General features: G+C 43.2%; 5 protein-coding genes across 7 annotated transcripts; 2 read left to right on the top strand and 3 right to left on the bottom strand.

Moving 5' to 3' along the window:
• Positions 1-30413: 30413 nt before the first annotated feature.
• Positions 30414-33267, bottom strand: insm1a (insulinoma-associated 1a). Its single transcript, XM_042095455.1, has one exon. It carries the CDS (start codon positions 32719-32721, stop codon positions 31306-31308), a length of 1416 nt encoding a protein of 471 aa, XP_041951389.1. The 5' UTR covers positions 32722-33267; the 3' UTR covers positions 30414-31305.
• A 1600-nt stretch (positions 33268-34867) lies between these two features.
• cfap61 (cilia and flagella associated protein 61) lies at positions 34868-62580 on the bottom strand. The gene is made up of 26 exons (XM_042095170.1): positions 62442-62580; positions 62127-62275; positions 61758-61908; positions 61127-61203; positions 60687-60754; positions 60283-60412; positions 59631-59763; positions 57439-57642; positions 57261-57335; positions 56876-56955; positions 56228-56267; positions 55776-55915; positions 55079-55205; positions 54408-54485; positions 54037-54243; positions 52052-52180; positions 48641-48768; positions 43671-43763; positions 43189-43357; positions 42864-43041; positions 40404-40705; positions 39609-39936; positions 37651-37730; positions 37130-37335; positions 35450-35546; positions 34868-35266 (listed from the first exon to the last, which is right to left on the bottom strand). The coding sequence occupies exons 2-26, from the start codon at positions 62264-62266 to the stop codon at positions 35063-35065; spliced, it is 3564 nt and encodes a 1187-aa protein (XP_041951104.1). The 5' UTR covers positions 62267-62275; positions 62442-62580; the 3' UTR covers positions 34868-35062.
• A 61-nt stretch (positions 62581-62641) lies between these two features.
• On the top strand, positions 62642-67562 carry crnkl1 (crooked neck pre-mRNA splicing factor 1). The gene is made up of 14 exons (XM_042095171.1): positions 62642-62829; positions 63201-63353; positions 63464-63555; positions 63686-63844; positions 63959-64125; positions 64325-64503; positions 64623-64793; positions 65007-65198; positions 65563-65622; positions 65723-65803; positions 65904-66143; positions 66257-66358; positions 66556-66804; positions 67009-67562. The coding sequence occupies exons 1-14, from the start codon at positions 62782-62784 to the stop codon at positions 67453-67455; spliced, it is 2340 nt and encodes a 779-aa protein (XP_041951105.1). The 5' UTR covers positions 62642-62781; the 3' UTR covers positions 67456-67562.
• naa20 (N-alpha-acetyltransferase 20, NatB catalytic subunit) lies at positions 67561-69611 on the bottom strand. The gene is made up of 6 exons (XM_042095172.1): positions 69481-69611; positions 69090-69114; positions 68873-68963; positions 68305-68440; positions 68076-68221; positions 67561-67906 (listed from the first exon to the last, which is right to left on the bottom strand). Exons 1-6 carry the CDS (start codon positions 69531-69533, stop codon positions 67821-67823), a joined length of 537 nt encoding a protein of 178 aa, XP_041951106.1. The 5' UTR covers positions 69534-69611; the 3' UTR covers positions 67561-67820.
• Positions 69612-69639: 28 nt separating this feature from the next.
• On the top strand, positions 69640-91137 carry cd109 (CD109 molecule). 3 transcript variants are annotated; one of them, XM_042095167.1, is made up of 34 exons: positions 69640-69795; positions 70010-70190; positions 70603-70769; positions 70944-70972; positions 71614-71850; positions 72304-72429; positions 72858-72897; positions 73117-73198; positions 73411-73504; positions 73672-73816; positions 73929-74038; positions 74171-74443; positions 75425-75523; positions 75737-75799; positions 76066-76242; positions 76625-76777; positions 77541-77624; positions 77762-77828; positions 77936-78044; positions 78969-79086; positions 81132-81245; positions 81453-81671; positions 82300-82441; positions 83549-83725; positions 84324-84405; positions 85861-86089; positions 86395-86566; positions 86939-87129; positions 88435-88590; positions 88705-88770; positions 89578-89714; positions 89912-90068; positions 90277-90379; positions 90622-91137. In XM_042095167.1, the coding sequence occupies exons 2-34, from the start codon at positions 70120-70122 to the stop codon at positions 90822-90824; spliced, it is 4392 nt and encodes a 1463-aa protein (XP_041951101.1). In that variant the 5' UTR covers positions 69640-69795; positions 70010-70119; the 3' UTR covers positions 90825-91137. The 3 variants fall into 3 exon arrangements, with proteins under 3 accessions (XP_041951101.1, XP_041951102.1, XP_041951100.1); XM_042095168.1 differs by lacking the exon at positions 69640-69795 and having other exon boundaries at positions 69916-70190; positions 77939-78044; XM_042095166.1 differs by lacking the exon at positions 69640-69795 and having other exon boundaries at positions 69917-70190.
• The last annotated feature ends 53042 nt before the right edge of the window (positions 91138-144179 follow it).

Here is a 144179-nt window from a genome sequence, read left to right as displayed (position 1 = left end):
GTGTGTGTGTGTGTGCTGATGCACTATGTTATTTTGGGCAGGGATTGAGTGTGGACCTCTTGTCACTCTCTTTTCACTCTGCTTTGGAAAAGGGGATGAGATTTAGAATGTTGTGTGTACATGTGTAGACTTGTGCATGTGTGTGTAGCATGTGTGTGTGTGTGTGTGTGTGTGTCAATGCTGAGGGGTGGTTTGAGTGTGGACCCCTCAACCCTCCCTGACTACTTTGGGGAAGGGATTGAGCCTGAGAGGGTTGTGTGTGTGTGTGTGTGTGTGTGTATGTGTGCGTGCTTGCGTGTATATGTATGTGTGTGTGTGTGTGTTTGTGTGTGTGTGTGTGTGTGTGTGTGAACGAGAGAGAGTGTGTGTGTATATGTGTGTGTGTGTGTGTGTGCGTGCGTGCGTGCGTGCGTGCGTGTGTGTGTGTGTGTGTGCGTGAGTGTGGCCCCCTGACTCTGCTTTCTCCTCTGAATGGCTTAAGCTAATCCCATTATCGCTCAAGCGCCCTGACGCTGATGTGGCATGCTAACTGACCAGCTGCTCCCGAGTCTGGCAAGGACAGATACTGTACTCCTTTTTCCTCTGTCTTCCTCCTTCTCCTCCTGCTCTTGTCAAATGAAGGACCAGACTGTCCATTAGGCCATGGGCCTGTGCATTTGTGTGAGTGTGTACATGCGTGTTCATGAGTGCATCTCTCTCCCTCTCTCTCATGCTCTCTCTTTCTCTCTCTTTCTCTATATCTCTCATGTTCTCTTTCTCTCTCTTCTCTCTCTCTTTCTCTCTCTTTCTCTATATCTCTCTCTCTCTCTCTCTCTCTCTGTGTGTGTGTGTGTGTGTGTGTGTGTGTGCACGTGCCTGCATCTGCGTAAATATGTGTTCATATATCTGTGTGTGTGCGTGTGTGTGTATGTGTGTGTGTGTGTGCGTATGTTTTTTTGTCTATGCACATCTAATAGTGTGTGTGAGGTGTGTGTCTGTGTGTTTGTGTGTGTGTGTGAGGTGTGTGTGTGTGTGTGCGCGCGTGTATGCATGTTCACAAGGTTGCGAGGTCTCGTGTTGTGTGCGGTGCTGTGCCACTGCCTCACCCTCGCGCTCTGACCTCTGTGGTGTTCCGTCATGTCCCTCTTCAGCATTGGGCCACTCACACTCAGAGCGTCCCTAATCCCCCGGCCCTAACAAAGAGATGTGCCTGAGTCATGGCTCTCAGACCCCCCAGGGGACCGCTGTCTCTCCAGAGGGCTCCGCTATAGGTGTCCATCACAGGTACAGCGCGCACACATGGAGCCCATTGATCTGTTCATCCGCTGAGGAGAAAGAGAGAGGGGGGAGGGGGGGGGGGGGGGAGACACTCACTTTAGGAAAGAAATCAAAGCATAATTAGAACCATTATGTGGAAAATCAATGTTTTCAGTTCAATATTTATTTTATTGCATTTGAATTGATATGCTCATTAAAAGAAAATTCCGGGTTTTAGCACTTTAAGGCCCTTTTCTGGTTTGTTTTGGATGAACTAGAGTGGTGGACACCGAAATTTTGACGATTGGTCCTGTCTTGACTTTTCTGACTCGTTTTGAATCGCCTTTGACTTCTCAGGGTGGCTGGCAATGGGCATACTGTAGTAGGCTACTCAAACATGTCCTAAAACAACCATTAACGTTCGTTTTCAAAACTGTGCAACTCACCGAGTGGTTAGTTGGTCACCGACTGAGCGGTTAAAAACCGGAATTTTCCTTTAAAACATACCAATACAGTTTAGGATCAGTCATTGTGTTTTAAGAAATGTCTGAAATCAGGGCACTGCTCTGATGAATATTACATGGCTGGAGTGGTGCAGACAGCATGATGTCATCCTTTATGGTCAGCTCAGCTGGTGTGTGTGGGCTGCGGCTTAATGTGGCTGTGATGTCAGCGCACTTCCCCAGTCTGATCTCACAGAGGCCCAGGTACACGTGTCACAACGCTGTCGCATCCCATAGAGTGACAACAGCACAACACACGGTGAACCTCTTCACCCATAATGCTTTATGCCTCTTGGGTAGGACTTCAAGGCACACCTTCAACACCTCTTCTGAGGAAAAAAAAAGCTCTCTCCATCCCTCTCTGTCTATTTCTCTTTCTCTTTTCTGTCAATCTTTCTCTCTCTCTCTGTCTCTCTCTCTCTCCCCCTCTTAGATATTTCCTCTCTCCCTCCCCCGTCTCTCAGTGCTGCTCTATATTAATATGTCAGCTTTCAGCTTTAAGGGGTCTCAGCCATCGTTGTGTTTATTTTAGAACCTGAGGGTGATTAATAATTAATGAGCACATGCATTATGCCACTTTGCCCAGTTCAAAGGGCTGAGAGGGTGTTTTTATGTGTGGGTGTGTGTATGTCTGTGAGTGTGTGCGTGGGTGTGTATGTGTGTGTGTGTGTGTGTGTGTGTGATGCCATTGCGATGTTAAGGCCCTTGTCAGTGCCTCAGTATCCGCATCTCAAACACAATCTGAGCGCCCCCCCCCCCCCCCCCACACACACACACACACACACACACACACACTCACACCTCGCCGAATTAAAGAGATTAAAAAATGGGAGCCTTCACTGCTCGCTTCTCTCCTGCTGTCTTTCACCACTCTCTTTCTTTCTCTTTAAATCTCATCTCCCTCTCTCTCTCTTTCTCTCCCTCTCTCTTTCTCTCTCTGTACTCTGCCTCAGTGCTCTCCTCCCTCTGCTTCACCGCACCCATTCTGCGCTCTTTGATGTGTTAAATGGAAGCTGTTTAGGAGGTGTCTTTGTGTGTGTGTGTGTGTGTGTTCTCGAGAGAGAGAGTGTCTGTGTGAGAGAGAGAGCTTTTGTATGGGTGTATCTGTCATCCTTGTTGTTCTAACATGTATTAAATATGCATGTAAATATGGACGTATGTCCATATGTGTGTGGGTGTGTGAGGTTGCTGACATGCGGAAAGAAGCATTGCTTTCACATCAGTAAGCCTTTTATGAAGTCACAACACCTTTTGTGTATGTTTATGTTTCAGGATATGTCAAAATAATATATCCATAAGTATTCCTTTTAAAACAAGCCTGTCAGTTACATAATCAGTAAATCATCAAAATGGAAGAAATGTCCAAACACAGTCCCATATATGAAATAAATATATATAGACCAAATGTCCCATATATGAAAATTCCTGTGAAAGGGACACTGCTCAGTGGTATTAAACAGGCTACAGAGAGCGTACCATACTGTATGTATGTGCACATCAGATTGGTGCAGATTGCTTCATTATGTTAATCCTTGTTTGTTTGCAGGCCTTCCCGTCTGCAGGAATCAAAGCTCTCTCACTCGGCTAATTAAAGGTATCCGCTATCCCGACAAACACTGAGGCGGCATTCTATTGTGCTCGCTCTCGAGTGTGGCAACGTGCAATTTCCCTCAAAAGACCTCCATTCATCATTAAAAAACATCTACACAAAAATGCACAACAAAGCAACAGGCGGTTTGAAGAGTTATAAAATTCACACGCTCCCCCCAATCCTAAACAATGCACAGGGCTCACAGATGTCTTCTTCTGTCATGTAATTTGTGTGGCTACTAATTGCTATTGATTACCCTTCTGGCAGATTTGTGTTGTTGGGTTTTTATTTATTGTCATTATAATTAGAGTTATTTACCCAAGCCGGATGAGTGCGTAGTGGAGGGAGGGAACAAAACAAAAGCAACAAAAACAGACATCGTTGCGGACTGCCTGTGCAACACCCCCACACATTCATTCCCTCTCGTCTTTATAATGTTCCCTGTTTTGAAAGTGTGGTGATGCTGGGGCCCATATCTGCAGTGTGGAGGATGAATGTGGTGTATGGACAGTGCTTTTCCGCCTCTCGCTCAGCTCCTCCTCCATCTGGGTTTTGTGCGGATATGAAAAGGGGCAATAATTATTGGACACATAATCCAGAGCAGAATGGACGACCAAAACTCTGTGGATGGATGGGTGGGTGGGGGGTTCCCGGGGGACTGGGGTTGGGGTGGCGGACATTAGCGCACAGATTCCAAGCCCTCGTAGTTTAATTACCCGGCCCTGTGGAGGGATCTTGATTTTTAACGAGTTTTAAAATGCATTGTCTCCAGGCCTCCTAAAAGGGACGTAGTGTGTTGTGAGGGTGAAAAGGCCAGAAGGGTAGAGGCAGATTTGGTGAGCGGACAGAGCGGCCTGGGGGTGGTGTGTGTGTGTGTGTGTGTGTGTGTGTGTGTGTGTGTGTGTGTGTGTGTGTGTTGGATGGGAGGGGGTGGCTTGGATTTGGTGTTGGAGTTGAAGAGGGGGCTGTTCTGGAGGGAGGGGAGGATCTTTTTATTAACCCTAGAGTGACTAGCTAATGTGATTGAAGTGGAACCACCTGGTGGGTGACACTGCTCTGTCAGCTGCTGCTGAAGGCCTCGAATGGGGGAGGACCAGGTGCTGGACTCAGGCTAATTGTTGCCATGTAATAGTTTGCTTGACTGCACAGTACGGCTTGGGGCTAGGATTAAAAAAGCTGTTGCGAACACAGAAGTCCATTTTCTTTCTTTATAAAACCACCCCCATACATACTCACACAGAGACACATGCATAAATACACATGCACACAGACACACACACACACCCACACAAACACACACACATAAACACAAGCACGCAACACAAGCAAGAAAGCGAGTTGAGTGGGTAAGACACAGAGAGGGAAGCCAATTGAAGAGATGTTTTTATGTTGTAGATGTTGTGTTTGCAGGTGCGTGAACAGGCTGTAATTGGGGGAGATTTTCCCCCTCCATCTGTCCCTGGTTTCCATAGCTGACAGAGGGGGCCAATCCGTCCAGACTGTCTTCAAGTGCTCGGAGGATCACCTTTGTGACAAGCCAAAAATAAATAAATAAAATAAAATAATAAAAAAAATCAACAGGAGTTTTGAGATAGCTTGTGTTTTATTCGTAACATACAGTTTTGTGATGAATTCATGGGACAAACAATGTCTGTGTGTATCTTCTAATGAGATTTGTAATTGAGAGGTGTTGCTGTTAGGGTTCATATGGAGGCCCATGTGTTGTGCTGGTCTTTGTATGCCCCCCCCCCCCCCAACAGCTTGCTATGTGACCTTCAGTAAAAGAGTTCACAAAGGATTGCAACAGCTAAAACACAGAGGGAGAGATTAAAACTTCAAAATAAAATCAATATTTATAATAATATATATATATAAACATAAACATATTTATTATAACCACCTTTTTATTGAGATTTATATATTTATTTTTAGATTTATAGACTGACAGAAACCATGTATTTTGACTCAACATTTTTGAGACTGGGCTGGGCTGGTTTGTAAAACTCTTGTCGCCCATTTTTTTATGTCGTTAGGGTCAGAGCCGTTGGGGGCTGGACTAGAGGAGGGGGTCGGAGTGCTGGGACTCTTCCCCATCACCCTCTGGGACCGCTGCTGCTGACGACAGTCCAGAAATGCCTCACAAAGCTGTCACCGCAACGGTCAAATCCCAGGAGACCCCCCTCCACTAATACTGAAGGGATTTGCCCACGCTGGCCCGCCCTGTAGCCGTCAATGCTAGCCATGCCGGGCAGCTCCGATGCCCTATTAGTGCACCTGGCAGCTCTTGGGGGGAGTGGACACAGGAGACCTCATCAAAGCGCTCCGTGCTGCGCAGCGCAAGCGAGCGAGTGAGTCATCCTCAAAAGCCGTGGCGGCGACGCCACTCATAATGTCCCCCTCTTAATGCGGCTGCTTGCCTGGGCCCTGTCTTTGCCTAATTGTCCGTCATTGTTGTTTTACACATCTGAGCCCTGTGATAGCAGTCAACAATTGAGCTGAGCGGTGGCTCTGGGTGGACAGAGGGGAATGCTTTGTCACTGGGAGTTTGGGGTTGGGTGGGGGGGTGGGGGGGGGTTGGGGTGCACGTCTGTCTTTGACGGGCGCGCCAGCGCAGGCAGGGCCGGTGAGCAAGGCGCGGCCATCTGTGACCGTGAGGCCCGTTGCCTCCCCGACCGCGAGTCCCATATGGCAGGCGGGCCCCGGCGGGGTGTTCTCCCTCTTGTTGCTGTTTGTTGTTGTTATTTATTTACGAAAGCAGAGGGATCGTTTTGAACTGTGAGCTGAGCTGAGCGGCGGCAGGTGCCAGGAGTGGGGGAGTGGACGGTGGAGGGTGTGTGTGTGTGTGTGTGTGTGTGTGTGTGTATGTGTGTGGGGTGCAGAGATGGCGCTGGCACGGACTGGCACCGGTGTCAACGGCTGTCGGAGCAGTGAGCCAGCGGAGCTCTGTTGTCAGGGAATGATGGGAAAAGAGGGGAGAGGGAATGTTGTGTGGCAAACCCAGGAGGACGTCCTCATCTCTGGGGCGGCTGACTCACTGTGACCCCTGGGAGTGACCCCCACAGCCCAGAGGTGTCAGCATCATCCAGAAAGCACCATCATACCACATCTGTACTTCCCAGCTAAAGCATTACAGTAAACTCGGGTTTGACATGACAGTTAACATAAACTGAAATAATGAATAAGCACTCACTCACTGAATTGCACGATATTGGAAATCTTATCACTGACTGGTAGCCTAGAAATCTAGACGCGCCCCTAGTGGCATTTGCTGCCAGGGCTAGTCTAGCAACTCTCCGTTAGCTTGTGAGCTCCAGAAATCGAAACTTAATCAGGCATTGAAATCGTGTATAGAGTCGTTTGGTGGGCTTAACATAATGATTGATGGCAGAGTGGCAACGGTTTGGCTTGAATTCCCTGCTACTTGAAAACAAATATCCTATTGCGTCCTATTGCGTGCAGAGGGAATTTGAAAGACAACTGATTATCCCGCCCCTCGGACTGAGCACTGCGAACGGTGAGTGTCCAGACCCTACATTTTAATGTGGGTCTGGCTCGCCAGGCTAACTGACTGGAGCAGCAGTAGTAGAGCGCTGAATGCATTCTGTCTGTACCTTGTGTGAAGGTCTGAATGAAATGTACCACCTTAATAACTTGCTGCTTGTCTGCTTGTGACATATGTCCTCTAATCACTCCAACAGTCATCATACCACCACAATCTCTCCTAAAGTAAAACAAAACATTTTCTGTGACATTGATACAGTTGAAGCATTAGATGATGTGTTTGTGTGTGATCATGCATACATAATACCGGTATTCCCATGGTTGCTCCTGACAAGCTCTTGCCGACAGGGACAGCCTGGTGAGATCAGCCCTGAAGCCACTGATGACAAGGCCAGCCTAACCTGTATGCTTCTGAAATAACCGATTATTTCATTTCATCTGTTTTCATTTATTCATCGTCTTCTTGTATTTGTTCCCCCCTCCCCAAAGTTTTATTATTCCTCTTTATTTTGTCATTATTTATTCAGTTTAACCTAAATTTCCATTTGGACACTTCCATCGGAGGCACATATTTTAGGGAAATGCAAGTCTTTGAGGTTGTTCAAACCTCAATCTCTACATTCTTATTGTGACATTTGTTATTTCTGTATGGAAATAAAAAACTAAAGCAGGTAAATAGAAGAGCACTTTATCTCAGCCTGAACAAGATGGCTGAAAGCACATGGTCCCATGCCTGTGCACTCATCCCCATGCCCAGCTGAGGGTGTGTGATGCTGGGTAATGGTGAGTGGGCCCAGGCAGGCGGGCGTGCGCCGTCTTGCATATTCACCACTGACTCACAGTTCTTGGAAGTTCAAAGGGAGGGGCGCGACTCCTGCGTCCCCCCAAAGGCTCAATTAGAGCGCCCCCACAGGTCCCCGCCGTGCTAATGAGATGACTGCTGCTGCTGCCAATGCTGCAGAGAGCATTTCAGCACTTCAGAGCCTCCGTCGAGGAGGAGGAGGAGGAGGAGGAGGAGGAATGAGCAGGAGATATGTGCACCACCAGAGTGCCTCTGTCCCTGCTCTCATCCTCAAGAGGGGTGAGGGAGGAGCGGTATGGCGGGTGATGAACTGCTGGTTACCATGAGGATGGGATAGTTCCTCGAATTCAAGATAGGTACTTTTCCTCTCATCACTTTAGACGGCTTGACTTTAAATCCTTTAAATCACTTTGACTGCTGTGGTCAGACGAGGATGGAAAATACATTTTGCTTTTATTATTATTACTATTATTATTATTATTATTATTATTATTATCTTTAATTAGCTCATGGTGTTGACAAGACGTGGTTTGCTAATGAGGCACCTTGTCCCCAGGTAGTTGCTGACACTATGCTGACTGCATTAAAAGAGGATGGGTGTACCGCTTAATCACCCTTGTCTGCTATCCTTGCTCTTGAGGCATCGGTGAGCCACCGTCCTTCACTGCTGCGACAACGCAGTCCACCTCTCTCTGTCCCCATGTGGTCCGAGCAGTCATTATTTCTCCTCCACAACGCTGGCGGAGTGGCCAGATGTTGAATTTCCATTAAAACGGAACGTCGGGGCCGAGGGAGAGAGAGAGAAAGAGAGAGAGAGAGAGAGGGAGAGACACACATCCGTATCTATTACAGATGCATTTTAGCTCAGATGTACTTTAACACTGATGCTCACAAGCACAATTAGACGAGAGTATCAGCGCTCTCACAGTCGCCTGCAGGAATTAGGCCACATGGAGGTGAGGCTGATTCGGGGAAGAGAATGGGCTAATTTCGGCGAGGTAATCAGCCTCTGGTCGAGGGTAGCGGCAGTAATCTCATCCCCGCACCTCCAAAAAAGCGTATGAAAATGTAATCAGCCCACTTATTTGAGTAATGGGCCAAAAATTGGATTACCCTCTCACTCTGAGACGAAACTGTTTATGTGGCGGTGGCACTGCCCGGTGGTGATTGGCCGAGGCAGCTTTTTAGCACCTTATTAATACATGGGGGCTGATGAGGTTAATTGGGCTGCTTTCAGGATCCACAACTGCTTAACGACCTTTAGAGGATCAGAGTCCCCCCCCCCCCCCCCCGCCTTGCTCGTCTCGTCGGCCTCTTCTTCTCTGCCCCACCATCCATCATTCTGCTTTCCTTTAAGAAAAACAGTTGCGGTTGCTCTGCATGATGCAGCTTTTGGGCCATTTGCCGGCACTCTGATGTGTAGCGTCTCCGCATTTGAGAGACAAATGCCCGGCTCTGTGGTGGGCAGGGTGGTGGTGGTGATGGGGGCGGATTGACTAGGCCCCTCTTGGGAAGGTCATGATGAACAGTAAAGGTTAATTACCCAGACTCTGTGCGAGAGGCACTTGAGGGTTGGCCTCCACTGCCCCCATCCACCACTGCACTTCTCATCTGGAAACCTCAAGGGCACAGGCCCACAGCGAAAGCCCTTGTTGGGGGGTGGTGTGTGTGTGTGTGTGTGGGGGTGGGGGGTGGGGGGGGGGTAAATCATTTCTCTCAGACATTTCATGCCTTTCTGTGCCATCTATAGAAATGTTCTCTTGTCCTTTGACCTTGCCAGTTCTTGTTCTTTTTCTTTTTTGCTTCGCTGTCTTAGCAACTTCAGCAGTTACAAAAAAAACCAATGAAATACCATTTTCATTCAGGTTATTAAAATTCTATTAGGAGTTTTTTTTTATACCACTCTGGTCCCCTCTCAAGCCCCTGCTTTGTGTTGGCTGCTGAGATTTCTCCACTGCTCTGTTTTGAAGTTCATCGTATGGCTGACATTTTCAATTATATTTGTCTGTCAGGTCATTGTCACTCCCTCATGAGACTAGAAAAGGACTGCAGTTACACACAAATAACTTATTTAACTCTATAGCTGTCCATCGAGAGCCATCGCCAAAAGAGGAGCCTTTGGGGCTTTCTATGCCCCCGAAATGCAGCTCTGCCAGGGACTCTGTAAAGAGAGAGTCTTTAGAGCGACTCACTCGTCTCACCCGTGCACACTGCCACCTTTTGCAACCCCACTTGTGTTATGTGTTCCAAGGTTGAGAAAAAAAAATCGAATGGAAAATAGAAGACAAACAAAACCGGTAACTATTGTGCCAAGTAATGACTTGTACAGGCATAATTAAATGAACCACAATAATAGCAGACAATTACAGAAGCAAGAAAAATGTATTGTATGTTGCAGTGGTATGAGGGACTGAAATTGACAATCAAATAGAGGTAGGCTATTTGAACAGATGACACTGAGTAATCCACAATGATAACATAGGTTGATAGAAAAAAAAGTACATTGTAGTGTATATAGGACTATAACTGTCAATAAATGGATGGAAGTATTTGAGGAGATGCCACTGAATAAATTGTTTGTTGTTTATATATTTTATGTTTTTTATTGTACACATTATCCAGTCATCATATTTGAGTTCTGGCTAACCTGGTGGTCCCTGTTTTATCAATCAATCACTCTTTCATTTAAGCAACAAATCAATCAGTCTACCAACCAGCCAACCCGTCAATCAATCAATCAATCAATCAATCAATCAATCAATCAGTCAATCAATCAATCAATCAAATAGCTATAACTAACCAATCAAACAATCCACCACTCTACTTATACACTGCTCTATCATTCTATCCTTTCAACTATTCATCCATCCATCCATTCAATTGATTTCTCTTTGACAGTTATATCAGTCTCAGAAATCTCCCCAATGAGAGAGAAATGAACAACAGACAACAGACAGCAAATGAAATATCACAGTAACTTTGGTACATTTCTCAGATCAGAATTGAAATTCAAAATGGCTAGTTCAACCTCCACATCATCTAGTCACTTGTGCACATCATAAGATCAATTTCTCATTACTTTGAACAAACAACAGATACTTTACCAAATCCTTGCAATCAACCCCCCCCCCCCCCAGTACAAACAGTGCTATAGTATACAGTAAAATGTGAATCACTAATCGTTTTTTTTTTAATGGCAAATACAAAAAAATATGCAGCCTTGTGCATGTACATGCTTGCCAAATAAACAGTTATATTCACAACATGGCTAAGGATTTTGACAAGCAGTGACACAGGAACGTTTCATTCTGATGCCATTGACATGTCGATTGGCATAAATGTTTGCTTTTGAGACATAAACTATACTCATGTTGAGTGAGTTATGTGCTTTTGCAGGTACTGTGTGGTGCAGCTTGCACAAATTGTTTCGGGAAATGCACTTACTGTTGTGCAAACATGATGATTCGAGGAATGCACCAAAGAGACTGAGAAAAACGAATAAAGTATGATTGGAAAACAATTACAGTAACTGCCAACAGAATCGCTCTGGCCAAAATTACATTACTTTGTTTGCAAAAGGCTCTAATGCTTACAAACATTTGGGTCAATGATGTGACATGCAGATTTTCATGCAGTCCATTACTTTTGTTTAAAATAACCTGTATAATTTGAACATGTTTTCTGTTTACCATAAAAACTATATATACTGTATTTTATGTTTTGTCATTTCAAACCCTCAAAATGTCAGGTGGCGCAATCGTCTGAGCAAATTAACAGTATTTGAATAGTATTAAATCTAGAATTTAAAAGGTAAAGAAATTAAAAATAAATATGGGGGCATACTTTTATGTTTAACACCTTTCAAATAAACAATGTTTACTAGTTTTGTACTAGTGGAGTGGGAGAAGGGAAGATGGGCAAGAGTGTGGTAACTGGTAAATGTGTATTAGGTGTGTGAGGTTGTCATGCAGACGCGCTAGGAGAGGAGGTATTCCTGGAAGATTTGTGTCTTCAAGAGTTTTTTGAAGATAGAGAGGGACGCCCCTGCTCTGATGGAGCTTGGCAGATCGTTCCACCATCGGGGGACCACAGATGAAAAAGTTTGGATTGCCAAGGGTGTGGAGGCGGCAGTGCCAGATGACATTCCTTGGAGGAGCGCAGCGGCTGAGGTGGTAACATAAGCCTTTATGAGAGCCCTTAAGTAAGTGGGTGCAGATCCAGCAATCACTTTTTGTATGCAAGAATTAATGACTTGATGCAGGCGGCTAAGGGAAGCCAGTGGAGCTCAATAAACAGCAGGGTAACATTTGGTTGATGTGTAGTGGTTTTACCGCACAAGCTGGAAGGCCGGAGGAGGGCGTTGCAGTAGTCAAGGCGTGATATAACCATGGTCTATACTAGGAGCTGAGTGGCGTGTCGGGTTAGGTATGGTCTGATTGTCCTTATACTGAATAGTCTGAAGTGACATGACTGGGCAACAGAGGCAACATGGTCAGAGAAGGTGGTCATCAATCATGACACCTAAGTTTCTTGCCACCTTATGTGCAAGAGAGAGTGTATCAGTTTTAATGTTGATGTTGTGATGTATGGTTTGTATGGCTGGGAAGACCAATAGTTCAGTCTTAGAGAGGTTTAGCTGGAGGTGATGTTCTTTCATCCAAGCAGATATATCGGAGAGACAGTGGGAATCATCAGGTGGAAAGGATAGATAAAGTTGTGTATCATCTGCGTAGCAGTGATATGAGAAGCCATGAGAGTGGATGATTGGGCCCAATGAGGTAATGTACACAGCAAAAAGAAGGGACCCCAGCACTGAGCCTTGGGGCACCCCTGTGGCAAGGCAATGAGATGCAGACTTGTGTCCTAGCCATGACACATTGAACAAACAAACACATTGAGGTAGAATTCAAACTACTCAAACTGCTTTGCCTGAAATGCCCATGTTTGAGAGTATGGGAAGTAGGATACTGACTGTGTCAAAAGCTGACAGGTCAAACCAGATTAGAACTGAGTAGGAGTAGCTGCTCTGGCAGATTTTAATGCTTCAGCCGGTTTTGGTGGAGTGGTTAGGATCAAGGAGGTCATTCTGTGATTTGTTTGAAGACTGCCCTTTCTATAGCCTTAGATAGAAAAGGTAGGAGTGAGACCGGGCGATAGTTCTCCTCCTGGGTGGGAGCAAGAGAAGGCAGCGGAGATACATGAGCCAGTTTGAATGCAGTTAGAAATGTATAAGAAGCCAGTGAAGTGTTAATTACATGTATAATTGCTAGTGTGATGGTGGGAGCTATGTCTTGGAGTAGGTTGTCAGTGAAGAAAGAACCAAATATGTCAGCTGTGAGGTTGGTAACTTGTGGAGTATTGAGTAGAGTTTTGAATGTGGAAAAGAGTTTTCGGTTGTCAGGGGTGCTGTACTGTAGATCTTATCATTGTAAAAAGCAGAGGTGTAAAAGTCTGGCTTCAGAAAGTAAAAGTCCTACTGTGTATTTGTTGTACCTGAGCACAGGTGATTTCCCTAATTAGCTCATCTAGCTGTCTGAGGAGTTGTGCCAATTAGAATCAGCAGGTTTAGTGAATGGTTGGAGCAAATATGTGGCAGGACTTTTACTTTCTAAAGCCAGACTTTTACACCTCTTGTAAAAAACCGTCTTTGCAGCAGTGATCCTGAATGAGAAGGAGGGCAGACTGCAGCAGTGCTGCTGGATAAGGAGGAGGACAGACTCTAATCTAATGACCAAATTCAGCCAATAAAAATGTCCAATCCAAAATAAAAGTAGTAGCTAGAGAAGTGCAAAGTAGTTTGTTTATATTTGAGTTTGATTGAATTTTGTAGTTGTCACAAACATTTTACATGAATTTCAGTAAGGGTAAGGTACAGTATCAAATTAAAGTACCATTGAATACCGACAGCGAACGCCAGGAACAGGTATCAATATGCTTGTCTATGAATCTTGTCAGGTGGTGGAACCAGGTAAAATACTCATGTATCAAGAAAGAACCAAGAAATAGTAAATTAAAGAAATATAAAAACAAATTTATCCCAGCTGCAATTAAGATGCTAAACAGTAACAAATGACTGTATTATTATTAGTATTATGCAATTTACTTATTGGGCTTAGCCTACTGTAGCCCTGATTGCTGTTGGTCTACACTTTTACCCCTGTGTTGTGCACATTCTGCTGAACTGCAGCTATTTTTGTTGTGAATGATGCAGTGAAGCATGTTTGTATGATCTACTTCAGTGTATATTTTATGTGGTATGTTGCAAGTTTGCGTACACTTTATCTTATCTTATCTTAACACATTTTTAACCATTTGTTCACTTTAACCTGCATTTGGCATTCTGAATCACCTACCTGAGGGTAGCAACGCTATTTACTGATTCAGTATCTGGGTAGGATCATCTAGAATTGTATGTGCCTCCCTGAGCACTGATTTTTCATACAGTGACTGTAGGTACACCGTAACACTGTTCTTGGTGCCCTACAATTTTCAAAACTGTATTGACCAGACGCCCTAACTTGGAATTTAACTGAACTGAAAGATTACCATACATAAGGTTTGCATACTATTGCATCACACTCTCTAAAATCATTTGGAAAAACAAAAACAGGAGTTTGCTGTTGACACAATACAGGAATACAGTGCAGGATAAGGTTCACAGATTGATCTTGGGTCAGATATAATTTCTTCTGTTTTGTTGACATTAACAACCAAATGGTGAGCATTACACAAGTCTACAAACTGTTTAATTTCAGAATGGTAGGATGCTGTGTCTTGGTCCCTGTGTAATACGCCAAGAATGGCAGTGTCATCAGAAAAGGTAACAATGTAATTTTGTGGGTGTTTACTCACACATTCATTGGTGTAAATAGTGAAAAGGACAGGGGAGTTCACACACCCCTGTGGGGTCTGAGCCTGCCTCATGTACTGTATTGTGTCCTATTAGTTAGAAAAGAATAATACCACTTAACAATAAAAGAGCTTACACCCATCTTTTTAGTGTCTGCAGTAAAATAAATGGCTGAATTGTGTTAAGCGCTGAACTAAAATCTATAAGAAAAAAAGTAAACGTATGTAGGCCTTAGTGTCCTCAAGGTGTTTTAGGACTAGGTGGGTGATGCTACTTATAGCGTCATCTGTACTCCTACCCTGTTTATAGGCAAACTGTCAGGGGTCTAACGCCCCCATTTACCTCAGTTTTTTTTTAACAGACACCATATATTTCTCAAAACATTTAATTACAATGGATGTCAATGCTACAGGCCTAAAAGCATTCTTCTCTTTGGGACAGGGCTTCTTGGGGACTGGAGTGATAACAGTCTTTTTCCATAGGGCTGGGACAGTGTGAGAGTCAAACGATGCTGAAAGATAGGGCACCAGGCTGGGACAAGCTCCTCCACATATGTTTTTAGCAGGCAGGCAGAGATCCCATCTGGCCCCTACTACACTGCTGCTGGAGCAGTTGCTGTATCATTAACCAGTCCATCTCATGCCCTATGCTCATATCTGTGCTCAGGGAGTTTAGGACACTAATGCATTCTTTGGTAAAATCCTGAGTTTGAAATCTAAGGTAAAAGTAATTTAGTTCATTGGCTTTCATTTGATCATCTGTAGCTTAGCTATGTGTACCTCATGCTTGTTACCATGTTTGCAATGGCCTTCATTGAGTCCCAGAGTTTTTTCGAACTCATGGTGGTAAAGTGGCTCTCAACTACGTCCTTTTGCTGTCTCCTGGCTTTATTCACAGTTGGTTTAGTAACAGTTCCTTTTGTACCACTTTTAGCTAAGCTCTATCTTTATTTCTAAAAGCTGCCTTTTTCGGTTGATGCAATCTTTTATGTCCTTGGTTACTGTCTGTGTCATGACAAAAACATTTAAGTCTGTGCACAGGAAGCATCCTTTTAGTGTTTCTAGTGTTGTACCTAATTATTCTGTTTAACAATATACTTTTTTAAATTGTACCTAATTAAATTGTACCTAATTATTCTGTTTAACAATATACTTTTTTAAATTGTAAAGTATTTATTCACATTTTAAATGTAAAGATAGATAAAGTTGGAAAACCAAAATACCCAACCCCTACAATAAAGTAATCATAAGATACTTTTAATAACACTTGTGTGTCTAGTTGTCATAATCCGTCTAGCATATATAAATATATGTGACCTGACAGACAGGAACGTCAGAATGTATAGAAAGTTGTACAGTGGTGCACAGCTCTGACCAAGGGGTGTTTTACTGTATATTGGTCATTTTCCATTTACACAATGCTGTAAAAGTCTTTGTTTTGTATCCACTGTCTTGCAATCAACCCCCTCCACACACAATAATGTGTAACTTTGTAGTTTTGAAATAGAAAATAGAGCTATTGCACAAAACAATTTGCACATTGTTCATTAGGAAATGCAGAGTAAAAACAGAGCAAACGGTCAGATTGACAACAAGACAAAACAGTTTGACTACCTTGACATAAACAATGGCATCATGGCATTTTGATTGCACCGACCATTTCATTTGCATAAATATTTACTAAAGCATTGCTATTTGTTCTAGATGGGGAGAAACTGCTGCAATGATGTGCACCAGTGATAAGATGATATGGAGTTTGAGAATTACAATTCTGATCTGAGAAATGTGGCAAAGCAACTGAGAAAAACTGTCATTAGTGCAAAGTCTGTGTCATTTGTTGAAACTTTACATATGTTATAGCATGTGTAAAAAAGGCAAACAAGCATATCACAGCATGAACTGTATTCTTTCCCCCTATCAAGATGTACCTGTCATTGACATGTAAGACCTAAAATACTGTAAGCACTTAGACCAGACAAAGTTAGACATTCAAGTACAGCTTAGGCTACTTGTCTATTTGTATTGACATAGACCTACAGTAAGCACCTGGACTAGTCAGCTTTTGTATTGCCTCTTCACAAAATGACCGATAGGCTACAAAACAGTACAGCCTCTTTGATCCATGCTTGCAAATAGCAACACAGAGGTGGTATCGTTTATGGATAAGGAGTGATTGCTGATTGAAGAATTGTGCAAAGAAGTTTCACTCACAGACATTAGAGATTCATGATTATGCAAGTAATATCTGATAGCTGCATAGATTTCTCCCATTTGTTGAGTTGGATTTAAAAAGCTTGTTGTCCTCCATGGCTTAGGTCTGAGAGAACTAATAAAATCTGAAGTGATAACCATGAACTTGATAGCACTCTAGGGGTCTCCACCCACAACTCATTTCAAAAGCTAACAGTTTTATTTCAGTTAATCCAATAGAGTTTGAAGAGTCTTTCTATGAGAGCTATGTTAAATGTTTTGAAAAAGGGTGTGAAGATGTGGAACCAATGAAAAAGTGTAAACACATTTGCAAGAGATGACGTCTGCTGTGCGAAGAAGGTGAAGATGAAGATCAAGTGAATCCCAGTTTCATTAAGTGCATCTTAGCAATGGAGAAAAAAGTAAACAAATCGTTGTTCTGCTCCTGAACTGACAAATTATCATAGGCCTACAAAAATTAAGAGGTTATCTGGTCAAACAACAGCACAAAGATTCCTCTTAATTGCTTAATCTAAATACATGACAGAATGACTCTCAAAGAGATGAACTCTAGCATGTTTTTTTTATCTTCAGAAAAGAGTACGTTCATTCACACACAAAATACCAGAGCACTCAAGAGATGACCCCTTGTTACGACATGCCCCCTGTTGCCATGACAGCAAAACCCAGTATGCTCTTTCCTTACCCCATTGCAACATTTTATTATGGCATAAAATCCCTCACCACCAGCACTGCCCATGAAAGAGAGTGCCCACCATAACTACTGTAAGTAAGTTCAGCCATCACTAAGCAACCAAATGAAATTTTCATTTGGGCTTTTCCATTTTTTATTAATCGTACATATAGGCCTAGCACCTTTATGGTTAAGCTTTTCAACAAAGTGAATAGTAGTTTTCTTCAGTTCATTGAAACCCTTTCAATTTGAAATAGAAATGTTGGTTCTATAAATGAGCCTACAACTGACTGTGTGCACAATGGAAAGCATCAAGGCTATTGCTAGGCCTATTTCTAGTTATTTAATTTGCATTACCTTTTAAAGTGTTCATTCTTGTAGATGCACATTTTTATATCACAAAATGAACATATGGTAAACAAAAACATCTTGCACATCAAATAAGTAGTTAAGACACACATGAGCATTTGATAAGTTTCTAAATCTTGAAAGGGTTACACTTTACCTGACAGTATCGACATAAGAATGACATGACACTGTCATGAACATGTCATAAACAAGTCATAAACGTTTATGACATAACGATTCTGTTAATAAGTGACATTCGGTTTTTGTCATAACAAGTTAGGGTTAGGATTAGGGTTAGGTTTAAGGTTAGGGTTAGGGTTAGGGACAGAGTTAGGGTTAGTGTTAGGATTAGGATTAGGGTTAGGATTCATGTGTAATGACAGTGTCGATACTGTCAAGTAAAGTGTTATTAGGGGTCCGAGCAGCGTAGCTGCAGGACCCCTATTGTTTCTGTACCGTTCATTTTTGGCCAAAATTCTGTAAAAGTCATACTGCTGCCTAAACCGTAACTCCAAAACTCTTCAAATTTTCAGGTATGGTTCCAGTACCCCCCTCTGCCCATAACCCAAAATTTGGGGTACTGCACCCAAAGGTGGCGCTGTTGGAAAAAAAAGTTAATTATGCTAATTTCTCCTTACCAGATTGACCTAGACTCAAAATTCTTTCATAATATTAATCTCTAAACTCAGATGCATCTTTTTGGCCCTGGTCTTATGGTCTAAAAATGTTTATTTTTGACACAATTTCATGGAAAAGCCAAACATTATAAAAAGTTTCACACTCTTCAAAAATAATCAAATCTTCACCAAAATTCTCACAGACAATGTTTAGACCAAGCCTCACAAAAGTTATGGATCAGAATTTTGATATTTTGTTCCATTTCAGAGATATAGGCTAATAAAGTTAGACCACTTAGGCCATTTTTCCTAGATCACCTATATTCCTATAAACCGTAAGTCCTAGAAACTAAACATTTTCAAGTATTGTTACCAGTACCCCCCACTACCCATAACCCAAAATTTGGGGTACTGCACCCAAAGGTGGCGCTCTTGTCAAAAATGCTTATTTCTCCTTACCAGATTGACCTAGACTCAAAATTCTTTCATGATATTAATCTCTACATTCAGATGCATCTTTTTCACCCTGGTCTTATGCTCTAAAAATGTTTACTTTTGCCACAATTTCAGAGAAAAGCCAAACATCATAAAAAGTTTCACATACTTCAAAAATTATCAAATCTTCACCAAAATTCTCACAGACAATGTTTAGACAAAGCCTCACAAAAGTTATCAAAATAATTTGGATATGTTTTTCCATTTCAGAGATATAGACCAATAAAGTTCGACCACTCAGCCCATTTCTCCTATATCACCTATATTCCTATATGAGTCATTTTTTTTCCTTGGTGAACAACCATACAACCATCATTATGTGGATACCATTAACAGTGCACATTTTCAGATCTGTACTCTTTTTTATAAAGCCCTTAATTCTATTGTCAAATGTATGCTAGGAATTTTCTTGATGTTGTGTGTTTGCCAACACACCTTTTCACCATGTGAATGTGACTGCCAAATATGTAGGATTGTCAGTGGCTCAGTGGGATAATGCCTAGTGCTGATGTTTGTTAGGTTGAGAGTTCGAATCCCTGGTAGTGCTTTAGGCTCTAGCTCGAATACTATTGGTTATTGAAGATTCACACCATTGAACAGCACCTGAATGAAATCAGGCAATCAACATACACAGTCATTAGTTGCCAAGAATCAGAACGCCGAGACACTCTGACATTTAGGGCAACTTCTTTGTTCACTATTTTTCCTTCATCATTAAGTCTATCATATTTATATTTCATCCATTAGTGTTCTTCTCTACAAATGTCTAATTGCCCCAGAATTTCAAAAAGATTTCAGGTGTACTCTTTTAGGAAAGCCCTTCATTTTATTGTCAAATGTATGCTTGGAGTTTTTCTTGTGTGTTTACCAACACACATTTTCACCATTTGAATGTGACTGCCCAATGTGTATGATTGTTAGTGGCTCAGTGGGATAATGCCTTGTACTGGTGTTTCTTAGGTTGAGTGTTCGAATCCCCATTAGAACTTCAGGATCAAGCTGCACATGCTATTGGTTACTGAAGATTCACACCATTGAACAGCACCTGAATGACATCAGGCAATCAACATACACAGTCATTAGTTGCCAAGAGTCAGAACGCCGAGATACTCTGACATTTAGGGCAACTTCTTTGTTCATTATTTTTCCTTCATCATTAAGTCTATCATATTTATATTTCATCCATTAGTGTTCTTCTCTACAAATGTCTAATTGCCCCAGAATTTCAAAAAGATTTCAGGTGTACTCTTTTAGGAAAGCCCTTCATTTTATTGTCAAATGTATGCTTGGAGTTTTTCTTGTGTGTTTACCAACACACATTTTCACCATTTGAATGTGACTGCCCAATGTGTATGATTGTTAGTGGCTCAGTGGGATAATGCCTTGTACTGGTGTTTCTTAGGTTGAGTGTTCAAATCCCCATTAGAACTTCAGGATCAAGCTGCACATGCTATTGGTTATTGAAGATTCACACCATTGAACAGCACCTGAATGACATCAGCCAATCAACATTCACATTCATCAGTTGTCAAGAATCACAATGCCGAGACACTCTATGACATTCAGGGGAACTTCTTTGTTTACTATTTTTCCTTCATCATAAAGTCTATCATATTTATATTTCATCCATTAGTATTCTTCTCTACAAATGTCTAATTGCCCCAGAATTTCAAAAAGATTTCAGGTGTACTCTTTTAGGAAAGCCCTTCATTTTATTGTCAAATGTATGCTTAGAGTTTTTCTTGTTGTGTGTTTACCAATACACATTTTCACCATTTGAATGTGACTGCCCAATGTGTATGATTGTTAGTGGCTCAGTGGGATAATGCCTTGTACTGGTGTTTCTTAGGTTGAGTGTTCGAATCCCCATTAGAACTTCAGGATCAAGCTGCACATGCTATTGGTTACTGAAGATTCACACCATTGAACAGCACCTGAATGACATCAGGCAATCAACATACACAGTCATTAGTTGCCAAGAGTCAGAACGCCGAGACACTCTGACATTTAGGGCAACTTCTTTGTTCATTATTTTTCCTTCATCATTAAGTCTATCATATTTATATTTCATCCATTAGTGTTCTTCTCTACAAATGTCTAATTGCCCCAGAATTTCAAAAAGATTTCAGGTGTACTCTTTTAGGAAAGCCCTTCATTTTATTGTCAAATGTATGCTTAGAGTTTTTCTTGTTGTGTGTTTACCAATACACATTTTCACCATGTGAATGTGACTGGCCAACATGTAGGCTTGACAGTGGCTCAGTGAGATAATGCCTTGTACTGGTGATCCTTAGGTTGAGAGTTCAAATCCCACTTGAAGCATTAGTGTTAGAATACTGTTGGGTTGTGGATGTTAGCATACTACAATAGAATGCTGTTGGGTTGTGGAGGTTAACACACTATTACATAACAGCTACTTGTCAATATGGACTTGTAGTGTAACTGTATAATTATAGGCTGTTTTTCTTATTGACTCCGACACAGCTGTAGCCTATAATTATTTGTTATTCTTATAATATTTGTCATTTCTTATACATATTTAGTCGGCTCTTCCACTTGACAGAACAACTCTGTATCGGTTAAGGATGTCACGCATGAAACAATGCTGCAGAAACACGAAAATACGACTTTGAGTTTAGTAGGCTATCATTTTCAGTTCCTGTTTATCTATTGCACGATGGGTAATAATTTAAAGGAATCGTGTTGCAGTCTTGTAAATAGTGACCCTGCAAGATCCCTAGTCATTGCAAAATCATAGTCTGTGACTTAAAACTCTACTACTTGTCTTTAGATGTGAGAGGGTCTGAGACTGTAGTCTTTCAAAAATCTTTTCCAAATCTTTGCAAATCTTTCCAAAGTCTGTCAGTGTAAGGAGGTGCTGTGGAGAAATTGCTGGATTGTTTGGCTCTGTCACCAAACCACACCCAGTTTACCTGCTGGGAAACCCTGTAGCTCCGGAGCAGGGGCTCAGACCAGGATAAATTGTTTGCTTGCCCTCAGTTCACTCTTTTGTTCATCTCAACCCAGCACTCCAGTGTGTCCTGCTTTGTGTGCGTCTTTGAGTTAACGTAAGTCATCACTTTAATGACCCTCACTATGACTTTTGTGATGTTTATCAGTTTGTAGAGTAGCTCTGCCATCATGTGTATAGTTAAGGTCTTTGTTTGTTGGTTTGGTGTGTTGGAGTCCCATGTGAGAGATGATTAGGTGATGTTGGTTGACTTGGGATGTGAAGTATTGTTTAGTTGTACCTTATATAGCCATATGATTTCAGTTTATTGTTCAAATGTCAATTGGTTTGTTTGTGAGTTGGGATCTGTACTGATTTACCCCATTTCACTGATTACTCCATTTTCTGTTTGTTTCCTCTTTGATGCAGCACACATACAAGTAAAGAACAAAAGAACAGATGAATTGAAACTCAAATAAAGTTCACTTGTGTTGCACCGAAACCTGCCATCTCTGTGTCATCACTTCATACCATTGAGCCTTCTGACCGAGGCTCTGCCTGCTCGCCACACACTCACTCTACCTCGACCCACATCGCCCCCTACAGTTCCTTCAGCTGGGTTGTGGAGGTTAGCATACTAGAATAGAATACTGTTAAGAATACTGTTGGGTTGTGGAGGTTAGCACACTATAACGTTACAGCTACTTGACAGGACTTGTCGTGCAAGGCAAGTATAACTGCATAATTATAGGTTGTTCATCTTATTGACTCCAACACAGAACCCACCCCCACCCCCCTTCACCTACCACCACACATACAATTCCATTCTGTGGGAAACACTGCCTTCCATTAACAGACGCTTCATCTTATCCATGACGAATGCATAGTCCTGTAGAATAGAGTATTGTTAGAATACTATTGAGTTGTGGAGATTAGCGCACTAGAATACTACTGTTAGAATACTGTTGGGTTGTGGAGGTTAGCACACTAGAATAGGGTATTGTTAGAATACTATTAGGTTGTGGAGGTTAGCACACTATAACGTTACAGCACAGGGTAATCCTAATTTTATGCATCAAATTTATTCCAATCCAACTCAAAAGTTTTGAACAACACAAAGTGAAGGTTTTATCCAGATCAAAACCAAGAATAGATTATGTGATCTAATCCAATTTCAGGATCCTTGTTTCCCTTTGAACAAGCCATTTTCAAGATTTGATCCAATCCGATAGCCGAAATCTGGTAACTGAAATCCGATAACCGAAATCCAATCACGTTTCTTTTGAACAATTGGGCCCAAACAATCAAAGCATATGTAAAACTAAAAAGCTATGCTACCTCATGTTCGTTTCGCTCGGACCCCGTAAATCACCGCTTGCGGTTATATTTATTATTATTATTATTATTATTATTATTACAGGACAATTAAACAGACTGTATGTCTGACTGTGTAAAATGGACAAAAGCACTCAGGACTGTGAGGACATGTGTGTATGCTGAGACAGCTCACACTCACAGACATGCTCGGGGTCGCCTGGCTCAGGTGCTGCGGGCTTCGCCCATGAATCGGCCCCCTTTCACCGATTGGTCACGCTTGCCTCGGGTGCCTGAGGTAGCACGTGCCAGCTTGGCGTGGCCGAGCCTGTTTGTCAAACAGCTTCTTAGTGTCCACACCCCTCGCCCCTCTCCTGTCCCGGCCCACCAGCCTGCTGCTGCCGCCCCTCACGGCCAGCCCTGGCAGACCAGAATAGCCGCTGAACAGCGCTGAGAGGCGTCCAGGGTCCCCTCAGGACCAACAGAAATGAGAGCAGGGACTACAGAGGTGTGCAGGCCTATTATTTCAGCATTGTGTGTGTGTGTGTGTGTTTGTGTTTGTGTTTGTGTGTGTGTTGAGGAGGGGGTCTTTCTTGCTGCTTTACTATCATCAGGAGTTCAAGCTGAATGAAACAGGCAGGTGTAAAATATGTACAGGCTTTATGCTCAAACACACACACACACACACACACACACACACACACACACTGCACATTAGGCAGGCTCCTGTCACTCAGCGCAGTCCCCCTGTGTGAGTTTAATGGTGTTCTGAAGTGTTTAACCTCCAGCCACAGAGGACAGGGTCAGCGCAGCGCCACATTTCCATGGTTAGGAGGAGGCAAATGGAACCAATAAGCCCCTATCCACATCAGTCTGGAGGGCTGGACAACCCTGCTCCCAATATTTCACGCTAGCAATGCTTCCTGTAATGCGAGAGTAATATGCACAATGGAATGAAGGAAGAATATGTATGGCCTAGAAACAATAGTGGAGGTACAGTATGGAGGTAGAGATGAATTTAATTATAAATCATTTTAAAGCCACTGAGTGGGTGATGAGTAATAACAGAAATGTAACCTTTCTTTCTTTCTTTTTTTCTAACTTTCTTTCTTCCTTCCTTTCTTTCTTTCTTTCTTTCTTTCTTTCTATTACTTTCCCCATTTCACTTTCATTCATTCACTCGTTTCTTCTCTTTCCATTACTTTTCCAGCTTTTCATCTCTTTTATCCACTTGTCCTTTCTTCCATTCTTTCTTTCCTTCTCTCCTGTCCCCCTCTCTCTGTTAATGCTGATGGCGAGAGGCTCCGTGGCTGAGCGGCTTTAGATGAATGACTGGGCTCTTTATAATACGGCCGGGCTTAGGGTAGTGGAGGGGAGAGGAGGCTTGCTGTGCACCGCAAGCAGTGAACGGGCAGCTGAAACTAAATTACAGAACTGTTCTCTCTCATGCGCTAGCAAGTATCATGATCTAATGCACACATGCACACACACACACACACACACACACACACACACACACACACACACACACACACATGCATGCGTGCATGCACACACACACACGAGAGAGAACACACACACACACACACACACACAAATGGCAACATAGCTAAACTAGTTACTTGTATTAATCTGTTGAAAAACAGCACATGTGAATTGTGAATTCTTTGTGACATTTGGCTGAACTGGTGCCGTCTCAGCTATGGCACCATGTGCCCAGCTGGTGTGTGTGTGTGTGTGTGCCAGCCTACTCTGTCTTTGTCTAGTCCCTGGTTCTGAAGAGTGGTGCTTTTAAGTGGAACTGTTCCTCTGTCACCTCAATCAGCAGTGCCAAATGGTCCTGCGCTGATGGAGGTCCGAACGCATCGTTTTTTTTTTCCACTGAAACACTGAACATGAAGCATGCAGGGAACTTTTTGCTTCATTTACTTTTTGCTTCATTTATGTTATTTTCGGGGGTTTTCCAGAGTGTGGATATCAATGTCTAAGAGTATGTGTGAGAATATGAATGTTATGTTACAGAAATTTACTTGAATGTGTTTGTATTACTTGTGTGTCTTTTCGCATGCTAATTTGTATGTTGTGTATGTGTTTGTATTCAGTGTGTGTATGTGTATGTGTGTATGTGTGTGTGCATGTGCACAAGCGAGCGGATGCTTGAAGAGATTCTGCTGAGCATCACAGAGCGCAGGCCAGATAAGCAGACTGGCAGCATCAGAGGGGAGCCAGCGGCATTTGCATAATTATGCCCCTGCTTCCTGGAGCGGCATTGAGAAACCCTGTGCCGACCTCTATCGACCTTTCATGAACCCGAATACTGAGCAGCACTGGGACACACAGGACAGAGAAAAGGAACAGACCTGTAATTACTAGAAGTGTGTGTGCGTGTGTGTGTAGTGTGTAGTGTCTGTGTGTGTGTGTGTGTGAGCAATAGATGTCTTTGGTGTTTGTGTAAGCATGTATGCTATATTATCTTTACGAAATGAAAAAGTCTAAAGTCCCTCCATAGACAGTTTGTCTTTAACTGAACTGCATGTATGTTGATGATGTGTATCTATATGTCATGTGCGTGGATGTGTTAGCGTGTGTATTTGGTAAAGACGTAGCCGTACGTGCTCCCATGGCCCACGCAACACAGAGTTCCACCACTGCAGCACAAGGCTTAGCTCTTGGCTAGTGTAAAGCAAAACATAAACATTTCTCCTCATTGTCTCTAAATGGGGGATTTGTTTCATGTTCCCTTCGCGCTGTCCAGAGGGCTGCAGCCGCTCTATAATCAGCCTCTAATGCGAGAGGCCTCTTCTCTCATTGGAAATTCATTCTCAACAGCTTGTTATTATCCAGGCCTCTGAATCTCTGAATAGATTTACAAGCATTAAGAGCGGCCATTGTAGGGGACATGTGTGGAGGAGGTCCTGGGGCTTTTGTCTGGGCCCCAGTTTGGAATCAGCTGTCCTCCCTGTGAAGGGGGGGGGGGGGGGGTGGGGGGGGAGGAAAAAAGCCGTCTGGTTTGGGACTAGAGAAATATGTCACAGGTTTTTCAGGAATCACACACAATGGACGTGTGCCAGACTTGGCCCCTGTCACTCACTCCAAAACAAGCAGTTAACACACACACAGACACACACATACACAGACATACAGAGATAAACATCACATACACATGCAACAACAAACAAACACACAAGTGGGAATGTCTGTGAACCATTCAGATGCTGGTGACATTCCGAGGCTTTTTGCAGTTATTTTTTGTTCAGGCTTTTCTGGTTTGTGCCACTGCACATTAGTATCCAGCATAAGACAGTAAAGATGAGGTTTTCATTTTTATTTTTTATGTATTTAAATGATTCTTTAGATTTATAAGAAAGGACCTTCACACCAAGATATAAATAATAAAGCACAGCAGCAAAAGGCCTGGTCTCAGCTTCTAATGCTATGGCTCCTGAGATTGGCATCTTACCGGGTAAGTCCTCTAAGTAGTTTGGTTATTTTGTCAGCAATTTGTATGTGCAAGTCATGCACATATGCAATGTGCATGTATGTGTACATAAATCCATGTTACCTGTGCATACACATGTGTGTGTGTGTGTGTGTGTGTGTGTGTGTGTGTGTGTGTTTTAGTATACGTGTGTTTGTGTGCACACACACACACACACACACACACACACACACACATCTGCTTTTACCCTGTAGCAAATCTTTTCCTGTTGACTTTTTCCCCCCTGTGCGCGTGTCCCTGACAGCAGCACCTGCCGTACTGGAAAATGCCTTAAGGTTTGTTTGACTTGCCAGGGGCTGCGGAGGGCAGTGAGGGGAGGGGCGAGCAAGCGAGGGAGAGAGAGAAAGCGAGCGGAGAGAAAGAGAGTGTTTACTTTCCTCTCCCTCCTTTTGTCTCGCGCCGAGGCAGATAAGAGGAGGCACGCGCGGGGCAGCACTCGTCTGTCAGGCTGAAAGAGCCTGTTCACTTCTTTCACTTCTTTCTCTTCTTTTATTCCCCCCCCTTTCTTTTCAGGGAGGAGGGGGGGGGGGAGGGGGGTAAACAGCAGACGGGGCGGGCAGACAAAAGCGAAGGAGAGGAAACCTGGAGATGCGTGGGTGGTGTGTGTGTGTGTGTGTGTGTGTGTGTGGTGTGTGTGTGTGTGTGTGTGTGTGTGTGTGTGGTGTGTGTTTGTGTGTGTGTGTGTGTGGTGTGTGTGTGTGTGGTGTGTGTTTGTGTGTGTGTGTGTGTGGTGTGTGTGTGTGTGTGTGTGTGTGTGTGTGTGGTGTGTGTGTGTGTGTGTGTGTGTGTGTGTGTGGGGGGGGGGGGGGGGGGGGGGGGGGGTGGGTGGACGGAACGCAACACACAGGGCAGGTGTGCTCATGTTTGGCCTCGCTGATTTATGTGCTCCCCCCCCCCCCTGTCCAACGCAGAGGTGCTTACTTTTCAATCCATTCCTGGCCTGTGGTCCAGATAAAAAGGGACAGCAGTGGAAACACAATCGTGGTGTTTGCAGACCGCAAATAAGTGTCAGCAGATGCACGCGAGACTAAAGATACCTACTGGCATTCTGTCTGCGTCGCACACCTACCAATCATTGCAATCTCTCGGTCCTTGTGACAGTGGCTAATCATGATGGATACTAGATGCAAACGGGGCTTTAATGACAAAATCTGGTAACTGGCAGAGGCCTGCGGTGGCGGTGGTGGTGGGCCCATCCATGCGAGCCGAGTTCTGGCCAGGCCTACACCAGACCAGCGCCGGTCTCTGGGCCAGACCGCCGAGGCCAGACCTCAGTGGGCACGGGGCTGATTGGAGTGGCCAGACGTGCGGTCAGGCTGGTGGTGGTCCGGTGGTGTGTGTGGTCAGTAAGTCAGTGAGGATGGGCGCTTCGCTGTGGTCTGCTGCACGTGGCCAGCGCGGGGCAGTGGGGCGGGCGGGCCGGGCGGGCAGGAGGGGGGTGGAGGGTGCGCTGCTGGACCCAGGTCCAGGGCTGGGCGCCACTCAGCTGTGCTGGAGCTGGAGGGGGAGCTGGATGGAGAGTGACCACAGATGCCCTCCATGTCCAATTAAACAATGCCACATGCACACCCAGATAGAGACACATACACCCACACACACACACACACACACACACACACAATCACAGCCGTGGATGCACACATACACACACATGGCATCTAAACACACACATACATGCAAGACATATATATATGCTTATGTTTGTGCACACAGAAACACATCTAAAAATAATTTCACACACACACACACACACACACAAGCAAACATGTGGTAGCAGTGTTCTAGATAGTATACTCCTATGCAGAACTGTGGAAAGAGATACTACAATTGTTCTGTACACCTCCTGATGACCACCTACATGAAGGCAAATACATGATTTCATTATAATTACTTTTTATTATCATCTAGTTATCTTTTTCCTCTGACTCTGCCTCTGTCTACATGTGCCTGTGTGTGTGTGTCTGGTCTGGGCCCCTGCTTGCAGTACAGTAAGGTGAGGCAGCGACAGCGCTGTTTGTGTTTGAGGGTCTTTATCTGCTTCTCTTATGGCCTCTCGCTCTGCAGCTGCCACCCACCTGTCACTCACATAGGGAGTGGCATAGGGGGCGGGGCTAGTGTGTGTTAGTTTCAGTGTGTGTGTGTGTGTGTGTGTGTGTGTTGGTATATCAGAGTTTCTCTATTTGTGTGTATACTGTAGATAGATCAGGGGAAAAAGGTGAAGTGATGGAATGTTTTCAGTAAGTTAGACGACTAGCACGTTCTGGGGAACCACCTTGGTAAACCACCAGCATTGTGGACGCTGACAGGGAAATGTTGACCACACCCAATCCTTTTGATGGGGCTTTTTTCCCCCCCTCTATTTCTCTTCTCCCGCCTACATTAAAACCCACAGTAGTATGTTTTCTTCATATCAGTTGATTATTCTTTTTCACACCACAACCAAATGTCACAGGGGGTGACTACTCACACACACACACACACACACACACACAAAAACTGTGAGTGCCACCAATCCATCCAACTGACGCAATATCCATTCACCATCTGCTATTTCTTCATGCGTGTTTTGATAATAGGGCTTTCAGTGGTTGGAAAATGACAGTTGGCTTAGTCAGTACATGTCCATGCTATACACAGCGCTGTTGTATCCCGCAGGACGCTCTCTCTCTCTCGCAGCTAACATAGCAGTACTTTACTGGCGGCAGACCCTTGGGTTTTTCCATTCAGGGGAACTGGTTGCCATGGCGAGGGGCAGGTGTAACCCAGGTGTGCAGAGGTCCCTGAGCAGCACCTTTCTACTTATAGTGCATCTGAGGGTTACAGATAAAAGCTCTGTCCAAGAGTGGCCAGGACAGACTCGACCTCCAAGGCTATTTGTCCCCCAAAATGTTCTCTTTTATTGTCACGGCCAAAGTGCATGCTTCATTATATATGTATAAGGTGAACATCACAGTATCAGATGGACAAGGACTTCACATGCTCAATAAATATGCAAGATTCCAAAACTTTCCTATGGTGCTGTTATTTTCATGTAGATCAATCTAATCAAACACACACACACACACACACACATGCTTGTATACACATAGGCACACACAAGCATGCACGTGAACAAAAACACACACACACACACGCACACACACACACACACACACACACATATAAACACACAAATATGCGCACGCATGCACATAACGACGTGTGTGAACACGCACACACACCTGTTGTGTTTCTGGTCTGCGAGATGCAGAGAGATGACGATATTTTCTTTAATATGATAATAACACTGAACAGGCTTATTGCCTGTATTATACAGTCTATGGCCTGTATTATTCCCTTGAGACTTGGGTCAGTAAGTTCAAAACACCAGAGGATCTTACACAAAGTAATACTGCTTCACTCAGGGAATGTATTCAGACACACAGCCAAGCAAATTCCATACTGTTCCCATGTTATCACACAGATGTAACTTGTGCCTCTCTGCAGCATTGCCAGAGAAAGTATGGTTTCAATCACAAGCACTCAGTCAAGCACTGTGCACTCAGTCATGACTTGACTGTAATTTGTACTTGTTAGTTGTACAGAACTCCTTTAAGGTCACTAGGTTTTTTGATCTGATCTGTATGAAAACTGGAGCCATTAATGGGATGTTGGATAAGCACGAAGACACTTGAGTGACCGAGAGTGAGCTGTTATCATGGGCAAAATTTGTTTATATGATATTTGTTGCTAGAAGTCTCTATATAGATGAGAGAAAAACATCTTAAACACAATATTAGTTCAACAAAATAATAACAACTGCTTATTAAACCACAGTGTTGTTGTTTATTTTTTATTATTTGGACACATAGCAAATACTGCAGACACATAGAAGCATGTTAAGAGCTAATGATTACAAAATAAGCTGCCGGTAAACAATGATTGTACCTAAAGGCAATGGGTGTTACAAGGTCATGTCTTGGATTGCAAGCTAGTACACTTCAACTTAATTGAAAGCATCTAAGCAAACTTAGACGACAAGTTTGACAGAGACAACATTTGGCTATGTCAATGAAAACAAAGTCAACACGACTCACAAATTACTCTCACGAAACAATAAATATTTTCAATAAATAAATACATAAATAAATAAAAATAAATGTAAAGGTAAATGTATTGCAATTATATAAAAATAATAAATGTAGGCTACGATTTGTGACAAACGCATTGATGATAAATAAGACGTCCAAACAATCACTTGACAGGATACATGATTAAGGCAATTGTACAGCAGAAGATAATGTAGAGAACTCTATTTCAAGGCATTTGTGGCTACACTAAAAGGCCCAGGGAATATTTCCGGAATGTAAAAATTTTTTTTTTTGTCTGGAAAAGCTAAATTCCAATGTCCACAGATTCACAAGCTATGTTAAAGCTAGTAAAGTGATAAGTACATTTACGGCCTGTGAATTAAAAAGGCATTTTTCTCACGACATCACAGCTAGGATATCCCTCTCTTAGGTCTAGAAGCTAATGCGTAATCGCAAATGTGCAGAGATCCTAGAAAAATAATTTAACAGTCTAGTTTTACTCTCCAGATAAACTAAGTTACGTCAGAAAATATAGCATTCAAGTTCATTGGAGGATTTTAACATCCTGTTGCTGTTTAAAGAGTCACCTTGCGCTGTGAAACTCGTGACGTCGGTTCCATGAGAAGGCACTGTTTTGAGTAGTGATTTAGCAGGCTGGGCGCACAGGCATCTGTAACAGGATGACTTGGCGATTTTCCGACGGGTGACATTTGTTGATGTGTCGCGTTAGTCCCGGGGAGCTGTAGAACATCGCAGGGCAGTATTTGCAGGGGTACACCTGTGAGGAGTGCTGGAGGCGAACGTGCCTCTCTTGACTCACTCTGCTGGGAAAGTTCTCGCCACAAACCGGGCACAAGTGACACTCAGAAGAACTGAGATTCAGCGGTACTTGGTTTTGTGCCTGATCTAAAGCGAACGGTGTCTTCGCTTTGCCCTCGCTCTGGGCTGTCAGGCCAGCATCTTGGCTTTGGGAGGCGTGATGAGACAAAATGTGCTTCCTCAAATAAGCTTGACGTTTGAACTTTTTCCCGCAGTGGTGACAATCGTATAGCCCATCTTCAGATCCCGACTCTGACAGCCCGGGGCTGGGTGTGTCTCTGTCACTCGCAAGCTCCGCGCGCACGGTATCCTTGGCAATCTCGGTCGACGCACCCTTGTCCCCGGCGGGCATTTTGGTGACCTCCGATTTGGGGTTTTGGTTTCCAGAAACCATCGTTGCATTTTGAGGTTTCGGCTTGTGCCAGCGTCTGTGGGACGCCAGGTTAGCGGGGCAGCTGAAGACCTTGTCACACTCCGGACACCTGTACTCGACTCTGACGATGCGCGAGCACTTGTGCTGGGCTAAAGCGAACGGGTCGACGTATGCCTCTCGGCATAACTGACAGACAAACTCTCCGAGAGGCTTATCGCCCGCGGAAGGTGGCTGTGTGGGTTTCTGGTCGACCAGTGCCTCCTTTATTTTCAATCCGAGCACTGGTGAAGTTGTGACCTCATCCTCAAATTGCAGTTTCCTGATCGCTTTGGGTTTTTTAGGCGCTGGCCTGCTCTTGCGCTCGGTGTTGTCGGATGAAGGTCTTTTTGTTGTGTTGGTTGTAGCAGTTGTTGTTGGGACGCTGTTAGTGGTGCCGCTCCGGTTGCTGTTGCTGGTTCCGATTTTTAGGTCCACTGGTGCGAACAGGAGGTGATCTAAACTGTTGAGAGCCGCAGGTGTCGGGAATGACTCCGCGGAGACCGGTGAACCGAGGTTGAAGCGTCTCTCAAAATATGCCCGCTCATGTTCCTTGCTGACGGGCCGGGTGGGGCTGTATAATGCCTGGTACACTGCCTCCGGATTTCCGAACTGAACTGGTTTAGCATCCTGTCTGGATGTGTCCCGGCCGGGCTCACTATTTGGTGATGATGTTGCAGCACGAGGAGGGCTGGATGCGATCGTGCCGGATGTCAGAGCATTCGCCTGTGTCGGCAGGACCGGGAACTGTCCCTGTTCCTCCTCATCAGAGCGAACTCTGTAGGAAACAGGTGTTGCTTTCTTGTTCCTTTTCACTAAAAATCCTCGGGGCATCTTGGTGGTGAAGCAGAAGGCACTGTAGAAAAGGGGGATGCGAGAGACGAATGGTGTCAAAACAAAATCCCGAGTCTAGTGGATTGCAGACACCGATGATATTTCGGTTTTCTGTGGTCTCTCCGCGTCTCGCCGCTCTCCTCATGAAATGCTTTTCATCAGTAAGGCATAGCAGCACTCTTTTTAAGGAGAAATGATGACATTGTTCTCGCCCCTTGTTGCCACAACATCAGCCAATCAGATGGAACTAAGATCCCTATGGATTTGTGAGTGGGAGGGTAGGAAGGCTTGGTGTCGGGTGAAAATGTAGGAGGATTTGCAGATTGCTAAGCAGATGTACCTGAGGTTTATTATATTACAATGCGCTCCGCGCCCCTTCCTTCCCGACAAGAGCACACGCCGGGACCCACCTCTTTTTACGGTCTGATGGGTTTCTATACAAATGCACACGTGCCTCGGCTTTGTGCGTCTCCTTTGGGGGGCTCTGATCTGTCCGTCACTACCAGACCATCAGAATCCCAAATTAAAAAGGGGAGGGGTTGCCCATCAACGGAAAATGACAACAAAGCAGTGCATCGTGTGGACAACAGCGTTCAAGAGTGCTTGCAATTCTATCTTCTGTTCTCTTAAAGCAAATAACTGACAGAAAAAACATGGGAGATAAATTACACATCCACAACAGATAAATACCAAAACAGATAAATTGTCTATATATTTTTTTTTGTTTTGCATTTGAGCAAAGCGCCGACGGCGACATGTGTTTGATACGACAGTTGAATTCCGGACATATGAATCAGTCATCTTACGCATACATAATTAATAAAAGAGGGGGTCCCCTGCTTTGCATCACAAAAGCCACGCTTGTGCAGTCTGCACCCCGTATGCGGCTGAAAAGGAAATTGCACGGTAAAATAGGTTTCACAAGCAATCTGGCCAAGAGAGAGAGAGAGAGAAGCGTGAGGCGTAATCAGTTGGACAAAGATCTTCAAATGGGGCAAAGAACGATTACTGCTGGGTTATAAATGCACTGTCTCTCGGCCAAATCACTCTCTACCTAAAATCCACACGTCTAAGAAGTGATTATGATTATATTAATCCCTCAGTTATTGTTGTTTGACTGGACCCCTGACATGTGGACAATTAATTCTGCTGTAAACAGAACATGTCAAAACAGGTTTCCAAATGTACATTATTAGGCTTGTAAACAGATCCTAAGGGTGGGTAGTAAGTTAATAATAGCCTATCAAGGTTAGCTCATCTTGGTAGTTTTAAAAATACGTCTTTCACAGGGTACACATGAATTTGTGAATTCTACAAAAGGTAAAACTATTGCAATACAATTATTTCAACATTTGGAAATCATCCAAACTCTAGTCACTCCATGTCGTCTTTCCATACTACGTGCCGCGAGCTCATTTTGACACATCCACTTGTCTGTAGGAATGATTATTTTCCAGGCACTCGAAAGCGGCGCATCAAGCTGCGGGCTGTGGGGCCTATTGTTCTGCTCATTAGCATAAAGCTGCTGCAGGGCGAAGTTAAATTAGTGCACTGTCAAAGAATTAAGACTGTCCTCCAGAATGCATTTTTGTTTTGTTTTGTACCCTCATCGAACCGTATTTGTTGCCAAGTATACTCAACAAACATTGCAACTCAGGACTGCTATGGAGTCCGGAATTCATTGATTTTAATGAAAAATCAAGAAAACCGCTCAAATGTCTGGTAAAATGATAAAACAACTAATAAAAATGTATTCTTTGTAAGTGTTTGGCAGCTCATTATTCCTCTCACACAAATCGCTTTTTGTAAAACTAAATTAGACAGAAGGCTGATCCCCAATTTAATATCATTGAACCATGTCAATTGACGTGTTTGAATACCCATACCGCGCGATAATAGATAAAAGTTAATGGGCAAAATAGATGCCTGGCCGAGCTCATGCGCCAGGGCGCGCGTGTACGGATGTTTGTTCAGCGGCGTGTGCTGTTGCGCGAGAGGAGCGGTGAAGATTTGTGCTCAATTAACATACAGCTGCCAGAACTCCTAAAGGACAGCAAATGCGGCTCTGGCAGAAGAATGACTTTCTATAGCATGTCTGTTACGATTTCAGATTCTTCCAATCCACAGTTTACATTCAAACAGCATGTGGACGAATTTCGTGCAGAGCACAAGTTTTTATTTACTTGATTTGTTCAAAAAAGAACAAAAAAGACAAAATAGAGGGTAAACTAAATGAAACAAACAAAAAAAAAGGAAAAAATCATGACAATGCCCACATGAAATCACAACAATACAGAGTTTAATAAAGAGAGAGGCAGGAGGAAACTGAGATGTGATGCACTCACAGTAATCCAGGCTGTGCATACATGGTCAGATGGTATCTGTTGTACTTAAGGTAATTGAGGGCGCTCTTCTTCAAGGAGGCTAATCCCTTGCTCTTCTCAAAACTCTTCTTGAGGAAATGCTCTGGTTCTTCTGTGATTTCCACATTAGCCTCCACCAGTCTCTGAATGAGTTCAGGTATAGACACGGCATCACCCTGAAGCTGGACACAGAAAAGGATTCAGACACTACCACAGGCATTCTCCTCTCTCTTAAAGGAGGGTTAATTCACCTTTCATACAACAGAGACAGAATCTTTACAGTACCATGTACACACATGCATACATGGAAAAGTACAAAACTGCATTGCACAATATAGAAAAGGTCTAAAAGAAGGTAGACCAACCTGTATTTGCGTGGATTCCATGATATGGTGCATCTCTTCCTCGAAATCAGGGAAGCGGTCATGGTAAATTGCCAGACACCATCTCTCCTGGAAGTAGCTAATAATGATAGAAAAACAAAAGGTGTCCATATTGTTTTGGAACAGCACAAACACATGCACAAATGCAACCATTCCGCCTGCACACACACATTTAGCATCCCTGTTTAATAGTCCGAGTACAACAGCATGGTCAATCAATTATTTTAATAGTTCTTGATGTTCAGCCAGCTCCAGTAATGCCATTGAGAGGGGCCTCATTCAGGAACTGTGACAACAGACAGTGAGGAATCCACATTTAATAAGTGTTAGAGAGCCTCGTGACCACCACTGGGCGGCCGAGCCATTGTCAGGCCGCAGCGGAGCCGAGCAGATTGGACACCTGCACACACAGATTAGACGCAGGGGGCACAATGGTCTCCCGGTACGCAGGGGTCGCCTGAGTTAAAATATGAGAAAAGAAGTCATCCATCTCCAGACATGGATCTCAACACACAAACAGTTGGAACGGGGGACACAGACAGGAAATGTGTGTGTAGCGAGGTGGCTAACTGGGGGAGGATGTAATATCAGGAGGACTTGTGGATGGCTTACGCACATGATGCAGATGACCTGCCCACAGTCTCAAGAGCCTCACGATGTATAGCTCAATCATGTTAATGACATGGCTGCCTATTACGTGCATTTTACACTGCTTTTCTAATCCAGTCTAAAACTGTGTCCATCCATGTAAAGATCTTTTTAGATGTGCTGTATGTATACAGTACAATAAAAAAACAATGTATGTTAAAGTTGAATGAACACTTAAAGAATGTTTTGTAGATAAAACATGTTTTATAGATTTGTAGTAATAATTTCACTAATCATTTTGTGAGATCATTACATTTTGGAGCCACAGTGTGAAGACCCTCTTCACTAAATAATGGTTACCAGGCTTGGTTGGATCACTCATATGACACATTGGTTAGAATTCAAGATCTATAAACGGAAGTGAGTCAACAATTGACACTGACATTTTACCATTAATTGAATCAGAAGAAATATACATAAAAAGATAAACAGTGAATTGCTAATCGTATTTGTTGTACAATACACAATCAGGTCCTGTGGAGTAATTTCTTTGAGAGAAGAAGTGAACCTCTTTCTACGCCGTTATTCATTATGATTTCAAAGGTCACAGAAAACTGTGTGAATGTGCAGTATTTGGGCATTTTCCTTCAGATGCTTTTACAACACGGTTTATCAAGGACTGCACTCAACAACACAGCTTTATGGTCCTATGAACATCATAATTAAAAGAGAGAGAGAGAGAGAGAGCGCCTCTGTATGGTTTGTTTTCCCTTTTATATTAATTGGTGTGAGTTGCCATTTGATATTGTGATGAATGACAACATGAAATGTGAATATGGATGTTTTTGCATAATGTTTTAGGGCTGTTTTTAACTGACAATGTTAACTGAAAAAGAAAGCAAACCAGTGGCGATCTTTTCAAAACCACTGTGCAAGTTCTAAGCAATCCAGCCATAAGTTCCAAGCAATCCAGCCATAACCAAGGAACCATTTTGGGCACCATTCACAATATTTTAGTAAGAGACAGTGTTGATGTGGACGTAAAAAAGCCTTTTGGTTGACTGGAGCTACTACCTGTAGAGGTCATAAACCAGGCCTTCATCGTAGCGAGAGCACAGGTGGTTGAGCAACTGCTCGTGTTTGCCGTAGAGACACAGGTAGTTGGACACGGGCAGCGGCTTCATGGATATACAGGTGATGGTGTCCACCATGCTGTGCTGGTCAAGGTGCAGGCGGAAGTAGTTCCCCGTCTCTGTCCTTCCAGTGATGATGTCCCTGCCCTGAGGGACAGACAGACAGAGAGAGAGAGAGAGAGAACCTACCAATTATTAGACGGAGATAGCAGGAGCCCATTACTGCTTTCTCCGTGGGACAAGCTAACAATTAAACCAACACAATAATTTGATTGGGAGTCTTAAGATGTTTTAGCCATTCAATCCATGTAGTTTGAGCTAAGCAGCACTGCATGTCAGCACACTGCAGTGCAATCCACTCACAGAGACTACAAGCAAACAGAGATATCACCACCATTTCTTCTCAAACATATGATGAAGACACACGTACTGAGGCATTTAACAAATTAAAATAAGACTTACATCTGAATCTCTTGGGGATGTGAGCCAAACAGCTGGTTTGGTTGCATGCAGGTAACTGAACCCTCCTGGCAGTCGTGCACCTGTGCACACACAATCACAACACACAGCACACAGCACACACACACACACACACATGCAATTGATCTCGGTTTAATTGCAATACAATGCAGAGGAAAGGTACAGTGTTTCCTGCGGTGATGAGACCTGTTGAGAGTGCAGCATGAGCCCCTTGCCCTGCCCCTACCTCTCCCAAGTCCCCCGAGTAATGAAATGCGATTTGAACATGTGTAGCCTTGTAAATGTAATGAAAAGAAAACACCCAGCACGGCTGAAACATCGGCATTGATTATATTGACATGGTAAAATAGCAGGAGACACAGAGGTATTGATCGGTCCATTTAAGGGAGCAGGAATCTTCAAAGTAGAAGGTGCTGTGTCCGACGGGTGGACAGTAGAGCAAGAGAGAGAGAGAAAGATAGAGAGAAAGAGAGAGAGTGAGAGAGAGAGAGAGAGAGAGGTGGAGGTGAGGCAATCGGTCAAAATGATGAAATTTGGCGGCTACGTGTGGATGCTATCTGTCTTTCTCCTTTATGGCGACCTTATTTCCTTCTCCTCACTCTCTCCGGTGCCCTTGGCGTTACCTCAGGACACTCAAATTGTGCTGTAAAAGAATGGATGAGAAACATTCCCCATGGCTCAATTCTTCTTCTTTTGCATAATAAGTATAAGTATAAGTATAGTATAAGTATACTCTTTTGATCCCGTGAGGGAAATTTGGTCTCTGCATTTATCTCAATCCGTGAATTAGTGAAACACACTCAGTACACAGTGAATACACAGTGAGGTGAAGCACACACTAATCCCGGCGCAGTGAGCTGCCTGCAACAACAGCGGCGCTCGGGGAGCAGTGAGGGGTTAGGTGCCTTGCTCAAGGGCACTTCAGCCGTGCCTACTGGTCGGAGTTCGAACCGGCAACCCTCCGGTTACAAGTCCGAAGCGCTAACCAGTAGGCCACGGCTGCCCCTAAAGGCCACGGCTGCCCCTAACACGCAACCGACGTGAAGCCTGAACAGCTACAAATGATCTCCCCAGAGATGTTACTGCCAGTTCCACAAGAGCATTGTGCAACCATTTTCAGCAAGCGAGACCAACAAGTTCATGGACGGCTCGCACGGCAACAATAGAAACAAACAGAAGTGGTTGCATTGTTAATGCCTTATGCAGAGCGGCCTTGTTTAGCCTTTGTAGAAACCACACAACACGGCAGAGCCATATTCCTATGAGTCATCTCTGTCTCTCTCTCTCTCTCTCTCTCTCTCTCTCTCTCTCTCTCTCTCCAATAAGAGATGATGAATGAGGATGTCTAGGATTCCATCACCACAGACAGAGCGATGGGCCAGCAGAGTGGAGAGCCATGGCGGTGGCCGCTGCTCGGAGGCGGCCAGAAGGACAATGCCGCTGAGCTGTAAAAGCATGCTTTCACATTGCATTACAAAGGGCCCTCCCTTTCACTAGCAGATCAAGGGAACAGGAACCCGAGCACAGAAGGGTCCATTGCTGACACGCGCATTGAGACCAGAGCAATAATGCAGCAATGATAGCACTCAGGCAGGCTGAATAGTTAAGGACCATGAGCTCCATTCAATCTGACCAAATAATATACGAGAACAAAGAACACACATGATTCCATTAATGTTAGTGAAAAGTGCCCCCGAATAGTATCTTTCTGTTATTAGATCAGCTTATGTATTCATGTTTCGAACTATATGAAAAGTGTGTATTTTTTCGGTCCTAAATGGATATGATTTTGGTGAAGCAACCATCCACAGCCAGGTGGCTTGACATTAACTTTCATATTTTAGTTAAAACTTTGCCATGTTTCTCATTTTTCCCAATACACTGATCATCCTTTGGTGTCCGAGTGTCTGAGTGTAAAGTGCCTGTGTGTGTGTGCAGACCTTGGACCTTGGCTTGGCTATAGAGCGGTATGAGGCGGTCCGTGTCGATGGGGGGGTCTTTGATGAGCTCCAACGTCGGGTCGAAGAAGGGCAGAAGCACGGCGGCCAGCTCCCGGCCCACCTCCGTCGAGTTGAAGTTGCCGTGGGACCACTGGTCAGCGTGGTAACGGCGGGCGAACTTGGTCATGGGGCCTGCGGCTCTGATGGTGGAGTCATTGGTGTGGAAGGTGGTATTGATGACCATGCGTCCGTCATACACCAGACAGGCATCGTTGATGGTCTTAAAGGCGTCGTAGTCGACGTTTTTCGTGGAGAGATTCAGGAAAACCTGTAAGGGGATTGGGGTAAAATGGTGTGTCCAAAGTCATCTCTGTCCAGAATAAGATGCCTCAAGGTAGCAGAGAAATTGTATTTGGATACTCCTGACAGCAAATGTGAATAAAAGGTTAATATCTTTGAAAGCCAGGTGTAAGTAGCAGTAGCATTAGCATCAAACGGCCAGGAGTACTGAGAAAAAACAACAACACAAAACACTTAACTACATGTCACTTTTGACACAATTCTCTGCTAAAGATAAACACTGTTAAAATGCAACTTTGGCATACCTGTTCGCTTCAGCATATTCAGTAAATCCTTCAAATGCATTTAATTTCATATGAAACTATACTAAGGTAATGGACAGATCTGAAATTCCACTGAATACATTCCACTAAGCTGTTGGCTGTTGGCTTTAGAGTCCACAACTCAACAACTGCAGTTTTTCAGTCTTGACTCTTGCATTAATCATAAACTTACAGCACACTCCAGTCGAAGAGGAGGTCCATCCACTAGTCCGCTAGTGAAGGATACTGATGTGATAGGGTCAGGGTGTTGTCCGTCATTCCACTGAGCCAATAGGTAGCTGTGGTGTACGTGAACGCCACTCTTGTCCAAGGCCGACGTCACTGCTTTCCCCACTGTGGGGTCACTGAAGCAGGACTCCAGGCTGTCGGTAGGTGGGTGGACCAGGTGTATCCTGGAGCCACATACCCCAGTGGCCAACAGGGCTTCCACACAGCTGTACACGTCAATGCTGTTGCCATAAACAACAGCGTCCCCTAGAGGATTGGATGCCAAACAAAACATTGGTTCACAGAAGTCATGGCATGCTGTAGTTATACGTTTTATTTAGTAAAACCATTCTGGAACTAATGTGTTTATTTCAGTGTGGGTGAGGCAAAGCCTTTCATAAAACACCTATACCTGAACTGGAAATGTAGATAGACCTATAAGAATATTGGGCACAATAGCTTTAAACAAAGCCAAAATCAACACACAACTGTATGGCAAAATGAAACAACAACAATAAGAACAACCAGAACACTAACAAGCGAGAATGAGCAACACACTTGGTGCAGTTCAGCGTGTGTGGAGCGGGAATGGTAGGTGATTCAGCAGAGCCTTTTGGCAAATATCTCTGATGCTATGAGACCAGGGGGGGTCACTTAGCAACAGGCAGCCACTCAGTAAAGAGTCTGCAGGGCCTCATCTCCTCTAATCACACACGAGTGGTATGTGTGTGCGTGTGTGTTTGTGTGTGTGTGTGTGTGTGTGTGTGTGTGTGTGTGTGTGTATGTGTGTGTGTGTGTGTGTATGTGTGTGTGTGTGTGTGTGTGAGAGAGAGAGAGGACTGAGTGGTGAGGGAAGGGGTATTTTGAGAGAGCTCTAGAACAAAACTGCCCCCACAAATAGAAACCTTTGCATTACTAGATGTACAGATGTGAATGTAATTGTATCTGTAGCACAGCATTTGTAGTAGAACAGGAGCAACTCATGACAATTGCAATGGTGAAAAATAGATTGTGTTTGTGTGTGTGTGTGTGTGTGTGTGTTTTTTCCTACTGTATGAATGATTATTGTATGTGAGTTTAAGATTGCAGCAGTCTTCTCTGGCTGACAATGTAAAAGTATCTTTTTGCTCAGCACAGTGATCTCCGTTTCATGTACAGTATGCGCTTGGCCGGCTGTGCAGCTCTGCAGTAGGCTCTGTCCGTGGTGCTGAAGCACTACAACAGTCCTGACACGCATAACAGGAGCCCTTGATTCAGCTTTGTGCAGGCAGTTTCAAGGCTACACTTCAGTGCCCACCTCTAAGACATTCACTTAGGAACAATACTTTTTTACTTAATAATAAAAAAATAAAAACAACAATACTTGTTCACATGAAGGAATTACAAAGAATATTAAAAGTAAAAAAAAAAAAGAGAGAGAGCGAGAGTTGATATAGACCTTCGGCTTGTTTATGTGAAAGCCGAAACAAATCATTCCATCTCGTCTCATGCACAAACACAAACAGGGCCCTCTATTCTGGGAAATTGACTAATCTCGCAAATTGATATCCTCTGCAAGCGCCTGCATCATTTGCATTTTCTCATATAATTGCTGGACATCCCTGATTGTTAGCGAGGCCTGTAATTAGCTAATATAATAGACTTAATCAGGCACGGATCGCTGGATCTCTCCTCTGCCCTTAGCCGCAGATTAATCCCTGGCTCTCTCTGCAAATGGATGGAGGAGTCAGACTTATGGGCCTGTCCGTCTGAGAGTGGGGAGAGATTTGACTCGGCCTAATTAGGCCCTAATGAGTCTGTGGCTGTTGGGCGCACACTAGGCATAATGAGTGCACACAGGAAACAGGAGTGTAAGGGTGTGTTTGTGGTTTAGTCTTGGTGTGTGTTTTTTTTGTATGTGTGTATGTGTGCAATATCAATAATGCTGCACTCTAAACCCTTGTGGCTATGAGACTGCTGTCTCTTTGTGGTGTTGTGTGACAGACTGTATGAATTTCTTTGTGTAACTGTTTTTTTGATTTTTTAAGGTAGTATGGTTGTGTATATTTGATAAATGTCTGTGTAGCATGCCCGTGGTCAACAATGGTACCTTTTATGTATTTATACTATTGCTTTGAATGGGCGTGGGTGTGTGTGTGTGTGTGTGTGAGAGTGATGTGTTGCCTAGTAATTGCACTGTTAGTAGACAGTAAGTACACTTTCACAAACACATCTCCCCCCACACCCCACCCATTTTTACAAACTCATAGCCCGGCAAACAAGCTCACAACAAGTCTAGGGAATTCATGTGCTGTCCAGACCAGAGACCCTAACCTAAGACTAACTAACAGTGTGTATTTGTGCATGTGTATGTGTATGTGGCATGAGTGTAGGCATGCATGAGTTAATGTGTATGCTCTGGAAATGTTATCGGAAGATGCCATACCTTCCTGCTCTATGAAATTGTTGACCAGCCAGTCGTAGGCAGCCTGGCAGTCGAGCTCGTCGTTGAGGGTGAAGAGGTTGGAGGGCACTGGGCCCGTGTACCTCTCATGCCTTGTCTGCACAGGGAGGCCACCACTGGACGCAACATTACTGATGTCCGCGCCAGTTGGACAGGGGACCTGCGGGTAAGCATCGGTCACATCACATCACGAGTCCACGATGACAGGTTAACAAATTGACATGCATTTATTAGAATGTCATTGCATCAAAAGCTCTTCTTTAAAAGCGATTTTGTGTTTTGTTAATAGTTAAGTCATGTTAGAGACCTGGTACTGTTGCCCAGTGCAGAGGATGAGATGGTCGTACGGGACTATTCTGCCGCCTGTCACCAGCACGTGTTTGGAAGCCCGGTCAATGGCAATCATCTTACCCATCACAATGTTTATCCAGGAGCGCAGAGAGAGCTGGGCATGGACCCTTGAACTGTAGCCATGGCTACAAGTACGCAGAATGACAAAGGTCAGTCTTGGCCTCTCTTTCTCTCTGTCAACACATACATACTGTATGTGGCTTAAAGCGCTAACAGCGATAAATCAGGAAATATCTGTAGCCATGGATAAGTATGGAAGCATACAGCATCTATTTTCATAGGCACATCCACACACACACACACACACACACACAAACAGTATGCAGGCGCAGAATATAACACTAGCACAGTCCGTCTGACTCATATGCGTGAGTATGTGTAAGTGGACATCTTCTCTCCGCCAGTGAAAGGGAGCCTATAGAGATGGCGCGTACGTACCTCGTCGCCAGGAACCTGGTGGCCTCGGGGCTGTGACTGGCTGGGATGCCGTGAGTGGAGATCAAAGTGATGTTGTTGAACCTGAGATGAGGGCTGGAGAGGACGGGAAGACGGAAAACAAAGAGACAGAGGAGAGGGGAGGGAAGAAAAGAGGAGTAAAGATGAGTGCCATTAAGAGGCCTGCTGAATTAGACTGAGTGCTGCTCTTTGCAGACATTCCTGGTATTCTTGTTGGACTGTCTCGCTCGCTCTCTTTCTGGTGTCATTATTAGGATGCACATAAGATGCTTTCACTACAGACAGACAAATAACATGTACAACATGGAAATAGCATCTATTGGCTTTCCATACAAAGCATGGAAACACACATTCACAATAAAAACAATAGTTATGAAATTACAGCTGTAAAATTATAGTCTATCCACCAGTGTATCAAATCAACTTGTCGAACTTGTCGTAGAAAGAGAGGGTGTTTTGAACATGCCTATGTATTGGTGTGCAAGTATGAAAAATGTGTGTGTGTGTGTGTGTGTTTGAGGGTGGGTGCACTTGTGTTTTCCTCTTATTTTCTGAAGTAGAGAAGAGAGTGCAGAGATGAGAAGGACCACAAAACGAAATAGCTCAGAGCTGCACTGCGGTGTACCATTACTGGGTGGAACCATAGCTGCAAAGTACCTAAGTGTCTGTGTGTGTATATGTGTATTTATGTGTGTGTGTGTGGGTGTGTGTGTGTGTCTGTATTCAAATGTTATTGTGTGTTTGTTTCTTGATGTGCATGTGTGTATGTGAATAAATGTGAGTGTGCGAGATTATTGGAAGAAGCAGATGGGGGGTGGTGATGTGGTGTGCTGACATCTACCCATCCATTCCTCACTGAGGCAGCCACACTACACACACCCCCTGACCCCCCCCCCCCCCCCCCCCCCAAGCCTTTGTTTCGTCATCTTTTTATCCCCCCCCATCTCTCTCTCTGTCTTTCTCTTTTTTGTCTCCTGTGAGCAGTGTGACCCTACTGGGTTTACCCTCGGGAGTGTAAAAGGTCTCTTGTCATGTAAATTACTTTCTTTTGTGCGCACAAGAGAAAGACATTATCTCCATCCGCGCTGGGGCTAGGGCTGTGTGTGTGTGTGTGTGTGTGTGTGTGTGTGTGTGTGTGTGTGTGTGTGTCGGGGGGGTGGATGTGCGGTGAATGCGCGGTGAAAAGAGGGCAGCCTCGTCTCAGGACCGACTCGACGATGTCCTGGCCTCGCCTCATCCACCTCTTGCAGGTCCACCCGCACTCCACACAACGGAGACTGAGCCTCGGTGCGGCCTGTGGATATACCCTTGAGGAGTGGTGGAGTGCGAGGCTTTTCATTCTGAACTTGTACGCTGACAGCGAGAACACAGGCTGGGTGAGGGATGTCTGAGTCCTGGCAGTGCTGAAAGTCATAGTGGTCTATACAGTTTGGCTTGACCTCATCAGTTTTGATGGTGGTGCAAGCCAGTCTTTTTTTGGGTGTGGTTGTTGTTTGTTATGTTTTGAGCACAACTCACAAATGCCCCCGCATGATTTCGATCGACTTTGAAGAACTGATTACGGGCTGTCTCGGATTCCTGTTTGATATCTCTGTCCTGCGGTGAGTGGCTGAGCAGTAGCCACGAGATGACACCTTGTTCTCTTCCCCCGCATGCAAAAAAGATCCCAGCACAGTAATGCCCGAGTCCAATCTCAACGCACCCTGTGCCCTTATCTCACACCAGAGGAAGGCTCTTCCGGCCCACTGACCCCTAGGGGTGATAAGTTAATCACAGCCTGCCCGTCGCAAGGGGTTAGGGCAGCCCCCCCCCCCCCCCTTCCTGCTGGTGGGTTGACTTGACCAAACTACCTGCCGCACGTCCCTCGCCGTGGCCCCCCCCTTTTTTTCCGGGCCCTTATCAGTGGCTGACAGACGGCCATTGTGGCCCAGGCCCTGACCACCAAAGCAAGACTCATGCATCTTATCTGTCCGCGCCCGTTTCCCTGCCGTGACCCCCGCGTCCCACTGAGTGATGGAGTGGAGGGGGGGCGTGCGGAGGTTGAGGGCGGAGGCTGGGTGGGTGTGGGGTTGGGGAGAGAGGCAGGCCAGGCGGTGGGAGTGGGTGGGGGGGGGGTGAACTTTAGTCCCTGTGAGCCCATGGAAAGCCGAGGACACAGCCATTTGGACCTGGCTGATAAGAGTGCTTGGTGAGACGTTTGGGTGTTTGCCTCTGTGTGTGTGTGTGTGTGTGTGTGTGTGTGTGTGTGTGTGTGTGTGTCTGAGAGAGAGAAAGAGAGAGACAGTGTGTGTGTGAGAGAGACACTCCCCCCTACTCTAAACCATCCATCACTGTTCCTGGGCAGGGCTGTCCCCAGCCTTAGTGGCTTTAGTGGACGCTAACTGCCTCATTAGTCACATCATTAGTGACAGCGTGCGCAGAGCGCTGCAGTGGCGAGCTGACAGAGGAACAGTGGTGCCCGGCAGCACCGCCTGCTCCACACGCCACTCCTCAGGTCAGTGGCAGCTGCGTGCCTACCTCGACGGCTGGCGCACTGACCTCTCATGCTCTCTCTCTCTTTCTCTCTCTCTCTCTCTCTCACACACACACACACACACACACACTCTCTCTCTATAGTCACTTCTCGCACTCTCTCAACATCTGATTGTGTCTTTTTATGTTCTTTCCATCTTTCCAACTTGATTGAATTCCTCATCTAGAGGTAGTTTGACACAATTTAGCTCCCCACATTGGCCTTCAGTTCACCGCACCTACTACTGCACAAGCACAACGAATGCACAGTCTTTTTAATGTGTAGTAAACTGCTCCTCCTGCTTTGGTAGGCTGGGCCCCATCATAAGTGGCAGCCAATCTCCACAAGTGGACCTTAGCAGGCGTACTGTTGGGGTCCCTCAAAGTGGCAGAGCAAGCTTCTTCTAGCCCCATGTGGAGGGTACAATACACTCCGCCAAGGACGGTCCAGCAGACACATTTCTGAGCAGCCCCACTGTGATTTGATAGTGTCAGATATCTAGGTCACGCAACGTGGGCACAATCCATAGATGCCCCCACCTCACCCCATCTCACTCTCACTCTCAAAAGTATGTCTTCTCTTTTTGCATTCCAGACTGAACCGTCCATTCCTCTGATTGTTGACATCTCAGTCTGACCCTCCCTCTCTCCCCTACGTCACTGCCATCTTGATACATCCTTTCCTCCCTTCATCTCCTTTTTTATCACCCCCCCCCCCTCTTTCCCTCCTTCTCTGTGTCTCTAATGTTCAGACTCAGGGAAATGACCCTGGTTGCCAGGCAGTTATCAGCTTTCAGGCTAGCAAGCGGAGGTGTGGGGGTATTGTTTGCTGGAACAGTTAATCTCTGAAAGAGATATGTCAGAGAGCTCTGCCATTTGGGGTCCGAGTGATCCATGGTAATTCACAAACACGTGGTTCCTTTCCTTCCTACAGAAAGAAAGTGCCTTTTCGCGTTCATAAATGAAATACTTCACCTATACTGTCTTATGACACAGTAAAAGTGTTCATACTATTATTCCTACAGAACGTGACAGAAAGAAGGAAAGAAAGAAAGAAAGAAAGAGAGAAAGAAGGTAGGACTCATAACAGCAGAATTGGAAGAAGAGAACCAACATACAGTACCCTCCAAAACTATTGGAAGTTGACTAAAAAAAAGGGATACAAATTTAGAAAAGAAAATCTAAATCTAAATCTAATAAAAAAAATCTTTTGGCGATTTATTGTTATCTCACAATGAAAACAATGAGGAAAAGTCCAACCTCGAAGAGAAGGAGAAAGGGGAAGGAGAACAAGGAAAATCTTGTAAAGATTTTTTTTTTTTTTTACGAAAACACACTGCCCACAATAAGTTTTTATTGAAGTATCAAGTTTTTTTTCTTTATGATTTTGAACTTGTGACAGCAAGATTTCAATTTCAGAAAAAAGTGTTGCCTTAGGAACAAATGTCAATATTAATTGACATTTACAGACATACGCTACCTCCAGACCGCTGCGCTCCTCAGACGAACGACGTCTAGCTCTACCACCGGTACGCTCAAGCCAATCCAAACTTTTCTCATCTGTTGTTCCTCGTTGGTGGAACACACTGCCAGTTCCTACAAGGGCAGGGACATCCTTCTCCATTTTCAAAAAACTCCTGAAGACCCAGCTCTTTAGAGAACATCTCCTCTCATAGCAACACTTACAACAAGTCTTACTGATCCTAGCACTCACCAGCCGTCTTAAACTGACAAGTAACTGTTAAAAACAGCACTCACTGATGCACTTATTCTTACTGTACTCTAATGTTTTTAAATTGTCCTAAAATTGTTGAGAATTGCTCTAAAACTTAAACTGTTTACCATGCTGTTAGTCGCTTTGGCTAAAAAAGCGTCATGTACACCAGTACTCCATCACTTCTCTGATGTGTTGTACACTAACACTATATTTTGTCTATGATTTATTGTTCATTTATTTATTGTCTTCCTGACATCATATGTGTTTCCAAAATAATCTATTCCAAAATAAACAGCTACTGTACTTATACTCTTTGATTAAGGACATTGCAAATACTTTTCTTGGAGAAGCAATCAGAGAGTTTGAAGGGCACAAAGTAAGACCGTGTAATCTTTAGACACAAAGACACCCTAATTGCCTCAGTGCAAAATGCATGTTGAAGTGAGGGTTAGATTGTACATGAGGCTTTAAGGTCACATTTCAGGCAATCACAGCCTCTCCAACAAATCCCACAGATCCCGCCCCCTCATTAAAATCATCTCTCCAATGATGCACTTGTTTTTTTCCCTCTCTAATCCACTTGTGTAACGATGGAATTGTGATTTGCAAGGAGAATTGCATTAGTGCCAGACAGTGAATGTACCTGCTTGTAAATCCGTCGCTTGTCAAACATTGATTGAAGGGTTGTGTTGTGATGTCACAGAGGGTCCAACGGTTTACTCACCAGAATATGAAGACCTCCAGGAAGGACAGACCTGTGTCCGACGCGCCCACAACCACTATCCTGGCATTGATGGTGACTTTGGGTTCCATCGTCAGCTTCCGATTGAAATGGTTGAGTGCATACGGTGGCTGATTTCAAAACAGAGGGAGACAGACAGACAGACAGACAGATAGATAGATAGATAGATAGATAGATAGATAGATGGAGAGAGAGAGAGAGAGAGAGAGAGAGAGAGAAAGAGAGACATGAAAAGAAGGTTCAAAGACAGCCTCACCTGAAGAGCATTCGTTTGTATAAGTAGCCTGGCAGAGTTTGCTCTCGTATTGCATTGGCTTCGCCCAGTAGCTTTTAGTCATTTATTTGAGCTTTAAAGCATTGGCCAAAGACAATTACCACATTCCTGAAAGCTTTGCTTCTGATTATGCCTCGTGAGGAGCTTTTTCTACTTTACTTTTCACCGTCTGTCGGCTTCCTTTGAATGAAAGTGGGCCCAAGAGCAGGCTGAGATTTCACCAAGCACTTAACAGCCAAAATGTGCCGCCGTTCACTTAAAAAAGAAATAAAAGAAACCTACATTTGGGAATGCTGGTGCATTGTACACCGCAAGGGAGAAGAAGGCAAAAAATGGAAAAGTTCCTTTAATCTTTGATAGGGTCTGCATTACGTATTGAGTGTTGACAGAGTGCCGCTGCCAGCTCTCCTCCGCCTAACCCATCTCACTGCCAAAAAAAGGGGGGGGGGGGGGGGGGGGGGGGGAAGGATTTATGGAGCATGCCGCGCTCCTGAGCATGTAACAGATAGAAATGTCCTAATGTAAGAACATTTCTGACCCCCGTTGTAACTGGGGAGAGAAATTAACGAGGGGAACATGCTGTTCACCTCGCCCTGCCGAACGTTTCGACTCGCGGCCCGCCACCACGCTTGGCTGATAATCTCTCCCCGGCGCTCGCGGCTCTAATTGGTGCTTGAGTGTTAATAATTGGACGGGTAGCTTCCACTGCGCACCTTGCTTGATGGAAAATGGCAGTTGTACAGGAAAAAGACCCCGGCACCTGGAGGCAGATCTGGCCCCTCTAATCACCTCGTAACGCTATCCCCCGGGCAGGGCCGCTGCACCAACGCAACTCCACGCCCTCCGCTCCGCTCCGGGAGGGGAGGGAGGGCGTCTTGGTCTAATCTAACACAACAGCTCCGTTTGTACAGCCCTACATGTTCACAAACCTCCGCAACCTGAAGTGGCCAACTTGGAGAAAGACCTAATGAGGTGCATTCTACGCTCCTGACCGTACTGATCGCTCACTGATTAGACTGGTTAGCCAGACTTAAAAGGAAAAGCAACTCTTAGAAATGTAAAAACTGAACCACCGCACACAGGCTCCTCCTCACTGAGTACTTTACACTCTCTTTGAATAGATGGCATGTATGTTCATGGGTGTGAAAAGACTTAAAGTCTCACTGTACAACAACAATACACAAAGAACGATCCTGGTGCCGAAATCAGCATAACTTTTGTAATCCACACATCAGAATGAACGGTTTGACATCCATTAAACCCTTAAGTTATTGATATGCAGATATCTGGATGCTCTAGCTCATGAGGACAGAGAGCCCTGGCCCTGAGGCTGTGTTGACTGCCCTTAGGCAGGTTGGTGTGGCCTTGTGACTGGGTGGCATTGGAGACACATAACCTTTACTGGACCATAATGGCCCTGAGCCTGACGCGGGCAGCTCGCAGTAACACGACCCTCTGTTGACAGAGAGGGAACAGGTGCGTTAAACATGATTACTGCATCCATGTCTGACATGGGGCTTAGAGGGCCCATGGTAGAGAGAGGGAGAGAGAGACAGGGAGAGAGGGAGAGAGAGAGGGATGGAGTAAAAGAGAGAGGGAGAGGGAGAGTGAGAGAGAGAGAAAGAGGGAGGGAGAGAGAGAGGGAGGGAGACAGAGAAAGAGAGAGGGGGGAGTGAAGGAGGGAGGGGAAAAACAAAGACAGCAGACGTTCTCTTATCTGCATGGCAAGCTTGAAAGCTGCGGTTGCTGCGATACTGAGTGGGCCTGGAAATGGGTGCTGAGTGAAAGAGAATATGCACAGGTGTACCTAAGGGCAGGTTAATGCACTGAGCTGCACACACACACACACACACACACACACACACACATTTGTTCACCCACATAAAAACTTACATGCATACATACATGACCAATGACCAATTCCACCCGAAAGCCCGACCTGATATGAAACTAAGAAAAAGAAAAAGACCCAGAACATGAAAAACAGACGAAAAACAAAACGATCTACCCAGAACACACACAGTGCCATCGAGTTCGAGCGGCTGGCTATGCATACGCAAAGACACTCTCCCCATGGATGCACTGCGTCTGAAGTAATGTGGGCCCACTGTGATTAATGTGATGGCACAACGTGGCCTCAGACACACTCCATCAGTCTGCACCCATTAGCAGTGTTTGCTCCCTAGCATCACTTTAGCATGTCAGCGCTAGTTGCCTGGGTGGGGTGCAGTCCACTCAGAGTGAGGAGCTGTGATGGGGGACACATAAGGATGATCTGACCGATGGGTGGATGGTTGGTGGTGGTGGCGGTGGAGTGGTGGTGAGGGCAGGTGAACAGGTGTCGGTGTGGCAGCATGCTGGCCAGTGCCGTTAGCTGTTGCTGGCTGAGTGGTGGTGTCTGTTTTTCTGTTTTACCTGTCAAACAGCAGCGGTAAACATTTTTTCTTTCCTGCCATCTGTGCCCGGCGCCATCTGCCACACAAACACGGGCTGTTAAATAACCTGGGGGCACGTCTGGGGGGGGGGGGGGGGGGTGTTATAAACAAGCTCCGACCCTCGCGTTTCGAGACGCTTCATTTGAAGGTGTTATGCTGACACGTCGAAACATGTGGCGATGTGGGGTTGATCGGCGACACGGGTGCTTAATTATTAATTGGGAAGGGTGGTGCATCAGATGAATTTTTTTTTTTTTTAAAAAGAACAAAAAAAAAACACACACACTTAGGGGTGAGTAGTTTGAGAAATAGTGCCACCTTGTGGATAACCTCTAACATCATACAATGACAGACTTCTCTAAACTTAGTGTTAAAATATTTGTCATAGTTTTTTTCCACAGTATAACAATATCATGTTAAGTCTACAGCCTGCTGTCTTGTCTCTCCTTACTCTCCACTGTTCTACCCAACAGGCCCATGTTTTGCCCTGTTCATCTCACCGTGGGTGATCTCCAGGGCGACTCCATGTGCTACCTATCTAAACCACTTACGTCTCTACTCCTCCATTTCTTCCTCCCTCCTTCTCTCCCCGCCTGCAGCACCCTGTCCATCTCCCCAGTCTGCCGTATGTCTGCCCAGCATGACTGGCAGTGCCCGCTCCCTCCGCCACGACAGCTTTCTCACCTGCTCCTTGGTGATCTGCTGCGATGGCGCGTTCGTGCCAAGCTCCTCCAGAGAGAGGATGATCTGCCGGCGTGGACGCACGGGCACCATGTGGTTCAACGCCACCGTCAGGTAGTGGCCACAGGAATTCTGGGAGATACAGGGGGACGTCACATAAACACACACCAACACATAAAGTATTTTGTGCATTTAAAGTTAGCAGACACCAAGACATTTAGCATACAATTTTGTCCATGTTCTAGGCCACAATTTACAGGTCATGTACAGATGGTTATGGATGAACTCTTGTCAGCCATTTCAGAGCAACATGAAAGGTTGTATCAGCGATGGCGAGGTAACATCACTTCTGTTGATGTTCAGACTGCCTACAGAGAGGCTGCCTACAGAGACACATTTTTTTGACGGCCTGCTTATGGGGCAGGCAGCTAACGGATCGTTAGGAAAGATCAGATGAATGTGATCATTTATGTTTGGGCCTTTTTTGGGCCTGAAATCGCTGTTACAACCTTTAAGGGCACTCCTGCTGTTGATATGAAGTGACTATCTGATATCATTATAATGCAGCTGAGGAGGTGGTAGTGTAGTGGATAAGGAGCTGGGCTAGCATGCAGCAGCCTGAAAAGTTGCGGGTTCAATTCCTGGCTTCCACCGTTCCCCCCACTTAACCCTGAGTTGCTCTGGGGAGAATGACCCTTGTTATATGTAAGCCACTTTGGATAAAAGTGTCTGCTAAATGAATAAATACAAATGCAAATGCATCTGTCAATGTTTCATAGTGGTACTATGTAGGGCAAAGAGGGCTAGTAACAAGGTTTACGGTGCAAAATATTGAAATGCTAATAAGGGTTAGCAAAGTGTGATCACAAGAGACAAGGCCCATTGTGTACACTGAACTGGCATCTCTCTCTCTTTCTCTCTCTCTCTCTCTCTCTCTCTCTCTCTTTCTCTCTCTCTCTCTTTCCCTTGTATCCCCACTCCCTCTTCCAGTCTGTTAGTTTCCCATAATTCTATTTACACCTTATCATCTCTCAATCTGGCACATATTTGTACATGGTAATTAGCAGATGAGGCGAGAGAGAGAGAGAGGAAGGGTGGGCCTCTCATGGCATCACAGCAAAGCAGGCCTCTGAAGCCCATCAGCACCTGCTACCTCCCCAATACACTAAGAGAGATGGAGAGAGACAGATAGAGAGAGAGAGAGAGAGAGAGAGAGAGAGTGTGAGTGTAAGTGTGAGATCCCCACACAGTGGGAGAGGTGTTACTGAGTGGGCACTGAGAAAGAGAGGGATGAGAGGAAGAGAGAACGCTCTTGTTTTGGTGGTGGAGATAGAAAAAAGAAGGGAGACAGGGGGAGAGAGAGTGAAGGAGAGAGGAAGAGAAAGAGAGAAAAACGGGGGCAAAGATAAGGAGGTGTGGATGAAATTTTACCAACTGAGTGAAGAACAGTGGGGAGAGAGGAGCAAGAGAGTGAAGAGGGGAGGTGAAAGAGAAGTGTGTGTGTGTGAGAGAGAGAGAGATAAAGAGAGACAAAGAGAGAGAGATAAATGAATAAGAACGTGAGATAAATGAGAGAAGAGAACGTGAGAACGTGAGAGAGTGGAGAGAATGTGGGTGTATGCCTCTGAAAATACACAGCTTCAGTGCACTTCATTCTTTTCTTTTCCTGACATGTTGACACCATTAATACTGTTGCATAATCAGGTGTGAGTGAGGTTTGGTGTGAATGAGCAAGCGAGTGAGAGAGAGGGACAAGTGGATGCATATCAATTCGATTCAATTCCATTCAAAAAGCTTTATTGGCATGACCATTCATAAAGAACGTGTTGCCAAAGCATACAATATATGTCTAAAAAACATTAGAACATAAAATGACTTAGAATCATAAAACAATATGTGTGATTATAAACACACACACACACACACACACACACACACACACACACACACACACACACACACACACACACACACACACCTCTCCTCACCTTGTGCTCGTGGAGTGGTGGGTAGATGGGGTAGTAGAGGCAGGACTTGTGGGCGAGGCGCAGCGCCTCCTTGAGGAAGTGCTTGGCATGGTGCTGAAAGGTGGGGTTGAGCGCCAAGTGGCACAGCTGGCCATGCTCTTCGTGCCGGTGGTAGCTGAAGTAGATGAAATTCTCGATGCTGTAGTTCGCTCGGATGTACTCCATGTCCTAGCAGTGATGAGGAGCACGAGCAGGGAGGAAGTAACAGATTGGGGGGTAGAGAGAACATGTGAGAGAAAGAGAGAGAGAGAGAGAGAGAGAAGGTTGAACAACATGGCAATGACCTCTGTTTTATTTGTAGTCAAATGTGAATAACTCAAAGTGGTGTGCACCTGTTCATTTTTAATGATCATTACTCCAACGACTTGCTTCTGCACCACAGCTACAAATGCCTGCAAAGGGGTTCCATCCTAAAAGGGGATGGTGGGAAAAAGGAACAGAGGGAGATAGATAGAGAGAAAGAGAGAAAAAAAAGAATGAGAGAGAGAGAGAGCTTTGTTATCACACCTCCTTCGCCTAGAAACAAGCACGGCACACGCAGTCCAAGGGATTACATGCACAAATGGCTCCAGATTCACACCAAATACCATCTTCTCCCCCATGAAGCGTGATGCTGGAACCAGCACAGGCTGACAGCTGCTACCCTGATCCACATACAAAGCCCGGTTTCATTAAAAAGAGAGGCCCTGTCAACCACTCTCTCCAAGCTGGACATAAGCAGTCCAAACTTTTCATCCACTTCCTTCCCACCCAAGCCCAGGTCTTGGTCTTCCAGCTAAGTGAATAAATTGAGATTCATGGAGGGTCAATGTTGTGCTATGTTACGAGGCTGCTGAAGCATGCAGCGCATCTGACAAACTGTTGGACTTCAAATTAGGTGAAACTAAATTGAGATTCATTGTTGAGATTCTGTGGTGGAGCTCAGTGGTGTTGTGTGGGGATTGGACTGAGGTCTGTGCGCTGGCTGAGGCTGTGGAAGCTGGACAGCGGGGGTTGGACAGACCAGGTCTCGGCGGGCCTTGAGGAAGGAGTCCAGGTCCGCCACGAGAGACTGGTGTAGGCTGAGCTTTTCCACCATGCGTTGGACAACGGGCATGTCGGTGGACACAGCCACGCGCACATCAAACGTCCTGCAGGGGGGGAGAAGACAGGTGAGGGTCTGTTTGGCTCACAGGTGTAAATGGCTACCTGTCGAGTAAGAAGACTACCCAGAAAGCGTGTGTGATTGCAGGTAAATCTGAAGACAACACAACATAGAGTGCAAGATTCTGGAAACAACAAAATGTGACCACACAAGTCTACCTAAAGAAACTCCACTGTACATGGATATCATGGATTTAAATAGAATTGATCTGTATGTATGTGTGTATGTATGTATGTATGTATGTATGTATGTATGTATGTGTGTATATATGTATGTATGTATGAATGTGTGTATGTATGTATGTATGTATGTATGTATGTATGTATGTACAGTATGTGTGTGTGTGTATGTATGTATGTATGTATGTATGTATGTATGTACAGTATGTGTGTGTGTGTATGTATGTATGTATGTATGTATGTATGTATGTATGTACAGTATGTGTGTGTGTATGTAGGTATGTAGGTATATGTATGTATGGGCTTTGAGTGACTTGAAAGGTGCTTATAAATAAAATGTATTAGCATTATTATGTAGAGGGCAGTGGACTACGTACTTGAGCAGGCCGGCACGGTGGAAGATGTAGAGCTCCTGGGGCAGGCTGCTGGTGTGATGGGGTACCACACGCAGGAAGGACTGGAGCAGGGGGAACTCTGGGGCCAGCTTGGGCACGGACATGATGCAGAAATCACGATCCTGCTCCGACACCACACAGAAACACAGAGCGGATCACAAGCCGGATCTCAAATCACATTTCTAACTTTGCTATATTGGTAAATCTCCAATAACACAGACTAATTCTTTTGTGGCATGTACAGCCCTGTCTCAGAGGACTTTACACTACATAAGAAAACTGATTTAATGTGTTTTTTTAAGCAAAGCCTCAATATCATAGGTCATGGTGTAAGTGCTTTGTCTATGTCAATTTATATAATCAATACTATATGCTATATGTTACAGGAATACATTTGTCATGATTCTTGCTAATATCACAAATTACCTACTTACAGGGAACTGTTTGAAGACGTAAGGAAGGAAGTCTACAGACCTATAAGAGAGAGAAAATGGTAGACGGTGAATTAATTTAGTACAAAAGATTGGGGGGGGGGGGGTATCCCAGCCATGGCGTGAGACTCTCCCCACGGCCTCACTGGGCCGACTAATCTGTCTGCGCAGCTCCACAACTTTCTCCCCGTCCCATCGCCTGTCACTTTAAGAATTCCTCTCATTAATTACGAGCTCACTCAACGTGAGAGTAGTGGTGGTGGTGGTGGGGAGGGCAAGGCTGGACTCCATATTCCAGAACAGCTGGGCAGTAAGGTGGGCACTAGGAGGGGGGCCCAGCAGGAGCTCTCTCAAAAAATCAGCATCCCTTCATTCTAATGTGCCATAGGAGTGAGAACCACTGGAAGCCTGCCAAGGCCAGGGGGGTGGTGGTGGTGGTGGTGGTGGGGGCTCATTCGCATGGAAAAGGCAACTCCCGTGTTTCATTAGCTGGTATTGATGTCAGCAGGCTTGCGTTGGCTTCTCCCGCTTTTCCGCGGCTTCTCTGCTAGGCTGGTTTGTTCTAGCCATGTGAAGTTTATTGTCTGGCAGCGAGCGCATGCTGGGCTGGCAGAGCCGGACGCGGGCCTGGAGACCCCCCCCAGAGCTTACCTCATCTCCAATCTTTTGTCGATGACAAAGAGCTGGACACGGAATGCATTTGGAGGATCCGACTCGGGCTCCGTCTCAGTCTGAGAGAAATGAGTGTGCATTAGAAAACTAGCCCACTGTTTCACAACATTTTGCAGAGTCGCTACTCAACATAGTCACAATTAGGACTGCGGCAATGAATCAATTAATCAATTACTTGTTAACTATTAAATTAATCACCAACTATTATTGGTAGTCAATTAATCCATTTGAGTAATTTTTAAGGGAAAATTCTGATTCAAACTTCTATATTATAAGAATAAGACTAGTTTCTTCTTTACGTCCTGCTCTATGACAAGACTAGCTCCACAATGCAAAACATGTAAAACATCCTATTCTAATTCACCTCCGACTGCTGCTCACTGCTTAGCTGATTTGACAGCTCGTCATCAGATCTGCACTCCTCATTACAATCACTGACCTGCAAGTTGAACGTTTAGAAAGCTGTTGACAAATATATGAACATCTATCATAAATGGCAAAATGTGGGGATTGAGGACAGTGTTATCATCTTATTGTTGTACCTCCTTGTTTGGCTTTTGTGCTTCAGTGGCGTCCATTGAGGGGGTGGACAATAGGGGGTCAGGCTGCAGAAGGGACTCTGCAGTAGGGGTCTCTGCCTTTGTCTTGCGCAGCCCATTGAAGGGTCCAAGTTCAAAGCATTCATTGAGCATGGTCAAATTTATGTTCCCACTGACACTGATAAAGCCCACAGCAGTTCCATCACTCTGAATGAATAAATACACGGACAGAAATACATCATCAGGCACAGACAGACAAAGTGATGCACCCTGACTCAACATACACACACGCACACACATACACACGTGTAAAAAACAAACAACAAAAAAACATAAATAATACACAGCGGCCTCTATTAACAGATTTTTATAAGAAATCCTATCCTAAGTAAATCAAACAGCTTTAATATTATTTGTAATACAAGGCATCAAAATCTTTCGATGTCATTTTTTTGTGTTCTGCTATTTTCCATACATAACTAATGGCACCTTATACACCACAAAGGCTTCAAGATATTACGAGTGCAAGTGGAAACGACAAAAAAGATAAATCAGATCTCTGGAATTATGTACAACATTCACTGGAGACTGAAAAAGAACTCTGGACCCTTTATAATTCTCCTGGGCCATGTACTGCTTGTTTGTCCTGTGTGGGGGAAAATACATGCACAGACGCCCCCAGAAATGCTACAGATGTCTGGACACAATATGTTCAGTGTGAGCATGTCTTGGCTGAGCATTAGCTCTCATCTACCATATGCTGTCGTGAACACATGTCAGCTTGAACTACAGGGAGGGAGGAAGGGAGGGAGGGAGAGAGGGAGGGAGAGAGGGAGGAGAGGCACAGGGGGAGAGGGAGGGGGCAAAGCTGTCATCGCTCCACTCCTGGGGGAATGCGCCCCACCAACATTTCTATGAAATCCACACGAGCATCTGTGTTTTTTTGGTGCACATTGTACGCCCCGGCAACTGTGCTGATTGTGTCTCTCTCACACTCTAGTATTTTTATCTGTTGTGGTAGGAAAGCGTTGGTTATTGTCTTCATTACTTCTCGATATATGTATCTTAACGCATCTGCAAGTGTATTTGCATCCACATCGGCATGTGTATTTGCATTTGCACATATTAGATTAGATTAGATTCAACTTTATTGTCATTGTGCAGAGCACAAGTACAGAGACAACAAAATGCAGTTTCCGTCTAACCAGAAGTGCAAGAAAGTAGAAAAGTGCAATGTGATATACAAAGTGATATACAAAGTATAGACAGGTGGTGAAGTATAAACAGTATAAGACATATAGTGCAGTGTAGATCGTAGTATACAGTTAAGAAAGTGGCATGGTTTACAGTAATATAATTTAAATATAAATATGTGCAGTGTATTAGCAGTAGCCTTATAAGAGTAGGATAGATATGGCTATGCAGAATGAACAATGTATGAACAACATGTACAGATATGTACATTGTACAGTAGTAGCAGTAACATTATAAGAGTAGTAAAAAATAATATAGATATGCAGTGTATTAACAGTAATATTATACAAAACAGAACTAGATGTACCGCAGAGCGGTACAAAATATGACCGCCGCCCAGTCCAGCACATTTTTTCCACAAAAATAAATCACGCTGAAAGGCCTATATGATTCTAACTGTCTCACTAAATTGCATTATCCACACTCAATTCTCACTGGTATCTGCTAGAACAAGTACCAAAACATGATTAGTTCATAGATTTCACATGTAAAATTCATTTTATACAACCCCACCCCCATCTTGCCTGTTCATAATTCTGAGAAATTCTTGAATGTGTGCATGTGTGCGTGTACACGTTTATGTTTATGTGTGTGTGTGTGTGTGTGTGTGTTTGCCTGCGTATGTGTGTTTGTGCATGTGCATGCATGTGTACATATGTCTACTGTGTGAGTATGTGTCATACGTATGACGTGTGACATGTGATACGTATGAGCTTCGCTGCGCGGCGGTCATAATAAATATGGATATTCAGTATGAGCCGTATACGTAGACAGATATGTACAGTATGTACAGATATGAATAAACTTGCCCTGAGATATTATATGAAGAACACAGCCTAGAATCACTACAAACAACAGCTACTGTATAAGGTGCAAAGGAGCTGGGATTGCTATGTTGTCTGGATGGAAAAGAAGCCTGGTGGGTAATATGCATGGCTCACCTCACAGACAGCTGCATGGTTCTCCTTATCCTGAGCCTCGATGAGCTCAGCCAGGAAGTAGCTGCCATAGGTGCTGGAGAGGGCCTTCATCTGCTCTGTGAAGATCTGGATGAGGTCATCGTGATCCTCCACCCTGCACACAGAGACATGCAGGATTGACAACAATGCTCAGACATTCACCTTGATTTCTTCCTACCAACAACAATCCTAGAGTTGGTTTAACACACATTTGATTTTGGTGCCTACATTTCATCAATCATCTATAATAATTGTCTTTTTTATATTATTTACTGTAGTTGTTTGTACTAGAGGAAATATGTTAGACTTTTACTGGCAGGTTATACCTAGTATGTAACTGGAAGCGCTCCATCTGTGGAGCTAATAGCTTCCACTATACTTAGTGGAACTGGCAACACCAGATGTGATAGTGGTGCGTACATTTGTTTTCTAAAACTATTTTTATGCTCCAAAAGCAGAGTGCTTCAGTTGTGCTCCTGTTGTAGCCAGGCTGTTATGTGTGTGTGTGTGTGTGTGTGTGTTTGTTTGTTTGTTTTTAATAGCACATATAAATGTGTAGAAATATAACATATTTGTCATTATACACAGACAAACTAAATGGCTAACTTTACTCTAAAACTCTGCTCATGTTCACCTTGCTCTGCGGATGTGTAGCTGGGGACAATGCTGATGCCGGTGGCATACAAATGCAGAGAAGGGGACCTCTGTTTTTTTCAGAGACTTCATTGGCTCAAAAATTTCCACCAATGCTGGCTCTAAGTCACCTATTTACACCAGAGACAAAAGACAGCTGTGTCAGTTTATTATATGACGATTTAGATTTTGCATGTAAAATAAATTAAAATAAAGAAGGAACGATGTAAACTAAACTTTGTCAAAACAGTAGGTTTAATTTTAAAAATATTCAATGCACAGCATCTTTGTTAATGTAGTTCTTATGAAATGCAAAGAAGACAGTAAAGACAGTAAAGTATACCACATGCAATTAAGGGGGTGTATAAGAATATAAACCCAGTTCAGACATTAAAAATAGCTTACCAATGCAGCATTTGTTTGGTACAACCAATAGGATGTACTGCAGCTCTGTGATGGCATTAAAGACAGTCCTGCAAGCCACATTGATTCAAATATTATGGACTGCCAACCACACATTTTCCAAATACAGTAAGTAACCCACAATCTACGTAGAGAAAGCACACAACAATGTGAAATCTAATTTGGGATAATCTGAAATTTGGTTTCATGGACACAAAATTGAATAGTGTAACCACAGCTCTGTCAATGATATATAATTTATGCGAGCAAAGACAATGTTCAACGCAGTGTAATCAAATGAAATCAGGATTGGCAATCTTGTTTGAGCAAAGAACATCAATCTGTGTAGGGTTTTTTTTTCTGCTGAAGGGCATAAACCTGTTTTGAACACAGAGCAAAGACCCATTGCAAGATCAGAGTAAGTCACTGCTATGTCTTATTACCTGACAATCTCTTTTGCAGTGCCAGAGGAAGCGTCGGGTTGTGCAACAAAGAGATGCAAAAACAGTGTGTTCATGGGCTAAAAGAGAACACAGGAATGGTAATATAACAATAACAATATGAACCAAGGATATAAAAATGCAATAATGTCAAGATAACAACAATATACTCTATTTAAACTCAGACTAGAGTACCACTCATAGCTTCATAACAGGACTAGTAAACTACAAATGTTGACCAAAGTACTGTAAATAATAATAATAATAATAATACAAAGTAGATACTTATTATATCCTAATTTAAAATAATACTAATAAATAAAGCACTATTAAATAGATAAATCAATAAAAGTAGTGGTGGTTGGGAGGTGGCTAAAGAAAGCTGTGGCAAAAGCACAGTCTCTTCTACATTTATATTTGGCTTTGGGTAGCTTACAGTCAGCAGAAAAAAAATCAGAAGATCTGAGACTTCTTACAGGGGAGTTTGTGTAATAGGTTTTAGAGATGAGAGTGGCTTTGCCATTCAAGTATTTAAAGGTCATTAGCAAATCAATAAGTCATGTCACAGACAACAATAAAGGTTATGGAATCAAAAAGTCATAATGAAAAATAGATAACCAACTGCATAACCTACTGTGCATTTTTCAGCATTGAAGTGCTGCTGCAAAAATGACTCCCAATCAGCTTGATCCACAAAGTCCCCCATGGGATAGTCCAGAAAGGCAGCATGTGCAAGAACGTCATCCTTTTTTGTGGTTACAGTTACTGCCAAGTTTGCCCTTTCTCTACAAACAGATAATGAAGACACATGAGCACACAAAATTGTTTTATTAGAAAAATAATGTGACGTCATTTAACATGATAGATGACATCCTAATAAGGTCTAGGCCTACCTATCTGTGCATTTCAACTCAAAGGCTACTCAGTCACATCAAGGCATCAATTTGGAAATCTTTATTGCTATCATTTTCACTAGATGATCAGCCTAGCATCTTCTACTCACAGCAAATATATTACATTGATATTTCCAAATATAGCCGTAGTTTTAGGTCTGATAAGATTGTTGATCTCCTGAGCATCTGCAGACTCTGTTCTCCTCACAGTTACAGATTCAACATTTCCACCCGTTGTGATGGTTGTCATTTTGTACCTCTGGATAATAAAATAAAGATAATTCAATTAGACACTGTGTCTAGATGTAATAGGCATTAGGCAACTTTTGGGAAGCTTGATTAGTTGCACACACATAAGACAAACACAATGCAGTCGATTACAAAGAATAGCACATTTCCAAGAAATCATCAATACCCTGCTTTACCTGTACAGGAGATGTGTTAAGTTGTGGAAATTCAAGTCCACAGAGCTTTTTTCCACGATGTGTGGAAAAAGAATATAAAGTTGCCCAAGAATTACTAACGTTAGCAGAGGGCTAATGTCTCATGTTAGCCATCCCCCAGTTACCATGGTGACTTGACGATGAAAGGTGTGATTGGTGGGAGGTCAAAGTTTGCGTCTGACGTGTTACGTCACACGTTCGCCAAAGTGTAATGGCGGAAACCTCACGCATCGAATACATGAGATAAGATTTTGTTTTTGAAACGCTTAATTAATCGGTTATTTGATTGTTTTTTACTGCTGATCTATAACACAATTAAAAAATGGCGTCCACCGCCGCAGGAAAGCAGAGAATACCTAAAGTTGCAAAGGTACTAACTTGTGTTTTTCTGGTCAATACAATTTAGCTTGTTAGCATAACGTTATGACAACGTTACTTATATTTTATGCAAAGCTAACGTCAATCAAACTATTTGCAGATGTTCAGTTAGTTTACAAGCAAGATGCAGTGTTGTGTTTCACCGTGTAGCACGTAGCCTACTTGTTAATTAACCATTCAAGAATTACTTCTACGTAGTTAACGCTGACTGACTAGCTAGCTTCGTGTAACTTCAATGCTCGTTGAATGCAGAGACAGATAACCGGTAGCTTAAGGTGTACTAAAGCTATTAAACTAGTGCCAATTTGAACTAGTGCTGCAACACTAGCTGATTTGTTTGGTTTGTGTTGTCTGTTATCATAGGTCAAAAACAAAGCCCCAGCGGAGGTACAAATCACAGCTGAGCAGCTCTTGAGAGAAGCAAAAGAGAGAGAACTTGAGCTTCTGCCACCGCCACCAAAGCAGAAGATCACTGACGAAGAAGAGCTAAATGATTACAAGTTAAAGAAGCGGAAGGTGAGTAAACGTTTATGAATATTTGTTCATGTTCTAAATGTTCGACCGTTGCCTGAAGATTTTGTTCATGTTCTAAATGTTCGACCATACATTTACATCACCTGTCATAGGGGTTTGAAGACAACATAAGGAAAAACCGAACTGTCATAAGCAATTGGATCAAATACGCACAATGGGAAGAGAGTTTAAAAGAAGTCCAAAGGTAAAAAGTTGTATGGATATTGTGGACAATGTGATCCCTTGAAATATAGCTGACATATGTAAGTCACTTGAAAATACCTTAGAGCTATTCTCTTTAGTGTGGTTCTAAAGATGGCTTTGATTGGTTCTAGGGCTCGGTCTATCTACGAGCGTGCTCTGGATGTAGATCACCGAAACATCACCCTTTGGCTGAAATATGCCGAGATGGAGATGAAGAATCGCCAGGTGAACCATTCACGCAACATCTGGGACAGAGCCATCACCATATTGCCTCGAGTCAACGCATTCTGGTGAGGTCCTCCCGTCTACTGTCTCCTTTCCATGACATATAGAGTGTATATTCAAAAGGAACTTTATATCACATCTCCTTGAATCCTGTATTGATTATTTGAACCTTTTTGTAGGTACAAGTACACGTATATGGAGGAGATGCTGGGGAATGTGGCTGGCTGCCGACAGGTGTTTGAGAGATGGATGGAGTGGGAACCAGAGGAGCAGGCGTGGCATTCTTACATCAACTTTGAACTGCGCTATAAGGAAGTGGAAAAGGCCCGTCTCATCTACGAGAAATATATCCTTTTCAAATTGCATTATGAGTGTATTTTCTGTGTAAATGGTGGTTATGAACAGGAAGTAGGCATTTTTCTGGCACCATGATGTGGTCAACAGGTTACCTAAAAGTGGTTGGTTATTGCTTAAAGTACTGTGCAGCACAGTGTACCATACTGGCACATCATCTAATTTGGTTGAGTTCCTTGACCACAGTGCACTTGTTATTGTACATCCAGAGGTCAAGAACTGGATCAAGTATGCACACTTTGAGGAGAAGCATGGCTACATTGCCCATGGAAGGAAGGTGTTTGAGAGAGCTGTAGAGTTTTTTGGAGAGGAGTACGTCGACGAACATCTCTATGTGGCATTTGCGAGATTCGAGGAGAAGCAAAAGGAGGTAGGTCATATAATGGATCACCTTTGGGCTATCAGTGCAGTAATTGTGAATAAATGTATACATGTAATGTAAATGATATTGTCATCAAATTCACTTTGTTGTCTTTTGTCTTTCTTTAGTTTGAGCGAGTCAGAGTAGTTTACAAGTATGCCTTGGACCGGATCCCCAAGCAGAAAGCTCAGGAGCTCTTCAAGAACTACACTATGTTTGAGAAGAAGTTTGGTGACAGGAGAGGAATTGAGGATGTCATTGTCAGCAAAAGAAGGTTTCAGTATGAGGAAGAAGTCAAGGTAAAGTATCCAAAGCGAAACCGCTTTGATTAAACCACACTTAAATTTGGTTCATAATCACACCTTTTGAATGCATTTTGCAGTCAAATTACAGTTTCTATTGTCTTGTATTATCAAATACAATATTTAGAGAATAGTGTTTTTTTAAGTACAAAGGGATTTTGTTAGTTGTGAAAATGTATGAGACAGTATTTGAGTACTTTGTCTGATTAGGCAAATCCCCATAATTACGACGCCTGGTTCGACTACCTGCGGCTGGTGGAAAGTGACGCTGACCCAGACGGTGTGCGAGAGGTGTACGAGCGAGCGATTGCCAACATCCCACCCATCCAGGAGAAGCGTCACTGGCGCCGGTACATTTACCTGTGGATCAACTACGCCCTCTATGAGGAGCTGGAGGTCAAGGTGAGGCAGACCACTTCCGTTTTCCTCTGAGTGAATTTTTTCAAATGTATGCGTTGCTGTCACACCTGGTGTAGCCAGTTCCATTGATTATAGTGGAAGCTAATTGTTGCAGCAGACGCTAACAGAATGTTTAAATGTTTGCTGTGAAATTCTGAGCAGTATTACATTTTGTCAAATTCCCACTATCGTACATAGTACCCAGTACCAACATATTTGGTTGTTTCAGTGTTTTGGTTTTGGAAATTGAACGAAATGTAATTTTTACCCAAGTAGTAGACAGTGATCCTTATATAAGATGAATGGATGTTGAAGTGTTGTTCAGTTGTATTGTTGAGTGGTTGCTCAGCATCTGTTCATTACACAGGACCCTGAAAGAACAAGACAGGTGTACCAAGCATGTTTGGAGCTCATCCCTCACAAAAAGGTATTGTCCCCTGATATGACCTTGAACATTTCACAAATTTGTTTTTTGTTACTGTGACAGTGAATGATGTAACATTACCATTCATGTGCACTTCTTCCAGTTCACATTTGCCAAGATGTGGCTGCTATATGCTCAGTTTGAAATTCGGCAGAAAAATCTTCAGGGTGCAAGGCGAGGCTTGGTAAAGTGTTCTCCCCTCTCCTCTATTCAATTCAAGTCCTTTTCACTTACTAATATGTTGTGGCTACTCACACTGAAGTATCACTGTTTTCTGTCAATAGGGTACAGCCATCGGTAAGAGCCCCAAAAACAAGCTGTTCAAGGGCTACATCGAGCTGGAATTGCAACTGAGAGAGTTTGACAGATGCAGGAAGTTGTACGAGAAGTACCTGGAGTACAGCCCAGAGAACTGCACCACCTGGATCAAGTTTGCGGAGCTGGAGACTATTTTGGGAGACATTGACCGAGCTCGAGGCATTTTTGAGTTGGCCATTGGGCAACCCCGTTTGGACATGCCTGAGGTACGGCTCCAATTATGTCCGATTGCTTCTCAGTCACTGTTTTCACTCCAGTCTGACACGAAAATGACTGACTACCTTTTGATGTTTCAGTAATTTGTATGATTTTTTTTAAGGTGTTGTGGAAGTCATATATTGACTTTGAAATCGAGCAAGAGGAGTATGACAATACAAGAGAACTCTACAAAAGACTGCTGCAGCGTACTCAACATGTCAAGGTATGTATGGTCTCACTTTATGTAGTGTCTACTAAAGTGGCATGTTAATTCTCAAGATATCATCTCAGCTGCCAGCTGCCTAAACAGATTTGCTTAACAAGTATAGGAATTGAATAACTGCACGGTTAGATTGGTTACCGCATTTCTTCAAACCCAAGTGGCATATGAACATGTTCTACAATGGTTGTTGCCTCCAGGTCTGGGTCAGCTATGCCCAGTTTGAGCTGTCCATTGACAGCGTTGACCGCCTGCAGAAGTGCAGGCAGATCTACGAGGAGGCCAACAAGGGCCTGCGCAGCTGCGAGGAGAAGGAGGAGCGCCTGATGTTGCTGGAGTCCTGGAGGGACTTCGAGCAGGAGTTTGGCTCGCTCACCACACGGGAGAGGGTCAGAAAGCTGCTGCCCGAGAAGGTCAAGAGAAGGAGGAAGCTGACTGCCGAGGATGGGGTAAGGAAGGCCATGTATGGGGTGTTGATGGTTTAGTGAAAAGGCTCCTTAATGCAGCTCTGTAACTTGTGGTTCCATATAAATCCATGTAGATGTTCCTATTTCATTTAGAGGATTAGATGTAAAACATGTAATGTATGGCAATGTAAAAGTGTCCTTTTGGGGTTTTTGGAGGAAACTTATTCTTTATTCTACCCTTACTAGTCGGACGCAGGCTGGGAGGAGTACTACGACTACATCTTCCCAGAGGACACGGCGAACCAGCCCAATCTCAAGCTTCTCGCCATGGCTAAGATGTGGAAGAAGAAGCAAGAGCAGGAGGAGGAGAAGGACGATGAGGAGATGGAAGAAGGACAGGAGGAGTCGGGCGAAGACCAGGAGAAGTCGGGCGAAGACCAGGAGAAGGAGTCAGACGAAGACCAACAGGACAAGGAGACGGAAAAGGATAAGGAGATGGAGGAGAGTCCTCTGGCCGGACCTAGCAAGGGCCGGGGGTCGCCACCAGCAGAGCCCTCAGAGGAGAACGGGTATGATGATCGAGATGACGAGCAGGAGAGCAGCAGCGAGACAGACAGCAGCAGCAGCGACAGTGATCAAGACGAAAAGAAGAAAAAGGAGGAGAAAAAGAGATCCGATTCAGAGGACGACTAATTCTTCAGCCCTTTTCCTTCACAAAACATGGACTTTTGGGACCCTATATACTGCTGAAATTCATTTCTAATATGTTTTTACAAGAAAATAAACAAAGAAACAATGTGCACAAGATCTCTTTATTTCAGATGCTTTCAAAGCAGCAGCAGTAGTATAAGAATCGTTATAGGTGTCCTCTCCTTGCTGACATATTCCGAGGGTGTCTTTTTTTTCTTGGGGAAACTAAAGGCTTAAATAGTGTTCACAGTGACTCTCAGGCATCAAAAAAAAAAAATCATTCAATTCTTCAAGCAAAGGATGAACTAATAAAAACATTTCCCCCAATATGGGTTGATACGATGCCTTAAAAGAGACACGGTCCTGTGCTATTCTATGTCCTCTGGTCGGACAGGATGTGGTAATGGGATAATTGACTTCTTCTCTGTGTCCCTCGATAGGGCCTTCCTCATATCTGCAAAGATAGACCAAGAAGATATGTTGATTGTCCACTATCACAAGGTGAATAATAGGTAATAACCCTACTAATTCGTATGTAACAATGTAGTAATCCAAAATGTGCTACTTGTTTGACAACAGTTGCACTTTTGGGATTTTTCTACCTGCCTAACACCAACACTTACCATATGCATCTTCATCTGGTTCACCGTTGCTTGCTGAGTAGTACTCTATAACTGTGCGATACACACTGTAACCTAACTGTTTGTACATGTTCACCGCCACTTGATTGGAGACGCGAACAAACAGGTCAACGAAGAAAGCACCTTTCCTAAAAGATCATGACAAAAGAAGATTAGCCAAAGCCACCTTTCTCTCACATATAATATTCCAGGACATCAGGTTAATGGATACCTCTCTGATATCTCCTCCAGCATCTCCATAAGTTTGGCGGCCAGTCCCAGCCGACGGAACTCTGGGGCTACGGAGAGTGCTGTGACGTGCCCGTGCCACTCCTCTCTGGCCACAGAGCCCTCTGCCTTCCCCATGACTGAGAGAATACAAGTCCATTTCTCATCAGTGCACATATCAGACATTACTGACCTTTCAACAATAAAAACAAAAACAATGCTTGAACGTTCTATTTGGGCCCCAATCTACTTCCTCTGCATTAAGATAACATATGGAATGTTAAAAAGGAAGTCTTGTGGGGCCAACTATGATGCTGATAATGTAACTCTCTTGAAAGGGTCCTCGACTGTTACGTTATTTATTCCTTCCCTGTCCTTCACTGGTATTTATTACATTGTCACAATTTGCAATACAAACAAAGAAAAAATACTATTTCTGTCTAATCTGGTGTTCATAATCAGTATACCATAGATAGTATAGATAGATCTGATCATCAAAACACAAACAATGCTAGTCATTGAACATGTAAAGTCCAGTTATCACAGGAGATCCAACCCTGATTAATACTTACTGTAACCCATCAGCTCACCGCCGGGTGCCTCTGCAACAACGAAATACTCCGGCCAATGGGCCAGGTACTGTAAGTAGAATGGTATACCATACTGCAAAGCAACTAGTAAAGGAGAAATATACCGTTTGTAGGCTAGTACACAACAGAAAATGATACAGGCTAGAACGCTCGTGAAAACAATGCATTCATTTTCTCCTGAGTATATAATAAAGGATACAGTCTCTGTCAGGGGGTCCAAATTGCTTGAAAAGAAAAGACAATGAATGTAAAGTTCACAGTTTAACGCACGGATGCAAATGCTAAAACCAGCTAGCTAACTAGGTAACGTGTCTAAGCTTGCCTGCCCTGCTGACTGTGGTTTCAACCATCTTCATCTACCTAATGCTAACGTTAACTAATTCAAATGGAAGAACTTACGTGTAATCAATTCCACAATTATTGTTTGTGATATCAATATATCATAATATAAGCGTCTTTGAGAGAAGCAGATTAATGTAGCTAGCAGCTAACAGATAACATTCGATGTAAGAAGCATTGTATTATTGCAGTGGCAATACAAATCTGAACAAATACAGTTGATACGGAAATGTGACGCATACTACACTTACATATTGTTAAATTTGAAAAGATCGTCGCAGTTAAACGCACGTAATGTTGTCATTTTGGCGTGTGTAGTTTGCAGCCAGGCTAGCCAGCAGCTATGACCTTTCAACTTTTACCCCCAGCGTCATTGGTGGTTTTGGTAAGGGGGAAATAGCTCCATCTGTTGCAAAAACGTAGTATGACAATTCGTTGAAAGAATGCTTTGGTTTCAAGGTAAGTTTCTTTGCAAGTGTTTGAAGTGAACCCTGATTACCAACATTGTACTGGATTACGTTTAGGCCTACAACAATCTGCTTTGCAAATACACATGCAATGCCTATGTAGGCTATGTGACAAAATTGTTGTCTTTAATGATCTTGTTATTTCCAGATACTTAGGCCTACTACTATATCCATATATAACTATACTGTCTTTCAGATATTTAGGCTACTGCCACTGGGAAATGTAGCCAGTAATGGTGCTCACTGAAATTACCCTTTGGTTAAATGCATCCTTCCATAAGGTTAATTTGATATGCCTATTTTGCCTTGGAAGGCCTACCTCTGGGCAGGTATAGGTGGGGTCATCGTTAGTTGGTGTGAAAAGCATCCTGCCATGTCTTTGGTTACACATTCACAAAACAACATAGATGAGGGAAGCTGCAAATGGAGTGGCTTCAAGTATTTGGGCTATTTGGATTTTTCGTATGTTTTAGTGGAGCACAGACCACTCAAAGGTAGGCCTGTTCATCCTTTGTTTTTGTTTTATGTTTTACAATGCATTTCTGTTTGACTTAAAAAGAAGATATGTAGATTTTAGAGGGGGGTGTATTAAAATGGCAGTTACTCCTCCTATGCCTTCTTTATGACATTTTGTCAGACCACTGTGCAACTGTTTTTTCAATAGGTCACTTTAAACTGTATCCTTCCTGCAATGTTAAGCATAGATACACCATACCAATCCAATACAGTGCTGTAATAATAGCAATTGTGTAGTAATAGCAATTTCAGAAGTTAGTAATTTTGTAGCACTTCAATTTTAAAACCCTTCTTTATTGCATTGGGATTTTATTCCCAGATCCTCATAAGATGTGGATATTATTTCCAGAATTCTCTCAGTAATATTTATTTGTTATTTGTTTCCACTAGTCCCAGTTCTAGTCCATCGTACCTCATCACAGGACCTAGGGTGCTGCGCTATGGCATCCCAACTTCACTCTCCGTCACTGTCCTGAGAGACTCACCTGTCCGTGTGGTGTCTGAGATCATCAATCTAAACATGAGTATATCCAAGACAGAGACCATCATTCCCGGAGGTAAGCCTTTTTTTTATTATTACCATAGCACATGTTGTTTTCTCATTACTGCACTATTACAGGGTACCAAAATTGGTATTTTGATAGCCTAATGTACAAGGTATAGATATCCAGTCATATTCATATGTGTGAAATTGTGGAAGCTTTATAAATGTTATTTTATTTATTTGTAAGGTTCCACTGGGTTGCAAGAGTTACCTGCTGTAAGTAAACTTATGCTCTCAATCTTTTCCTCTCCTCAGTCCCATCTTGAAAGTCCTTAATCTGCCATAATCTCTTATTTAAAAGTATGTGCCTCTCGTGAGAAAATATCTGGCCAGAACCATTGTTGTCAGGATTAGGTCTTTTAGAAGTATTGTGTCATGGTTTATCATGGGTGGTTTTGTTTGTCTAAAGGTCAGAACTTTCATGATGCCCAGTGTCAATAAAAAACTGCAGAGTTTGGTTATCATCCCTTATGAAGGAAATGTCAAGGTTGATTTGGTGGCAGAATGATTTCACCTACTAATCCTTGGGCAGTGAATTGAAGCTTAGAGAGAGCTTTGTGGATTTGAGCAGCATGTCTTGCCATGATCTATTGTCACAACCCAAACAACAGCCAGCATATCAGTTAACATGAATGTGCCTCTGCATAATGCCCTCCTCCTTTAAAAAATAACTACACTGAAATGAGAAGAAAGGGACAAATTAGTTGCCCGACGAGAAATCACAGCAGCGCAATAAAATGTATGTAGACTAATTTGAGATTATTTTATTTACAATGTACATTTGCTTATTGACATGTTTTTTTTCTGTCTATAAATAGCATTTATTTAATAGGTATGATTGTGGTAATTTTCCATAGGTCCCTGAGAGTGATATGAGCTACTGGCATCCCTATGAACTGGTTATCAAGGGCTACGATGGAGGCAGTGTGGTATTTACCAACTCCACCTATCTAAGATTCATCCCCAGAAGCTCGTCCACCTTCATTCAGACGGACAAGCCCAATTACAAGCCTGGGCAGGTGGTGAAGATCCGGGCTGTGTCCATACATCCAGATGGCCAACCTTTTGAGAGCCAAGTAGACATGGTCATAAAGGTGTGTGTGTTTGTGTGTGTGTGTGTGTTTACAGAGAGAGAGAGTGAGAGAGATAAAGATATGATGATGGGCGTAACATACATACTGTAGACTAATAAGACTAATTTAGATAGATGCAAACATCTAGATTTGTCTTCTAGTTTGACACAGTTTCAGGTGAGAAAGTGAAGAATCATAGACAACTTAAATACAATGTATGCTTTTATTGGATTGTTGTCAGTTTGGACAGAAACAGTTTCAAAATGATGAATGTAAAAACTGCATGTGTGACTGCAAGCTTCCTGGTGTTATGTGAAATTAGCCAGGGGGGAAAGTGTGTATTGCTGTGCTTGTAGTCTACTGTGGTGGGAGACCGCATTGTGATGGGAGTCCGGTTCTGTGACAAACCCATGAATGGCTCAGAGGAGAGACTTCCTCCTAAAACCTGTTTGTTGTGTTGATCCTGGGGGCCAGGACCCGAGAGGGAACATGATACGGCAGTGGCTTTCTGTGGACAGCGTCTTGGGTATCATATCCAAAGAGTTTCAGCTCTCCCAGAACCCACCCCTTGGCATGTGGACAATCATGACAACAGTCAATGTGAGTACACCGTCAAGCGAGGCACTGTTATTTTCCACATGTAGGTTTTTTAAAAAGTAAACTTTTCCTAAAAACATTAAAAAAATAATGTTTTTTCTAAATAAAAGTGACGATTTCATACATTTTTAAAAGCTTTAGTCAGTCCAAAGAGGTTCAGCATGTGGATGCTGTTATCATAATGGCCTTTTTAATGCATCTCCTATTGTTAAGCTCAAAGGCCTAATTTTTTTGTTTTGTGTTGTTTTGCTAGCATGATCAAGACAAACCATCATGAAATTCTGAAATGAGTGTTACACAAAACACATGTTAAATAAATACTCCAGAACGACATAATTGCAAACGAATGGTTTTAAAGAATTCTTGTGTTTTGGATGTTTGGGTAAAGATTATGCCGACCTTCCTCAATCTCTCCATGTTTGTGTACACAGGAAGCCACAAAGGAGAAACACTTTCATGTAAATCACTACGGTAAGCTGACTATTTACAGCACAGAACGGTAAGAGATGAATCAGAAAACAGGCATACAGGCCGCATAAACAGAACAAACATTTATCACTTCTTTCAAAACAAAGTAAAACTGTAGTTTTCCTCAGTGGACATTTGTGTTAGGGTGTGGTTACCATACATGGCTCTATGTGTACTCTAGGTCATTCCAGCAGTGAACCATATGTGTGTGTTTTTGTGCAGTTCTACCTAATTTTGAGATAAAGGTAGAAGTTCCTGAGGTTATGCTGCAACATGAACCGTTCAGTGGAACAGTACATGCTCAGTAAGTAGTTTTACACATGCTTGCCCCCCCCCCACACACACACACACAAAGTTAAAGTTATTCCTTGTGGTTTGAGGTACAGTAGTCTTGAATTTTTTAGTTTTGTTTTTATAAACCAGAACTTAATTAAAAACATGTTGAGTTTCCTCTCCTCCTTCCTCTTCTTCTCTAGTGACATGGTGGTCTAAAATGTATTTTGTGTGGTTCTGCAGATATATGTATGGAAAACCAGTGTATGGGCACCTGAACATAACATACACACATTTTTTCCATGGCATTGACGTGGACTATCACAAGGAAAAAGAGGTACATTTGAAAGAACAAACAACTGTTGCCTTCTGTCATTTTTTGGCCTGTGGGAGATCACATTGTGTTTATGGTTAACACATTTGCCTTACAGTCTGAATGATTGATATGTCTGTATAATGAAGCCTAAACGGATTAGGGAAGTTTTATAATTTACCAACCCACAGATTGATGGTACAGCCGAGTTCACATTCTACATGCCGGACTACACAGAGTCTAAACGCTCAGCAGACTACATGTATCAGTACTATGAGGGCTATGGGGGAGACGAGTATGTTAACATCACAGTGTCTGTCACTGACTACACTACAGGTGACTCAATTATATTGGCTTAGTGGATGGCTTGGTCTTTCAGCATGTATCATTTGGGAACTCACTTTTGAGAACTATCTGAACACAAAATGTACCTTATGTCTTCTTCTAGGGCTGACATATCACAGGAACGTAGTTGTTACTTTGGTGAAATGCCAGTACAAACTTGCGTTTCACGGATACCCCAATATTATCAAACCGTCATTGAACTTCTCAGCTCAGGTCTGTAGATATTCCTCAATAGCAGGTGCTAAAGCTTTGAAGATTAATGAGCATGTTTTCATTTGAAGATGCAGTCAATCAGAAATGAAGATGTTTGGGGCTTTCAATGGACATCCACCTCATCTCCCGCAGGTGAAAGTGTCTACCTATGACCGCAGCCCCCTTAGTATGGAGGACCAGGGGAAGATGTTGCGGCTGTCCATCTCTCAGCAGAAGAGGAGCCCTTGGAGCTGGAGACAGGAAGATCTCGACATCCTGGTACCCCGGATGCATAACATGTCCATGGACTACCCGGGTCCATCCGAGGAGATTCCCGTCATAGAGATGAGTATTCCAGTTCCAGCTGATGGAATTGTACCCTTCCACGTCCGACTCTCGGACAAGGTCGCCACACTCAACATTGAGGTGAGGGAGAAGAGAACTTTCCCACTGAAACTGCCTACAGTAGGTTAAGGTTTCCAGTTTAGCCGTTACAGCCCTACTAATACAGTTTTTCTCAGTCGCTTTGGTGCTTTTCTCAGATCAGAATGAAAATTCTTATAACTATTAGTTCAACCTCCACAACATTTAGTCATTTGTGCACATCATAGTAGCAATTTCTCCTTCCTCTGAACAAATTGCAAATGCTTTTGAACATGTATCAGTTACTTTGTCATGTCAGTCAAAATGAACTATACTTATGGATGCTGAATAGTCGTTCTGAATAAAACTAATAGTCTTCATTTCATTGCTTGAGTCATTACATACAAAATTGGTGAATTAGTTATCAAATTCTGTCACAATGCTGTAGAATTGCAAAGAGCATATACAGTAAAACTGTGAAACGTACATATTCAGTGTCTTGTACTCACTTACTCTCCTAACTACAGCAATGTGTAACTTTACTGTAGTTTTCAAATGGCTGTACAAGTACTGTATAGTGCTGTCTTGAGCATTTTCAGGTAGTGTCACCGAGTTCTGATCTTTTTTTGCATGGGAAAACACTGACAGCATAAACTGTCGTAATGAAAACATGACAAAGCCATTTGACTATCTTGTTCATAAACGATGGTGTCAAGACTTCTCATTTTGATGACACTGGCAGTTTCATTGACATAAATACTTGCTTTTGAGGAGTGGACTATCCATTTTGAGCAAGTGACGTGCTTTTGCAGGTTATCCACTAGGTTTTGCAGTTTGCACTAATTGTTTTGAGAAATGCACTAACTGCTGTGCAAATGTCAATAGTGATGTGAGAAAAGCACCAAAGCGACTGAGAAAAACTGTAATATACTGTGTACCCAGGCTAAGCTAATGGAGTTCTACAGAAGAACCACATGCATGGCTTGTTTGGGTTTGTGCTGTCTCTCTCTCATATCCATCTACCCACCCTGTCTGTTTCCATAGGCTTGGTTTGAGGATGCCCACAAGGGACTTCAGCTGTATAACACCTACTCCTCACCAAGTCAGTCCTACATTCAACTACACAGACATGGTGACCCGAAGGTATTATTGGTTTTGGAGATAGATACAGTAGATAGATAGATAGATAGATAGATAGATAGATAGATACAGTAGATAGATAGATAGATAGATAGATAGATAGATAATGTAGGTAGGAAGATAAAAAGGTTTTATTTTTCATAATATTATATCTGAAATTTTATGATCTGTTTAATCATAATATTTCATGATTGTGAATTATATTCTTTCTTCCAGATAGGACATCTCTTACAGCTCACTGTCCTGAGCAGTTTTCCATTAAATGAGTTTCATTACCTGGTTAGTACAACCAACATTCTTTAATATATAATATATATCATATAATATATAATATAATATTATATATAATCAAGGCCATTCAAAGTGTTTGAATAGACATAGACGAGTCATTGAACGTTCTTGAATGTGTATATTGTGTTCTAAAATTCTACCATCTCTGGAACCCAACATCCCTGACATTGTCTGACAAACCCTCAGGGTTCAACCTCTGAAGACTGCTAGTGGAGATATAGCACTCATTTGTGGCGTATTCCCCCTGTCCTCAGGTAATAGGCCGAGGCCAACTGCTGTCAGCAGGAACGGAGAGCTCCAGTTCTTTCTCTCTGACCCCAGACGAATCCTGGGCCCCTGAGGCATGTGTGCTGGTGTATTGTATCAGGCCTGATGGAGAAATCATCAACGACGTGCTACGTGTTCCCGTCCACCAAGTCCTGAGAAACACGGTAATGTCCTCATTTGTGGGAGACTCTTGTGAACTGAAGCCTTGTGTGCTCTTTTTCTTCTAGCTGTCATCACCTCAGTTCCACTTCATGGATGTGGTTTGTGGATTTGGCTTTGTCAATACTAATGAGGAACACAGTAACTTAGCAAATGACAGATGCTAGGAAATTGCACAGAACAATCAAATCCAAATCCAAAGACAGTTTTCCCTTTGGGACGACATGTGTCACAATGGCAGTCATGATTGTGGCCATTACATAACCTAAACAAAATAAAAACAAAACTGTGGGGAGATGTAACCTTAATGTGCACATTTACTAAAGTAAACAGCTGTTTTAATGCATCCTCGGTGAGAGCTTGAATGTCCATTCTGTGCGACCGTAGGTGTCTCTGTCGTGGAGCCGAGACAGAGTGGAGCCCGGTGAAGAGGTCAGGCTGGGCGTGTCCGTGTCCGAGCCAGGATCGGTGGTGGGCATCCTGGTCGTGGACAAGGCCACACATCAGCCCGGGGATGACAATGACATCACACAGGACAAGGTGAGGAAGTCTCTCACCAAACAACTTAAATGTGCTTGATTACATTTTAAAAACAGGGAACAGCTCTATTGTCAGTCTTTCCAACTTGCTTCTTTAGCTAACTACTTTTTGCCCTATTGCAAAGATGAGAGATAAGACACAGGTGGTAGTATTGAGTTCCATTATGGTGTAAGTGTTGGTGAGAACAGTGAGAACAGGGCAGTGTGTGTATGTCTTTTATCGCATTCTCATTATTTACAGACAGCCCTTTACTATGTAACAAAAGTGAACAAAAACTCCCTTCAGTTGTTTAGGGCATGTGGGGCATGCATGACTCATTAGACTCATTTTCCTTTTTATCTGCCTACTGTTGTAATACTGAACAAAAAGACATAACTGGGCCTAGTCATATTTCTTTCTTTTCTTTTGATCTATAGTCATCCCCTAATCACTAATCCCAGTTAAAATGTTTATTTGTCAGTATTTGCAACTCTTTGCAACATTTTGAAGGATTTTTTATCCTCTTGTTTTCCAACTAGATTTATGTTGTATCGGTTTCAGTGCTTTTCCCCTGTGTGTAACCCAAGGACCAGCTCCCACCCAAGTATCATTTAGGTGTAAAAGAAAAGGCAGAGAAGACGCTGTTTTTCAGCAACCAAACAAGAGGGTTTTCATCTAGAACAAAATGGAGTCTTTTGTCAAGTCCTCTGTTTTCTCTCTACAAAGGTTGTTATATGAATGGATTTAGTTAAAGTGGGGACATTTTTTGTTGTTGTTTGTGTAGGTTCTGGAGGAACTGGCTCAGTACAACATGGGCGGAGGCTCCACGGATGTGAAGAAAATGGGAGATCCATACTCAGTCTTTACGGTAGAGTCTAGCTTCCCTGAGTAATCCATCTTATGTGTAGGCTATCACCTATCTGAGAAGTATTCAGTGGCCATTGTGTGGAGTTAAACAATGTGCATTTGGAATGCATTGTTCTGAGACTTTTGTGACTGTCCCAGGGTTCTAATCTCATGGTGCTCACTGACGCAAACTTAGACAGGAGGACCGACTGGAGGCCAGAGTTCCGTAAGTTTTTATAAGGGATACATCTGAATGGGCATTTCAGTTCTCATATCTTCACCATGATTTGGTATTTTTGGAAAAACAATTGCTGACCGACTTCTATCCAACAGCAGGGGAGATAGTGATGTACAATGAGGAGATGGACGTTCCGATGAATGACGATGTAGTGGTGCGGCAGAATTTCCCAGAGACGTGGCTTTGGTTGGACGCTGACCTTGGGTGAATAAAAGAAAACGCCAGACACACACTCACTCATAATCACTCATATCATACAGTATATCACATGTCAACGAGATGTTATAGCAGGTCAACATGACACAGCTAGTGTAAGCGACAAACTAGTGTAATTTCCCTCCTATTAACTGATGTTTATGCATGCAGGTGGGCTATACATGGGAATGCATTTCTTTTCTTCATTCTTATTTCTGATTAAAGCACGATCTGATTCTGATTTATTAGGCTACTGGACTCAGCGATTCATACACTGGGGCGGTCAATACACAGTTTTCTTAATTATTATTATTTGCATACAACACTGTTATGTGGTTTATATATAGCGTGGCAAATACACAGGAAATGACTCAAAGTCAAAAATGACTTGTGAGTTAAAGAGATTATTCCACAAATGTTCACAGCCATGCAGTTTGATTGGCTAATGGAATGGAGTTTTCTTGAATTAAAAAAAAAAGTGATTTTACACAAAATTCCATACTTGTTCTAACTGCATCGGAATGCCTGAATTGCATTAGATTAGACAGATTCAACACTGGCCTATGAATAAAACAATGAGAAATATTTCATATCAAGGGGCCTTTCGGCATTTGAAATGGGATTATATTGTGATTCAGGGGAAATCACATTTTCTTTCAATTCATTTGCATAAGGGTGTGCAGCAGCTGGAGGGGACATATTATGCAACATTGGGAGACAGCACACCATTAGATTCCTTGCCATTGTGACTATAAATGTGATTCAAAATGTGAATGTGCTGTTCACCTTTGGGTGGCGACACTTCCCTACCAGTACGCAATATACAACAGGGTAAAACGTATATCTGTATACAGCTTAGTAAATCAACACAATGGCTTTATTCAGGAAGTTAGTGTTTATTTTACTCAGTCTCTTCCACATGTTTTTCCTCAGTGGCTCCACGGGGAAAAAATTCTCTGTGACTGTGCCAGATAGCATCACATCCTGGGTGGCCACTGCTTTCGTCATGTCCGAGACGCTGGGCCTGGGGATCGTCAACTCCCCAGCAGAGGTAAAGTGCTAGTCTGTCCTCGCTCCTCCCATTAAATATCAATATTATTGCTCCTCCCATCAAATATCAATATCTAACTGTGCTCATTTACATAAATTAAATGGAACTTTCACAGGTCTGACCATACTTGAAACTGTCGTAGATTGCAGTAGCATAGCCTTGCTTTCTTATAAAATAGATAGGTAACACTCTATAATAAGGTGCCATGATAAATAGCAAACTAGTAATTACCTAACCCTTTGTTAATATTTGTTAATTGTTACTAACATATCTATTTGGCACAAGTTAATAGTTTTTTCACCATTAATTAAATATTAATTGTTTGCATAAAATCTGTATGTTAATGTTTTAGCAACTCTATTGACTAATATTGTATTAATATGTGTTAATAATTAACTAAATGTTTTTTTGGCACTAATTAACAGTTATTTCTTACATCATTTAAATGTTAAATGTTTATTTACAAACTATATGTTAATAGAAAAGTTAATGACTTATTATTATTTAACTAATTGTTATTAAACTGTGCTTCTGCCTATCCCAATATGAACCACTCCCCATAGGACCCTTACAATAGATAGGTAGATACTTTATTGATCCCCAAGGGGAAATTCAAGAAAAAAACACGGAGCTACCTTGACATGCTGCCACTCTTGTCGGCGCCGGAAGCGCTTGCAATTAAGTTGGTTAAGCTTAATTAATATATTAGTAGTATATAGCTATAAGTGTGGGGCCCCTTATAATAAAGTTGGTTAAGCTTAATTAATATATTAGTAGTATATAGCTATCAGTGTGGGGCCCCTTATAATAAAGTTGGTTAAGCCTAATTCATATATTAGTAATATATAACTATCAGTATGGGGGACCCTTATAATAAAGTTGGTTAAGCTTTATTAATATATTAGTAATATATAACTATTAGTCAGACGGTGAAGGGACTGAGACCAAAACTGGCTTATCACATTTATTCCTTTAGGAAAAGTAAAAACAAAACATGCCTTCAGGCACTGGCATACATAAAACAGCCTCTGCACAAGCAAAATAAAAATAAGTAGGTGAATGGGCTATATTAGGCTACATGCATAATTCCTATAGGTGCACAGAACGACAGTTTATTAAATAGGCTATGCCGAGACTAAACACTCACAGACGTAGACCATACGGAGGTAATGCATAAACATAATGCTAAACTAAATGTACATTAATTTCCTGCTAGACTGAATTGCACTAACTAATTGAACCGACAGGTGTCATAATACCAGTTTTGGCCATGAGAGGCGGTTTGCGAACAACATAACCGCCAGCCAAACTGCAATACATGAATAACTTGCACGGCTTGTGGGTGTACTTGATCCAAAGAGAATACACCTGTCGGGCTGTGGCTAGTAATTTAGCATGCTAATTCAGGTTGATATCTGTTCAGCACTATACCTTGTCATTTTTTTAATGATCGCCCTTATTTCTTCTCATTCTTTTGATGCATGTAGCTCTTTTTTTTTTTTTTGATATTTTTACCTCAATTCTTACACATGGCACCTTTAACTTTTATATTAGCATATAGTTTGTAAATAAACATTTAACATTTAAATGATGTAAGAAATAACTGTTAATTAGTGCCAAAAAGACATTTAGTTAACTATTAACAAATATTAATACAAAATTAGTTAATAGATTTGTTAAAACATTAACATACAGATTTTATGCAAACAACTAATATTTAATTAATGATGAAAAAACTATTAACTTGTGCCAAATAGATATTTTAGTAACAATTAACAAATATTAACAAAGGGTTATGTAATTACTAGTTTGCTATTTATTATGGCACCTTATTATGGAGTGTTATCAACAGAGGCCATGATTTAATCTGTGTTGACATTTATAATAAACTCTCAAACTAAAGTCTCAAAGTCTCAAACTAAGTATTGGCGAATTTTTAGTAACTCTTAAATTCATTTAGTAATCACAATCACTATTTTTCATAAACTATCCTCTTTTGCTTAAATGTAAGAATGTTTGTTTTGTTTTTTTGACCATGTCCACAGCTCACAGTGTTCCAGGACTTCTTCCTGGCCCTGAACCTCCCAGCGTACATCATAAGAGGGGAACTGCTGGTCCTGGAGGTCAACCTCTTCAACTACTTAGACGAGGACCTAGAAGTGAGTCCTCTGGCCTTGTCTGTGTCCAAATCGCTGTGTCCTGTGGGAATGTGGCCCCTCATATCGAAAATATGCTGTCTTTAATGTTCATTATTGTCTCTCTGTCTCTGTGTCTGTCTGTCTTCTCTCTCTCTTTCTCTCTCTCTCTCTTTCTCTCTCTCTCTCTCTCTCTCTCTCTCTCTCTCTCTCTCTCTCTCTCTCTCTTAGGTCATGGTGATAGTTGCAGAGAGCGCGTCCTTTGAGTTTGTCTTTCCGGACACTGATGGGGTCTCTATGGCCTCCACACGCACAGTGTCTGTGTGGAGTCAGAATGGCACCTCTGTGCTTTTCCCCATCAGACCCACAGTGTTGGGGGAGATGCCCATCTCAGTCAAGGCCATCTCCTCCTACAACTCAGATGCTGTGCACAAGACCGTTCTTGTCAAGGTAGAATATGAACTTCTGAAAGTGTTAGAGTTAAACATCAGATTCTGCTTTCTCTCACTCTGCTGAAGTTTTCAGTGTCACTTTTAAATCTTAGCATTACTCTGGAATGCTACGAAATGCTATTTTCAGATTTTTTTTTTATTGTGAATAGTTTTGGATAGGGTGTAAAAAATACATTACTGCAATGATAAAGCAACTTTCCCCACTTTCTAAAAAAGAGAATTTAAACTAGCATAGGGAGCTGTACTAACACAGTCAATTCAGGATCAGACGGGCTGATGTAAAAGAATCAGTTAAGAAATGAATGCCAAATAGCAACATTTATCATCATTATTCAATCATTGTTGAAAGAAACAAACTTAGTTTATTTTGCCTTTGTTTAGCTATTGAGCATTGTGCTTTTGTCATTGTGCTCATCACCCCATTATTTAACCGATTAATTCTGCATCTCCCAGTGTGTGTATCTAGTAAGTTTTATACATGATTAGGAGAGTATGATTTCCGGCCTGCTCTGCCCTTGTCAACAGAGAGCGGTGTTTGAGAAAGCAGCGCCTCCTGAGAGTCCTCATTTGACATTTGAATTATGGGTGTTGTGTTTCACTTGTTTATTTATTTATTTACTCTACAGCCTGAAGGAATCGAGCAGTCGTTTACACAGACTTTGTTCTTGGATCTGCCTCCGACACAGTCTACCATTTCCAGGGAGATCTCTTTCACCTTCCCCCCAGATGTGGTGCTCGGCAGCGAGAGCGCTCGAGTGACTGCAGTCGGTACGTCTGCTCATCTGTCTGAAACCCCCTCCTCTTCCTCCTCCAGCACCCCCTTCCGTCTCTACAACCCCTCCCTGCAACAGCATGCATGTCACACCGCTTGCGGTTAATGAAACACAGGATTTCCCAAACTGCCTGGCTTAGAACCACATCAGCGTCTGATTAGCTTTCAATCACTCCAGAGAAGTGTTTTTTTTTTCTTTCTTTCTTTTCTCTTTCTTTCTTTCTTTCTTTCTTTCTTTCTTTCTTTCTTTCTTTCTTTCTTTCTTAACCTCCAAATATGAGACTTTACAGCATCTGTAGGAAAGACTTTCATACTCAAGGCCTAGGCCACAAACACATTGAATCAAACATTTAGATCTAGTTGGGGGAAAAAAAATGTGGAGAGAAAAAAATGACATTGCAAAGGCTGAGAAATGGAGTGTTTTTGCATGTTTACCAGCTGTGTGATTGCTGTTAGCCATGTGACAGTAAATGGCACGGATCTCTGACACGCTATGCTACTCAGCTTCGCATTCCCTTCACGCTTGTTTGTGATTGTTGTTCTCACAGCGGTAAACAGGCCGGCTGTTGTTTAGGTGGCCGGCCATGTAAATGCAACACTATTGAGATATTGAGCTTATTTGCTTGTGTATGTCACCTTGTGTGCTCTGCGGACGTGGAGGGTGGCGTGATTTATCAGGCAAGGGGTGATTTGGCCTTGTTCTGATTGCTGGCTTCTTGTAGCCTCCTCTTTCCTGTTTGAGTCTCTTGTGGTCTGTAAGGTTGCATCTTTTAAACATCAATCACAGACCTCACACAAGTCCACATGTGCGGTTCTACTAAATAAAACATGATCATCTTAGCTCCAAACAATAGATTCTATTAGCAAAAAGCTTTACAAAGGAAATGATATGATACTGGAAATGATATCTGGAAATGTTAATGTTTCATTCAAACATTAAGTAAGGAATGCATTAATGGTCAGAACCTCTTGAAGGCTTCAGTTTAGAGCCAGAAGTAGTGTGTCCTTGTGTCGCTCTGCTTTTATGTTTTTTAGCGTTGAACCACATTCAATTATTTTAACCAGTCCTCTTCTCTTATGTTTGTTTTTGTGTGGGTTGAAAGGTGACATCCTCGGACCATCCATCACTGGCCTAGAGTCTCTCATTCAGATGCCTTATGGCTGTGGTGAACAGAACATGATAAACTTCGCTCCAAACATTTACATCCTGCAGTACTTGGCTAACACTGGACAGGACGACTCAAAAACCAGAGAGCGAGCCATTTCATTCATGATGCAAGGTGCAGAGTTTTTCCTCCAGTATCGAAACCTGTCGTTTCACTCTATTTGGATTTGTAGGCATGTATGTAGCGTGTATGATAGACCACAAAACCCAATACCCATGCTTGCTTTTTAAAACAGAATATCGAGGTGATGGTCATCACAGTTGCATTAAAGGGTAAATTTTACTGAGGGCAGAAAATGGGTCAGAAAACACACAGGTTTGATCAAGGTGAAACAAACTCCCAGGGAGATGATGTGCCAAAGCCAAAATATTGTACCAAACGCTATCTCCTAAAAATGTGGTAAAATTGTAAAGAATGCTACTTAAAAATCACGATCTGGAAACAATACCGGACATACACAGACCTCTACCATCCCACTGGACAAATACAATGGCCTTTTGTGTGTACATGAGCCCACAGTGCCCATGTAAAATCAAATTACTAACACCAGCAGGTTAAAGTTTAACATTCAGAAAATCCAGACTCATTTTGTTATCTTACTATCTATCTATCCATCTATGAAACACTTTGTGGGCCCTTTGCTCTTCCAAGTATAGGGTTCAGGATTCAGCCCTTAAATAAATGTGATTTGTTTTTTTTTTTACCTATGTAGGTTATGAACGTGAGCTCTCCTATCAAAGAATGGATGGATCCTTCAGTGCTTTTGGTGACAGTGACCAGTCAGGGAGCACATGGTATGTCCTTCTCTACGTGCCGTATGTACCTCTACGTGCCGTATGTACCTCTACGTGCCGTATGTACCTCTATGCATCTGACCAAATAGCCCACGCTGTGCAGATTCACACATGTAAAGACATCTAAGACAAATAGCTGAATTAAAGCCCTGGCTCTCATATACTGACTTAGAAACTGTAATCCATGCTTTTGTTACATCTAGGCTGGACTATTGTAACTCTCTGTATTTAGGTCTGAACCAATCTACCCTTGCTAGACTTCAATTAGTCCAAAATGCAGCAGCTAAGCTTCTTACTGGAACAAAGAAACATATGCACATAAGTCCGGTGCTGGCCCAGCTCCATTGGTTACCTGTCAAATACAGAATTCATTTTAAAGTTTTACTTTTTGAACTAAATAGAATGGCACCACAGTATATCTGTGACCTTTTAAGTCCCTAGTCAAGTCAAGTCAAGTCAAGTCAAGTCAAGTTTATTTATATAGCACATTTCATACACAGAGGTCATTCAATGTGCTTTACATAAACAAAACCAAACAATAATAACAAATAAAAGCATAGAAGGGCAATATAGTCAAAGAATAGTTAAAAGGTAAAGATCATAATAAAACGAAAACATAAAACACAAGGTAAAATCATTTAAAAATAAAGAATAATTAGTAAGCAAAAACAAAGGCAAAAGTAGTAAAAAAAGTAATAAAAGACAAAGTAGAATAATTATCAAGGCAGATTCAGAATTTGTAACTCGGCACAGTTAGCAGAAAGCATCTGAGAACAGTTTGGTCTTAAGTCTAGATTTAAAACTGGCTACAGTTGGGGCCCTACTGTCCTTCTAGGCCACTGAGGTCTTCCTCACAACATCTTCTATCAGTCCCAAATGCAACCCTAAAAACTAAAGGTGATAGGGCTTTTTCTGTTGCTGCCCCTAGACTCTGGAATAATTTCCCTATAGAAATTAAGCCCTGTCCCACCATCTAGATCAAATTTAAAGACCCATCTATTTTCTTTGGCCTATAATGTCCATTAATTTCTCCCCTTGTTTTTTGTTTGTTTGTTTTTATCTTCTATTACTTTTCTGCATTATATTAACTGGCATCTTTAACTTTACTGTACATCTTTCTCTAGGCCTATAGTAGTAGTAGTTTCAGTAACCATATGTTCTTTTCTCTACAATCATAATCTGTTTATTATTATTATTATTATTATTATTATTATTATTATTATTATTATTATTACTACTACTATTATTATTATTTTGTATTTTCATTTTTTTATTTTTTATTTTGTCATTTATATGTTTTGTTTTTATTACTGTATTTATTTTATTTCTGAGCACCTTGGGCCAATTACATTGCGTTTAAGTGTGCTATATAAATAAATATGACTTGACTTGATATGTACTTTAATTTGAAGCCATCAGAATCACGACTTACAAAATCAAATCCTTTGTGTTCAGGTTATCGGCGTTTGTGCTGAGATGTTTCCTGCAGGCCCGATCATTCATTCCCATTGATCCGCGGGTGTTGGACAGGACCGCCATGTGGCTTACGGCCCAGCAGGACCCCAGTGGGCAGTTCAGCGAGACTGGCCGTGTGATCCACACAGAGTTGCAGGGAGGCCTGGACGGCCCAGTGTCCCTCACAGCCTACGCGCTCATGGCCCTGTTGGAGGATGACACTTACAAGGTGGGGGAGTCATCGCCTGAGGGGAATGTGATTTGTGGGGGCGTTCATTCTTACGGGGATAGTCACACTCTTACACACTATGTTGGTCAATGCGGTTTGCGGGGACCTGGAGACCTACAGGCCCAGAGTCATTCTCTGACAATGTGTGAAGGCATGTGATTTCTTGGGACTTTTGAGACTTCCGCTGTCCGCACCCGTATCTTGACACCGTGTCGGGGAACGTGATTTGTGGGGACACCTTTCCGCCCCGCTGTTTTCTGACACGTGATTCACGAGGACACATTACTTTTTATGTTCCCTCACAGAACATGTATACGAGCCAGGTGTCCATGGCGCAGAGTTTTCTAGAGTCCAGGGTGTCCCATGGGGTGTCCAGCGACTACAGCCTGTGTCTGGTGACGTACGCTCTGTCCCTGACCAACAGTGGGAGCGCGCGGGCGGCTTTGGATGAGCTGATGGAGAGAGCGGTGGAGACGGGTGGGTCACGGCAGGAGACTGATCCCCAGGCACCTACACCCACACGCCTGCAGTCTGCTCATACACTGGACATGGTTGATCTTTTAGTTCAGCGGACAAAACAGTAGAAACGCATATACCACATGCCACATATATTAATGAGGAAAAACAGTTTGAGCAAAATTGTTTGTGGCTTTTGTGTGTTTTTCCAGAGGTTTACGAAAACACGCTCGACCCATAAATTTCCGAATGAGGCCTCCATGCCTGTCGGTTTAAAAAAAGAAAATAGATGTGATGTGTTTCTGCTTGCACAGCTGTTCTCCTCAGCTGCAGAATTGTCTGAGCATGTGTGTGTGTGTGTGTGTGTGTGTGTGTGTGGGTGAATGAGTGCAGACGGGGTGCCGATGTGGAGCAAACCGGATGCTGGGCTTGCGGAGTCCTGGCAGCCACGCTCATCGGACATCGAGATGGCCGCCTACGTGCTGCTCTCTCTGCGGAGGCTGGGCCTGCTGGTGGAGGGCATACCGCTCATGAAGTGGCTCAGCCAGCAGAGGAATCACCTGGGGGGCTACGGCTCCACACAGGTCAGTCTCACACACACGACCTGGTTTTCACTCAGGCCATTACCTGCCAGGTTCATGCTGTGCCTCCAGTGGCCCTATGTATCCAGCTCATGTCTGGATATATTGATTTGTTTCAAACTGTTTTTTTGATGCCAAATCTTCTGTCAAAAGAGTGATGTTTAGTATTCTGTACAAAAGCAGGTTCAATTGAAAATTACTTTCTATCCAGCTCATGTCTGGATATATTGATTGGTTTCAAACTGTTTTTTTGATGCCAAATCTTCTGTCAAAAGAGTGATGTTTAGTATTCTGTACAAAAGCAGGTTCAATTGAAAATGACTTTTGAGAAGAGATATGTTAGATTCTTTAGACAATCGCCACAAAATGATGTCACGGTTTGTACATATTACAACAAAGGGCTGTCTCTATTAAGTCTTCCCAAACGCTTCACCACATTTTTATCTATGACCTTTGACCTATCCATATGTGCTTCTCAAAGTCCTTGGCCTAGGCAGCACCTGCTCTCTGTCAAAAGCACGGTGTGCAATGACTGCTATTAAAAGTAAGATGCAATATAGGCACAGGCACAGCATGGATTGAAAGCTCTCGGACCGTGCCATGAATCTTACAAGATCGAGGAAATACTATCAGGCTTATGAAACATGGGGAGTTGTTGTTGATTTTCCAGCAGCCCACTGACTCATGCACTCACTTCTTCCATGGAGTAGAAAAGAAGAGTGAGTGTGTGTGTGTGTGTGTAGAGAGAGAGGGGGGGAGAGGGAGAGAGAGAGAGATGAGGGGGGGAGAGGGAGAGAGAGAGAGATGGGGGGGAGAGGGAGAGAGAGAGAGAGAGATGAGGGGGAAAGATGAGGGGGAATGATTAGACGGAGGGAGCAGCTGCTCTCCTCAGTGTCATGAGAGGGAGGCGGCTGGCCTGGCCTTAAAGGGGAACGCCGGGGGGTTCAAAGCAACCAGCTTGGATGCCGCTAAAGGCTTCGCACGAGCTGCGGGTCCTAATGGCTAGCATTCGAGTGCAATCTGGGTCCAGGACTGGAGACCCATATAACAGCACCTGCTTTCAGCGCTTACATGATACCTTGAACGTGAACGACCCGTGGATGCGCACACCTGCGCATGCACACCTGCGCTCAGACAAAACTGTGGATTGGTTGCAGGTGAGGTCAAAAGTCTAAAAGTTCAAAATGTATATAAGAGTATATAAGCACAGGTGTGCCTTTTTGACCTGCTTTAAGCTGTTGTGCCTAGATTCGGTCAGTAATTCTGTGTCATTTGCGTCATAAAACGCCCGTGTTGCTCTCCCTGCAGGATACTATTATCGCTCTGCAGGCCCTGGCGGAGTACGCTGTTTTCAGTGGATCGGAACTCATCGATCTCAACGTAGAGGTTCAGACAGATTCCCTAAACACAGTGGCTACATTCAACATTGATGGGACTAATTATGGGCTCTACCAGACGCAAGAGGTTCTCCTTGTCGCTGTTTATTAAATTCCCAATTTTACATTTTCTATTTACTCGTGCAGTGAAATGAGCTGGAACCCTTGATAATGACATGGTTCTGTTATGTTTTAATTCTAGATCGAGGCGGAGACAGACATACAACTGCAGGTCACAGCGGAGGGAAAGGGCTTTGCTCTCTTTCAGGTATCCGTTTTTTACTGGCAGAGAGCATGATAATCTCCAGGCCCCAGAGCTTACACAGTATCTAAGTCATCAATGTGATGTGAGCACCTCATATGGTTTTGATGCTTTTTATGGGCCGTGATACGTACTTTTTTTTTTGACCATAAGATACGTACTTGATGCTCTGGAGAGCTCCCCACTGGTGGGAGATTACGGTGTCTGCTTCAAAAACTGGCCCTCGCAAGCACTATATTAGCAGCTGGAGTTCTCCCTGCAAAGAGCCTTTTTGCCAGTGCCTGGGAGACTCCAATTAGTAAGGTACTGCATTTGAAAGCAGCAGTTCCACAGCTGTGTGTGATAATCTTCTCCCTCTTAAGTCATTTCTGCTTACTTGTTCTATTAAAAAGCTTGTGCTTTTTTGTGCGGAGGATAACTGGGGTAAAGGCTGCGGGGGTTAAAGAGTGGCGCTGGTTCCTTTTTCCATCCGATGGCTCATTATTGGGAACCAACCAGCTGTCAGCCCTGTGTGACCGAGCTGTTTCCACTCACAGGTGTTTCCCTCCCACAAGCCGAGAAACCCCCACGACCCCACCCCACCCTTAGTATGACTTAACGTCCTTAACCCACTTTTTTTTTTTGGTTCTTTTCTTTTTTTGTTCAAACAGTCATCAATCACAGATAAATATTTGAAAACGAGTCTGACCTGCTCAATCATTTCATTGTTTTGGTGTTTGTGCGGCTCAGCTGGCTTTGATAAAGTTTTACAGTCCCGAGCAGGCCTTTGTTGTCATGAGCTGGCCATCCTGACTCTCTGGCTCTGCCTGACAGATGACCGTGTTCTACAACGTGGAGAGCGCCGGCTTCTCTCGGAGGAGGCGAGGAGCAGACATGCACGAGGCCTTCTCCTTGTATATAGACACCTTCGACATGGGCACTAAATATGTCCATCTTTTAATTTGTGTGAGGTAAAGTACCTAGTGACTGTGTTGTAATACAGCACAATACAATGCAATGAAATGCAATAGAAAATCCTTTGTGAAGTTTAATTATTTTACCACTTTTCTTCTGCATGGAAGCTCCATGATCTAGACATTCACCACTGAGACCTATTGCTTCAGTTGAATGCTTCACATCTCTGTTTGCCTGACCTGTCTTCCACTAGCCTGTATGAGGGTCTGGGGCTGAACCGGACGGGTATGGCCATCCTGGAGGTGGGGCTTCTGAGTGGCTTTGTGCTGGCACAGGATAGCCTCCAGACGGATCACCTCGTTCGGAAAGTAGAGACCCAACCGGGAAAAGTCATCCTTTACCTCGACTCTGTGAGTTCTGCCACATATTGCGTCAACACCACTGTTGAATCAGTGCGTATTGTAAGCTAGCAGAATTTTGCTTGTGGATGTACAATGATAATGTTGTTAGTTCTGATACCGAGTTCTGTTTTGAATGTCATTTATTTAAACATGAATACGAGGTAGAGGGCGAATATGAATTCTTTCTCAAACGTTCATTAAAAATTAATCTTTTCAGATTTCCACAGAGGAATTGTGCATTAACTTCCCCATATTGCTTGAGCACAAGGTGGCTAAAGTCCAAGATGCAGTTGTGGTCGTCTACGATTACTACGAGCCCCGTAGGTTGCCATTTTATTCTCAGTTTCCACAGGCATAGTTATGCATAACCTTTTTTACTATTCCTACGTATAGTCCTCTAATGGTTATTAGTGCTGCTTAATAGCTAATCCTAATTCTTACATATAGTAATACCACACCTCTGTCTATAAGAGGAAAGTAGACTTTGAAACAGGACCTCGTCTATTAATTCATTTCTTCTCTTTTTCTCTCTCTCTCTTTTGTTTCCTTTTTCTTTTTGTAGGACGGAAGACGGTGAGGATGTACAACTCCTGGATGAGGACGGACATGTCCGCCTGTATGTTCTGTGGGGGGGACTGTAGTGAGTGTGGAGGGTCTCACAATGACTATGACGACTACTATGTGTCGGCCTCCCCGTCTATGCACTGCCTGCGTGATGTCCACCTTCTCTCTGTGGCACTTCTTCTTCTGTCTCGTGTCTGGTAGTAAAGACCTGTTGTATACATGCATATTTAGGACCTTTTTTTGTTTTTAAAAAGAACAAAGAGTCTCATTTCAAACAGGGCCAAAAGGGGCAGCAAGCATAGCTAGGGATGTTCATAGTTTAATCAAATGGCTCATGCCATCTGGATACATTGTTGTACCATGTGAGTTTTAGTCACTTTTAATGCACTGTAATTATTTGTATTATTCAGTTGTTACCTTACGTAGAAACGTATAATGTCTTATCCTGATTATAAGCCATAGTATGGGTAGGCTGAACTGAAATTAAACAAATATGCTTTTGTGTCTTCCCTCTACAAAACTCTCCAGATTCTTTTTTTCCACATAAAAATAAAAGGAAGACAGATAGACAGACAAACAGACAGCAGGGAGATGTTGAACGGCTTTTAGCGCTCTCTGTAAATCACAGCGCGTAAGCAGGTATGCTGCTCTGGTTCTGCTGAAGAGCGCCAACAAATCGGTCCCACAATCAAAGGGATTGAGATGTGAGTAGGAAAGAGAGGGAGAGCTGTCCGACTTCAAAGCAACTCCAGTGTGATGGAGTGCCTCAGGAGCCACAGAGTTGGAGCAGATATCTTGATCTTTTCCTCTCTTGATCAGGAAATGCAGACACTCATATTTCTTTGATTCCCATTAAGATGCTTGTCCTTTTGATGGAAATGGTAACAGCCCCAATGTAGAGATAATATATCAGTACATTCAACAACAACTTGATTTACTCTGCACAAGTCACCTACTTTTTCATTAATTTTGATGTCTAGATGTAATCAAGGTGGTGGTCATATTACCTTTTGAGATGGTTGGAGAATGTGACGCTCAATATCACTTGAATGAAGTATGAATGAAGAATGAATTGATAATGAAGTCTCCTGTAGGGCCTGGATGCTTGACATTGTGTGACTAAGGCCAGACTGAACCAATAAGCAGCCGAGTCATGTACTTTCATTTCCTCTCATTCAGTGTAGAGCATAGCTTACTTGTGCTGAGTAAAGGCGACCTATTGAATATTACATCACCACCCATGTATTCCTATGATATTACATTCTTGTTGAAGTGCAAAGCATATGCTTACTGTAAATTCCATTTACCCTATGCTTTGATCCAGAGCACCGTTACACACTGAAGGTGCACTTTAAACAAAGACCTACAGTAGGTTCTCTGAGAACCAAACGCATGGCCTCGGCGTTGTAAATGTCAAGCTCCTCAAATTTGAGCCCTAGGAACTCCTCACCTTGTCGGATCTGCTCCACTCACCTCGCCTCCTGGTTCCATGAGGGAAGCCTGGCTATGCTTAATGGGCCTGACACATGGAGTCAGCACAGGGACCCCGACCCAGATGGAGCACTCCTGCCCCTGGGGCACAGGTTCTGCCGGTAGTTGCTCCTGCACTCAACCTGTTTCTGCTTACCCCTGCGAGGGGCCTGGGGGACACCGTGTTATGACCAATCTGTACGTCTTCCGCTGAGGTTAATGCACATCCTGATTTGGACCGGAGACGCACCAGCCCGTGCGTTCAGCCCCGTTAGCCTGCGAAATTATCCAGCTGACTTGAAGGGGGAGGAAGTGTGGAAGACGGAACCATGAGTCCCGGCAGGAGCAGGCAATGAAAATATTTGCAGTGGAGATGATATCTTTTGAAGGATTCCTGACTTCTCATGACTTGCTCTGGCAAATAACGTGTGCTTTGTATTTAGGGAAAATTTATTTGATGAAGGATTACTGATCAAATATAGCTAGCTTGGCAACAGTGTAACACAGCCTTGCAATTTCTGGGACAATTGTGAGCAGAAGGAAAACGAAGAAGAATAATAGATGAGCAACAACATGGCCCCTTCACATTCTCTGTCAGAAGAACGGCCTAAAAAAACAGTGACGTCTCCCAACAAAAAAAAACGCCCAAACAAAAACATGCATACATCAAAAGCACCACCTTAAATAAACAAGTCCCCGCAGCACACATCTTGGCCGGCACGCCTCTCGGCTCTCATGAGAACGCGCCGGTCACTATTGCGGAGGCAAAAACATCTCAGAAGTCAAACCAAACACATGTCTCAGAAACCTCATCACTTGCTCATAATTTATCAGAGCGGCGTGTACGTCGACGGAACACATGCATCCCAGGCACTGACAGCGATCCCTGCTGAGATGAAAAGACCAGCGGAGGAATTTGTTGAAGTGATGCTGGGGCTTCGGCATATTCATAAAAGAGGAACGGAGAAAATAGGAACACCCCCTCCCCCTTACATTCCAATCAGCAAAACTTTGTAAATGCTTTACCATAGTTGTCAAGCCCACATCCAAACCATTTTTTTTTACCCCAAATGGAAAAATACTTGAGTTTCAAGTAAGGAGGCCATAAGGTGAATCCAGCAGTCTTTTTTTTTTGCACTTGAATTGACCCAGTTCACTTTGGCAGTGAAGACATGACACGCTCTCGCCAGCGCCACAATTGTGTCCAATTAGTGAGTAGTAATTGATGAGGAGATCTTTTGGAGGGATACGCGTGTGGACGGTGCTGGAGTCCATGCGCTCCAGACTCCAGACTTGGGAAGCGGCGGCCAAACTTGTTCACAGAGAGGCAGGGGGAGCCCAGCGTGGGAGCCAGCACTCACGGCTTCCTCCCCCGAGGCAGCTCAACATGAGTCACTGCTGAACAGCTCATCGTCATTCAGACGTTATGGATCTGGTCTGGACACAAGGCCACACTGACCGCCGCAGTATTTGGACGGAAGCCTTCTTGTTTCTTTCTTTCTTTTTTTTTTTTACTGTGGGCATTTATCCACCACTAGATGGCAGACTTGGTCAAGCCAGTCTTTTGTCATTATGGCCAAGTTGGAACAGATATGGAGACTGGTGTTCATTATTGTGTTTATGTTGTCTTATGAGCCCTAAGTAACAGTTCTCCAATCCCAACATCCATCTTTGGATAAAATGGGGAGTTTTGACAGGGAATGTCAGGTACATATCACTGTTGTTTGACACTGCCAACTTTCAAAAGAAAATGGACAAATAATCCTGTTCACTTTGCTCAGCAGTTTGGGCAAGCGATGGAAACTCAATGTTCTGTCTCTCATCACTGTCCCTCTCCTCTCTAACATCAACAAACTTCACATGCCTGATATACCCAGGCTCTAACCACATTTCATAGGTATATAAGCACCACAGGAGAAATATCGGAGTTTAAGTCACATAACTCAATGATAACAAATTAGCCTCTGTTTCCTAACATAACGAGATTCTGCTGCCTGTTAATCATCGACCCCAAAGGATCATGGGATGAAAACTCACTCTTTGGCAAAAGTAGTCAACATTTTGGACCTATAAATGCACTGCATCTGACTTTTTGGCCTGCTGACATCAGTTCAGCTCTTCTACAGTATATGAAAAAAGAAAGAGACAGAGCAGAGGAACGTCTTTAAGAAAGGCACATTCCTCCAGAATATCCAGGAGTGTTGAATGCTGTTGCTACACACGTACGCACACACACACACACACACACACACACACACAGAGCCGCTCATACAAGTTGAGCCAGCAGACGTGCTCTCCTCCCAGCGGCTTGTATGGAATTATATCCATAGGGATGATTTACTCCCAGGATACAGTTACAGACTCAACCTCTGGAATCCTCCACTCCATCAGCCCTAGACACGCACAGACCGAAACACACATACACACACACACACACACACACACTCTCTCTCTTCTCTCTCTCTCTCTCTCTCTCTCTCTCTCTCACTCCAAGCCCTTCAGTTGGTTCCTATGTTCATAGAGGAGCATTGGGAGAGGGGAGGTCTGAAGTCAGAGACGGATCACTGCAGTAGCAGCATGACGATATGGTCCCAGAGCTCTGCTTGCGGGGATTAACGACTGACCGCAGGACAGTGGTGCTGATTGAGCATCTTCCCCTCTGGACTGCTGCTCATCCACCTCAGACTAATTACTAGCTGCAGGGAGGCGGCCATGCCCCCCCCCCCCCTTTCTCTCGCTTCTCCGCAGTGAGTTGGCTGTTCACTGTTTGATTATCTATGGCGCTGCAGCAAGGGATTAGTCACTCACATTAGTCATTGCTATTGGCGTCCACTGTGGGACTGAAATGGCCTCAATGTTTGTCGTTCGATGCATTTTGAAACTGAACTCATGTAAACACAGCGATTTAGCCTCCCAGCACGCACTGGGCCTTGTGTTTGGAAACAAATCGATGTCTGAGAATGGCTAGATGCAAATACCTCTGGGAGCGGAGCAGATTTCACTTAAATATTGTCATGGAATCAAAACAAAGTCAAATTGCTGGCCTTGTTAATGTAGTCATGGGGTAATCCAGATGAACGCAATGATATCCCACCCAAAGGTCATCATTGCAAGAGGCCTAGCTCCATAATCTGGTTCTTGCATGTCACATGTGCACAGCCCTCAGAGGAGCCTGCAGGTTGTTCGAACCCCCATGTGTCCAATCATAGCCCACAACTGGTTATGTGTCCTCTGACAAGCACATGTGTGTCAGACTCACAGGCCTGTAAAAAAGTGTTGCCCAGGCAACAGTGTAAATAAACAAATAAAAGTGCTGTGCCACTTGCTGACTTTGCATTATTAGCAACATAATTATAGCTTGCAGGGAAAGGCACAAAGCTTGGAGAAATCAGACATTCTTGGCAAGTATTTCAGTTGGAGACAACGACAAGGACATGATGCAAAAGGTATGTTTTTTATTTTAGGCTGAAAGAACCATTCAGAAGCAGGACATCGATATTTAATTAAGGAATTTCATTATGATTTGTGCTTTAACCCAGCTGTCTCACAGACCAAAAAGCCTATTTTCCTAATCAGAGAAGACATTACTGCATGACAGTGGAGGCATTTAGCTGTTCTGGGTGAGTGTGAAAAGGTCAAGAGCTGACATCTCACTGTTTATGGTGGTCATTAACTTCCTAAATAACCCATTCAAAAATTAGAAAAAAAAACTCTATCCAAACAATCTGTGATTAAATGCTAACAGAGTTTGAGGGGACAGCAAGGACTTCTTAAGCTTCCTCTCACTTTTGGAATGGGGAGTTATCACTTTGTAACACAAGACTTCGATCTTAAACTGCATGTGCACCGACTCGAGTTCCAGGCGTTGGGAGGGCGAAAACTTTTCTCATTGGGCTACCTCTCTTCGCGGATTATCACCTCTTAAGACGAAAAATACTCTCGAAGCTGTCTCTGACGAGAAAATGACTCCAGAACAAAAGAGGTGAGAGAACCACTTTTTTGACTTCGCTGTCTCTGACAGTGGATTTTCAGGTTATCACTTTTCACACATCATACGCCCTCGCGTCCTATGACATGACAAGTGAGAATGAAATCAGAACACGGTGGCTTATCGCACAAAACACATCTAGCCCTCCGCAACCGACTTGAACTTGGCGGCGGCTCAAAATGATATCATGCGCGTGCTGGGGCCGATGGGGAAAGTTCTCATTTGTTTCAGACAAACAACCAAACATGACCTTGCCCCTTGGGCCCAGCTGAGATGAGGCGAGTGTCTGGCAGGACGTCACATTGCGTCTTGTGGACTCATGGAAAGTCCTCTACGGACATCCCACCCAGGGTTTTTATTTAAACAAGCGCGCTCATAATTCAGTCTGGGCTCGCTTCAAAGAGACAGAACCCGGCCCTGCCTTGCCGACGGTGTCGACCCACAAATCTATCTCCTCCACACCGGCATCCCCTCCCAGGATCTGTGTGGTGTTGCAGTGGATCATGGGAAAGGGCAGAGGTCGGGTCAAGGAGGTGGATCCTCTCAGGACAACTGCCTCTCACCTCCGTGGTGAGGATTGATGCGTGCCCTTTCGCCTGGGTGTGTTTTGTGTGCCGTTATTTGTTTTTGGTTTGGTTTTGGTTTGCTTCTCCTGTCTCATTCTGGACCCATCGCACACCAGCAATGATAATAAACACAGCGTTTTCCAAAGTGCACATAGCTGAAAACTAAAAACCAATTACATAAACAGTCTCCTCCAGTTTGATGTTTAATTGCCACAAATTAAATCAAGACTTAGCCTGAAACCATTATCAACAATACTGAAGCTCATTGGACAACTAATAAATAGTATTTGAGGGCACATTTTCATAAATGCAAAAGCCAGATATGACATAACTATGGAGAACATGACGGATTTATTCCTGGAGCTGGAAAAAAAGTAAAAAAGGAAAGTGGTCCTCAAACAACCAGATCCTGCCTATTTTAGAGGGGGAAAAAGAAGGGGGAAAAATGTGCCTCTTAACTTAGAGGTCAAAAGGTCACTCCCTCCTGTGCATACGTGCACAGAATGGGTCACATCTTGCTTCTGCAGTGAGTCGAGGAGAGTGAGTGGGTGAGTCAGTCAGCCGGTAGCTCAGGTAGTTTATGGTCCCTTGAGTGTGAGGGTTCCAGCAGGAGTATCCGGATGAGTGTCCACTTCCAGGAAAAGAGCTGTGTCATTGGTGAAGGGGGCCAGCGAAGAGGGGGATACAGAATGAGAGAGAGAGAGATAGTGAGAGAGAGAGAGAGACGGGTTTCCCGACTCCAGGGGCAGTGCTCCACTCTCTCCACCGTGCTGGCAGTCACATCGCTGGCTTCCCTGAAGTATGCGTGAGCTGCGTTTCTATCAGCTTGTTGTGCCGCTAAACACATTCCGTTCCACTGAAGAAGTTTTGGCCTCTGCGCCATTTCCATGGAAGATGTGGTGTGAGTGGATGACATGACCCCTGGCTTGCCGTGATATTTCACTTCCACTAATACACATTAGGTCAGATGTTTAAAGTAGAAGCTCAGTTGACATGGTTACTAAACGACTGACCTCAAAACAAAGACTGCAAAAATTTACGAAGACCAATAACAACAGCTTGTCCCGTCTGTGAGCAGTGTTGGAGAATACAATGCAAGTAAATGTTTTAGTGAGGCATTATTTGAAGATTTGGTCATCCTTTTTAGGTGAAACCAAGTGTGGAAGAAGCCTCACAGACTATTTAATGGAGAACTTTTACTAATGTTTTAGCTCTTAATTGTAGCCTGGGGAGCTGTTAGCCCCGAAGCTAGAGGCCTAGCCAGTCTCCTATTAACAGAAGTTTGCTCATACCCCCAGCACAGCAGGAGCCTACTGACACACTTGCTAACAGCTACCTCACATTTCAATTTTACCTTACGTCACAGCTTACCATCAGTCTAAACATGTGTCTTTTTTTCTGGGGACCACCAATATTGTTTTAAGCCACAGGTTCTCAAACTTTTATATGACCCCCCTAATCATTCTACACTGCCATATGTATACGTAATAGCGCCTAGGTCTGGCCTACTACCACTACTATTACAGGGATTGGTGATGCACTGACTCAGTTTCCCACAACTCTGCAATCTCAATTACATATGAAACAATGTTAAATATTTTCAAAGTGTTATCTAAAAGATAACATTTTAATGTGCATCCGAGAGTTTGGGGCTATTCTTGCATTCTACGCAATCGTCACTCTTCAACATAGTAAGCTGTTCCTGTATATCTAAAGAGAGATGTTGTAGGCTACGTTGCGTTGCAGACAAATGGATCCATAACAGCGTTAATTCCGATGTAAACATAGCAAATACTCAAGTCGTTATATTGTAGCCTATTTCTGGAGGTTTCTTTGGAAAATTGAATCCTCATTGAATCCGCAAGTTAAACGTTTGCTTGTTTGTAGGCCTTACACTAAGGCTGTGTATTGATGTTGTGACAAGCTATGTTGTTGTAAGAATGTGAAATGAATAAATATCAGAACAAGAGGCTTTTGCGCAATAGCCAAAAGATAATAGAGTTTGCGAGGTGGAAAACAAGAGGAAACTAGATGTACCGCAAAGCGGTACAAAATATGACCGCCGCCCAGTCCAGCACATTTTTTCCACAAAAATAAATCACGCTGAAAGGCCTATATGATTCTAACTGTCTCACTAAATTGCATTATCCACACTCAATTCTCACTGGTATCTGCTAGACAACAAGTACCAAAACATGATTAGTTCATAGATTTCACATGTAAAATTCATTTTATACAACCCCACCTCCATCTTGCCTGTTCAGAATTTCATTTCTGAGAAATTCTTGAATTGTGTGCATGTGTGCGTGCACACGTTTATGTTTATGTGTGTGGTTGTGTGTGTGCGTATGTGTGTGTGTGTGTGTGTGTGTGTAGGTGTGCGTGCTTGTGTGTTTGTCTGCGTATGTATGTTTGTGCATGTGCATGCATGCGTACAAATGTCTACTATGTGAGTATGTGTCATACGTGTGATTACTGTGAATGTATGTGTGTGCGTGTGTATCTGTTTATGCACATGTGTGCACATGGAATGGGTTAACATGACCCCTGGAGGCAAACATACGAAAAAAATTGGTCCTCCTAAACCTTACAGTTCTCAAGATATTCACAGAAAACTGTGAGGTTAGATGTGGGGTTACATGCCCACCAAGGCATACATTACATGCCCACCAAGTTTCGTCTACCCCGGTCTTTCAGTGTCCCGGGAATCCTTGACGGAATGCTAAAAAGAAAAAAAAAAAAAAAAAAAAATCTGACTAAACCTATATGACCTATATGACCTATATGACTTCGCTGCGCGTCGGTCATAATAATAGCTTTTAAAATGGCCATTTAATTTGTAGCATTATATAATGCATTGGTGTGCATTTTAAAAAAATAAAAAAATAATTCTCAGAATCAAATTGTACCCGAAGATCTGTATTCAAGTACATCATCACTTATAACTTAATTACATCAGCATAGTAAATGTATGTACCATATGGTTGCTCTTGTTTGACATTATCCTTTTAGCAGATTTTCTGGCCTGAAACAGCAGATTAACTAAGAAGGAGGCTTTTCAATAGATTTAGCTGATGTCTGTCCCAGTGTGGATGAAATGACTGAGACTAGTGTTGAGTGAGTGAAGCAGCAGACATAACTAGGTGCTCCTTTAATGTTGGGCATTGTCTTATGTCACTGTAGAAAGACTTAAAGATATAAAAGGCAGCCAGGTGAGACGTCATCTTATTTTACCGGCAAATTCTCGACATGAGCGAATCTGCTAGATATTTTCTATGCAGGAGAACGGCAAGTGGGTAAAACCGGTGAACCCTTTCAACCAGAGCTGTGGAGCTCATATGAGGGTTTCAGTGGCATGTAAAACAATATGAAAAACTCCAGCAGCAGCATTTTTCACCACTGCGTGAATCATAGCGTGTGTCGGGGCTCCGTGCCCGGAGTGGAAAAGCGAAGCCCTCTGAGACAGCTCCCCCCCACCCCCCAAATACTGGTGGGAAGGAGTCACCGCCTGATCGTCCATCCTGGAGCTCCGGCTCCCCAAAACGACCTGTGTCAGTCAGACACTGGCCCAGACCCAGTCAACAAGGTCGGGCAGTCGTGTTACTCACTAATTGCCTCACACCTCGGCCTTCTTGGACAAGGCAACACATATTAAAAACATACAATGGGAGTTATTGTTCCCATCACTTCTTATTTGGAGTGTATTCAAGCCTTTTAATCTCTTTTTTTTCTGCTCAGCAGCAATACATGCAGGCGTTTTGATTCAATCTAGCTGAGGAGAGAGCGACAGAGAGAGAGAGAGAGAGAGAGAGAGATGGAGAAAAAGGGAAAGATTTGGTGGGGAAGTTGGAACGGTTTTCTCACGAGTCACACTTTCCACATTGTCCAGAGTGTGATGAAAGTGTGACTCCTCGTGCCAAGCCTCTTACGCTCGCCGTGGCAACAAAAGGCTGGATTTCTGAATGGCCTCAGATGAATCTGGGGGTCCACTCCACATGTGGATCTCTTGGGGCTGTGGGGAAGTTTGGAGTACACGGCTTCATCATGGCTTTTTATTCTTCTGAGAAACAAGACACGTGGATAGAAATGCACAAAAGTATACGCACACATACAGTATATCATACAGTATATGCTAGATCTGCTGGCCTATTTGTCTATGGCTAAAGCTGTTAACAGCTTTGAGAGGCAGAAGCCTGTGTATGGAGAGGAGCATAAGCAAGCACACAGATCCATAGACGTATGCCCATTTGTCAGTCTGTGAGCAGAGCTTAAATATACAGCATTCGTCAACTGTGGTGTGAAACCACAGAAAAGCAAATTCTGCTCTCTCTTCCCAGGCCACTTAAAAGAATGGTCTGAATTGATGTGATCGGTGCAATTAAGTGCATGTGTAGCTTAAGCCACCACAAACCAGATCCTCTACCAAGTCGCACTCACTGCCATGAGTGTCATTCGGCCATCCAGACCAGTGTTTGAGATTTTGCTCAATGTGGAATCAATCTCCAAGTTATGAATTTGATCTGGTTGCTTAACTTAAGCCTGCTTGGCAGACTTTCGGCTGGGGAAAGAAATATGCAATGGTGAGTTGAAGTCTATACGGGAAACCCTGTGCACACACACACACACCAAGACACAGCCAACCCAAAACCCCCACCACAACCACCGCCATTGCCGCTGGCTGCTTTGCTCACCTTATAGCCAATTGCCTCTCTAGTTCAGGAGGTCTTTTGAAGAGGGCCTCCTCGATGTGTGGGATTGCTGATGACTTCTGACACATGTTGTATATTTCATCCAGTTATATGTATGCAGTTTGACATGAATGAGCCACTAAAAGAAGAGAAACGGTCTCCAAGTGTTGACTTTGACACACCGATGCATTTTTGTCCAGGTATAATGGCCACAGGACGGAGAGTCCAGAAGCAGACTTCCACAGGCAGGCGTCCGTGCCTCTTGAACCATAACAGGGTCAAACTCCTCATAACGGAGATTTACGGATCAAATTTACAGCCTGCATGACAGAATGACATTTCAGGCCTTTGATCCACCTATGATACCGACTGAGTGAAATGAAAGTTAAAAGAGTCATTTAACTCAGTCATCATGATGTAACACATGAATTATGTTCCAGAATGTTTTACATTTTTTCACCAAATTGGTAGTCTTGCAGGTAAGTAGTGTTTGTCTCAGATTGATGGTGTTTGTGTAAAGAAAGTATGCAGTCCTCTGTTTTCAGGTTAGAGTCTCCTTCCTTATCAGACTCTATTGTCTATCCCTGTGCTGTTGGCTCACAGACACACACACACACACACACAAATGCCACCCTTACAACCACTTCTCCACACACACACACACACACACACACAAATGCCACCCTTGCAACAACTTCTCTTTGGTGTGGATTTACCGTTGTCTAGACATAAACATGCGTTTATTACATCCACAAATCACAGCAATGACCATGGGAACCATACCAGGACCGTGCCGTTTACATCCACTGAAGTGCTGGCATTACAGATCCTCAGCAGCGCTTACACAGGCTTACACGGCCATGAGGCCGCACACACACGCACACACGCACACACACGCACACACGCCTTCATCCTGGTAGCAGAGATTTGAAAGGGAGATTTGTGGAATCTCCCTTTTGGAAACATTTTCCCTCTCTGCTGCTTTTCTGTCTCTTTTTCACTCACACATTCTCTCTCTATCTCTCTCTTTCTCTCTCTGACTCACTTTCTCTCTCCCTTCAGGCCATGTATACTTTGTCTCTTCTCTGAATGTATGATTCTCCTGCGCGAGGTGCCACGTACTGAAGGTTGCCAGATCCGGCAGAATTATGTGCTCCCAGGAATTTCCTTTTGATGGCTCACTTCGAACATCTGAGATCCACATGAAGCCCGGTCGTCCCTGCATGCGCACACACACACAGAGGGGGAATGCGATCCGGACTCCCATAAAGACAGAGATATTACGCAGATTCGCGCAACACAGGTACTACACAATCCAAACAGACATCTACTCATGTACCTTGTGATGTCTCCTACATTTTGTTATCTTTTCTCATATTTCTGGAGGGTTGTAAAAAAATCAGCTGTGGAGAGCTGTGGTCATGTTCTTGTCAGGCTGATGGTCACAGTTTGACATGTGGGCATATGGGAGACATTCCCTCCCCGTTAGATGTAGAGATTAGATAACAGGGCCTCAGCTTTAAGTGATTGCATAGTTGTGTGAGAGCTGTGTGTGTTGAAGGGCACATGAAGTCAGAGTCTCCTGCACTATCTTTCCTCATATCTCCACCTGTGAGAGGAAAAGGGGAGGTGTGTGTGCGGGGGGGGGGGGGCACAAAGGAGCCCTCACTCTTTGACCTCTGACCTTTTGTGACCTTTGTTCTGCCCTCTGCCGTAATGGGTGTTGCTGAGCGCTAAAGATGAATAGTGAGTATCACACCCCTGTACTTTTCCCTGGGAGCCGCAGATAGTCCTGTCATCATGTGTACAGTACTCCACCATGTTTGGCTCTCCCTTTCAAAGCCAAGAGAGGGTCATCGCCAAGGCAACCCAAACGACAAAACAACTCATCACCAAAACACGTCAGGGTGTCACAATTCCACTAGACAAGTGTTCTTCACCCCGTTCCCTTTTTTACTCACCCTTCACTTTGTTTTGGAACCTCTTGAGCCGGTGGCTTGCTGCAGTGTCATGGTTGCAATGAAATGTGTAATGTACATAGAATTTGTCAAGCAGGGGGTGGAATAAGAGCACCAAGTCCACATTATGTAAGTCCAGTACAGTATACTGAATTTTAGATTTTCCAGTGATATTGAAGTGATTGACAGTTTTGGTGGCCTGATGCACAAGACTAAATAGCGTGTTTGTGCGGAGGAAGCTACACATGCAGTGAATAGTCGAGATCATCTTGAGTCGAGTCGAGTCAAACTCATTTTCGAGTTCATACGAAAGAAAAAAGCCTAAAATCAATAGGAGGTCATGAGGGCAAAGAAGATATGAGAAGGCGTTGATTTGACCTTCTCGGTCCCTGCAGGTCATTTGTCCTATCTCCTGTCTCTTCTGGTATGTTGGTCAAGGAGAAATACTAACAACTAGACTCTAGCCACAACTGCCCATTTCTGCGTACCTGTCTGTTGTCTGTGGTTATGTGGGGAGGAGAATGAGGGATGACAGAGCAGGTATCAGGGGACTGCTGCAACACGTCCCGAGTGGTCTGATCACTGGGCCAGATGGAGGGAGGTCGAGATGGAGGGAGAGAAGGAAGGAGGGAGGGAGGGAAGGAGGGAGTATGCATTGCACAACAGGGGGAGGCTGTGGAGCGTTAGTCAGCTGGAGCAGACAGAGTGGTCGAGGGACACATTGTACAGCTGCTGTCTTCCCTGCTGGACCAAAAAGGAGAGTTTCCATTTGACTCACACATACGCACACACACACAAGACAGATACACGTGTGTGTGTGTGTGTGTGTGTGTGTTTGTGTGTGTGTGTGTGTGTGTGTGTGCATGCACAGACGGCTGTAACCGCATACACACACTCACACACAAATGAGAGCATGTGCAAGTAGACCACAAACACTCTCTCTCTCACACACACACACACACCATCAGCTCCAAGAAGGTCAGAGCTCTTGCGATGGCACTGAAACGAAGTCAATGCTTGAGCGACTGTCTGTGTGTATGGCTCCGTCCCTCCCTCTCTTTCTCTCTCTCTCTCCCTCCCTCCCTCCCTCCCTCCCTCTCTCTCTCTCTCTCTCTCTCTCTCTCTCTCTCTCTCTCTTTCGCCACGTCCATGTGACTGGCACGGACGTCACTGGTGCATACGGCCGTGTGCCATCCGCTTCAGTCAATCAGAGCTCATGGCGTTTTATAGACGAGCTGATGAGCCTAGAACGCAGACTTGAGGTGCAGCAGTTACCTCACCTGCCTGGTATGACGGAGAGATAGCTCCACGCATCACTCACAGACTCACTCAGGCAGCCCCTGAAATGGCCCCGCCAGCTGGTACTAGGCTACAAAAATGTCATCCTTCCATACGCTTCTGCTTAAAGTCATACTTGTCCTTTATGAATCCAGACAATTATACATGCTGATGTAATGTAATGCTTCGTAAAACGACTGTAAGCCTAACCTATTACAGAAGCTTTTGAAAAATCACCCACCATGAGGTAATACGTCCTGAGTGAATGTGACTGATATTAGCCTTTAAAAGTTCCATAAATTGTTTTTTTTTTTGGTCTTCAAAAACTTCAAAGTATTTACACGAGGGCTGTTATTTGGTATGATATGAGCAGACTTTGGAAAAAAAAATGTCTCAATGTAGAGAATGGGAATGTTTATAGAGAATGTATCAGGATTTGTTTCCCCTCATCTGCATGTCACCTGTGTATCTACAGAGCGTGCATAACATCAGGCCACACTCGCTGAAGTCAGTGTGCATGGGTTCAGGTGAGGCCGGACAGATATGCAGTGTACTCCCAGTGTCTCACTGAAGAGATTTATTCTTTACCAGTAACGCAGAGGTAAGGGCCTCCTGCAGCTCCAGATACTTTGCACTCATTTGGTATCCAAGTAACACGACCCATAAATTTACTTTTATGCCTTTAATTACTACATCCACGGGTGCTGTCATTAAAAACATGACCAGTTGGGGGAATACACAAATGTGCAATCACACACCCACATGCACGCATACACACACACACACACACACACACACACACACACACACACACACACACACACACACACACACACACACACACACACACACACACACACACACACTGCCAGCTCTACACACATGCCTGTTATGGCTACCCTACATACCATCTTTATACCAAGGTATTTCTTTAGCCCCGGGCTGTAGAATACTTTCCAGGCCAGCTACATAAACACAGCCTAGAGTTCCACTTTCCACTCATTAAAAGCCTGCATGCACACATGATTAATTCGGCATCGTCCACGTCGCCAGGTCCGGCACACGTTGACAAGTGCTGCAGGTCACACAGGAACTAGGTGCCCCGCTGTGAGTGAGCGAGCCCTATGGAGAGTTCCATAGGAGGTCCCCGTTAAAGATTTGCTGAGCATGTATAGCCTCAAGGTGGCCTGTCACAATACGGCCATGTTTCATCACACTATAGCAGATTTATGTGCTCACTCAGGGCTAAAGCCATAAATGATAGTCTCTCCCACTTATTCTGTGGGAGGACTAAACAAACAGCTAATTTAGGGGGGAAATTTGCATCTAAGCCAGTGGTCTCAACTGTGATGCCAGCAGGGCTATATGATGGCATTATGAAAGAGACTAAAAATGGATCGATAGATATATCACATATCAATATACTGTACTTGCGCTGGATTATAATTGATATAGACAAATATAGGTATGCATTATGCCGGAGGAACTTCATAAAAGTGAGTAGTCCCAGGTCAGGTTGAATGTCTCATTTTTTCTGTTAAAAAATGTGAGTGGAATGAAAATGAGTGTCATTCATTTCCATGAAGCTCCCACCGGGAATGAGAAAACGTGCACTGTGTAAATATGCTGTCCATCAACTTTTTCTTTTTTTATGAAGAAAGTTATTAATCAGATCACCCGATATTGATTAAAGAAAATAAACCTCAGCCCTTGTTTTTCTAAAAGAACCCCCCTTATGACCCATCAATAACTCATATAGTTCTCTCCCCTTTGCACATTTCACAGTGCAAGGCAATTTCCCTCCAATTGCTGGTTTAAATTGTGTGGCCAGGTAAATAACAATGATGAAAAGTAATAAATGGTGTCTTGTCGTGGCAGAACCACTTCGATGCCTCCTCCATATGGCCCTGCTTGTTGTTCTAAAGGTGTCACGCCCTCATCTCCTCGCGTCACAAGGAAATAATCACACGCTACTGCTCAATCAGACACAAACAAATTAAAACACAATGCATTCTTGCGAGGCTGAGAGAACGTCTGAATGCCTTTTAGAGTTCTAGAGTCAGTTCTCGGCCTAATTTCCTGTGTCCCTGTTTTCCTGACTCTCTTCCAGTCGCTGTAGGCGATGGTACCATGTCATAGTAGAAGAAAGTGCCACAAAATGATCTAAGGTTTTTTTTTTAGAGAAACAAAGAGTGAAAGACAGAGAGAGAGAGAGAGAGAGAGAGAGAGAGAGAGAGAGAGAGAGAAGGGGGAAGGGGAGGCAATAAAAAAAGTTCCTAGGTAAATCATTAAAGCATCAAAAATCCGTCCATGTTTTACCTCAGTAAATCACGACTGGAAATATCTCCCAGATGTGTACCTGAACTCTTGAACAACTCATGAAAGTCAGGTCTTATGGATGTAGAGATTGCATGCTCTCTAATTTGTGCCACCATGCACCTTAAGACCCAGATGGATGGTGGACAGAGGTCAATGCTGATGCTGACAAGGTGTAGGGTGGAGGGCAGCTGTATAAAAGCCAAACATCAGCAGTGGAGCATGATGACACCCAAACCCAAAACCCACCCCACCTCAGCTCAGCTCAGCTCATGCCCCAAGACAAGTGTGACATTGGAGATGGAATGTTACAGGTGGTCTGTTGTGATGAGAACACTTCATCATTCTCTCTTGTCTGCCCTTTACTGTAACCATACCTGTTAGCGTAGCAAGTGCTATGTCGTAAAGTGGAAACTCTCTGTGAACCTGTGTGTGTCGACTCACCTCTTGCCCCAGCTTTTGCAGCAGGAGCTGGGTGGTTTGGAAAAATCAGGTAATGGTTTTACATGAACTCTTTTGATAGGGACAAGGCAAGCAGAAACAATTATGGTAATACTATACTAGTTAATATGTCTCTCTCTCTCTCTCTCTCTGTGTGGGTGCGTGAATGTGTGTGTGTGTGTGTGTGTGTGTGTGTGTGTGTGTGTGTGTGTGTGTGTGTGAGAAAGAGAGAGAGAGAGAGAGAGAGAGAGAGAGAGAGACAGAAAGAATGTCACAGAGATCGAGAGAAAGAGAGATGGAGAACAAGAAAGACATTTATTTTGACAATTCCCAAATGAATCATGGTGCTGCATCGCAGCTCTGTGGTGGAGGCAGGGCAGGACCGGGCTGGCTAGTGGAGGCTGGAGCCCTGGTGCTGCAGGGGTGCATGGCCACCTTGGCCAGGCCTGGGCCTGAGGGCTGGCTCTGCTAGGGAGCTTATGGAAAGAGGAGAGGTGGAAAGGGGATGCTGGAGCCACAGGAAGAGTGAGAGTTTATGAGAGTCAGTTATTCATGTTCCTTTGCCATTGGACCCTATCCATGAGACACAGGGAAAAGGGAAGAGGGAGAGGCCTGGTTTGCCGTTTTCTTTCAAGAGTGTGCAGAGATGCATTCTAATCTTAGATCTTGTATTCAAACAATAATACTTCTTTAGGGCATTCCCACTAACAGTCACTTGGATCGATTTTGACCAGCTTTCGTTAGCACCCAATAAATAGCTCAAAGCTGTTTTTACTTTGAAATGCGGTAATTTCAGGCCAAGTCTCTGTTCTGAATTTTGGTCAGGAAGTCAATAAACCTTCAGTGTCTGCGGGTCAAAGTCGAGAGGAAGAGAGCTTGGAAGAATTTAATGGTGTCGTTCTTGGGAGCAAATGCACAGATGTTCATTTTATCAAACAAAAACAAAAGGAAACGCGACAAGTACTGGAGGCCAAACGTATTAAGAGTCAGATTAGGGTAGCATAAATGGAAAATGTAAAAAAAGACAAAAATAACAATTAGTAAAAATCGCTCTCTCTCTCACACACTCTCACACACACGCACACACACACACACACACACACACACACACACACACACACACACACACACACACTGTGAGATGAACTGACCTGGCCTGCATGCTGATGAGGGAGCCTGTGGGAATCTTCTCTGGAAGCTTCTTCGTGGAGTGTGAAGCTGTGGGAATTCAGGGAATGCTGGGTGTTCAAAACCAACAGGGTGTTCCCTGTCTGAGAACCGTCAGATAGCATTAGCAAGATGGATCTGACACACTGAGGGACCTCTGTCTCTGCCTGATGCCTGTACGAGTATTTGTTTGATTTGCATATTCTATCAATTCATCTGCAAACAAAAGTTTGTTTCATGTGCACACATCCACCTGACTGTATCCGACACGTTGGTTTAATTACTGTATCTGTCACATTGGTTTATTAAACTGAACCCTAACCTCTGCAATATTATTCATTTCAATTAAGGCCATTATCTGATAAAGATTGAAGCCATCAATTGAACACAGTTGTGCTCTAAAATGGAGGAGATCTGGTTTCGCAGAGATTTGGTATTAGTTTTCGCGATCTTTTGGGAGTTAAGAAGCTGTCATGACAGACTTTCCACTCAGGAAGACAATTTCAAAATGGCTATTTTTCTTTTTGGGTTCCCTTATAAAGTCATTGATTCGATCAGGAATTTCCTTGGCGCACCATACATTTGGAGATTTGTGCATAATGTTATTTATTTGCTCTAAGTAAGAAGGGATTAAATGTGACTCGTTGGAAGAACGACTAGGTTTCCACTGGAATTTGAAGATAGGGTTTGCTGTTTTAAAAGGCCCTAATTAAATTGACTGTGTTATTTCTGGGTATGCCGCGCTGTTGCAGCCCTGAAAAGGCCCTAAATCAATGTCTCTTGCTACTGTTTTGAAAGGAGAGAATTTGTGGTTTCTTCCATTTTAATCAAATCTCTCACGTAATACGTCTCGAAATGTCTGCAAAAAACACCTCCTGGATTTCCCCCATTCATCACTGAAATATAATACTGATTATCTGTCTTTGTCTGTTTGGGAATTAGTGATATTGAAGCCTTTCAACTCAATCTCTTTCTCAGCACAACGTGTCCAGTTGATTATAAGCTCTCACTCATTACTTGAAGGCAAATACCGGTATGCCGAAGATTGCCAGCAAACCCCCTAGCATTACCGAACCACTCCACACACAGCACCAAATTTGGCATCCCAATCACAGAACTGCCAGAGGACCAGTCCCTGGGTAAATGAATGGAGGCGGGGGCTCTCCTCTCATGCCCTACCGTCCCCATAGAGTGGGACACATTATTCAGCCCCACCATCATTTCCCACACTCGCCCCCCCCCCCCCCGACGATGTCATACCCGATGCTGGAAAGACTTGAACCATCCATGATGTCAAATGGTGCTGACCTTACCATAAAGAGAGAGTCTGAATGGGAGATCCAATTTAGTGTAATTACACAGTAATAACAAGCTGCTGAGCCAGAGCCCAGAGCCCATGGGCAAAATGCGCCACGGAGGGGAAAAGTCCAGTGAGTTAATTCCTCTCTGTGGTCATTGCAGTGGAAATGGTCTTGGAATGTTGTAGAAGCCGGTTTCTGGGGTTGAGGGCGTCTTGGCTGGAGCCTCGTGCCGTGGAGTGTAGGGATGCACGGGTCGGGGGAAGGGGTGGGGTGGTGGTGGAGAGGAAATGGGATGTCTGCTTTCGCTCGTCCCCCAACGTCCAGAGTGAGAACGACCACTAGATGCCAGTGTGGATCTGCAGGGATGCTTCGGCTGAGATAGGGGCCCTCTCACTCATCATTTCAGGGTTTTTCTGCCTCCCCGTCCTCCAGACCCCCCCCCCCCCCCCCCCCCCGTTCTCTCTTTGCTCAGTTTTACTTCCCAGACCCCCCAGCCCCCTCCTCCTTTGGCCCACGTTGCAGAACATTCTGACAGGCGCGCCGCAGAGTGGAGGATATTTTTCCACTACTGCATTTCACCTCAGGGCGACCGCGTCTCGTAACACAATATCTCCACAGAGGTTGTCGGTAGGAACTAGCGACATACGCCCAACAATGCCTGGGTGCCAACAACCCCTGTCTGGAGAGCACCTATGTGTCTGAAACAAGCATTGTCCACATTTATGGCAGTGACGTCAGGGATGAATCAAACCCCTCATTCTCCATTGTTTCCTTTGCAGCATAATTATGTATCTGTGTGTGTGTGTGTGTGTGTGTGTGTGTGTGTGTCTCTGTGTGTGTGTGTGTGTGTGTGTGTGTGTGTGTGTGTGTGTGTGTGTGTGTGTGTGTGTCTGGCTGTGTCTGTATTTGTGTGTATAGGGTAAGCCACTGTTGAATACTCACGTTTACTGGAATCGAATGACACACTGCAAAGAATATCCAGCGTCCAGCGTGCCACCAGATGCAGGTGTTAAAATGATTTGCCTGAGCTACATGCGTAATGCTCTGGTCCTGGTCAGCTTCAACTGCTAGCTTTGTTTTTCCATTTGTTGCACAGTAGCAACATAAACCATCTTATCACACAACTCCCTTGCTCTGCCATGCAGGATGTGAATAACTAAAGCGAGGGCTGCAATACAAACATCTTGGCTTCGGGGAAACTTTTCATCCCGGCATCGATTTAACCCCCTTTTTAGATTTTAAAACCATGCTAGACGTGGATAAAACGTATGCTCTCCTCCCCATCCCATAAACCACTCTAAATATAACCTCAAAGCGTCATAACAGAGAAAAGCGCCGGGATCACTTATTTTCCTATGGAAAAGGGTGTTGGGGAAAAAAAAACTGGAAAAAATAACAAAGACGAGAACGGTATGAGCGATTGAACACTCTCCCATGTGTAACCTCAGGTTAGTAAAGGGGAAAATATTTAGCATGGACAAATATTACTTATACTATCCCGTAATAAAATACAATCATCTTCAAAATAAATCCGGGGATATGCAAATGTCTAAGAGTCAAACTCTCAACATTCCCCCTTAATAGAGGAAAATGCTCCATGCGTCATCCACTTTTCACTTCAAGAATCTAATGAGAGGAGGCACTTCTGCGCTCTCCATCTCCTCTCTGAGCTCTACTGTGTGGTGATGGCATGCCTATGTGACTCCATATCAGACCCCCACCCCCAAGAAAATGCATCAACTTCACAGACATAGACACTCATACATAACAGGGCATTAAACTCAGCTTATTCTTGCTGTGTGGGACATATAGTTTTCCCCCTTTGCCAATTAAAAGAATACGTGCTTTCTCTCTGCAGTGTGAGAGGACGTTTGTGCAATGTGCCACCCATGGCAAACCCTGTGAAAAAAAAACAAACAGTGGGTTGACACAATGGAATCCATGAATCAGCCGCACCAATGGTTATTATTATGAAGTGTTTTTAATGCATGGGAGTGTTTTGGTCTGTGGCCCCACTGTTTTTGTTCGGCAGCGGCGGTAACTAGCGATGCCTTGACTTGCACCGGAGCTGGAGAAATGAATTTGTTCCACACTTTTCCACTGCTGAGGGGCAGAGTTGGACAGTGGCAGTGTGATGACTGATGAAGCACGTGCCAGAGGCTCATATCTGCTCCACAGCTGCTGTGTTTTGAAAGGCTTATCCCTGTATTTGCTTTTGCATGTTCGGATTTAACACTGTGCGCAGTGCTTACTGTGTGGTACTCTTTCTCTCTCTCTCTGTGTGTGTGTGTGTGTGTGTGACTGTGTGTGTGTTTGTGTGTGTGTGTGTGTGTGTGTGTGTGTGTGTGTGTGTGTGTGTGCGTATGTGGGTGCGTGCGTTTGTGTGTGTGTGTGTGTGTGTGTGTGTGTGTGTGTGTGTGGTGTGCTTGCTTTTGCGTGTGCATGCGCGCGTGTGTGTGGGGGAGCACTTAATGAAATGTCCATGTCAGGGAGTACCTACTTACTCGCTTGAAGCCAGTTTCCAAGTGCTGCGGATGCAGATGGATTTGCATGACATGAATGTTGAACTGTTAAAAAGTACACAAACCATCCCACAGGGCTGGTGGGTGATGCTTAATGTGCATTATGCCAAATGAAAGATGCCAAGAGCCTATACGAGCCTAGTGCTTTCAGACTCAGTTAGCTGAACCTCTCCCAGACTTCCAATAGGTTCACTGTGGGCTATTCAAATTGTAGACATAACCTAGGCAGAAAACATACACATGATTTGGGCAGCTGAGAGTGAGTCTAAGCTTGTGTACACAGATGAGGGGGAGACAAGGAGAGAGAGAGAGAGAGAGAGAGAGAGAGAGAGAGAGAGAGAGAGAGAGAGAGGGAAGAGGGAGAGGCTGATGAGGCACCATATGTCCATAACCTGTTCTCAGAAGGTTATAGTGTGGCCTGAGGGAGACCCACCACTGCCAGTTTCCCACCTCTCTAGTCTGTTCTCATCAAAGGCACACACACACACACACACACACACACCACACACACACACACACAGACGCACTCTCGCCACACACAAGTCAGCACTTCCCTCTCTGTAAACATTCAACCCAAAACCTTCCTGCAGGCGGTTCCTCTCGCTCGCCTTCCCCACCTCCCAGCCAGCGTGACCTAGTCTGTTTCCAATGCACAACAAAGCCCATTACCCAGCACACTTCCATTACCCAGCACACTTCCATTACCCAGCACACTTCCATTACCCAGCACACTTCCATTGTTTCCCTTTGCATCCCCGACTGCTCTCTGCTATTGGGGTGACCGCTGTCCACATCCTCTCCTCTCATGCCTCTTTCTATCTCTCTCTCTCTCCCTTACACACTCTCTAGTTCTCTCGCTTTCTCTCTCTAACTCTCCCTCTCTCCCTCACTCTCTCTCTCTCTCTCTCTCTAACTCTCCCTCTCTCCCTCTCACTCTCTCTCTCCCTCTCTCTCTCTCTCTCTCTCTCTCTCTCTCTCTCTCTCTCTCTCTCTCTCTCTCTCTCTCTCTCTCTCTCTGGGTCTCTCTCTCCCTCTGTCCCTTTCTGGCATGTGTAAGTAATTTGCTGCACTCTTATGTGAGGAAACTATAGGAGCTCTGGGTTTATGCGTCTCTGTTAAGTGTTTTTAATTAATGACTTCTTTGTTGCTGTAGTGTTGCAGCAGCTTCACAGTGAACTCGTTTCTGCCCTGACACCACAGGAAGGAACTTGCGGGGGAAGATCTCATCTTTGCTGGAACTAACTCACATACCCTCCAGTGCTCTGGTTTGCTCCAAAATGATGGCCTTTGGAAAATATCTCTTCCTGTGTTTGTAAATAATACTTGATGTCTTAGCATAGCTTTCTATATATGGCGCTCACAGGAACAAATCCTTCCAGGCTGCTGATGCATAATGATTGTGTGTTTTTTTAAAAATATATCTCACTCAAGGGAATCTGCCCACAAGTGTCTCATCTCCAGTTGCTAAAGGTGCTGTTTCTCATTTTCCTCTTCCAATATTTCACAAGCATTCTTGTTACGTAACCGAGAGGCATTCCACAACAAGGTCAGATCTTTACTATTTGCATTAGAGACCTAGGACATTTCACATCTGAAAGCCCTTTTTTCGGTCTCTTTGATCACGTTGCATTCTTTGCAATGAGAAGTAAACAACACCTCATACTTTTTTGATCAATTAAACAGGCTCTAACTGAAAACATTACCTCAGTTACTCTCAATCAGGCTTTAATCAATGCTTTGCCAAAATAAATATGCGAGTGACACGGCACAAGTGTCAAATAGCTAATCTTGCTCAAGGTAAGAATATTGTTGGCATTTGTTGTGATTTTTTGTAAGGAATGCAAAGCTGTGTCTAACCCACACCAAAGTGTACATACTCATCATTGCGTGCTGCCTCAGGAGAATATAGACAAGGCAACTAAATACTTTCACAGAATAGACGGGGCACTGGGTGGTTTTCTCTTTCACGTTTAAAGAGATTTTCAATTAACTTTATAATGCATTTAAATCAGGTCATAATAACCACACACTCAACTAGGAACAAAACCTTACTAAATATATCGTATGGGCATTTTATGTCCTTGAATCTCGACTTGAGCATGATGTCACTTCCCCTATTAAAGACCCTGCTCAAAACAGTGACAGAATTAAGAGTTTCATGGAAAAATGTGTGAGGAAAATATGTGTAACCTGAGACTAACAGCCTTCTTATGTATATGAGTGTTCTCATTCTGTTCCGATCGGTGCTAAAGACATCATTTATGGTAATTAACACAATTGTTACCACTGCATGCAAAAACCACAAACCCCTTTGCCTTGAAATCCACAAGAGAAAAACACAAGAGAAGCAACTAGTGCCCATTTAAACACACACAGACACACACACACGCACACGCACACACACACACACACACACACAATCACACACACATACACACACTAGAACACACACAGAGGCCTTAGCCCTGAGTGAATTAGTAGACTAAACACCCTTTGCTTTCCCTCTTTGTGGTTACCATAGGTTGCTTGACCTTTTGGCAGTGATGCCCTGCACTGGCCTGCAATTGAGGCCGCCTGGGGATGCTCAGCTCGCAGAAACACATCTGTCGTTCCCAAACAACATGCCCCGCTTTCAGCACAACCCCTGGTGCGCAGAGGCCGCCAAGGCAGTGCATTTTAGCTAAACATTCCTCCAGGACTAAAGGAATCCAACTGGTTTAATACTAGAATAAAGCAGAACACGAACAGATTCCAATGTGACATCAAACAACAGCAAGTTATTCCAGTGAAATGGCTAACGCTCATTCTTTAGCCCGTCTGTGCGCATGGAGCAGGACCACGGCAGCAGCCGCAGGTCTGACTCCCCCTGGGCCACTTCGGACGACTGAACCCAGAGAAGGACCGGAGCGCACGAATAACTTTTTCAAACTTTAGTGGTGTGAGTGATTAATGTTTCGACGCGCAGTCGCGCACAGTGTCTTCCTCAGAGTCAAAACAACAACCTCAAGTCAGCAACGTATTACACTTAGGATAATGCTTTATATAGATACTTAAAGCGCTTTACAATGAAGGGGGAAACATCACGTCAACCACCACCATTGTTTCTTGATGTTGCCGGTTATAGTCTTCCTAATCAGTCCTGGAATGATTTCAATTATTGTGGCCCTAGTAAAAAGTTTCTCTTTAAGCAGATAAAAAAACTCACAAACACATGTTTGAGACCACAACTTTGATCAATCACATGATCACAGCTTTGACATTGGTAATGTTGGTGCTGCTTTTGCAAGCAATGTTGTTGCAATGTTGTTTATTTTAGATACAAACTAGTCTTAGTCTCATTATTTAAAAAATCTTGCCTACAGTCCTATTTGCTAGCACGGTGATACTGTGGGCCCTTGATCTATTTGCTAAGTATTATTACTGGATTACTGGATGGGGGCAGCCGTGGCCTACTGGTTAGCGCTTCAGACTTGTAACCCGAGGGTTGCCGGTTCGAACCCCAGTAGGCACGGCTGAAGTGCCCTTGAGCAAGGCACCTTGCAACTCATTGTAAACGACCCATGTACTAAATGTCTGTAAAAGGTTACGGGGGTTGAGCAAGATGTAGATGTCTTTCTTTATAGACAAACATATTCAGCTGCCTCGCTAATTACTGTTAAAGCATGAGTCAATCAATAAAAATGAGTTTGAGAGCTCCCCCCCTCTTAAGCAACTCATAATTACACCAAATGGAGTCCGTAAGACTCCTCAGGCACACAGCGAATAAGCATTACCTCCATCCTCCATCACTCCTCTGCTCTCATCACGTCCTCTTGCCTAGTCCATTTCTTTCACTTTCAACCCCTGAGTCTGACTAAAGCTCCTACCTAGCCCCTAATTAGAACCATTACAATAGGCCTGAATGGTTTATGATTCCACTCGGTGAGCAGACTGTCAAGTACCTGGAAATGTATTATATTAATCGAGGCACCTTTGGAATTTGATCTATGTGGAGATTGTTCAATGCATTTTATACTGTAGACTCCGATGCCCCAGTTTCTTTTAATGACTCTGGATAGAGAAGGTGGAGGGGAATTTGATGACATCTTTGAATGACTCGTGTTATTGTGCAGACAACACACATTTCTTCTCATCAAAAATACCAAAATTACTCAATTTAGTCATTTTCATATTTCAGTGCTATGCTATGTTGTTAAATAAGTTAAACATCATTTTAAGCATTTTAGTAGCACAATTGGATTGCTTGGTTGAACAATAGGTCAAATGTGTGCATATCTATGCTGTATCAGAGTAATGAAAAATTAACAGACACATCTCCAAACTTCTTCAATAATTTATGTTGCAGATGCAGTTTTATGAGTTTTGGAGCATGCATGTAATATTCACTTTCAGACTCCCACACTCACACAGAAAACAATGACCTTGCCCTGAAGAAGTCTGCTTTAACTTAAACTGTCCCTATCATTACACAAATGTTCCAAATGTCTCCTAATTTCGCCGAAGTTGAGGACACATTTGTGAGCTTACTCCAATTAGAAATGTTCCACCGAACTGTCCCCTCCACCCAAATGTCATAAAAAACATTTCAGGCCATGTAACTAGAGATCCATCCTCCATCTCTAAAACACCTTACATAAGGGATAGAAAACTGCACATGGCTCTGGCCTGCTTCATAAAACAATTTATTTTAACATCAGACAGATGCAAAGCCTTCTCACTTTAAACAAACAAAAGAAAAAAACTGCACATTCACTATCAATTTGACAGAAAGCTGCCTTCTCCAAGACATTCAGAGACATTGTCCAGTTTCACGCTCTGAACAGCAAAGCAGTGCTGCTCCACCTGTGTATTCTAAAGGCGTCTGTTGGGATGGAATTTGGCACGTTCAAACTGACTTGGGCCTTATTACAATTTGACTCCATATATGATACAGATATTTAAAATAGGTGCTGATTGAGGACTCTTACACATTAGAACCCACATTAGTCTTCTCAACATGCAACTTCTCACTTTTGTTTGCACTGACAGCTTGCACTGACAGATTTGGGGGGGGAAGCCAGTAAAAAAAGTTATTATGTTCATGTTAGGGCTGCATGCATGAACATACAATACACACTAACTTCAGATGCGTTTTGGTGTAATCTTAGATAATGAACTGTGCTGTGCGAGTTAGTGTAATTTCCTACAGGCCTGATCTGCCAACATCTTGAGACTCCTCACGCGGTGTTGTTTACTCAGCGCAATGGGGACGTGTGCTCTGTGGCTGACACCTGGCCGGCTGGGGGAACTCCAACACATTTCTCCCTCATGCCATTACTTAGAATAACACCTCATTTTGCACCTGGACCTCACAGAGTCAGTTGTGTGTGTGGTTCGGGGAGATCCTGAGCAGGAGTAGTTTGTGTTACTGACTCTTTTTAATGACTTCACAGACAACAACTTGAGCCTATGTGCACACGTTGTTTTGATGTCTCTGGTACTGAGTAGCCTTGTTGGAGCCATTCCACCACAGCGATGGAAAAATAGTCATTTTGAAGAGGGTGGCAGGTGTTCAGGTGTTTTGTGCCATTGGACAGCCTAACAGATCCTAACAGTCAAAGTTTCATCACCCTTCCGGACATGGTAAAAGCCAATAGTCGAGATGGTAACACAGAATATCCTCTCTCTGCTCCATGTTCTGATTCAATCCAAAGAGACACCTTAGGTCATACTTCTAGCATCAAAAGATATAAAAGCTCAGCTGTCTCTACTGCTACTTTGTGATTTATTCACACCTGTCATTATCTGATTATTTTTATTTCCTCTCTTCTTTATCCCATAAATAACAAATTACCCTTTAATTAATTTTATAATGGACACACACACACACACACACACACACACACACACACACACACACTATTTTTGAATAGATTAGAGGCCAGACTCAAATACTTCAGTGTCACTCTGATCCAACAATATTTGTTTAAGCTTTCAATAGCCAAGGAGCATAATTTCCTTAATAGGTTAACATCACTGATTTCTCAATTCAAACATAATAAGAGTTATTTTTTAAGGAAGTTTCCAATTACTTTTCATTTAGCTGTTTGTTTATGTATCAGGCAACCATTTAAAACTCAGTAAACAGTGGCTTTAATCTCTGACAACTCAAGGGCATTAAAATCATCATTAAAGCCCTAATAAAAACAAGAAGCTGGTCAGGACGACTTCCTTGCAGGGTAATCTGATTCACAATAGTCTTCAAATGAGTGGAACCGTTGTTATGTTTTTAGGTAGCCAATTGCAACTATTTGTCCTTGAAGATTCATTATTTTGAAAACTGATATTGAAGGTTCCATTTTTTATCCTTCAGAGGGGGAAAAGAAAATCACAACTCAGCCAAGTCTGCTTTTCACAGATTCTGTGTTAGCATGAAGTCATATAAACATCCACATCTGAGTGCTTCAGTGAAAATGTGGCTAGTGTGTCTGTCTCTTTCTCTCTGTGTGTGTGTGTGTGTGTCTGTGTGTACTGTATGTGTGTTTCACTGACTGTTTTTTTGTGTCCATTACCGGTCCTTTTTATCATTCGGTAGGATGTGTTGCTGGGCTCCATACAAACACACAGGGGCTACCAATGACTCACTGACCAAATATGCCCCTGTTGAAAGTGTGGAAAGCTCTGTACCATGACGCCAGTCATCATTACGACACACATCCACACACACACACACACACACACACACACACACACACACAGTCTCATGCTTTTGTAAGGCTTGCGTGTGACACAGCACACGGTGTCTGACTGCTTGAGGAACCAAATCAGCCCAAAGTCCCTCAGCGCTCCCTCAGCTTGTGTGTTTTGGTACCAAGTTGCCATCTGCTTCCATTAGCTGCTAATGGCTCCACTCCTTCATGCCACCAGAGGAAAATGTGGAGACTGGTTGAAGGGAAGTGTTTTTTAAGTGAACAGTGAGGTCATGCGATATGAAACAGGAGCATGCTGGCATCGCCACATTACATGTCTCTTTCATGTGAAAATCAATGAGAGTCTAGCCGGGCAGCTGATGAACCACGACAGCCAATTGTGCGCCAATCGACATGTTTATTGCGGTGAAGCTGGCAGTGATAAGGAGTATGATGTCAATGTTTTGTGAGGTAAGGCCCTCACAGTGAGGGGGCGACCAATTGCCTCTCACAGACGGAGCCCTATGAGCCGAGACAAGGGGAGGGCCAATGTATCATCACTCAGAAGGTTCTGACAACAACCATTGAGTGTGAAATACGTGAGGAGATGAGAGGATGGAAAAGTGTGGGGGAAAAAATGGGAAAATACTCTGGGCTCAGACAAGAAAAGCATCCTCAAAAAATATAGGTTATACATACAATCTGTGTCTGTCTCCGAATGATAAAAGGCAGCCCTGAGACTCTGCCTGTTTATGTCAGAAGAATTTGATAAGGAGAGAACTTAAATCAAAACAAAGTAACACAAGAGAAAATGGAAAACAGATTTTTTGTTGCACTGATTTTCCTGGTTAGATCATAGTATTGAAACGCGAAACAGAGGGGTCCTGTAGCATGCATTTCTGGACCTATTGATAATAGTCCTGGGTCAGTTTCTCACAACTGGTAACATTTACCACAACATGATGCTGTCTGTGCAACAGAACACTATAATCAGGAACATGTTTGTGCATTTGGGTGATTACCTGCAAGGCCGGAAAATACTTTCAAGAGGGCACGCACAATCCAGATAGTCCAACACATCCTATGTCTTGAAACATCACTGACAATGTAAGTAAGTTTCCCTTTAAAGAACTCCTGAACAACAATGGTTTTACTTTCAACTGTGTGCTCTGTGCTCCATCAATCAATTCCCCTCTTTTTAATATTGTTGTAATTTGCGCAAACAGTGATTGGAAGCAAGTGTCTTCTGCATAGTCAGCAACGCATTTCCATGTTTGTTTGAGTTGTGTGAGGCACATTTGGTTTAGCCCCAAGACAAGACTGAGTACCACTCTGATGATGGAAGTCAGACTCTACACCAAAGTGTCATTGTTAGATTGTCAGATCCATCAAAATGCATTGCTTGTTTCGTTAGAACTGCTTTCACATTGCGATAGTTAGCAATAATTTAAGGAAGGAGTTCATGTGGCTTTGCATTTTTTTCAGAGAGGAATTCCTTTAAGGCTACTTCTGTCAAGAGGAACAGAGTTGGATTTACCAGTGCATTCCCTAACAGTGTCTGTTCACTGACTAAATCAGAGACATTTGTGTGTGCGTCTGTCTCTCTCTATCTCTGTCTCTCTCTATCAGTGTGTGTGTGAGTGTGTGTGTGTGTGTGTGTGTGTGTGTGTGTGTGTGTGTGTGTGTGTGTGTGTGTGTGTGTGTGTGTGTGTGTGTGAACATCACAATGGACTGGTCAGTCAAATGTCATTCGGGTTGATAAACATCTCACAAGACGTCCATGAAACAAGAAATGTGACTGGCCATCCAATAAGATTAGGCACCTGATAGGATACCAGAGAAACAGAAGGAGGAATGCTGACAGCACAATGACATCTCAATCTTACTACTGGGAGTTGCAATCTGTCAAGCCACAACACAAGGTTTTTTGCTATATCTGTCCACTGGCTAATCGGCTTAATGACTTGGCTTTGCGTAATATGGCATGACTGGGAGCGCTGTCCTTGTCTGTCTCTGGAGAAGAAGCAGACAAGCTGTCAAGCATCTAACTCAGTATGATGACCTTTTGTGGTGTAGACAGAGAACTTTGTGCTATTGCAACATGGCGAAGGAAAAATTATTTCAAAACATACCAGCTTGTGTTTGTTAAACATCGTCAACCAGACCACCTCCTATTAGAGAAAAAAGGTCCTCTCTGATGCCCTTTAAAAGTGGTGATGCTGTTTCCCACACTGTGAAACATTTCAGTACTGCAGTCTCTGCTAAAAAAAGTTAGACGGTTTACTAAGACACCAGACACCAACCGTCCTCTTTATAAGGCTCTTATAAGGACATTTTTGTCAAAAAGTTTTTGGCAGATTCTTATTCTGTGACAACTTCATAGGTGAGGTGTTTCGTGAAGTTTTATGCATTTTTGGACATGAACTCTAAAGAGGCTTGTTCCACTTATCAATATAACTATGGAATTCTAACCCATTGAAGCTCAACTACTCAGAATCCAGACAGAACCTAATAATTGCAAGGGAACAAAAATATATACATTCATTTTGTGTGAACCCAGACTAAATTACAGAGGTTAAAATGTGCAATAACTCTGGGTGGTGAGTAACTAGTGTCCAAGCCAGGAGACATATTTCTTAGTCACATTTAGAATCCACAGTTGTCTGCAAAAATAGTCGCATTTTGTTTCCTTTGACTGTTAAGAGAGTTATTTGCAAGGTGTGGAAAAAATATCTCCATCCAAAAACGATCTTCTGCTAAGACTACCATGATTGTATTAATCAGCTTTTATAGCTACGCTTTTTACAAGCACAGACATAATGCATTGAGGACTCATTGTTAATGAGCTATGCTAATAGGATGGCTGTATCCATCACAACCCACTGATTTCCCATATGTACATATTAAAAAAGGTTTGGTGTGGTATTATTACCAGCAGGCCAGGTAAATAGACATGGAGATTTGGTCTGTCCTTTCCACATTTAACATATAATTTAACAAAATGAACTGTGGTATTCCATGTGTTAGAACTTCTTGAAAGAAATCATTGTACGATTAAGCATTTATTTCCTGAATATCTTGTTAGGGTAGAATTTAGAAATAATAATACTTTTTCTAATGTTAGTAATGTGGGAAATTCATGTGTATATCACGTGAATAAGAGAACTGAAGTGATGAACTGGCTGGAAAAAGACATGGTGCTTGAGGCTTGGTTAAAACAGAACTGTTCTTCAGTATATCCATCTCCTTCATGTGTCTTTATAAAGTGAGGAATCTACCAGTATACAAACCCAGGAAACAGTTTACACCAAACTATCACAGTCCATTGTGCTATCACAGTCCATCTTCTTGGCAAAAGGACGCTAGCAGCAAGATAGGAAGGATCAGTTTCATTTCATGTGAAAAAAATGTAAAGAAACTCTCCAAACTCAGTAATTAATACCTACACAATCCATTCCACATTTGTAACCTCTCTTCTGTACCCCTTTTTTCAACTTTCCCACAACAATTGCACAGCCCACCTTGGCCTAAATCGATTAGCCGCCTGGTCTAATTTGAAAGCTGAGACTCTTTAGTTGTTTTGTTCCAAGAATCTCAGCGTAGTTGTGTGAACAATTGCTAACACAAAGGAACAGATAATACAATGACGAAGTTTATTTCTGCAGGAATCATTGATCTCTAAACTGCTTATTCCTATACGTCACTTGCACGACCTCTGAAACATTGATCCTACCAAGAAACACAAATACAATTTCTCCCTACCAAGTCTGATGAAGCTCTGGTCAATATCACAAAGACGAATGAACTTTTCCCAAATTTATTTCTAAATTGACACCAGGTGCCTAGCCCTAGCAAGTATGGGAATTCATAAATCACTGAGAATCAAAGGTCCACTGCTTCAGAACATTTTCATGCAGCCTAAACTAATAAACTTGGGCTCAAATGAAAGATTTTGCCAAGAATTATAGAATATATATAGAAGCATAATTACCTAAAAGTGATTTTTCAAAATTATAGAAAAAATTGTCTGTCATTTTCTTGCCAACCATAAAGGTGAAATCTCAGGATTTGTCTGGTGTTACCTAAAAAGGGAGGCTACACCAGGCATGTAATTGAAGCGTTTCATTGAATTACTGCAACAATTAGCTTTGATCAATCAGATCGGGCTACACCAGACGTGACAGCAGCGCGTACGTTCCCAAAAAAAATAGACCAGGGGCCTCATTACAGAAACTTCCTAAATCTGAAATCCTACCTTATCTCAGTTTAGGATGCCATTTAGGATTTTTGGTATTACAGAAGCATGTTTCCTAACTGCATGTAGATCCAATCCAATCTTAACTTAAGATAGGAATTTGGCCATTACAGAACCATCCTCAAAGGAAACCAAACTCAAGAATTTCCTAACTTAGGATGGTACATACCCTGCCCTAAATTCAAAATAACTGCCAAAACTGACTGCAAGTCTTGTTGAGTTGTTGCCTAGCCTATGACAAGATGATGAGCATGACTGTTAGGGACACCATAAAGCATATTTCACTAAATATCAATAGGAAGATAGGATTTTTCCTATAGGACAAGCAGTTAGGATATTTTTGCGTAATGAGGCCCCAGTCTTCTAAAACTATTTTTAGGCGTTGCGAATGGAATGCTTCAGTTACGTGTCCAGTGTAGCCTCCCTGTAAGACCTGATCCACATTATTTAGTTTTCATTTTAAAAACAATGTTTTTAAAACGGAACCGATCTTTGTCCATACAAATGTATTTTCAGCTCCATAATCAAAAAGTTTCTGTGTGCCCAAAACATCCAAGAAAAAGTCAAAAGGTCTGAATAATTCAATAGCATAAGCCTACCTTGAATTATACCACAATAGCAATATTTTATTTACATCCTGATTTGTTGATATTGAGGCAATGATTCCATGCAAAGGCTTGAGCTTCAGGGCCCCCTGACCCCTTGGGCCCGGTAGGCCCGTGCAGTAATCCATTCCTGGTACTAGTCACAGATAGCTGATTTCTCATTGTTTTTAGCCTGTAAGTTAGCCTTGTAAGTCACAACTCACGACTTTGTAACATTCCAGGCAAAATCACGACAAGTCACAACAAACCCTTCTGTGGCTTGTTGTTTATGGGTCTGTGATGTCAAAAACTGTAACTGGGAGAAGAACGAGTTGACGGGTAGCCTAGTACGTTACAAGTTTGACTGCCCAGGGCACTTCCCGGGTAGCCTAGTAAGTTACAAGTTTGACTGCCCAGGGCACTTCACAGGTAGCCTTGTACGTACAAGTTTGACTGCTGTTCCAGGGCACTTTCACAGGTAGAAGGATGTGAAAACACGGGTTACGAGTTGCCTGGAACACACCATGTGAGCACGACAAATCAGGGAAGGAAACAGGAAAAGAATAATGTGGATTTGAGTTTTGCGGTTCTGCCTGTCCACATTGAAATGTGAAACTGGAGTTTTCAGACTAAAATGGGGCCAACAGTTTACCCATTTCAGGGGCTCAATACCTTGCTGAATATTTTGAATTAACAGGAAGTGAGCTCTAGTGAATGGTCAGTGTAGTGCCGCTTTTGATACCTAGATAGCTGTATTGCCAAACAAATTAATTGATGCAAAACTACTAGCACAACGTTCTACAGGTGTGCATCACAAAAACTATTGGCAAATCAATGTGCTCTTGAATCATTCTTGTTGTAGTTCTGTTCTATGGTTATATGGTGCCACAGGATAACCACAAAGCCCACAATGTATTACCTAACAATGCATTACCTTGAAAAAAATTAAAAAAATTGAAAAAAATGGACAAAAAAAATGGGATGTAATAACCCACTACTTAGCAAGACAGAGCATCAAATTAACCAAACAAACCAAATAAATCACATTAGTGTCAGTTAATTTGGGTGATTTTGTTCATTATTCATTACCATGTCCTTATTTGTTCATATGATTACTGAGAACGTTTGGTAAAAACAATAAAAACCCAATAGCCAGGCAATTGCGTCCAAAGTGTTACACATTTTAGCTGGGTTTAAATCCATGATACAGCCTCTTGGGCCTAATCACTTAATTAAGTCATTTTCATGTCAGCATGGCTGTACTAGAGTGAATGTGAATAAACACTCATTGGAAGACCTTGGGATGTCCATGTTGCTCTCTGATTACTCTACCAAGAGATTCTAATATTATTATTTGGCAATGGGCTGGCCCATAGTTTTTATTGCTGAGTTCAAATTGCAACCATCTGGAGAAATTTTAAAAAAGTTACATTTTTGAATCCTAGCGTTGAGTGCAAAGCTGGGACGGTACTACATGAGAAACGTTTGAGGGGGAAAGGTTTATGGCGAAACATCTTCAAGCAACTTAGTGATGATCGGTTCCCTTTCCGCTGCATTCATAACCATTTTATTGCATTCTTTTGCGTGACAGTTTGTTGCCAGCAACAACATAAAAGTCCCATGGATTCCTGTAAGCCCCTACCTCAGAAGTGGGAAGCAGCAATGACCTCAAACAGATGATGAGGAGTCGCATAGTACACACTCTAGTCTACAACGACGCTCCTCCATCAGTACCATATGGGAAATATTAGCCACTTTGTCTTTCATCCATAGTAAATAATTCAGACCTTGTTAATGGGAAAGCTTGACTGAAAGACAATGCTGATGTTCCTCTTGTTCGCCTATTATTTGGCCATCATTATTTCCTTTTTGGAAGCTTACTTGATTAATTGCATATTTTTGATCTTTTTATACACTTAAATGACAGTGTCTGTTGTGCAGACATTGAATAATTGAGCTTATGATCTAGGGATTGCAGGCTTTCCTACAAGCACAACACATAGGCTACTGTATAGATACATTTATTTTTAAATGATTTTACCTTGTGTGTTTTATGTTTCCTTTTTTATTATGATCTTTACTTTTTAAACTATTCTTCAACTGTTGCCCTTCTGCTTTTATTTGCTATTACTTTTGCTTAAAGCAAATTGTGTAAAGCACATTGAATGACCTCTGTGTATGAAATGTGCTACAGTATATAAATAAACTTGACTTGAACACATACTGTATAGATAAATAGGAATATTATCAAATATGCTAGAAATACACCATTCTGTCAATGTCTGGATTCATAACACCTAGAAAAGCATTGTGTGCTATTCATTTGCATTGTGCCTGTATCCAAGCACTTGCTAGGGTTCTCTCAGGATGTATGTTTTTTTCTGGACCAAATGGAGGTGAGAATGAAAACAGAACTACAGACTTAGAATGTCAACTTTGGGTTCTTGAATTACCTCCATAAGAGTTACATAACTGGGATATGGGAGAAAGTAAATAAATAAATGCTACATTCTACAACTTTGTATACTATCGGTGGAGAGAGTATTCTTTGTATTAACATCCTGGCATAGATCCTCATTCTCCTATTCCTTCTCTTTGTGGTATTCAGACTGTGGTCTGAAGTCAAAGCTCACCAATGAACTAGTAAACATTAAGAGATGTGTTACAGCATGTTTAAGAAAAGTAATCCAGCCACATTCTGTTCAAGTATGAAATGTTGGACATCTACTAGTTTCCACTGACACATCCATGTTGTGACAGTTTGTGTCAGTAGCCTCTGATTGTTAAGATCTGTCATTGTGATAGACCAATGATTTAATAGGTCAGCATGTGTCAACATTCCAGACAATTTCCAGACATTTTGTTTCCTCCAGCCACCAGCCAAGTCATTTTTAAATGTATATTATAAAGACTTATTTTTGACAGGTTGCATCTTATGGCAATAGGAACATCTCTACTCTGTTTTGAAATGCAATGGAAATATAATTTCCATTTTTATAAACACTTTTAAATCCATAAAGTTACACTTCACCTACTTTTATGCCTTCGTAAATGAATGTGAAGGTGGCCTAAAACTAAATAGACACCCCCAGCTACTGGTGGTAAAAATAGTCTTGACTTCAGACAGATGAGTAAGCTCCGCCACATACCTTTAGGCATTTAATGTGATTTCCATTTGTTTCTCAGTCCTAAGAGGAAAATGTGAACGGCTGGCAAAAGTCAAAGGCTAATTATCATAAAAGTCTGCCATACACATGAGTCACAATCCAAGGACTTGTCAGGGCTATCTATCTGGCCTGCCGCAGGTAGAGCGCAATGAACTTGGAAAGCCTCGGCGAGGATGAGTCAGTCCTGCTGATAATCATTAGGAGTTTTTCCCCCAGAGAAGTCCTGACATGCCACACTGTTCAGTCCACAGGGGTTTGGTGTAACCATCAAAACAGTCTAGCCCGGTCTTATTGATGGGATAGCACACTGTGTCTTATTTGTTTTGAGATACTTCTTTCCACTCTCTAAAACAAACAGCAAACTACACACACACACACACACACACACACAGGTTTCAGCCACCCTGTGGAAGCTACCAAACAAAAACAGCAAGCACAAGCCTTTAATTGAATCCATCTTGCTTCGGCTTTGTTTTTAGAAAGCACACCAAAGCACACATCTACACAAAGGGCTTTGGCTCATCTGCGAGGTCCAGACCGTTGGAGGTTTGGGTGAGGGAATGTACAGTAAGTCATTGAGGGCTTGGTCTGCAGCTGGAGAATGCCCAGAGGACCTAGCATCAGCGGCACTGGCCATTGAGTGTGTAATAGCAACATTAGGCCCTCATCTGTCAGTGCTTATCACTAACCCCCGCCCCTACACACACACACACACACACACACACCCTCGCCAAAAACGTGTGGAAAGTGTGCCCGTGTGACGTTTCCACACAGCGTGCCTCAAAGATGCCTATTCACGTTTGCTTTGCCTTCCCTCCTGCCTTTCATCTGGCCACAGATGTGGAGAAGGAAGGAAGGGGGGGGGGGCAGGTTCACGCCGGGTAAGCAGATGATGCAGACCAATGAGCAGGGTTGGTGGAGGCCAATCTTTTTTGCGTAGTAACAAGCAACCGAGGACATTCGCGATTGTTGAACTTGTTCACACGGCGTGTGGAGTCGCAATGGTCCATCTCATTGCGGAGGCTCTGGTGTATTGTGTGCTGAGGATGTGTGGGAGACTAGGGGCCTGTAAACCAGCCAACACTGCATTTTATATAGGGCAGGGCAGCCCAGTGGGGATCACACTTACGCTGGGCCTTTAGCTTTGCATTTATGTCAGGCATAGTTTCCGAGTGATGATTAGGTCTCTATTCCTCTCTATGTCTCTTTCTCTGCTTTCAGTAAATGGAGAAAACCATGGAGACAGTGCATTATCATAACATAAGTCCAATGGAATGTATAGCTTTCATGCTCATGAATATACAACTGTGACATATGGCATTAACATACACGACTCATATGGGGTTGTAGTAAAGACCATGGTCTCTGACTGAAAAATAATTTATTTTACATGTACTCTGTGCGTTTAATGCTCTCTGGAAAATGATTGCTTGGTTCACCAAGCATTGAGGCCGACTCATTTTAAGTGAAGATTTATTCAAACGGGCTCCAACAGAGAAAAGAGGATTGACTGGACCGCAATGTGTTGCGCCACAGCAGGGATTTTGCAAGACAGACAGGGAAGCGGAGAGGGTTGCTGTTGCCAGAGGGGCCTGACTGTGGAAAGTTCAACGCGGCCCTTAATTAGAGCGTACCTTAGTGTCCTTCATCTGGATGGGGCCCAAGAACAACGGCGACGACGACTGACCTCACTCGCTCGCCCGCTCACAACGGGCGCAGTGACTGCTGTGGCGCTGCTCGCACAGGCTCAAATAAGAGAGGGGGGCGGCAGACGGATTACTGTATGTCAATGTTAAAAGCCCAGCTTTGAGTAAATATGTGTCAACATTCATGTTTCAGACGGAAAAGGAACACTGGTTTGTTTGAAGAGTGAGTCAGAGGCCGACCGCTCTCCTCTGCTCCTCCTGTTCATGCGGGGGAGTGCCGGTAAAAGGCCTGGCTTCTCACCGAGTCCTGTGAACCCGTTTCAAGAGAGCACTTTTCCACCATACTTTGCATGTGTTTCAACACGATTGTCTGGGTTGGGATTCACAATAGTTTTGGATCGTCGCTACAAAGCAGCTGCTGCTTTTTTGCAGACTGGATCATGAGATAGACTCATGAGCCTTTTCAACACTTGGAGCCTCCTGTCTGTCAGTTATGGGTGAGGCAAAGAAAGCAGTCGCACAAGCACCTCACAAGTCTAGTGCATGCAAAGGAAGACCAAAGAGCATAAATCAAACGTTTAAACGGTGATGGTGGCGTTAACGCTTTACAATTTTTGTTGTTGTTTCATTTCCACAGCAATCTGTCTCTCGTCAAGACCTCAGGAGGCCATCTTTTGCATCTCTGGAGGTGTGAAAAGACTCTCCCCCTGGCTTGTTATCTGGCTGCCACTCTATCCGCGCTCAGCTCCTGAGCCAATTGGGGTTATGAAGAATGTAATGGAAACAGAGCTAATGTCAGTGGGTAGGACCCAAGCCCGTGTGCCCACTGAGCCAATGAGCAAACTCAGCCAAGACAAAAAAAATAAAAGAGAAGCAAGGACAGAGCCATGAGGGAACCATTAAAACTGTTTTATGTGTTTGTTTATGTAATTTTGAGAAGGGAACAAACAAAAAGAATTTGAAGCACGCACTAATGCTATCCCCACGCTTGTTAAACACAGATAGTTTCAGTTGTTTTACAGGTAAAAGCCTGTCAGACTGCCGCGCTCCGGGCCACAGTCTGATGACAGTTTTATCTGCGATGATGTAATCATGATGATGTAATCCATGAAGGGTGGCCATGAACCCCAACGATCCAGCCACAAGGTTTTGGGACACGTTCAAGCGGTTACTCAGTGTATTAACCAGCTGAAATGCACAGTGACCAGCCATTGGTTCCAGATATTTAGTGCTCAGTGGTTTAAGGACCTGTGTAAAAACCTCTGGAATGGTTCCTTTCCAAGAAAGCTGCAAGGAAGTCAAGACATTTTAAGGCTTGCTGTCATAGCCACAAGTCTTGGCGTTTCATTTTATTTCATTTCTATTTATTTATTAAATGCACCACATAATGACTTTCCTTTGGATATCAGATGGACTAAGTGATTGAGACATGATACATCAGATCATATGTCACCTCCTAAGATTATTTTAGTCAAATATGCAGTGCATGCACTACTTTGGTGCGTAATGCATTTCAGATTTTCAAGTGAAAAATATCAAGAATGTTCAAGTCGAATTGAAGTTTAAGTGTTTGGGAAGAAAAAAAACATTGTTCACATTTTATTGTATTCCATCAAAGTATGAATAAGCACTACTTTTATTCCAATAGTGTTTACTAATGGAAAGTGATTAATGAACCTGTTAGATGTTTCATTGAGGTCATCAGTATTTCCCAGCATTTTAATATTCATTCTTCCAAGCAATCAGTCCGGTGGTGTTTCCTCAACACTCTCCACCGCAATACAATTCCTGAAAGCAATAAGGCATGGCCAACCCTGTCTGCGGAGAATTTCAACATGGCGTAGTTGGAGTGGTGTCTGAAAAATACATTTTTGAATTGGTAGTGATTATTGGCCAAACTCCAGAGTTTCCTTTCAGCATGTTTTATTTTGTGCTCAGTATTTTCCATCAGACCCTGTGAACTGTAATATATCAACCACTGGCATAATCCAAAGATACATTTAGTCATTGCTTTCTCCTGTTTAATTTGTGGAAGATCACATTCATCTTTGACATTTGGGAGAGTAACGTTACCTTAAGAATAATTTAATCTGTTTAATGAAGGGAATACACTGTATATCTAAATGATTTTACTGAAATTAAAGTTTAGATTTATAGAATGTTGATAAGGATGAATTTTTGAACAGCAATATTATCCAGCTGTTCCTTGTTTATGACAACATAGCACAGCTTTAACTTGGCAAATCACTAACAACTTTAACACTTCCCCTAATCATGATAGATTTCCTTTTGCAACAGCTAATAAACCTAACCTTCTTTCTTTGAGTGCCAAGAGTCAAATTCAGAACACATTACACAAATAGTTTCAGGCCATTTTTTAAAACAATTAGTCTGTTTGTGTCTTTATTTGTTTATTTGCTACCTTATTTAATCTGATTGAATCATTCTTCTCAGTAACCACCTGTAGACCAAACGTATTGAGTACATGCTGATGAGGGCTGGGTGCGTTTGTTAATTGCATCACCACACGGTATGCTGTCTCTGTGCGCAGGAACATTGTAATCATTCAGATCATTCTAATCAGCAGCTTGTTTACTCCACACCGTGATGGAATGGCCAATAAAACCTCAGAGGACATGATGGATGCGTAGCTGTTCTAAAGGCATTCTCTATTCCCTAACCAACTGATATCTATATACTGAACAATTATTCGTACTGTTGAGTTTCTGCCTTTAAAGGGGTTGGTGCATATTGATAACTAATGTGGGAGGTGGTAGATTAGCAGTGATAGCATAGTGGCTAAGGAGCTGGGCTAGCATGCAGCAGCCAGAAAAAGTTGTGGGTTCGATTCCGGCTGCCATCATTGTGCCCTTGAGCAAGGCACTTCACCTTGAGTTGCTGCGAGGAGACTGGCCCTTGTAATAATTGATATAAGTCGTTTTGGATAAGAGTGTCAGCCAAATGAATGAATAAATAATTTATGTTTGGGTAAGTATAACTGTATTTAGGATAATAAACTCATCATAGCTGGAATCCTCATTGGAAAATGATCATAATGTGTTATCATATTTATAGCACCCTCAGCCGTTTCTGATGAGTCATAATGGCCTTACCACCTGTTTCTGCAGACTCAGCCTGCTGAAACTGTGGAGGATGCACCATCCATCATAGCTGTCACTATGTAACGTAAATCCATATCATGTACTTCAGCATACTGTTACAAAATTTTGTTTAACGACAGAATTTATCTTCAATGTAAGGAAATCCAAGCATGAAGTAGTATTATGCTTCATTTAGCACCTAAATGAAGACTGTACAAGTAGTAGGCTAGAGAAACATCCTCTGGTATGGATGCAGGATTTTTTCCATGGTGAGGAAACATTATTCAATCTTTTCATTCAAAATAAAAGCCATGATGGATGGAGCAGAGTGGCAACCAAAGCAGCCCATTTGTTGTAGAGCTGTCATTTAATTTCCCTTCAAACATCATAGCATCAGTGGTTTTCTTCTGTTTTATTTCTTTCTTTTTTAAATTATTTGGCAAAGAAAGATTTTTCAACCATTTCATTCAAAATCAGAGCCATGATGAATGAAGCACAGTGGCAGCCAAAGTAGTCCATTTGTACTCCGTTTATTGTAGAGCTCCTGTAATTTCATTTCCCTTTAAACATCATGGCATCAGTGTTTTCTGGCAACTGGGGTCATTAGAACAAAGCTGCTGGAAAGTTCTCTGTATTTATTCTAACTCTTAACATGATCACAACTTGATTAAGGTTGGCCTCGGCAAATAAATTGTTTTTTAATTGAGAGGAAATCGTTTGTGCCTCTGATTTGTGCTTTTCATGCGTGGCTCTGAAAAAGGACTTTGTGTGCTGTGAGAATTGTTTATTGGCCGAAAAGCTCAAAGCTGTCTTTGCCGAGCCATAATGTAATGTACAATCCCAGTGCAAAGACAGATGAAAAAAAGATGTCTGCCAAAATAATGATTTATTTGATTTGAATTCACCTAAAACCATAAAAGAGATATTAAACCTGATAAGCTTTGGATGCACATCAACCCCATTCAACGAGATCCCGAAATACATGCCAGTGACCTGGTGGTGATACTGTATGTGCAATAACCTGGAAAAAGACATCTACTTCTGACATCTTATTTCTTAACAGCCAAAACACCCCTAAAATCACCAAGGTTGTATACTGACTGCTGGCAAAGGTTTGTTTAATAAAAATATATTGAATCATGTTAGTGGATCTTGAAGCTTGAAACTCTTGGCTCGGTCTGACCTGTAACTTGAGGTTTCCATCATTGCCATTCAAAACAAGTGGAACATATTGATTACCCTGTCAGAGATCAGAGAGATTATTTGATCTTCTTTGTTATTTTGATGAAAGTGAGGTTGTATAAAAGAGGAAATTAAAGCTCTCTCTCCGGTTCAAAATGAATGAAAAACTATCTTATCTAGGCTTCTCTGTCTTTCTTTCTTGTCTGATCTTTCTTTAAAGCCTTTAGCTTAAAAACAGCCGCTAGGAAACAACTTCTTTCTATGAATCCAGCTTTTCTCCCTACAGAAACTCTGTTCCGTTTCATTGCTTTGCTTTATGTTTATCTGTGACTTGACTTCACAGTCGTTTAGCTGTATTGCAGTGATTTTGCGCATCTAAATCTAACTTGTCTTCCAAAGGGTTGGCCCGTAGGCCGCTCTTGGCCCCTCATAAAGGCTTACATTCATACTCTTCTCAACCGAATCAAAACTCATCCAGTACTGTTGCCATAGCAATGGTCATTAGTCGTCAGGAGCCTGGCCACTGCACACAGATGCTTGCCCAGCCCTGTCATCCCCTTGGCGGGTGCGTCCCAAGCCACCCTCCCCTGGTTCCAGAGGTGCACGTCCGCTCTCATTACCCAAGTGGTCCCAGCCCAGGCTGCTGATGGGCGGTCGCCCAGCAACCATTCATCCGTCCAGCCAAAAGTCCACAGGCTGCCGCAAGAGGAGAGTTCCGGAGCCGAGCTCTGGAATAGGTGTGGCTAAGCGATGAGTGGGTGAGCAGGCAGGGCTGGACGACGGTCTCACTGCCCCAGATATTCCGCACTGTACTGGAACGGAGCCCGCAGGATGGACTAGCATGCACATGTGCTTACAGATACACACATGCACACATGTGCACACACACACATACACACATGTACACACACGTACACACACGCACACGCACGCGCACACACACACACACAGTCAGGATTACAATCTTCCTTTGTTAAGGATCTTGCATAAAGCCTTAAAACATTGAACATGTGCATAACGCTAGCATATTGTTATGCTATTACTATTCAGCATAGCATGTCTGTCTCTATGGTTACTGTGGTTTTATGTTAGGATTCTGACAGAATTATGTTTTTTTCATTCAGTAATAGCTTTTTATTTCAATATTATGACAGAAAAGTCATATTACTTCCATAATCCAAAGCCTTTTCTCTTTATTTCACTAGCAGTTTCTGACTCACATGAACTGGCTCCATACATGTTTCTAACATGTAACTACGGCTAAAAGGTTTGCCTTCCGGTAATAGTCCAGAGGATTAATGTCATGTCAGCAATCTTGACTTGGTGCCACAATCTGATGCACAAATGCATGGGCGATAGCGGTGATTTACAGAGCTTCCCAGAGTTCTCCAGAACGCCGGGCTTGACTGACAGCGTGTGCACTGCCTTTCACCCGTATTCCTGTGCTATCAGAGGCCATTATATAATTGATTCATGGCCAGGGCTTTCTTTGACTCCTTCACTAAATCCAGAATGGTATTCAGCTCTGACACAGCTGTATAGCCTTCTGCAGTTCAATCTTTAAATCCTCCTTACAGTGTTGTGGGGACATGAAAGCAAAAATGCTACCTAAACGTCTTTAAACGTCTACCCCTTTAAAAAAAAAGTTACCTTGAGCAAGTTAAGGTTTCAGAAACCTCCGGCAGGTCTGGGTGGAAGTGGACTGACATTTGTGCTGGCTTGTGTTGTGAACACCCCCTTATTTTCAATCATAAATTTGGACTTCATTAAGGATTTTCTTCTTTAGTGCTACAGCAGATGTGACCTCGATGCCAGTACTCAGTAAAACAGACCCACACACGCACACAGACACAGACACAGACACACACACACACAAACAAGAGCCTCAGCATCCTGGCACCCTCAATTTGAATCCTTCTGACAAAGGGATAAACAGTCCCATATGTGGACAAAGCGGTCCATCTCTAGTCCAGAGGACGTAGTAGTGATGTAGTGCGCTGTAGTGCACTTAAGCTTTGTTCCATGGGAGATGAGAGAGAGGAGGGCTGGGGCAAATCCACTGCAGGTAATCCTGCCCTCAGCGCAGGCCCATTGTCCTCTCTGACAGGAGGGGACGGGACGGCAAGGGTCTTTGAAGGACCGCTGGCGTCAGCTGTGTTTTGGGTCGGTGCTGCGGAGCCGTCTGCACACCTCACCAGTGACTGTCTCTGACCTCTGGAGTCTAGGCAGCAGTGGCGGCACGGCGGTAGCCCATAATGCACCAGTCACGTGCACACACACACACACTTATGTGGTGTACAGGCTCACATGCTCTTCTTATTCTTTTCTCTCACTCTTTCTGTCTCCCTCTGTTTCTCTCTCTCTCTCTCTCTCTTACTCACTCACACAACAACTTGCTTTCAATTCTTTTCTCCACTCTTGCTTTTTCTTCCTCTTTTTCTCACACACTACTTGGCCACACACATGCACGCACGCACGCACGCACACACAGACGCACACACATACACTTACATCACATTTCATTTGCAGAGTGGCAAAAACAGATGAAATGCGTGATGGTACAGTACGTATACCGGATCATTATATTTCTCTCATTGGCGCTGGCTGTCTGGCGCAGATGAGGCGAGTTCGCCTGGCTTACCGCAGACACACCACTGGATCGTGCTCCACTCCCTCTCTGTGCAGTCTGCCGATGACATCTGGAAGCCATGCACAGGTTGGAGGGCCAGTAGACATGTGCTACAATTATTTTCCTCTCTCCTCTCCCTCAGGTTCTGAAGGCACAGCCGAAGAGACAGCTACGTAAAAAGGGGAATGGGGGGGGGGACTGACATTTGATGTGGGTTTAGTCACCGTAAAAATACTGTTTGAAAGGCTATTGTACTGATAGGCCTTGATGGCGCTATTCATGGGGAAAAAATCTATATTTTAGAGTTTTTGGTTTAGGCGTGTGGGGGAGGGGGAGGGGGGCAGATTTCAAATGTAAAATTTGACGGCACATCTGTAAACACTTCCAAAAGCAAAGGAAAAACAGCTTTGTTTCACCAAAAAGGAATGTGTCCGTTCTTTTTTTTGTTCCCTCCGTCATCTAGTGAGGCTGATGGTCACCTAAAGGCTCTGGTGCTGTCTCACCATGGTCTGGGCTCATTAGCAGAACTACAAGAGCAAAACGGCCCGATTCCCGATCAGTGACCATGGGAAATCGTCTAGCATCTTACATAAGGCCAGACTCACAGTCTGTTCTGCGAGGCACAGACTAGCCACAAAGAGAGTCTTGTCATTCTCATCATCGGGGCTTTCTTGAGCCTCTACAGTCCAGGGCTTTATTATGGGTCCATCTGGCTTCATGTGGGTGTTCAGCAGTGGGGGAAGAGAAAACAAGACGTCGGTGTCGTGATTGATAACTCTTTCAGTCAACAGGCCTGGCCGCACTCTGGTGACACGGAGGCAGGATTTTGATCTATGGATGGCAGCGAGCTGGCACATGTTAATTCTCGGAAGAAAGGAGCATTTAAGTGGTCTGCTTGTCTTTTAAAAAAGGGAGAAAAAGAAAGAGCTGAGTTGGTGAAAGAGAAAGAGAGCGAGAGAGAGTGAGAGAGAGAGAGAGAGAGAGAGAGGGAGACAGTAGGGGGTGCAATTTCCTTTCCACTCTCACTCTACACAGAGAAAGGCACACATAAAAGGAAACGCTGATGGCAGGAATCATTGCAGGGTTTATGTAAAATCAGAAAAATGCAAATGTGTAGCTGTCTTGGCACATGGCAGCATTTGCTTGTGGTGACATAGAACTCCCATATCAGATTGTCCAGTGTGTAACCAGCAACATACAAGGGGAACATGCAACGTAATCAACCCATTAGGACCACACACAGTGATGTCAAATCACGCTTGAATCACTTCATAAACCACGTCATTACAAGTCAAATGGCTTTTACTTATTCATCTGTGCTGTTATTTGACTATACAGTAGATTGAACTGACCACACTACTGCATAAACATCTGTAGCAATGTGATTGCCCAATTAGTGGATGTGCATGGGTTCATATCCGAACATCGCTAAACAATCACTCCATTAAGTTCAGTATAATAGACAAGGGAGGAACAGAGGAGCTCTGTACAAGAGTGTGTATAGAATGTGTGTAGCCTGAAATCCATACATGATGTGGTTAACTTAATGTTCATCCTGACTTGATTCGCCTTTGCATGAGTGTTACGTCCTCAGGCCTTTAAACACGCCTGCTTTGTATTTCACAATGTACAACAGGCGATGACATGGATCTCAAAATGGCTCCCCAGGCTGTTTTTTAGTTGTTTACTGCCTACGCCTGAGACATTGCTCGGTGTCATGCGATCTAATGGGCTCACAGATTCCCTGTGTGAGAGGTCAGTGCCTCTCAGCGTGGGGTTTAACAGCCTGACATGAGTTGCAGGACCAGAAGACTCCTGGGGTTGACCTGATGCATGCAGCATGCAGGAGGAGAAAGCATCCCCATGAAGGCCTATGCTGCAGAAGGGCTGGAATGTCTGCCAGAGTGACCTTTCTTTCACTAGGTCCAAGAGCGAAACTGGACCATCCACCTACACACACCCCTCGCTCCTCACACACCCTGACACTCACAACTGTACAACTGTCTTATTGCAAGTCACTGTAACAGCCCATAGCCTACTATACAACAAGCTATCCTGTAGTGTAATAAATCTTGAGAGTTATTACAACAATTATTCTTAATGGTACCATTACCACTAACACACTATTATATTATTACAAATAGGCTTTAATAAAAACAATAATGTTATATGGCATCTGACATGACATAGTTAATATATTTTATCAGTTTAGTGTGGAGAGTTCAAGTAAGAATACCTAATGGCCACAACACCATAAAGCTTTTTGTATATTGATACAGTGATGTTTGTTTGAAAACAATTACACAACAGTTTCCAAGTACAAGCACTTGATGAAATTTCAACTTATAGCGAACGGCATCCAAATGTCATAACGTGTTTTAAGATGTCTTTATGTTTAACCACACCTGTTTTGTCCACTAGCTGCTCAGGCTTTTCTCTATACGGAGCACAGTGTCTGCTAGTTAAAGTCTCATCAAATTCCTTGATGAGACTTTAAGCTCCTTATTTGCTGTAAAATAGAATCATCATCTTAAACAATACATATCAGAGTTATGTGAACTAAAGCAAGGACTGAATTTGTTGAAGAACAAGAGGCACTGCGGCTCTAGCACAGGAGTAAACATCTATTAGACATTGTTCTGGGTAACATCAGCTTGCACAACTTAAAGGGCACACGTGGCTAATTAGTGTGGCCATAAATGTGCTACGCTCATGAAGTCAGATGGAAAATGTAAAAAAATAGACTTTGTGGATTGTTAAGGCTAGTCATTATTAATGTTGTAATGTGATTATGCTGACAAAAATAGAAGTGCATCGGGAGGGGGTAGTTTCTTGCTGTGGCTATGAAGATGAGGGTCTACATCTCTAGCCTTCACAAAAGCAATGAGCCTCATCAAAAACACAGATGTTAACATTTACAACATCATGGCCATGAATGGGTTTGAACTTGTCATGTCTTCAAAAAATGACAAAGAACTTATGTGGATTTTGAACAATTTCTCTCTCAATGTGTATGTTAAGCTTTTAGGTTTGTTAGGCTAAGCTAATGTTTAGCTTGAAGCCCATTGCTATATGGTCTGAACCCTTATAAAACTGGTTTGATTTCCAATGAGCACAACACATTTGTAATTAACTTAAAAACACTTTCCCACTGATGGTTGTGGTTGATATTTTATGGGACTATTTGTTAGCTGGAAAACTGGCCTTGCTATTTGGAGATATGACTCTATCCTCAAACAATGGCATATCTCTTGTGAGAAATCACAAGATATAATTGAATAATGAGATTTGTTTTTCACATGATTAAGAGCTTCCATAAATATGAACAAAATTGAAATCTATTGGCCTATTGAAATGTATCCATGTCTATTTTCATGCAATCCTATAATGCATATACTTCCCAGTAGCATCCTGGGAAGCTTTGGCTAGCTTGCTATAGGTTTCAATCACTCCACATAGCCTTAAGTTCCACATGTGCCTGACTCAGGAAAAGGCCTTATAGGATAACTCCAGTGCTACTGTAGCTGCCTGGCTACTCTAGCTGTTGGCTGCAGCAACCTGAGCTCGGTAGCGCTGAATTTATTTGTTTTATTTTGTACCAGCAGTACTCTGTGACCTCGACAAACAGAGATCTATGTAATAAATCATGTGTAAAGGAATATGAGATCTACACATTCACACAGTGAATGAATTTCCCTATGCAAGATATAAGGCATGAATTTGCTTGTACACAGTTGGCAAAAGGATAAATGGGCAGGGATGCATACATGACACTTGTGCACTAAACAGAGCACATCAGTTGGGTTGAAAATCACTGTCGTCACACTTGGCATCCACTAATGTCATTAATCTACAACCATTACAGTATGTAAAACAGACAGACAGCACATCATAGCTCATGCACATCTATAAATCAGAGGAGAGAGTTGAAGGAACTCTTCAAACTAGTTTTCAAGTACTGTAGACTGTGAACAATTTACATTGCATGTGTGTGTGTGTGTGTGTGTGTGTGTATGTGTGTGTGTGAGTGAGTGAGTGAGTGAGTGAGTGAGAGAGAGAGAGAGAGGAAAGTGTTTCTCCACCCTGAGGGCCCATGTCACTCATCCTCTCCCTGTCATAAAAGCATGAGTGGCTACCTCCGCTCCATGGATTATATGGAGCAGGTGATGAAAGAGGCATGTATTTCCACATTCCTGAAGTTTGTCTGTCTGAAAGATAGGAAAGAACATTAAAGACAGATACATGTCAATAGCTAACAGTTCCAGCCAAAGGAAGACACTGTATTTCCCTTGGAATATGCATGTCATGTGTCAAGTGGTAGCACATATCATAATGTCACAGATGATGCATATACTGTAAAGCCTCATTTTACAGACTACCCAATTCTCCTTCGTTATTTACCTAAGATATACATTTTTCCCTAATAAATTACACACACACACACACACACACACACATTAGAGCTTACATCGGGCCCAAAAAAATCAAGCCCGACCCTACCCGAGCCTGTGCAGGTTGTGTCCAAGCCCGGCCCAACACATTAACTAATTATGAGCCTGAGTCCAATTTTTTAATACGTGGGCCGTTATAACTAACGTTCTCAACTACAATTCCCAGTTTAGAATTATTTTAATGAATATTGCAACAACGTTTATTCATAATTGAATGGATCGCAAATGGATCCGAATTAAGAAAAGTATGCACATAAAATGGCCTTATGTCCCTGCAGCAAAACTCAATGCATTTATGTGAGAGCTTGCCTCGCCCTCAGGGGTATGCTTGGGGAAGTAACAAAAGTGTGATCATGTGTCTGTTCATCGTCAAAGTCCCCGTTTTTTTGCCGTCATAGGTGAGCAGCGTGCCACACTTAATGCACTCGACAAAGCCAACACATATCTTGTCACTGCCCACGACTTGTTTAAAATGGTGCCATGCCTTTCCTCCAAACTTGCTCAAAGTTAATTCTCCTGTTTTTATATTTTCTTTACATCTTCAAGCTCCATGTTGCACTTAAGCTCCACAATACAGCACAGCAGGCTCAGTGTGATGCGTGAGCTCCACAATACAGCACAGCAGGCTCAGTGTGATGCGTGAGCTCCACAATACAGCACAGCAGGCTCAGTGTGATGCGTGCGAGTGGAGGAGGCGCTGCACATGACACCTGTTGCATATGTCTTTGTAGCCTACAGCACTACAACAGCACTACTACAGTACTACTGTATCTTGTGCAACTTTGTACACATTTGTTACTTAGGCATAGTTTGCTAAATATATATAATATTTCTGATTATTGCATATCGGGTCGGGTCGGGTCGGGTCGGGTCGGGTCGGGTCAAGTTCGGGCTCGGGCAGAGAATCTAAACTCTAACACACACACACACACACACACACACACACACACACAGTAATTCATCTATCTAAAGATCAACATGTCCTTCGTGTACTGACAAATGTTTTCAAAAGTGGACACAAAAATGTCAAAGATGGACCATATTGGACTTTTGGCAAGAGGTGCCTCCCAACCACATAATGACACAGGAGCTCATCACTGGCAGATACCCCAATCGGACATCCTACTGAGTGACCATGTTGCTGTCCATCATTATATTCACATCAGCATCCCTGCCAGTGGTGGCATTCAGTCCCAGCTTGTGAGTGTTTTGTTCTCATAAATCAGAAACAACTTGAGCAACATGCTCACATGCTTGAGTAATGTAATTCTATTTTATTGTGCAGAGAGGCCTACAAAGGACTTTCTCACATTTTAGGCCTTTGAGAAAACCAAACCAAAAAACAACCAAAATATGAGGTTGTCATAAAGGCTGAAATGTTACTGAACAGAACACAATGTGATGAAATAATGAGACGGAATAAAAATCACAAGAATTCTAAAACACGCTCCCATGATGAGAGGGAGGAGCCTGCCTGACTCCTTTCACAAAGATGCAAACAGCTGCGTGTGTGTGTGTTTTGTGCGTGTGCACGTGAGTATGTGTGTGTGTGTGTATGTGTGTGTGAAGCCCTAGATAAAGCTGTGGGAAACATATTGTCTGTGGTGGAGAGGGAGGATGCAGAGGTTGCAGACATACTGGGCCATATTCCCATTATATGTGTGCTAATCATTACCCGCATACAATTGTTATGTGGCGTTTTGTGTTGTTGTTATGTGGCGTTATGTGGTGTTGTGTGGTGTTATGTGGTGTTGTGTGGTGTTATGCGGTGTTGTGTGATGTTATCTGGCGTTTTGTGTTGTTGTTATGTGGCTCTATGTGGTGTTGTTATGTGGCTCTATGTATTGTTGTTATGTGGCTCTATGTATTGTTATGTGGTGTTTTTATGTGGTGTTATGTGGTGTTGTTATGTGGTGTTGCTATGTGGTGTTGTTATGTGGTGTTATGTGTTGTTATGTGGTGTTGTTATGTGTTGTTGTTATATGGCTCCCTGTGGTGTTATGTGGTGTTGTTATAAGTAAAAGTATATAGGTATATATACTCTTTTGGAAATTTGGTCTCTGCATTTATCCCAATCCGTGAATTAGTGAAACACACTCAGCACACAGTGAGCACACAGTGAGGTGAAGCACACACTAATCCCGGCGCAGTGAGCTGCCTGCAACAACAGCGGCGCTCGGGGAGCAGTGAGGGGTTAGGTTCCTTGCTCAAGGGCACTTCAGCCGTGCCTACTGGTCGGGGTTCGAACCGAAGTGCTACTGTAGGCCACGGCTGCCATGTGGTGTTATGTGGTATTGTGTGGTGTTGTTATGTGTTGTTATGTGGTGTTATGTGGTGGTGTTATGTGGCGTTATGTGTTGTTGTTATGTGGCGTTATATGGCGTTGTGTGGCGTTATGTTTTGTTGCGTTCACAAAAGAACACAGTGGTGTCCACGTCCTTCTGCAGACGTGCCCCGCTGACCTCACCCAGCACGTTGATCATGGAAAAGCAAAGTGCACTACCCCTGACTTCTTGCTATAAAAGACACCCTTCGGTAATTCTGTAAATGAAAGACATTACTTTGATTTAATATAAATTAGTTCATTTGATTTCATATTTATTTGTTGTGGGCACCTCTGAATGGTGTGCATTTTCATGTGGTGGCAGTTTATGTGGAAAGAATTTCATCCTGATTTTCACAGCTTTCATCATAGTTTGTTTTTTTATTCACATTTTCCTCTTGCGCACTGAATCCATGACTGGCTTTAATAAGTAACGCAGCGGGATTGGCCTGCTATTTTGGACTGTCAGGTCTGAAATATGGAAGAGAGTATACACCAAGGAGCTAGTAGGTTGTCTTTTCAGGACCCATTCTAGTATAGCTACTCTTATTTCAGTACACTCATTGCACACTCATGATACCCCAAATACATGTTTTGGAGAAACAATAAAATTGATTAGCCAGTATTGGTAATTAAACTTGGGTTTTCACTAAGTGTGCATTGCATCATACACATTTGATATATTCCAGAAGAGAAGCGCCCATTGCAATTTATTGTGAATGGACCAATGCTTGAGTTCAATGCATTACAGCATACACTTGATGGATCATTGAAAATTCAAATTTGCATAGTGTTGCATAGTGATTGCCTTATTATTTGGCATGCATTTTGCAGATCAAAAAAGAGTTTGAATATTTTAATTTGTTTATACTGTAATCTGGGCTCCTTGCATCTGTACATGTTGTTGACAGATATTTGAGGATGTATGGTATATGTTTTGACCTGAGTGTGCATGCACACACACACACACACACACACTCTCACAAACATCCTATATATTTTACATATACATACGTATATATTTGCGATGCTAACCTTGGTCTGCAATGGAAGGATTACAGGTTGGCTCCCAGGAGGGGATAGCCTTGGCGGGTATTCGGAGAGATTAAAGTCTGGACCCCTATAAACAGCTCCTGCTGTTGGACCCCTAAACCCCAGAATACTCTGGGTGACCTTTACCTGTGAAAGTGTTTGTTGAGGAAGCCAGACAGTTAGAGGAGGCAGGGCACCTGAGCACCATTCTCACGCTGTGAATATTGCATACCAAATATTACTGCAGGATGTCTCACGAAAGCCTAAGCCTATATCAGACATGTAAGCAAACATGGTTGTGTAACACTTCTGTTGAGACAATAAATCTTCTTCAGATGTTATGAAATAAGCTTGCAGGAATTCTGTTTCAAAGAAGACAGCCATGACTATCCAATAGGGTGTCCTTCAGCTGTTGACAAAAATAATAATTTCATATTTTAGGGCATTCTTGACAGAACATAACATCATTTTGGTTCTGGTATCCATCACTGGTAGTAAATAACTAAAACTAAATCTAACTTGGCGGGACAGTTTTATGTGTAAAGGGGCTGACATGCAGTTTAGGGCTATTTCACATGCGCCAGCTTTGAACACTTTCTTCAGTGATCCAAAGTCAATATAGCAATGGAAGGAAGCTAAGGAGGAGGAGAGGCTAATGAGGCGTAGCTCGACTAGCACTCTCAAACCACGCAGAGACACGCTCGCTCTCTCTCTCTCCCCGACTCTCTCTCCGCATCTTGCTAAGATGGCACATCTACACACATGGTGCATGGATTGGAAGACATGGTACAATCCGTTGTGCCGTTTCAAAGAAGAGAACAGG

The sequence above is a fragment of the Alosa sapidissima genome, chromosome 6 (genome assembly GCF_018492685.1).
Source record: "Alosa sapidissima isolate fAloSap1 chromosome 6, fAloSap1.pri, whole genome shotgun sequence".
NCBI lineage: Eukaryota > Metazoa > Chordata > Actinopteri > Clupeiformes > Clupeidae > Alosa > Alosa sapidissima.
Note: the sequence above shows the minus strand (reverse complement) of the source record. Positions and strands in the feature narration are given on the sequence as shown.

What these genes read in the sequence shown, in the direction of transcription:
- insm1a (XM_042095455.1), bottom strand. Translation starts at nt 32,721, where the DNA reads ATGCCCCGAGGATTTTTAGTGAAAAGGAACAAGAAAGCAACACCTGTT.
- cfap61 (XM_042095170.1), bottom strand. Translation starts at nt 62,266, where the DNA reads ATGACAACCATCACAACGGGTGGAAATGTTGAATCTGTAACTGTGAGG. An exon ending in CACCGTGCCGGCCTGCTCAA is followed by an intron (nt 55,206 to 55,775) that starts GTACGTAGTCCA and finishes CCCCCCCTGCAG; the next exon opens with GACGTTTGATGTGCGCGTGG. An exon ending in GCACTGGGCAACAGTACCAG is followed by an intron (nt 43,042 to 43,188) that starts GTCTCTAACATG and finishes GCTTACCCGCAG; the next exon opens with GTCCCCTGTCCAACTGGCGC.
- crnkl1 (XM_042095171.1), top strand. Translation starts at nt 62,782, where the DNA reads ATGGCGTCCACCGCCGCAGGAAAGCAGAGAATACCTAAAGTTGCAAAG. An exon ending in ACAAGTTAAAGAAGCGGAAG is followed by an intron (nt 63,354 to 63,463) that starts GTGAGTAAACGT and finishes CACCTGTCATAG; the next exon opens with GGGTTTGAAGACAACATAAG. An exon ending in ATGAGGAGCTGGAGGTCAAG is followed by an intron (nt 65,199 to 65,562) that starts GTGAGGCAGACC and finishes TTCATTACACAG; the next exon opens with GACCCTGAAAGAACAAGACA.
- cd109 (XM_042095167.1), top strand. Translation starts at nt 70,120, where the DNA reads ATGGAGTGGCTTCAAGTATTTGGGCTATTTGGATTTTTCGTATGTTTT. An exon ending in TGTCACTGACTACACTACAG is followed by an intron (nt 73,817 to 73,928) that starts GTGACTCAATTA and finishes GTCTTCTTCTAG; the next exon opens with GGCTGACATATCACAGGAAC. An exon ending in TGGTTGGACGCTGACCTTGG is followed by an intron (nt 78,045 to 78,968) that starts GTGAATAAAAGA and finishes GTTTTTCCTCAG; the next exon opens with TGGCTCCACGGGGAAAAAAT.
- naa20 (XM_042095172.1), bottom strand. Translation starts at nt 69,533, where the DNA reads ATGACAACATTACGTGCGTTTAACTGCGACGATCTTTTCAAATTTAAC. An exon ending in CTGGAGGAGATATCAGAGAG is followed by an intron (nt 68,222 to 68,304) that starts GTATCCATTAAC and finishes ATGATCTTTTAG; the next exon opens with GAAAGGTGCTTTCTTCGTTG. An exon ending in ACCAGATGAAGATGCATATG is followed by an intron (nt 67,907 to 68,075) that starts GTAAGTGTTGGT and finishes CTATCTTTGCAG; the next exon opens with ATATGAGGAAGGCCCTATCG.